The following is a 144,179-nucleotide window of genomic DNA, read 5'->3' on the forward strand; positions in this document are numbered from 1 at the left end:
ACTCTTCGAAAGCTTGAGCAACATCGGATGCACCCAGCTTGCCCCAGGGCCAACACAAACCTCAGGACACACACAGAACTTCATCTTCACCACATGCAACATAACTGAATACAACTTCACCACATCACTCACAAAGATAGACCACTCCACAATCCACTTCCAAATCAACACAACTCAAGGCAATACTCCTACCATGTTCAGCATTCCAGGCCACAGCTTTGTCAAAATGACAGAAGTAGACTGGCTCAGCACCCTCAGCATGGATCAACCTAACGCCACAGACAATCCCAATAAGGACATCAACAACTTAAACAATTGGATCAAGAACTGCGCTGACTCCCTTGCACCCATCAAACCCAACAAGCATAGTAGATCACATAATGAAACCACTGGTACACAGAAGACCTCCAAGACACCAAAAAACACTGTAAACACCTAGAAAGGAAATGGGAGCCAGCTACAACACCACCAATAGAACTACCTACAACGCTGCTTTCAGACGCTATCACCATCAATTAAGGGACATCAAGAAAAAAGCACTTGTGGACTGCATCAAAGGAAGCTCCAGGTACAGCATGGGGATCTTTCCAATCATTAAGGATTTCACCTTAACTTCAGACACTATCAGCAACTTCCATGCCTCCCAACAACTTTGTGAAAACATATCCAGCTTATTCCACAGCAAAATTGCAAACATTTACAGCAACTTTGCACACAATTCGAACCCCACAGAATTCTGATCTGACCAAATGGACAACCCTCACCAGAAACGACATAGCAGTAATCATGCTGACTAGCCACTCAGGGGTCCCAATGAACATATTCTCCTACCACATCTACAACCTGGGGCCACCACCAATCAGCACCACCCTGACCCACAACATCAACACCTCCATCATGTCCTCCACTTTTCCGGATGAATGGAAACTTGCAGAAATCAACGCCATCCCAAAGAAGCCCACAGCCAACATATATCAGCTGAGCAACTTCATACCTATCTCCCTGCTCCCTGCTTCCCTATCTAGCCAAAGTGATTGAGAAGGCCATCACCAAGCATCTCACAACCCACCTCGAACTTCACCATCTTCTAGACAACACCAATCAGGATTCAGAAGATCCACTGCACTGAAAAATCACCAATTGCAGCCACCAATGACATTTGAATCATCCTGGCCTGAGGAGAAACTGCAGCACTCATACTGCTTGACCTCTCTGCGGCCTTCAACACTCTCCCATAACACCCTCATCAGAAGACTCTGTGAGGTTGGCATACAAGGATGCTCTCTCAAATGGATCCGTTCCTTCCTCACCGGAAGAACCCAAAGAGTAAGGCTACCCCCCTTCCCATCAGAGAACATGAAAATGATATGCCAAGTCCAACAGGGATCATCCCTCATCCCCACCCTTTTTAACATATACATGATACAGCTTGCCAACATCATCCATTCACAAGACATCACTGCCATCTTCTATGTCGTGGATGTGAACCAACTGCCTGCAGCTCAATTTCGACAAGACTGAAATACTGGCCTTTGGAAATAAGACCTCCCAGTGGGACCTGGTAGCCGTTGTTGCTAGAACTCGTGCCTCCTCTATGCAGAGTTTTTTAATGAATATTTTTACAGCACATGTTACAGTGATATTATCAATGATGTTATAAATGATGTAATGAGTGCTGTAATATCTGAGGTAGCAAGCAGTGCATGCCCAGGGTGTGAGGTAGCTTAGGACAGGAGCCATAGTTACTTCAAATAACTAACTATAACAGGTGAATTTCTATGGTTTTGTACATTTAAAATGTGAACCTAACTATAACGTCCCTGGAACCTCTGGTTTTCTTCAGTGAATTTCTATTTTTTTTTTAGCGTAAAGTAATTTTAATTTCTATATGTTAATTCATCCACCACCACGCACGGCCTTTGACTGAGCATGGCAGGGGTTGGCCGCACGCCCTGGCCTGCAGCCAGGCCCTGCGGGCAACCCCCCTATAATCAACCCCACTCCCATGCATGAACTTCCACCATGCGCAGCAGGGGTTGCCCGCAGGTCCCAGCAGTGGTCAGACCCTGCCGCCTACCCTCCTATAACCATTGAATCCAGTGCCACTTAGAATGAGAAATGTTCTGACAAAGTACAAAGAGTGAGATCACCTTTCGGTATGTACCTTGAGTATTTAAAGTTGAAAAGATTTTAAAGCTGAGAAACGACAACTGACACACCTAGACTGAAACCCTCAACCTTCTGTTTGAGTGGCTGAGAACTTTACCACGAGGCCACAGATGACTCCTTACTACATAGTGTCCAGGCATTTCTATGACATTCAATCTGAGGAAGGTGATGGGAAAAACATGTAAATGTTCCATCACTAGAAATGTTCAAAACAAAACGTGAGTAAATAAACAGACACACTGCCATAAGGTACCAGGATTAGAACCTTCAACCTATTCAGTGACATTCCAGGAGCTTTACCTGTAGGTCAGAGGTGACTCTGTTCTTCTGCGCATCAAAAGTTAACTTTAACATTTCAACCAAACATATTGCTAGTGTGACGCTTTGAAGTCATTGTACGGAGAGACCATTGCAAGAACAATCTTTCTCTCTCTCTCTCTTCCATCCCATTATGGGTTCGGAGAGAGAGAGTGAGAGGGAAAGTGACAGGACTGCGGGGGGCCCAAAGTCCCCTCAGTCCCAGCTGTCTCCCTGGCTTTTGCAGGAGTCGGCATTGTTCCCACACGCAGGGAGTTGTGTGCAAGAGCAAACTTTTCATCACTTTCCCTGCCTGCTTGAGCAGTTTGACAGTTCCTGTGTGCTGAAAGCAGATTGTTTGCTTTTGTTTGGTGGGAGGAAGCAAAAGCAAACAGCTACCTACCGAGGGTTGGCACCTCGGGAGGTAGCAGAGCCTGCCCTGGCGGATGGCAGTACCCAGGACCATAAATACTGCCAGAAAGGGGGCCATGAGGGCCCCCTCCTTCTATTGTGTTGGCCCTGGGGAAGTGTAGCTCCCCAGGACATGGGGGAGCATGTGGGCTCCCCGGATACATTACCATGCATTTGTCACCGGGGAGTTGGCGGTCCCTGGGATGTGGGATGCCATGCAGGTCCTTGCATTCAATACAATACAGTACAAAGAGTAAGATCACTTTTAGGTATGTACCATGAATATTTGAAGTTGAAAATAATTTAAAGCTGAGAAACGACAACTGACACACCTAGACTGGAACCCTCAACCTTCAGCTTGAGTGTCTAAGAACCAAACCACGAGGCCACATATGACTCCTTAAGACACACTGTCCAGGCATCTACATGACAGTCAATCCAAAGATGGTGAAGGGAAAAACATGTAAATGTTCCATCACTAGGAATGTTCAAAACAAAACATGAGTAAATAAACAGACACACTGCCATAAGGTACCAGAATTAGTACCTTCAACCTATTCAGTGACATTCCAAGAGCTTTACCTATAGGCCAGGGGTGACTCTGTTCTGCTGTGCATCAAAAGTAAACTCTAACATTCCAACCAAACATCTTGCTAGTGTGACGCTTTGAAGTCATTTTACGGAGAGACCACTGCAATAACAATCTCTCTCTCTCTTCCATCCCATTGGGGGTTAGAAGAGAGAGAGTGAGAGGGAAAGTGACAGGACTGCAGGGGGCCCAAGGTCCCCGCAGTCCCAGCCGGTTCCCTGGCTCTTGCAGGAGCCGGTATTGCTCCCGCACGCAGGGAGTTGTGCACAGGAGCAAACTTTTCATCACATTCCCTGCCTTCGTGAGCAGTTTGACAGTTCCTGTGTGCTGAAAGCGGATTGTTTGCTTTTGCTTGGTGGGAGAAAGCAAAAGCAAACAGGTACCTCCCGAGGGTGGGCACCTCGTGAGGTAGCAGGAGCCTGACCTGGACGATGGCAGTCCCCAGGACCGTAAATACTGCCAGGAAGGCTCCTTCTATTGTGTTGGCCCCGGCGAAGTGTAGGTCACCAGGACATGGGGGAGCATGTGGGCCCCCCAGATACATTACCATGCATTTGTCCCAGGGAGTTGGCGGTCCCTGGGACGCGGGATGCAATTCAGGCCCTTGCATACCATACCATGCATTTGCCCCAGGGAATTAGCAGTCCCCAGGGCATGGGGAGACTGAGCAGCCCTCCTGCATACATTACCATGCATTTCCCCTAGGGAGGTAGCAGTCCCAAGGGCGTGGGAGGGGCACGTGGGCCCCTGGCATACATTTCCATGCATTTGCCTCAGGGGGTGGCAGTCCCTGGGGTGGGGGACTGCGCGGGCCTCCCCTGCATTCATTACCCTGCATTTGCCCCAAGGAAGTGGTAGTCCCAAGGATGCGGGGAGGCTGGGCAGGCCCCCACCACATACGTTACCATGCATTTGCCCTTGGGAGGTGGCGGTCCCCGGGGCACAGAGCTTCTCAAAGCCCTATATTTGCCCGAAAATGCCTACCTGGGGGCAAAATCAGTAGGAAACGCGGGAAACTGTTTTTAAAAAAAATAACGGTGAGATCCACAGATCCAGATGTGGATTTCCCCGTGATTTTAAAAAATACGTTTAAGCCTTGCAAGGGTAGGGACTTAGAGTATACATACCCTTTTTCCTTTTTTTTCCTTTTTTGGGGGGGGCTCAGCTGAAGCTGAGGCCCAAAATGGCTGCCAACACTTCTAGTTTGAAGTTTTGGCAGCCAATCTGATCTCAGCAGGAGATCTCCCTGGATCCCTGGCCCTAGAGATACAAGTTTCTGTTCTCTTTAATGTCTCAGAAATTACTGAACAGATTTCCAGCTAATTAAAAAAGGATGATCTGCGGACCAAAAGCTATCTTTTCTGCCACATTTGGTATAATTCCGTCCAGCGGTTCAGGTTGCAGGAGTGCCTAAAGAGTCTGAGGGAATTAACATGGGAAAAGCACTTTTTAAGACCCCCTCCTTTTTCTTGGCTCCTGCTTGACGATCATCCCAAAACATTCTATGCACAACAAGACTCTTGAGCACACTTTAAAAAAAAAAGGTTTGTGAAGATTCGTCAAATGATACAAAAGATACAGGCAAGTCAAAAAACGCTTTTTCAATGGAAACTAGGTCCTAACTATACCTACCTACTTGTGACCTCCAGTACAATATATATATATATATATATATATATATATATATATATATATATATATCTCTAGTGCAGATTGCCGCTAGGAGGTTTTCACTAGGTAATTATAGTTAGGTTGATAAATCTTCAAAATGTATACTTTGTTCAGTTCAGTTGCTGTCTTGAACGTTTGAGGGTAATCCGTGAAGTGGGGGCTGAAATAAAGTGGGGGGCCCCAAACCACTTTTTCTCCATTCTGTGTCTGTGGGGATTTTTCATTCTTTAAGACACGCCTACAGCCCGAACCATTGAATGGAATTACACCAAATGTGGCATGAAGCTAGATACTGTTCTGTAGATTATGCGTTTTGTGGTTTGGTGTAAATCCATTCACTAGTTTTTGAGTAATTTAAGGCCAATAAATATAGATATCTAGCGCTGTGGATTCTCCGCAGGTTCCTCACGGATCAATCTGCGGATCCATGCGCCACAGGGAGAATCTGATTGACTGGCCACAATCTGACAAGAACGTTGCAGCTGCCATATTACTTCATCAGAAAACACTCCCCAGGGCTGAAATCTCGGCTGAATGTAGATGAAGGGGTCAGGGTAGAGGTTCCCTGCCCCAACGGGTGTTGTATACTTGTGATAAATAAGTAAAAAATCAAAATGGTCTTCAAATGCCTTTAAATGTATTTTTTTAATGGTTTCTGAGATCCACGGATCCATCCGCAAAGCTCAGCACGATCCACGGTGTAAATCTGCGGGTGGATCCGTGGATTTCACAAAATGTCAAAAGAAAATAGATATAAATTCATACACCTATTCAAACACCCAGACAAATATCCTAACATTTACTCTCGCACCCAGTGACCAGTCACACCTTGTGGGGATTCCTAGGGTTAGGCAACGGAGGGGGGGGCTATTCATAATATATTTTTTTTAATAATTTAAAAACTGACGTCCGCTCCTGCACCTCTGCTCTCTGCTGCATGAAGGCACAGACTCCCAGCCTGCCCTACGGCCAATCCTGACGTTACTCAAAGCAGCATCAGGATTGTCTGGGAGCGACTAGCCAGGGTGCTCTCAGGCAGACTGGGAGCCTGTACAGGCTCTCTCTGTGCGCATGTGTGTTTGGCCAGCCGGAGACGGCAGGCCAAACATACATGAGCTCTGAGGGGAGTGCACTCCCCTCTGTTCGTTACCCCCAATGCCCTGGCCCTTTCACAAGGAAAGGATAATAAACACAGTTTATCATCCTTTCCTTGTGATGGGATTTGCATCGGTCACCCACTCACACCCATACAATCACTCACAAAACCCATTAATAGATCACTCACCTACTGACACATCCATTCAATCAGCTGTACAAGTACTCACACACACATACTCACCCATACAGTACTAACATCGCCACTCACTCACCAATACAGTTCCTTACACACCCAATCACTCAACTATACACCCATTCACACACCCAATCACTCACATTTACAGGCACTCATACACCCAGTCACCCATGTAGCTACTTACACACCCACTCACTCACCAACACAAGTACTCACACATCCACTCACTCTCCCATATAAAAAGGGACACACCCACTCACTTTAGGATACAGCCACTCACACAACCACTCCCTCTCCCATACAGTCACTGACACAGCCACTCAGTTATACTTACAGCCATTCCTACACCCACTGACTCACCCATACAGTAACTGACTCTCCAACTCACCCACAATACAGTGACACCCATTCACTTACCCATAGAACCACTCACACCCACTCACTCATCCATAGAGCCACTCACACACCCATTCACTCAACGAAATGCAGCCATTCACACAATCACCTGCTCACCCATACAGCTAGTCACACATCCACTCACTCTCTAATACAGCAAATAATTCAACCACTCATTCACCCTTAGACCCCCTCACACACCCACTCACACATCAATACAACCACTTACACCCACTGGATGATGCCATCAGTGATGTTATTTGAGATGTCATCAAGGATGTCATCTGTAATGTCACTGACCATATCATGAGTGATGTAATACGTGAGGTCATAAGCAGTTCTATACAGGAGCACAAGTTATACAGTAGTTAGCTCAGGTAACTATAACTGCTGAATTTTTTTGATTTTGTACAAGTAAATTCAGAACGTAACTATAACACCCATGTAAACTTTGTTTTTTTCAGTGAATTTGTAAGGTATTTTTAATTCCATTTCCTAACTATAACGCCCCTATAATCTTTGTTTTTTTTCAGTGAATTTCTAAGGTTATTTTTACAAGTTTTTCCTAACTATAACGTCCCTGTAACCTTTGATTTTTCAGTGAATATCTTTGTATGTATATATATAGGTAAAAATTTCATTTAAAAAAACACATACCATTTAAAACTAACAAAACCACTGAAATTCAACGGTTCACCAGTAATAGTTATGTAAAGTAACTGTAACTCATACCCTAAAGTAACTATAACTCACATCCCCACCATGCACAGTTATCAATGATGTAATGTTCGATGTTGCAGTGATGTTATCTATGATGCTACAGAGCATGTCATGAGTGATAAACTCTTTGAGGTAATTAGCAGTGTATGGAGATATTTTCACCTAACTATAACATTCCTCCAACCTTTGTGTATTTCAGTGAATTGCTAAGGTTTTTTTTAATGTAAAGTAAAATACTATTACAATTACTAATTATAACATTATTTTAACCTTTTTTTTAGTGATTTTCTATTTGTTTTAATGCAAAGTAAGATGTCCATCGTCGAGTGCAGCATGAGGTTGGGCGTAGGGCCAGTCCTTGACCCAAGCAACTGCAGATGTCCAGCTCCCCACAGCTCACAGACTTTAGCCAAACAGGGAGTGGCGTTGGGTGCTATAGGCAAGCCCTGTGCCCCACTACTGTGGGCACCCAAAGGCCAGCAGCACCCAGCCTTTCACCGTACGTGCCATGGAGTTCAGTGCAAGGTCTGGCCTGCAGCCAGGGCCTGTGGCCAAACTTCTCACTGGCGCTCCACTGCAGTCTGCAAGGCTGAAACTCGTTGTGCAGGCTGTGCATAAATAAACGTGCAAGAACACTGGGCCCTTAGTGAGCTTGTAAATTCCTTTGGACAGTGGATTAATTATGCTGGTTTACTTCCCATGCAACAACACAACACCCTCACAGGGCTACAGGTGATTTGGAGTCTCCATACGGGGGTCCCCTGGGCCATTAAGGGCTCCGAGGGGTTGGCCGCTCATCCTCACACTGATTTCTCTGCAAGCCCGAGCTGAGGTCGACCTGGGGAAGGCCACAATTACACTTTAAAGGATTCCTCCCTTGGACCTGGCCCTACCAGGGGCTAATAAACACAGGAAACTATGCTTGTATTTTTATTTTTCAAATTTCCTGGGCCTTTGTGGGATTTTTATAAAATATATATATATTTTACTCACCCAGGGGGAAGAATTTCCCTATTCATTAAAAATTTTATGAGAAAATTGGACAAAGTTCCAACCAAAACCACGATATGGAATTACACCAAATTTAGCAGAAGATAAGATCTTGGTCCAGAAAGTGTGCTTTTTTATGATTTGGTGTAAATATGTTCAGTAGTTTTTTAAGAAAGAAAGGCTCAAAAACACTGTGTATTTCATGCAGCAGACTATCCGCGGTGTTGGCAGATCTCAAGGTGAGCTCTAATTGGCTGTCACCATATCAAAAAATATGTAGCTGCCACCATCTTAGGACTCAGGTATTCAGTCCCCTGTCCTAGAATTAAGCAAAAACAAAATATGGGGTGCAGGGTAGAGATACCCTGCCCACTTGGTGTGGATTCCAGAGGTACCCCCCATAGGGTCAAAAACAGCAACTAAATTATCTGTGCCACAGAACCACAGGGGATTCACAGATCTGTGGCTCTAAAAAAAAATTGTGGTCTTCTGCATTTCATTACACAACCATCTGGGGTGGGCCAGGTCCCAGGGGGAGAGTACATTGGTATTTTCTGGGGAGGTGGAGCATAGTCTGCAAAAAATTCAAAGCAGCTCCAGGAAACCCATTCCCTGGTGCCAGTGTATTTTTCTTTGGGAAAACGGCATGTGTGGGGCTCCTCCTCCCCGAAAATTGGCTCTGGGAACCCCATTCCCTTGTGCGCCATTGCACTTCCTGGGGACTGCACCCATCGGGACGCTGTGGTTTCTTGCCTAGGAGAGTGCAGGCATACCCTGCCTCCAGTCTTTTGAGCAGGGAGCAACTTCAGTCTGGGTGTGAGCAAAGAAATGGTGCCAGCTCCCAGCACCACCCAATATGGTGCTGGCCTGAGTACCAGCTTGAACCACATGGGCCTTGGGCCTCCCTTTGTGGCCCCCAATGTGGGAGACTTTTTGGGTGTCCAGGGTGGGCACCAGGGCACTCACTAACAATTCAAGTGACCAACTCCCCCCAACAGAGCTGGCTGGGGTAGCTAGGACCTTGGGGCTTCCTCGTGGCCCCCAACAAAAATGGAACTGTAGGTTCCCCGTGTGGGCACCCACTTAATAAAACAAATGCTGTCTCCTGCCAGCATCCATGATGGGTGCCAGCTGGGAGTCAGATAGGCCTGCGGGGTCACTGGGGCTCCACTGTAGCTCCCAAGGAAAATTAAAGATTTCAGTGTCCTGGGTGGGCATCAGGACATCCAAAACAAAATAGACCAAAAATTGGATAATAATCGAGGTAAAGGAGGTGCAGAAGTGGCTCATTTATTATGGTGGTGTCTCTAAAAGGAACAGGGGTACTTAATGTTGAGTACCGAGTGCAACAGACTCCCAGATACATTAAAAAACAGTGGGTATCCATCATTAAATCCATGATTCCAGGAGTGCTTACCCTATTTAAAGCACTCCTAGCTGGAGCTCTATGTTCTTCAGCTTGAGTACAGAGCCCCTTGTGGTTGGTTCTCTGGCTGCACTTTGTAGTTTGGAAACTGGTAAAAAATGCTAATTTTTGATGACAATCACTTTTATAAAGCATTGCACTGTGTGAATTAATGAAATGTACATTTGTTTATAATTCATTGTGGACTTTTTGACAAAGACAACAGGTATGATTTATATGTGTTGATATGCTGACCCCTTAATAAAGCCAATAAGCCCACTTTTTATATTTTGGTGTTGTGGCCTAATGACAAAGTTGCTAAGTCTGCCTTAGCTAAAATGACACCCTTTACATTGTAACATCACAGAGTCAGCATTGTGCACCTTTGGGGTTTGACTGCCAGACCCTGTGCCCAACTTCCACCAACAGGGAGTTGGGCACAGGGCCTGCACCCAACCCCCAACCTGCACCCAACCCTCCTGCTGCATGTGATTCATACCCAGTGGGGATGGCTGGGCACTAGCAGCGGGTTGGGTGCAGAGTCTGCGGCCAATCCCACACTGTGCATGGCTAAAGGTAGTGCACTGAATGGGGTAGGTGTTACACATGGTAAGATAATATTACTTTACGTTTTTAAAATAAACTAGAAATTCACTAAAAAAACAAAGGTCACAGTGATGTCATAGTTGACTGAAAATGTAAGTTAAAAAATATTGCTTTAAAACTAACTAAACCACTGAATTTCACCAGCTATATCAAGTAACTATAACTCGTGATCTACAGTAACTATAACTCACACCCTCCCCATGCACTGCTGATTACCTAACTTATTACATCACTCTGCACATGTTCTAGGACATCATTTAAAATATTACTGTAGCATCTGAAAGGACATCATTGATGACAGTGTGCCTGGTGGGGGTGCGAGTTACACTAGGCCAAAAGTTATAGTTACTTGAGATAACTGGTGAATTACAGTAGTTTTGTACATGAATTAATATTTATTTTTTCTTTTTGAGGGGAAACCTCCCAATCCCCTCGCATTCTTAATTTATTCCTAAACCCCCTTTACCACTTTACCACTTCCCATCCCTAAACCTAAAATTACCATTACTTCTCTTTACCACTACCCACCCATAAACCATAAAATTACCCTTATCTCCCATTACTACTGCCAACTTATCTGTAGGGTAAAGGCGTATGTGGTAAAGGTACAAATACTTACCTTTGTGGTACTTACCTGCGTGGTAGAGGTTGTGTGTTAAAGACACTTAATGTAAAGACTGCATTGTATATGCTGTTTTCCATTCAAGAACTATCAGGAGGACCCCTTTTTTGACCACTCCTTGCTTCTTTTGAAGCTTCACTCAAACACGTACTCTATAGACTTCCTCATAAAAAGCACCCATCATTATTTCATTAACAAGGGCAACGGTCAACATTTTTAAGATAAATGAAGTCAAGTAAGTACAACATGTGTATATTGTCATTGGAAAACGATTTATGAAGAGCAGTTCATTCAATGCAAGAGTACATTCCTTTCATATCATAAAGTGCACGTGCAAAATGCAGTGAGAAGTACAAACACAACCTAATATCAGAATAAAACAACCAAATATATATATATATTTATTTCCTAGGCAGATCCTGAAATTTTGTTTGAAAAAAGTGTAGGTTCCACGCTGTGATGGTACTTACGTAGACTAGCATCAAGTGGAGCATAGCAACACACATCTTTTGATGGCAAATTCACGTTGTTATCAGAACGGAAAATTCCTAGCCACCATAGTTTGACTTGTAATGAAATCTTGGAGAATTATAGGCAAATAGAGGTCAATTCCAGTGAACGATATTTGTTTTTGCTTGTAAGCAGCTTGGAACATTAAAAAAAAATCTTCATTCATGTGATTCAGTCTTGGCTTAAGGGGCTCACACTCTATCCAAAGCATTTTCCAGAATACGTTCGAGCATTTCTGGGTATTATCCTTGCCATATGTTGCCACATCTTGACATTCTGTTGGACTAGGGAATATAATCATTCTGACATTTCTGTTTTCTTGATCATTGTTTTTGTTTCCTGGAATGATTTTGAATTCCTCAAGCGTGTTGGCTTGCTTGCACGTTGGCAATACCTGACATAGAGAAGGTAGTTTTTGAGGCGCTAGCGTGTCCTCTGTCGGCTTCAGTCTCTTTTAGAGTGTCACTAGAGAGGTTTAAAGAATGTTGATCTTTGATCCACACTTCCCATAACAGAACAAACGAGGCAATGAACATGTTTAGTGCATCTCTGTTGGTCATTTCAAACTTTGTGTCTCATTTTTCGTTTTTAGAAGTTATGAGATCCCTAGAGAAGAAATGTAATTAGTTCTTGTTCCCAAGACCTTGATCATGAATGTGAAGCTACTGTTAGTCACAGCATTGTCTATGAACTCATAGATAACTTTTGTAGCAATGTATTTTCTATCTTATGCTTCCACTATTAAGGCAGGCCTTTTGACAGCTGCAAATGATGAAGGAGTGAAGGTTGGACGAATAGTGATGTGAACAGAAGGCACAGTTATGGTGCTTCGCTAAGTACAGCTCCAACAAATACAACAAAAGTCTCACAAGTCTCCAATGTCATACCGTTTTCAACGCCAAGATATTTAGCTCTGGGTTTTGCATGAGTATATTCAAAGGATGCAGGTACACGCAGGTAGACAAATTACCCCATAATACTCGCCCCATCCACCCGCAAAAAACATGCAGCTTAAAATCCTTGCAGATTTAAGGCAATAATTGGGTTTTCATATGGTTAATAGTTAAGATTCCTTCATCACACAATCGGTCAAATGTAATAACAACCTGTTGCCATCCTAATTTTGTTGCTGTGTCATGCACAAATAACAGCACTCGGGCATTCCAGGTGTGCCTCAGTCATCCCTGGATTAACGCCTGAGTGAAAGCATTGTGTAAAATAAAAATGCTCTACACATCTGAAGTTCATACCTGTACAGAAAGTCTGAATGGGAAAAAATAAAAACATAAGTCTTTGCCATTTCATGAAACACTCCAAGCAGAACAATACCCAAATATATGCTGATTATATGATTTGTTTCTTTTTTGTCTTTGAAGACCAGCCAGAGGTACACAAACTGACAGAACAAATATCTAGACTGCTGATTGTGTGCCATCACATTCACATATGGCTCTAAATTAAGAGTACACTATAAAGCACAACTTTAACTTAATGCAATAGCCACTTCCTCAATACGTGAAGCTCAATGTTTGGCCTTAGTTTTAGAATTTGGAGTGTGATATTTCTGTATACCAAAATTTTGTGAAAATGCAGTTAAGTGGCTGTATTCGGACTTTATAGAGTATAATGTAAATAAATAAGCACCTGAAATACATTTTGTTTATTTGTTTATATAGTTCCATGATATAAAATCATCAGAACATATACGCCGCTATAAGCTGATAGATCACTTCTTGCCACTGTCCAGTAGTGCTTAAACTTACACTTTTAGATTCTACTTTTGTCTAAGTTTCCAGAAATGTTTATGCACTATAGGCAAAGGTTTGGCATATTTGATGGCGTCAGGCCTGTTAGTCAGGAAAAGCCCAGGAATCTTAAGGTTCGATGCCAATTAAAACTTTTAACTTAAATTGGAAACAGGGCAGAATGTCAGCGCACATCTAGACTTCAACCATTACATCCCGCAGTGTGCCTACATCACACACACCTCGGGCCATTTTCTATCCTGACCCAGCTATTTACATTTAGGCCGGCTGCCCTTTTAATTACGGTAAAACAACCCCATCCCTTGAAAGACGCAGGAGGATCACTGCAACCCCAGTAGACATAAGACCATTGCACTCTTGTTTAACCACTTCTGCAGTTCGCAGTATTAACAATGTAATGGAATGGAAATTTCATGTGCTGTCAGAAAAAAAACGAAATCAATCAGAACTCTTGACAGTATTGTTCCAAATTGGGTCTGTTAAGAGCACAAACCCAAAACACTTTCTACGGAACATAATATTTTGTTGGGTGCACTATAGTTCATTTGATAGTCACTATCACTGAGGTCTCCGAAGGAAAATGAAGTGAATAATTCAACCGCCTGTAATGTAAAGAAGCCAATATTCTAGAGATAATGACTGGCCACACCGGTAGACCCCTGAACATTCCTTGTTTGGGGAAGACGAGGACATGGAGGATCAACTGTGGAAAACCTATGCTTTGCTGTACTTGCGTGCCTTCCCCCCACTGATGCATGAAATGCTCTGTTTGTAGCAGCCCACTAACCTGTCTTGGCCCAGCTTGAAAGCCATAACCATTATGGCCATGCCGATGACCGTGTAAACTGAGAGACCCAGGAAGTAGTTAGGATGATTGGGAAAGATATCGCCAAAGCCAATGGTAGTCAGTGTGATGAAGCAGAAGTAAAAGGCATCCACATAGTTCCAGTCCTTCTCCCAGATGAGAAGGATGGAAGCACCGCACAAAGTGTATGCCACTACAATGAAAACAATCAGAAAAATGGGCACATTAAGCTTGTTAAGTTCTTTCCCAATCTTGTCAAAATCCTCCATAGCACTGTGGGCTAAGGGCATCTTGTCCAGCTCTGGGCAAGAGCGGCATCGACCTAGTTTGAGGTCATTTACAGACAACAGTTTCAAGTGCTCTTTAGCGATAATCATTTCAAATATGTCTCTGTTTCTGAGGACAGCAGATTTCTTTTTCACCAACTGGTGCCTCTTTACCACTTCAGTGATGCTTAAAGGTTCTTTGAAGGCCACACGTTGGTTCAAAGGGACTACGAGTTCAGGCTTGGATGCAGTGCCCTGCTTGGTGTTTCGGTGGGAAGAAAATCGGGTGGACAATAATGATGCTGACTGTCGAGATACTCTTCTAGACCATGCCTTTTGAATGGCACAGTAGGACTTAGAAAGTATTGCTGCCAAGAGGTCTCCTAAGTCAGCCAGAAGAAGGAGCATCAAAGGAATTCCCACGGAGGCATAGGCAATGCATGCAAACTTCCCACCGTCGGTGACTGGGGATAAATGACCATACCCTAAAGAAATGAAAGAGCCAATTTAATAAATTACGGAACCATTGGAAGCATCCAACATCAAACACATTTTACCAATTAGCCTTCGAACCAAACCAATAAAGCAAAGGTTTTCATATGGGATCAATGAGCACAATGAATTGCAGAACTGAGTATATAACACACTAGTAGGGCAGTGGATCCACACATTTGAGAAGTAAGCAAAGAATGTCAGCTTGTTTTTTGCAAGCCTCTGTTTTGGTATACTTCTGTGAATTATACACTCAAGGATGATTTGTGATGGCATTAAACAATACTGTTAATTTTTTTTATAAACTTAGGGCCTAATTATGAGTTTGGTAGTCCCACTGCAGGACCGCAAAACTTGCGGGGAGGATGCCACTGTCATGGTGGTGCCCCCATGACCTTATTACAATGTTCCCAATAGACTGATCAGTGGGACCACTGTAATACGCGTTCTGTCGCACTGACCAGAGGGAACAGTGCTAAGATATTGAGCTCAGCTCCTTTAAGGCCCCCTGCACACCCTTATTGCCAGCCTTTCCTTGGCGGGGTGACCGCCATGAAAAGGCTGGTGGTAAGGTGAGCTGTAATCAGCCAGGACGTGCTGAATTCAGCGCTGCCCTGGCTGAGTACAACTCCGACCACCGTCATCCCGTGGGAACAATGTTCCAGGTGGGATCAGTGGTCTCCTGGTGGGTCTGCCCACCAGGGTTGTAATGTGGCGGCGAACCGCCACAGCTGCGGCGGTCCGACCGTCACCGCAAGGCTAGTTTGTCCTTGGATTGCCAGCCTTGTAATGAGGCCCTAAATTCTGTAATTTACTGACATTTAATGATTAGGCTGGATCTAGGTCATGCATTAGCTAGTGGGTATAAAACCTATGCCAAACAATGCTACAAAGAAACGTGACCTTTATAGATCCAGTAATGACCCGTCAAGTGTCCACCATTGTGAAAGTAATCTTGAGTAGGGAGGCCATACCATTTTGTCACAAATTACTTTCAATTCAAAGAAAGTGCTGTGAAAAGGATGTTATTGAGATCGAACACGATTACATTTTTCAGTAAAGAAACAAAGAACTACAAGAAACAAAGCAACAAGTATGTATAGCATCCACTACAAATAAACATGAACTCAGAAAACTGGAAAATGTCTTGTCACACTAATATCAAAAACAACTGCACAAAACATACTCTTAGCCAAGGCAGTATGTACTAAATTCCAAATTGTATTGTGCTGTAGATAATTTGGTTATATCACATCACTAAAAGTCAATTGTATTTCAGTGTTTGACAATAAAAACACAAAATCACAGCAATACAGCACAAAACCCTGCAAGACATTCAAAAAGTGTTCAACAAACAGATATATTTTTAAATCTTTTGTTAGTGATAAATATCTCTTTTATTTTTCGTGACTGTAATGGAAAGTCATTCCATAGCCCTGAAGCAAGCATCATCTGCACAAGCAAATTTAGAATTTATGACAGCATCAGTATATGCTACGCTGACAAAGCCAGCTGTGTTGGTTTGTAGTGTGAAACTTTAGCCACCAAAGAGTATGGAGTCATGTAAGGTAAGCACTTATAGTAAGCAAGTTTTAAAAGAGATTCTCTGTTGTATAGAAACCCAAGAAAGAGAGAGAAGCAGGCGAGTCACTAATTAAGAGGTTCTCCGGGCCAACATTAATTTGCCCTGTCCTGTTCTGTGCTTTCTGAAAACATTAAGGCCCTCATTATGACCCTGGCGGTGAGTGATAAAGTGACGGTAATACCGCCAACAGGCTGGCCGTGACTACAGCCAAATTACGACCACAGCGGTGATAACTCCCATAGACAGCTAATGCACCACACCAACCGCCAGGGCGGACACAACATTCATCACAGCGGTATCCATCAACAGCCAGGCGGAAGACGAAGTACGCCCACCATACTAAGACACTACAATCCGACACGTTTTCCAAGGCGGTACCAACGCCATCAAAAGCCTGGCGGAAACACTTCACAGAAGAGAAAAGACTCACCATCGGAAACACAGGGAAGAACAACGCCGCCATGGAACCCGAACTGCAAGTTTTTCTGATGCTCTTCTACGTTATACTCTACCTGGAATGCCGACGAAGACAACAACGGTGAGTACAACTGCCTAGCACAAGAGGGAGGGAGGGAGGAAAACCAGAGTGACACACACACACAACACACATCCGACACACACACACCATACACACAACCAGCTGCAAACGAAAAACAATTTGCACCCGATACACGACAGAATAATGCAGGGACAACAGGAATGCACCAAGGTGAATGCATTGATATCAACAGCTAATAAATAATCCAATTGTCTGTGAAACAGATATATACAAATGTACACAAAGGGACACTGCCCAGTCCAATGTTCAAAGGGCCCACATGGCCATAGGGTATAGTCCAAGGCCCAACTCGAATCCTGACTTCACCTGGCTAGAACTCTGCAGGGGCATCAGTTTGCAAGTGGGCAGGCACCTCAGGGGGATGGGCAAGTGGGGGGTACCTCAGCTGAAGTCGGGAACAAGTCCACTGGTTCTGGAGGGGGCTCCATGCCCATTTCTCTCTGCTGGGGAGTGCAAGGCCACAGTCTCTAAGGTGGGTGACTTTGCTACTGCATCTGTAGGGGGCTCCATGCCCAGTTCTCTGTCCTGGGGAGTGCAAGGCCACAGTCTCTCAGGTGGGTGACTTTCCCACTGCTTCTGGAGGGTGCTCCATGCCCATTTCTCTGTCCTGGGGAGTGCAAGGTCACAGTCTCTGGAGTGGGTGACTTTCCCACTGCTTCTGGAGGGGGCTCTATACCCAGTTCTCTGTCCTGGGGAGTGCAAGACCACAGTCTTTGGAGTCGGTGACTTGCCCACTGCTTCTGGAGGGGGCCCCTCGTACAGCAGCCCCTGGAGGGTGGCCTACATGGCTTCCGCTGGTGGTGACGGCTGCACCGTGGTGGCAGATGGAGGTGCCTCCTGGGCAGCCTCTGCAGGAGGTGATGGCTGCACCTCCTCAGCTGGTGGTGGGGGCCCCGTGACCACTGGTGGTGGTGGAGGTGTCACCCTGACAGCCTCCGCTGGAGTAGAGGGCTTTGTCTTCTCTATGACATGGGGCGTGGAATCCTTACCCTTCCTGGCAGGCGGTGAGGGCTTCTTCCCCTTCATGGCAGGTTGTACGTGTTCCTTGGCCTTCCGGGCAAGAGTCGAGGGCTTCTTCCCCTTCAAAGCAGGAGGTGCAGGCTCCTTCCCCTTCTTGGCTGGAGGTGCAGGCTCCTTCCCCTTCTTGGCTGGAGGTGTGGGATCCTTTCCCTTCTTGGCTGGTGGAGTGGGATTCTTCATAGACTTCCCATCACGACTAGGTGGTGCCACCACTGTCCGCGTGGACTGTTTGGCTGAGGTGCTGGGCTGGGTCGATGGGACCTCTTAAGGGCAGGAAGGGGGGTAAGGAGGAGGGAAGAGGTCAAGTTGGGCAAAGGAAAAGCTTCTTAGGGACGGTGGGGCGGGAGGAGGGATGAGAATGGAGGTTGAGGGAGTGGTTGTAGGAGGTGTATGTCTGCTGGATTTGGATGCAGGTGCATGGGCAGTATGCTGATGTGAGGTGGTTGGCTGTTGTGTGTGTGAGTGCTTGCATCTGTGTCCTTTAGGGGGGATAGACAGGGTCGGAGAGGACATAGGGGATGCGTGCATAGATGTTGTGGAGGTGTCTGCTAGTGAGGTGTGTGATGCTGGTGGTGGATGTTGATGAAGTGCATGCAGGTGTGAGTGTGGACGTGACTGAGAGGAAGATGGAGGAGGGGGAGACAGTGGAGGCAGTGGATGTTGTTGTGTTTGCAACTGTCTGGTGTTTGCGTGAGTGCTTGTGTGATGAAGTGTGGTGCCTGTGTTTGCCTGTGCCGCTCTTGGGTGTTGTCTTGTGTGCATGCTCATCAGTATGTGTGCATGGGATGGGTTGGGGTTGAGGAGACTGGGAAGTGGTAGTTGGAGGGGGGATGGTAGAAACAGGTACAATGGCTGCCATCAGAGAGGAGGCCAGAGCCTGAATCGATCTCTGTTGGGCTGCCAATCCACCGTGGATGCCTTCCAGGAATGCACTGCATTGCTGCATCTTTTATGCCAGCCCCAGGATGGCATTCACAGTGGTTGATTGACCAACAGAGTTGGATCTCAGGAGGTCAATAGTCTCCTCAATCAGGGCAGCAGGGTTCACTGGGGCAGGACCTGAGGTGCCTGGGGTGAAGGAGATGCTCACCCTCCGGGGTGAGCGGGCACGGGCAACTCGCTGAGGGGCTACTGGGAGGGCGGTGCTGGTATGGGGGGTAGCGGCTGTACCTGCAGCTGGGGTGGTCAAAGAGGTGTCTGCCACCACCAGGGAGCTCCCAGTGGAAGAGGTATCTGAGTCTGTGTTGTCACCTCCTGTCTCCGCCGTGGTGCTCCTCTCGCCCTCCGTCCCACTGATTCCCTCGGCATCGGAGGACTTTGCCTCCTGGGTGTGGTGGGATGCAGCTCCCTCTGTCGCCGGTGCCCCTGCTCCTCTGCCAGATGATGCTAATGAACACAAGGACAGGATGACAGAACAAAAAATGGGGGGAGGGAGAAAAAAGAAACACTGGGTCAATTACTGCACGAACACCACAGTTGGCATACACAGCACTGTCACACACAGGGATCAATTTTAAGCACTATGCATTGCACTGCCAGTGATATGGCTAGGTGCTAAGGCAAGATGAGGGCCACACACCGCCAACTGCACCCTTCCTGGTGCCCACAAAGCCCTGCCTGAAATGGAATGCTAACAAGCTAGGTTACCTGCATTTGCCATACACCCATTACCCTAGAGTTGACCCACCCTGCAATGTCTGGACTGGCCTTAGGGGCACCCACTAGCTCACATCCACCACCCGGATCCCACCCCACCAGCCAAATTTTAGAATAATACCCACTGTACTCACCCCCTTGTGGCTGCTGTGATTCCCTCAAGTGCCCATCCAGCTCTGGGTAGGTCACCGCCAGTATGCGGACCATCAGGGGGGTCAGGTTCCGACGGGCACCCCTTCCTTGTTGGAAGGCCATCCCCAACTGGGCCTCTGCGGTGTTCCGTGCCCAGAGTCCCAGGTCCTCCCACCGTTTCCGACAGTGGGTGCTCCGCCTGCCATAGACCCCCAGGGTCCACATGTCCTTGGCGATGGTACGCCATAATCCCTTCTTTTGAGGGGCGTTGACCTTCAGAGGCAATACAGACAGGAGAACACCATTAAAGAAACAGACCAACATGTCACACAAATGGCCCACCATTCTCCTTTCTATCACCACTGGCACACACATTGGCCGGCGCACACCATGTACACCACCACAAGACATTCCCCACCAGATGACACGACATTAGCACAAACATCTCCATGCATCCTTCCGACATGCATTGTGCCCAATGTGTACCTCTTGGTCTGGAGGCCAATACAGCAGTCTGTATTCGGGTAGGACCCCATCCAACAGTCGCTCCAACTCCTCCAAAGTGAAGGCAGAGGCCTTTTCCCCGGTCACACGGGCAATGGTGGGTTCCAGACACAGGTCACAGCAGCACATGCAGTGTAGGTGTTCTCCTGTTGAAGGTCAAGAAACAAATGAGTAATCAAAGAGGAAATGGCGGTCACATCAGCGGTGGTGTACACCGTCACCGCCGGCGCAGATCCTCATTGGCCATAGAGCCCCATATTATCCAATGAGGAATTGCACAGCGGTGCAGACCGCCTTCCGTGGAGTCACCTCATTTCCACCTGTCCCTACATACAGGACAGGCGGTCGCCATTTCCCGGGGGGAGAGGGACAATGGTCATATCGACACTAACTACGTCACAGATTCGATTGGCACATACCTCGCCATTAACACTGTCCCATAACATAAATGCGCCATGCACACTAAAATTGTGGTTCCATTGTTCCAACTGTGACAGTCTACTCATTCTTGTGTCCCTTAGATACCTACTGATGTGGATGAATAGGAGGTGGAGACATATCCCTGTGTACAGACCCCCTTTGGACTTGTCTACACTGGAAGACAGGCACATTATCCTCACCTGTAGACTGAACAGGGCCACAATCACAGAGCTGTGTGCCCAATTGGAGCCTGACCTGATCTCATCTATCTGTCATCTGACTGGGATCCCCCTTCTTGTGCAAGTGCTATCAGTGCTCCATTTCTTGACAACTGCTTCTTTATAAGTGACAGTGGGATTGGAAGCAGGAATGTCACAACCAGTGTTCTCAATCGTGCTGGCAAGAGTCTTGTCTGCCCAGGTAAAACACATGTGCAGCTACATTTCTTTCCCCCAGGTGGAAGATTTGGCCACTGTGAAGGCCGGATTCTATGCAATGGGACATATCCCCAATATTATTGGTGCGATTGACGGGACACATATTGCGTTTGCCCCCCCCGCCAGGTGTTCAGGAATTGTAAGAGTTTCCACTCACTGAATGTGCAGATGGTGTGCCTGGCGGACCAGTACATCTCCCACGTCAGTGCTAAGTATCCTGGGTCAGTGCATGATGTCTTTGTTCTGAGGAATAGCAGGAGGAGGAGACTGGAGATGCCCCTGTGGCAGCAGTAGACCCTGAGGACAGTGAGGATGAAGAGGCTGAGGATGAGGACAACAAAACATCAACTATCCGTCAATACTTCCAATGACACACAGGTGAGACAGAGCAACTGACCATTCCTATGACTACTGGTGTATTCTGTGTGACTGTAGCATGATGGCATTAACTTCCTTTGCATCTCAACTTACTGTCACCTATGGCTTGTTATTTTACAGATGTTGGTGATATAACAATTGTGTACTGATGTGCTGACTACAGACAGCTACAGGTCATTATTTCTATGCTCTCGCAGTGTTCAGATCATTTGCACTAGATGTGACTGTTTCCATAAATGCACATTTTCAAGACATAAAACACTAGTAGTCAAGTTGTGTTCAAGGGTGTTTATTGTAGTGCTAAGAAATTGATGGGAAAGTGCAATGGAATGGGGTGATGATGGAGGAAGGTCCAGGGTACTGTTGCAGTCTGTTTGTAGCACAGGTACAGTGTCCAAGGGGGGCATAGGAAGGGGAGCAATGGCAGTTCAAGGTGGACAAGGTGACAGTGTGGGACACAAGGGGGACAATCAGGAGAGTCTAATTTCCTAGCCGTGGTCTTGGCAAGTGTCTCTGGCTTCTGTCTGGTTCACAGGGAACGTTTGTGCGGTGGTTCACTTTCTGCAGGGGGAGGGGTGCTGGTGGCCTGTGGGTCCTGTGGTGAAAGTGGGGGCTGGTCAATGGACTGGCTAGTCGTAGGGGCCCACTGCTGTGCTGTTGCCTCCCTCATGATGTTGGCCATGTCTGCCAGCACCGCTGCTATGGAGATCAGTGTGGTGTTAATGACCTGCAAGTCCTCCCTGATCCCCTGATACTTTCCCTCCTGCAGCTGCCTGCTCTCCTTCACATTGTCAAAGATCTGCCCCATAAGTCCTGGGAATGTTGGTAGGCTCCCAGGATCTCAGAGAGTGCCTCTTGGAGAGTCGGTTCCCTGGTACTGTCCTCCCCCTGGTTCACAGCAGTCCTCCCAGTGTCCCTTCTGGCCTGTGCCTCTGTCCCCTGAACGGTGTACCCACTGCCACTGACCTCAGGTCCCTGATTGTCTTGGGTACGAGGTGTGGCCTCGGGTCCATGTACAGGTGGGCACACTGCTGATTGAGGTGTCCTGGGGACAGAGGTGTGCGTACGCTGGGTGGGTGCTGTGGTGTTGGACACTGATGGGGGAGGTCTCTGTGGTGGACTGTGAATGAGCTTGGGTGACCAGCTGTCCAGTGGTCCCTGACGGGCCAGGTTGTTGGTCCAGATCCTGAAGTCCAGAGTTACTGTCATCACCACTGGGGGCATCTTTTGTTGGGGGACTGGATAGTCGTGGCACCTCCTCTCTGCTGAGATTGGCTGGGGCACCTGTGGGGATGTAAGTGATGTATTATGCTTCATGTCTGACATATTGTACATCCCTATCCTCCCCTCTATCGTTGGTGTTGCCCTGCCACTTTTTGCTTGTGTATGGTGATGTATTGTGTGTTTGTTAGTTTCGCTATGCTGTTCATACTTTTGTGATGGGTTGGGCTGGGAGGGCTGTCCATGCATTAGTATAGCATGCAGGGCTTGGCATTGGGGTTAGTCATATGTGTAGGTGCAGTATGTGGGATGTGGTGGAGGGATGGGAGTGAGGTTGAGGGTGTGAGATGGCATGCAGGTATGGGGTGATTAGTAGTACATATTGACTTACCAGTCCAGTCCTCCAGCTACTCCAGCGAGTCCCTCAGGATGCAGTATTGCCAAGACTTGCTCCTCCCATGCTGTGAGCTGTGGGGAAGGAGGTAGGGGTCCACCACCAGTGCTCTGCATGGCAAACTGGTGCCTTGCTGCCATGGAACGTACCTTCCCCCGTAGGTCGTTCCACCTCTTCCTGATGTCGTCCCTTGTTCTTGGATGTTGTCCCACGGCGTTCACCCTGTCCACAATTCTCCGCCATAGCTCCATCTTCCTTTCAATGGATATCTGCTGGACCTGTGCTCCAAAGAGCTGTGGCTCTACCCTGACAATGTCCTCCACCATGACCCTTAACTCCTCATCAGTGAAACTGGGGTGCTTTATGGGGACATGGGTGTTGTGTGATGTGTGTTGGTAAGAGTGTGTTGAGTAATTTGGTGGGGTGTGTGATGTGGGGTGCATAAGGGATGTATGGGTGTAAGTGGTGTGTGTGTCTATTTGTCACAGTGGTCTTGGTGTCAGTCTGGTGGCAATATTTTGTATTCGTAAAGGGTTGTGGGTAATGTGGGTGTGTGTTTTATAGTGCTGTGGGTGTGTGGGTGTGGTGTGTGTATGAGTGTCATGTTTGTGTTTTTAGTATTGGCCAATGTGGTGTTGTTTTGTATGTGGGTGTCCATTCTGAGCATGGCGGTATGTACCGCCAATGGTTTACCGCCGTTGAATATCCGCCATGGTGATTCGGGGGTCATAATGTGATGGGCGTTGTTCTGTTGGCGTAACGGTATGGGTGTTGGGATCGCCACTTTTCCACTGACCTTTAGGCTGGTGGACTTGTGTATGTGGCTGTATTCTGTCGGACTGGTGCGTGTGTGTTTCATAATATGGCAAACGGATATTCGCCAGCACAGCGGTATGTTGGCGGCCGTCACCACGGCGGTAAGCAGGATGTACCGCCAATGTCATAGGGCCTAAATCCTTGTAGTTTGGTAAATCAGAATCCATGGTATTGGAAGGAGAATTTACAATGGCCATACCACCAATGCATGTTTTTTCTATAGGGATTAAAATGGAACTCTAAATGATAGAGGAATGTTTGAACCTGCCTTCCAGTCCAATAATCCAGCCTGCATCCAAGGATGCTCCTAAATTTCTAAAAGTCTGCTTTACCAGCATCACTGCATCAAAAAGGTAGTTGGATGCTCCGATAAGATTCTATGGCTAGATCTCCAAAAACAGGGGTTGCTCCCATTGCGTTTAAGATTGTCAACACCCCCAACAGATTTCCTGGGCAGCCCCTGCCTCTGACAAAGTATCATTAGAATTGTACTAAAATCAGAAGCTGTGGCCACCCATCAGACCACAGTCAATGTATGGTGTCATACTGAGACTGAATACGAGAGACGTGAGTAGAGTGCCCTGGGGAAGGCCTCCTTCCTGCTACTGGCACACACGAAGAGAGCATACTTCATAATCTGATCCCCGCTCTCTATGAAAGAGAATTGAATTAATCTTCATTACAAATCCAGTACCGGACAAGGTCATTTGCACCTACACAAAGGAAAAATATCTAGATACTCTATTAGACAATCTGTAACTTCTGTTTTAAATGAGAAAGATGATGACTGGCCCTGGAGACCCAGAGTAGGCAGTTGAAGTCACTACTAATTTAAACATTTTCTGACCCTTTCTGTTTAATCTTTACATCTAGTCAGTAAGTGGCATAGAGCATGGGCTAAACATAGCTGTACATCAACATCTTGGCTACATAGGAGCCTATGTCTCAGACATAAGTTCATATATTTATTTATGCCCCGCTGGGGCTGGTGCTGTGTAGGCTCACTTTGCAGAGCTGAATTTAATACTGGAAAACAACCCGTGAATTTCACTCAGATCACAGATGAGATCCAGCAGGAAAGCTCTGCACATCTAAGGTTCTGGAGATACCACCGTGAAAACCATTCCACAACTGTGACATCACACCTTGAATACTATTCCACTATCAAGCAAGTGGATACAGATCTATGATGTTGAATGGGGATAAGTAATGCAGATCGTGTCCACAAATGTTCTCTGCACTTCTTACATGCTTCCTCTAGGGTAGTTAGGTTTTTGGGGGGAGTGTGGGGGAGTCAGGGTAGTTAGTGTTTTTGGGGGTGGGGTGGGAGGTTAGGGTAGTTTGGTTTTTGGGGGTGGGGGAATCGGGGTAGTTTTTTGTCTTTTGTGGGGTAGGGGTAGTTTGGTTTTTGGGGGTTGGGGTAGGTTGTTTTTTGGGGATGGGGGTGAGGGTAGTTTGTTTTTTGGGGTGGGGGATCAGGGTAGTTTTGTTTTTAGGGGCGGGTGGGGGTCGGTTGTTTTTAGATCTGGTGGGTGAGGTCGGGATGGGTTTGCAGCTCAGGGTGGGTGGGAGTTATCCAGGGTAGTTTTGTTTTAGGGGGGGGTTGGGGTAGTTTTGATTATTAGGGGTGGGGTACTTCTGGGTCTTAGGGCAGGTGGGGGGTTGCATGCTAGAACCATGCATGCCGTTCCCACACATGCCTTTACTAGGCGTGCTTTTACAATAGAAAATTGTTGTAAAGGCATGGGTGGTAAAGGCATTCGTGGTAACAACACGGTCGTTGTTCCAACCACGTTGTTCAGGCATGCGTGGTTCCAGCATTCATTGTTCCATCATACATTCATTGAGGGTCTGTATGAATCAAGGATTGCATGAGTCGAAATGAGACCCCGCTAAAGCCCGTGCTGTGATTGTCCCAGCTTGTTCTCCTGGGAATATGCGCAGCTCGGCGGGTTCCTTATAGAACCCACAATTTTTGGTCACTTGGTCATTTGGCTTTCCAGAGAATCAAACCAGAAATCTGAAGTTTTAACTTCTGTGGAAAGGCTGATTGCAACTGGTCCAAAACGGTAAAAATCATAGGTTTAACAGCAGTGGAATTTTGAGCTCCTCCAAATATTGCTCAGATTTTCTGGTGCTAGAGGCCAATGAATTTCAACCTTTCCTGGATGTTTCTCATTATGTAAGTAAGACCTCTGTTTATTGCTCTTTCACACTAATTAATAAAAGGAAGAGATGGCAGATGGGGAATATTGCACAATGGGCTCCTCATGAGCAGTTTTTTCATATATTTTCAGGACATGTGAAAAATTGCAAATTTTGTCTGTGTTCCAAAAGAACAATCAGATGAGAGCTTGCACAAGTGTTTTTCCATATGCACTGCTGTAATGCTGCCATTGAAGATTTATCAACTGAGATGGATTTTATTTTCTGTGTTCATGCAGGTGCGTGACTGCAGTGTGGATTATCTTTATCTGAATTTTTTTGCAGTTTGAGTGAGTCAATCTAAATCTGTTCTGATGTGTACAAAATCTTATCCCCTCCAAAAGGCCAGCAGTGCTGGTGTGACTATTTCTCAGTGAATCCGTTAGCGGTCATCAGTTTCGCAATGGGCGGTGGTGTTGAGGAATGTCTATGCATCACATGCAGCGCTAAGGTGCCCTCAACACTTTGCATGTTCACCAGGCTGTCTATTCTGTGAAGCACTTTCATTGAGACTGACAAAAATTTCTAACTTCACCTATTTTTTGTATCTACGTGTCTCAGAGTGTGCTGAGGCATTTGTAAGCAGATCTCTTTGGCACTATATGAGAACAGCAAACACATACTTGGTGTTCAGCGTTAACTGGCACATTGTTCTGCATGCAGTCGCGGCTGGCGACTTGGAAAAGTGGTGGGGCGGGGGTGAGGGGGCATAATACAAAAAAACAAAATAAAATATACATAAAAAATAAAACGGACCTGAACGTCACTGCTGCTCTCTGCCATACTGCAGGCTCCCAGCCTGCCCTGCAGCCAATCATGACGCTGCTCAAATCAGCGTTATGATGGGCTGGAGCACCATGGCTGGGTGCTCTAACGCAGACTGGGAGCCTGGGACGGCTCTCTCCAACCCAGCAACACAGTGCTGTGTTTGAGAGAGCCCTTGTGCGCATGTGTTTGGCTGGCCCAAGACGGTCGGCCAAACATACATGCACACTGAGGGGAGTGTTCTGTGCACTCCCCTCACTGCTCGTCATCCCCATAGCCCCGCCCCCTTTAAAAATAAAACTATAATAAACATTGTTTATTATTGTTTAACTTGTAAAGGTTTGCAGCACCTGCTGCTGGCGGGGAGGGGAGGGCAGCGCTACTCCACCCTAACGGAGGAGCTGCCCCTGTCTTCATATTTTAAAACTGCATTAAAGCATGCATTTATAAGCAGTCTTACACATCCAGCTGCCTGTTGTTGTGATTATTTATATTATGTATCTACTGATTGGTATAGATTCTTGCTTTTCGGTCTTCCTGGTGAATTAAACTGTTTTGGCTTGTTGTATCCTCTGCATGTGGCATATCTCCTCTCCTCTAAATCTTCTTTACACTTTGGAGCAGTTCATTTATGACCCTGAGGAAATATAAAGGGAATTACACTGGATTAAGGATGTTATTTTAAAAGACACAAATGTCATAGCATAGCTTTTTTCAGTTTACTCCTAAAGTAAAACTAGCTGTGAAGGAAACGTATCTGGTGTATATGGTGTTATCACGTTATACCAGGTCCAGGTATCCCCTATTAGTGAGGTGTAGACAGTGTCTAGGATGCCAGGGCTCTCTAGAGGTAGCTGTGGGTGAGCAGCCAACACTTCTCCAGAAGACATGCAAAGCTTATGCAATACCACTACAGTCGAATTGCACTTACACACATGAAAGAACCACACGTGTTACAAAAATAAAGGTACTTTAATATAGTAACACAATTACTAAAAATACTGTATAGGCAATTCTCCACTAGCAGGTGAGTAAACACACTATTATATACACATTAGAAGTCAGGGATTGGCATAGAAAACAATAGAAAACAGTGAAATAGCAGAAAATAATGGAGACCCAAGGAGGAGGCCAAACCATATACTAAGTAAGTGGAATGCAAGAGTCAGTCCCCCACCCAAGGAAGTGAAATCTGTAGAGGGGAGCTGGAGGAACTAGAAACCCCAAAAGGTACATACAAGGGTGCCCCCAGATACAAGGAGAGAATAGGTAAGTGCCTGTTTTTTCCACAAGCCACAGGTAAGCTTTAGAAAAGGAATGCGCAAGACCCAAGCAAAACTGGAAGAAACCAAAGGTGGATCCTGACAGAAGAGGACCTGCAAATGAAGGGGACCAAGTCCAGTTTGAAGTATCCGGTTGGAGCAAGAGCCACTACCCACCCTTCTGGAGTTGCATTACCAGGTCGATGTTGAGGACCAGGAGTCAGCTGTGCAGCACTGGAGCAGGAGAGGTGTCCTAGAAGTGATGCAGACGATGTCCCATATATGGAAGAAGAGTTGCAGTCAGTCAGTGGTGTGGAAAAATACCAATAAGCCTTGGCAAAGGCAAGAGTCGCAGATCAAGATTTGCTGAGCTGCCAGGGACCAGGAAGGTCCAGAGGGACTCAACCTAAGGAGGGAAATCCCAGGTGACCCTCAGCAGTGTGGAGAGTCAGAAGATGAGGAGGCAGCTCCCACAGGCAACTCACAGACAGAAGGCACAGGAGTCGCAGTGAGGCCCTCTCAGCATACCTGGAGAGGAGTTCCACGTCACTGGAGCAGCAGGCAGGAGACTGTGCTTTGCAGGGAAGAGTTCTGGAGACTGGGGCTACATGGAGCCTGAAGATCCCTTGGAGGAGCAACAAACAAGCCTTGAAAGCTGCAAGAGTCGCAGTGCACAGGTGTACTGTCCTGCAAAGAAAGGCAAGGGCTCACCGTCTTTCAAGTTAGAGAGCTGGTAGAGAGGAGCGAGGGGACCACTCCAGACCACCACCTGTGTTGCAGGATGCATGCAGTTTTGCAGGAGAGAAGATCCACCCACCCAGCCAGCAGTTGGTGCCTGCGGATGCAGGGGAGTGACTCCTTCACTCCATGGTAGATTCCTTCTTGCTTCTTATACAGGCTGAAGACGCGTCACCCTCAGAGGATGCACAGTAAGGGAGATGTTGCAGTTGTTGGAAGGAGCTGGAGAAACAATGTTGCAAAGCGGAGTCATTGCTGGAGTTGCAGAGTGTCGGTTCCTTAAGGGTCCAGTTGCAGTTCCGGTAGCCAGAAGATGAAGTAAACGATGCAGAGGAGTCCTGATAGAATCTTGCATGTCAAATCTGAAGACCCACCCTGGAGGGAGATCCTAAATAGCCAAGGAAAAGGGATAGGTCACCTAGCAGGGTGACCACCTATCAGGAGGGGTCTGTGATGTCACCTGCTGAACCTGGCTACTCAGATGCTCACAGAGGCCTCTGCCCACCTTGGATTCAAGATGGCAGAATCAAGTGGCCACCTGGGGGAGCTCTGGGCACCACCCCTAGGGTGGTGATGGACATAGGAGTGGTAACTCCCCTTTTCATTGTTCGGCTTCGCACCAGAGCAGGGACAGTGGGACCCTGGACTGGTGCAAACTGGTTTATGCAAGGAGGGCACCAAATGTGCCCTTCAAAGCATACCGGCGGCTTGGGGAGGCTACCCCTCCCAAGCCATGTAACACCTATTTCCAAAGGGATCGGATGTTGCCTCACTCTCCCAAAGGAAATCCTTTGCTCTCCTTTCCTCCGCCTAAGCTGCAACCTGTCTATTGGATGCCAGCAGCGCGGGCTGCCCGGAAAGCCCAGAAGACTGGTAGGAGCAATGCTGGGGGTCCTGTAAGGAGCCCCCAGAATACATGGAATCATACAACCAATTCTGGAAACAGTATTGGGGTATGATTCCGACATGTTTGATACCAAACATGCCCAGATTCGATGTTACCATTGTGTAGCTGGACATAGGTCCAGTACACGGGTAAAATGAATTCCCTTACGAAGTCCATGAAAATGGAGCTGAAGTTCGTAGGGGCACCTCTGCATGCAGGGGTGCCCTCACACTCAGGTACTTACACCCTGCCCTCTGGGCTAGGAGGGCCTGCCGTAGGGGTGATTCACAGTGACCTGGTGCAGTGACCTGAAGTGAAAGGGTGCATGCACCTTTTCACGCAGGCTGCAATGGCAGGAGTGCAGACACATTTTGCACGGGCTCCCATGCGTGGCACAGAATATGCTGCAGCCCATGGGGATCCCCTAGTGCCCCAATGCCCTGGGTACCTAGGTACCATATTTTAGGGACTTACATGGGGGTACCAGTATGACAATTGTGGGGTGTACTAAGTCAGGAACAACCAAATTTAGAGCGAGGGAGCACGGCCACTGGGGTCCTGGTTAGCAGGATCCCAGTGAACACAGTCAAAACACACTGACAGCAGGCAAAAAGTGGAGGCAACCATGCCAAAAAGAGGGTACTTTCCTACAAGCTGTAATAGAAAACAAAGGGGGTCATTCTGATCCTGGCGGCCGGTGACCGCCAGGGTCACCGACCACGGGAGCACCGCCAACAGGCTGGCGGTGCTCCCAAGGGCATTCTGACGCGGCGGTTCAGCCGCGGTCAGAAAGGGTAAACCGGCGGTCTCCCGCCGGTTTACCGCTGCCCCATTGAATCCTCCATGGCGGCGGAGTGCGCTCCGCCGCCATGGGGATTCGGACACCCCCTACCGCCATCCTGTTCATGGCGGGAAACCCGCCATGAACAGGATGGCGGTAGGGGGTGCCGCGGGGCCCCTGGGGGCCCCTGCAGTGCCCATGCCAATGGCATGGGCACTGCAGGGGCCCCCGTAAGAGGGCCCCACAAAGTATTTCAGTGTCTGCTTTGCAGACACTGAAATACGTAACTGGTGCAACTGCACCCGTCGCACCCCTGCAACTACGCCGGCTCAATTCTGAGCCGGCGTCCTCGTTGCAAGGGCATTTCCGCTGGGCCGGTGGGTGCTCTTTTGGAGAGCGCCCGCCGGCCCAGCGGAAATGTTTGAATGGCCGCCGCGGTCTTTTTACCGCGGTGCGGTCATTTGTCGGCGGTACCTTGGCGGACGGCCTCCGCCGTCCGCCAAGGTCTGAATGACCCCCAAACATTGGCAAAGCCAATATATTTTGTCTATGCGTAATCTATTGGCTTTGTCAATGTTTCTTTTTACATGTTGCATAGTATTTGTGCAGCTGTACAACATTGCTTAAAGTAAAAAAAAAAGGCAATATGATGCTGGCCGCGTTATAGCGGTTACATTTTGTTAAGCCATGTTGCAGTGCATCTCACCTGTGCAACATGTAAAAATTTTGGCATACAATTATTCTCAAAATTGTACGAAAAAATATTCAATGCATTCTTCTTCTGTATGATATGCATGGGTTTCATTAAGATAGGTAGATTGTATTGAAACAGCCCTTTGAAGTAATGCAGTTAACAGCCTGTTTGCTTTCTATTTGTGAGAGGGTACTGACTTGTAATTAAGGCCCCATATATCACTGAACAGATGTAAGACATCAGGCAGGGGAGGCTGGGGCTTCTACAAGCAGCAGAGTTGCTGTGTTGTCTGTCAACCAGCGCATGAAATGGCTTTAGAAGGTGCCCAGGAATGTCGATTTCCTGATTTAATCATTTAAGCAGGGAACTAGCTATTAATAATGCAGCTGGAGCAGGGGCACATGATCACCAGGGTGTGAGTGGCCTTCTGCACCTTATTATGGTTGATTTTCACTACGCTGCTAGGGGTTGCTACGTGCACAGGCAAATAAGGGACACTATGGTGCTCATTACCTTTTTGTGCGGGATGCCCCGCAGCCAACTGTGCCGGTGGTCACTGAAAGACCGCCAGTGTTGGCGGCCGACATCCCACCAAATAATAACGCATAGAGCCTCACCGTCATTGATGGCGGTGAGGGCCGTCATGTGCCATGCTGGCGGTCGGTGGCAGGGATGGATGGTGCTCCACCCTCACCGCCACGTCAGACCAATCATGCCACGCTTATAATGAAGCAGTTATAGGCGTAGCGGTCTATGGAGAGGTGGCGATGGCGGCGGAGCAGCATCCAGGGAGCACGTTCCCATCCCGGAGCCACGTGATGGAAGAAGTAAGTGCTATCTGAGAGGGAAGAGGGAGGGGTGTGTGTGTGTGAATGCATGGGGTGTGCAAGAGTGTATGTGGGGGGATGTGTGTCTGAGTGCATGTATGCGTGTGTGCATGTAAGTGAATGGGTGCATGTGGATGTAGGGGGTTGGGGTTTTGGGGGTAGAGGGTTGGGGAGTTGGTTTTCAGGGTTCGGGGGTGGGGGTAGTTCTAGGGGCTTGGGGGGGTGGGTAGGTGTTGTGGGAAGGGGCCTGGCGTGTCACATACATGTGACAGGAAAGATTATTCCTATCACCTGTATGCTTTCCGCCAGAGATTACCTGGCGGGGTAACAAGCCAGGGATTCCCTGGTGGAAATGGGATCATTATCCCGCCGTCTGTCCAGCCTCCACCGCCGGGTCGAATGTGTCCACAGTCGGCCCGGCGGTCGAATCTGGCCTGGCGGTGGGTGGTAGTGAACTAGCTGCTTTGCAGTCACTTCACCAATGTGTTCAGAATATGGCTGTCTGGACCAACATGCTGTTGGCGGTAATGACCGCCACCGCCGGTGTGGCGGTCCAGATCACCATGTTCATAATGACTATCTATGTCATAATTAGTTAAAAGTTGTTGCTGAAAATACTGCTGCAACATCTGTTGTAAAGATGCAAATTTCACAGTAAGAGAAAGCAAAGTTAACAAGACTACAGAGACATGAGCGCATGTTGAAAACTAAACATGGACCTGCGTGATTTGTAAGGCTTTGGTTTAATGTGTGAGACTGGACCTTTAGCAACAAACCACAAACCGCCCGTTCTTGGATGAATGTGAGGCAGTGCTTTCCTTACAAAGACTGTGCAAAAAGCTTTTTTTTTTGTGGGTGTAGGAAAAACCCCCACGCAAAAATGGACAGCGGGAGGAGGGGGCATCAGGTGTGGTGAGAAAAGGATGGCGGGAGAAGAGGTGTGCTAAAAAAGTGAATATGGACAGGTACACAGGGAAAAAGTGAGGTGCAGCGCAAAGCAATGTGTTTTGAAAACAGGGGCGTGAACCAGCAATGTCACCGAGGACTGCCTCTTCTTCCTCCACAGTGACTCCCCTGCATGGGCAGCAATGTGTACACGGATGCAGCTTGGGGCAAATAGAGCTCAGCTTGCATTTCTAAAATAAACACAGTACAAGATGCGGTGTATTTTCAACTGAAAGGTTCAAATTAATTGGACCGTGGTGGTCGATTTTAGCAATGGATGGCGGGATTAGGGTGGTGCTGGGTGTTGAGAAACACGGTGGGAGGAGTGGTACGGGGTGCTGAGAAACATGCTCTGGCTGTAAGAGGACACAAAGTACGATATAGCAGAAGGGAATGCAAACAACCCCCTATGAAGGAGGGTGGGAAGATAATGAGAGCGAGGAGGTGGGGGTGTAGAGGGAAAGGTAATAAAAAAAAAAAAGGACCTGCAGAAATTTGTGAAGTCTGTGGTCAGTGTAAGGACTCCGGCCACCGGAAGCAGTACTTGGTCAAGAATCCACAGCACAATGACAGAGGCGAGGAGGAGGTGTTGACCAGTAAGCCACCACATGGGAGCTAGCCAATATTCCGTAATGTGATGTAGGAGCCACATGGCAGCCAGACAATGGTGAGTCAAGGTAAGTAATGGGTGAGCTCTAAGCCCCTTTTAATATTTTAACACAAGCACTATGCAGGCAAAACCTTTAAAGGGCTCTCATAGTAAAAGACTCCAGATTAATTGGTGGTGCAGTGGACTAATCCAGACACTCCATGAATCCACCATCACCACAGGTTCCAATCCCCTGCTTCCACTATGTGTTAGCTCTTTCTGAAGTTGAAGAAATAAGCCTTATTGAGTTAGGTAGCAACTAATAACTGTTATTCAGTAACAACATGTGAACATGTGCTTTATAAAATAACTTTATGGTCTATATCTGAAGCACAACACACTACACCTGAAATGCTTATGCCCCAGTGGCGACTGTGCTTGAGCTGCTGCTGCCATTGTCAGCTGTGCTGTGTCCTAAAGCAGGCTTACCCCTGTTATCCCTGCTCTGACGTCTGGTTCTGGGGGAGCAGAGGTTGCACACAGAGATCTGTATCTTCCAAAAATTTGTGAAGTCTGGTGTTTTCACAAATGCATTTGCACCAGTCAAGTTCTGAGTAAGCATACTCTTGTTTTCAACTCGTCTAATGGAATTTTCCCAATACATAGCTATGAACAATGTCATATTTCTCACTGTATTATTTGTAAACAAAAACATAAACTTCTTTTTTGTACTGTTTTTGCATGCTCAGGAAAAAGAACAAGTCATGTATGAGAAAGTGCCTATTTTTGTGTAATCATCCTCATTTTTCGTGGAGTGATGCTGCTCTTTTTGTTTTACTCTGTGCACTGGGAACCTACTAATCAGGCCCAAGTATATGTGTTCTGACCCCTCAAAACATGTTGAATTCACTAACACCTGATTGGCGTATTTAACATTAATTTAAGTCCATAGTGTAAGCTGTCCAAAATACACCTATGGCATGGAAAGATAAATGCAACCTATGGATAACAGCACTTCTGTGCCATCTACGAGTGATGCCAGACCAACATGACTCAAGTACTGCCATAACAGCCAGATTACCGCAGTTTAAAACTGTAGCCTGACCTGTCAAAATAAACCTTTTGACAAGAAAGCCCCTTTCTTTTAAATATTGGAAAGACACCCCAATATCAGCAACGTAGCCTACAAAATAGGGTGGATGGTATTTGAAAGTAGGACATGTAGACACTTAAAGTTAACATCTCCTTATAGTGACTAGCATATAAAAGCTATTTACACAGTGGCAGGGCTCCATAGAGAAGCACTGGGATGCTCTATTACATTTAATAATGCTGCCTGCGGATAGGAAACACTTAGAAGTGTAATTCTTGGACTCTCTGAAATATTTATTAAAAGCCTAATTCATTAATGAAGTAGGGTTTTATAAATATTAAGGAAAATTTACTTTTAGAAGGTTACCTTTTTCCTGCCTAAAGTCTCTGGAGGTTACTTTGGATTAGCTTCCAACTGCAATCCTGTGAGTGTTCAAGCCTTGGATGAGGTGTGAAAACTGCTCCCTAAGCAGATACAAAGGTCTGTGTGTGGGGAGATGTTTCTGTTCCGCTGCCAGGATGACCATTTTGCTAGTGCCTTAAAACTTTATAAGCTTTCAAGGGCCTCCCCTGTTACAGTACACCAGATGACATCTGCACAGCCCCTTCTTAATTCCCTCCATAAGGCAGAAGTGCCTCTTTTGACATGGTTAGTCCCCACTCTTTGCCTGGTATTTGATGTGGTTTCAAAGCTGTAAGTGCCCAGGGCGCCTGCTAACAAGGTTCCCTGAGCCAAATCTCTTTCCCAAAACTGTTGTGATGCATTGGCACTATTGACAACATCCTTAGCTGCCACTATAGGTCCCTAGTAAATGGTACCTAGGTACCCAGGGACTGGGGTACTAAGAGTAGACCCTTGAAGGCAGCAGCACAGATTGTGCCACCCACAGGGACCATGCATCCAAATGCACCCAGCACTGCCACTGCAGACTGAGAGGGTCATTCTGACCCTGGCGGCCGGTGGCCGCCAGGGCCACCGACCACGGGAGCACCGCCGACAGGCTGGCGGTGCTCCAATGAGCATTCTGACCGCGGCGGTTCAGCCGCGGTCAGAAGCGGAAAGTCAGCGGTCTCCCGCTGACTTTCCGCTGCTCATTGGAATCCTCCATGGCTGCGGAGCGCGCTCCGCAGCCATGAGGATTCTGACCCCCCCTGCCGCCATCCAGTTCATGGCGGGAAAGCCGCCATGAACAGGATGGCGGTAGGGGGGGTCGCGGGGCCCCTGGGGGCCCCTGCCGTGCCCATGCCAATGGCATGGGCACGGCAGGGGCCCCCGTAAGAGGGCCCCAAAATGTATTTCACTGTCTGCCTTGCAGACAGTGAAATACGCGACGGGTGCAGTAGCACCCGTCGCACCTTCCCACTCCGCCGGCTCGATTACGAGCCGGCATCCTCGTGGGAAGGTCGTTTTCCCCTGGGCTGGCGGGCGGTTTAACTGGAACCGCCCGCCAGCCCAGGGGAAAACTCGTAATACCCGCCGCGGTCTTTTGACCGCGGCGCGGTAATTTGGAGGGCGGGATCCTGGCGGGCGGCCTCCGCCGCCCGCCAGGGTCATAATGAGGCCCTGAGTGTCCTGTTGCAATCCCAAAATGCAAATTTTACATGGCACTTAGCCTGTGTGACCCCTCCACTACACACTGATTCCAATATAGGTAAGCCCCCCTCTGGCAGGCCTTCCAGCCCCAAGGCAGGGTGCGCAATACTGCATTGTGCGGGCAAAGATACATGAGCCATATGCCCCAACTTTGTTCTTGCCAAACCTGGGACATAGTAATTGAACAGAGCAACCATTTAAATGCATGTGCTGGACACTGGTCACTAGGAGTTTCACAGCTACATGATGGCAACATGGAACCATGGGTTGTTTGGTATCAAACAAAACAGAAGAATAAATCCAAACTGGTACCAGTATTGGATTTATTGCAAAATGTACCCAGGGCGCACCTTGGAGGTGCCTACTGCAAAAGCCTACTAGCCTGGCTAGATCACAACCAGCCTGCCACCATCAGACAAGATTCTGGAACCCTGGGGTGAGAGCCTGTGCTCTCTGGGTTCAGAAAACAAAGCCCTTCCTGGGCAGAGGTGTTACACTTCCTTGCCAGAAATTTGCACTGCCCTGCCAGCGAGCTTCAAAGGGCTTACTGGCTTTGAAACTCGACCCCCAGCCCTGCTGCTAGCAGCAGATGGCCATCCCCATTGCAAACCCTCACTTTTGGTGGGAGTAATGGTGAGAGAATGCACATAGGATAGAAGGAGTGGCCACACCCAGCTTGCACCACCCACAAGATGTTGCTTACGAAGTGACCTCTCCATTTCATTTTCTTCCATTTTGCATGGTAGGAAAATAGCCTATCAGGGATAGGGAAGTGAGCTCTGCCCACAGGAAGTGCTCACATAGTGGTGTAGCCACCCTAAGGTAGAGGACCCATTGGTCACTACTGAGGGACTCTTCAAAATGCCCAATAAATGCAGTATTTAGTGGGCACCCCTATACCTGCAGATCAGATTCCAAGGACACAAGAAGGCCTGCAACAAAGAAGACCCAAGGCTCAAGAACTACATTCCTGCTGCACAAACAAAAAGATGCCAGACCATGCCTGCTGCATCCAGGACTCGACAATCACGACTGAGAGGTTGCATGGACATTGGATGGACTCTACAAAACCCCAGAGGACCTCCACCCTTCTGAAAATCACCAAAGATCTCCCTCCAGAGTAAAGGCATCACTCACTGCAGCAAAGAAGCAAAAGACCAATGAAGTCCAGTTCACTGACCAGCCGCTGACCAAGGAACCAGACAAAGCAGCCAGACCAAATTCTACCTAACGGACCCAGAAGACAAATCCTGTGAGTGTGCCAAGTTTGGTGGCACTGTGACCTCCAGTGGCTGTACTGTGCAATAGCCCAGGGTACTGGACACCCAACGTTGGACACCAAGAAGAAAAGTCCAGTCTGGACTCTCAAAGGACCAGGAGCAAGCTCCAGTCAAGGGACTTCAGGACATGTAAGATCACCCCCCAGAGTGGCCCTGCTTACCTGCAATCCACACTCAAAGTGACCTGCCTCCTGCTTCTAAGGGCACTTTTGCGAACAGCTCCTGGCTCACCTATCTGCTCCGCACCCTGCCTACCTGGGCCCTGCATGGGAGAACCAGCTATGATCTAAGGGTTCACCCACCCCTTGTGACATCTACATTCCTAGGGGACCCACCAGACTTACCTTGAAGTCAGCCTGTGCATTGCTTTTCCAAGTGGTCCCCAGCAGTGGTCCTCCTGCCCCAGCTCCAAGGACTTTTCAGCAGCTGCTCCCATCAAAACCGAGAGCCACCCAAACTTCCCCAGCTGGTCCACAGGGCATCTTGATGATCTTGACCCATGAACAAAAGGAGACATTGGTAAACGCATTTCCTGATTTTATATACATTTCTAAAGTTTTCTCCCATTGATTCCTATAGTGCGTAGTTATACACAAAAGGATATTTTTGATAAGATTTGAAAAATCATAACTTAAAAAGTACTTACCCGATTTTGATGATCTTGGTCTCAAACATTTTTTTAAAATCCAAAGTATGTTTGTAAAGTGGGCTCAAGTTATTCTTTTGAGTGTGTGCCCATATTTATTGATACTGTGAGTACAACAATGCTTAGCACTTCTCCAAGATTAGCCTAACTACTCAACCAAGCTACCATAAAAATAAGGGCATTTGGTGGTCTAGTTTTTACCTCTGTAAACCATGGTGGGGTTGCTTGGACTCTCTTCAGGGTGCATATCATTTTTTGTGCACCATATAGAGAGCCAGCCTCTTACAGGGAGCTGCTCCCAAAACTGTTTGAAGTGACCACATAGGATGGGTTTCTTATATCCCTGCCCACACCTCTGGGGTGGGAACACATGCTCTGCACAAGGAAGAAGGTTTCCATCATTTTGGATTTAGGTAGAGAGGGACACTCTGTGATTGTTCTCAGAAGGGCACACAGGAAGTGCTGAAAAGGTGAGCAGGGGTACCAGTGGGAACCTATTCCCTATGGGTTAGGGAGGGGCCAGGAGCCACTTCCACTCAGATACTAGTGCCAGGCACAAATGTGTCATCCGGTGGCACCCTCTTAAAAACACTCTGGACCTATAAAAGAACAGAAGAAGAACTACACCTTCTGTTTGAGATCGATGAGTAACCCTGATGGGCCAGAACTGCTTCCACTTCTACGCAGGACAAAAAAGTGGATTGCAAGGGTCAGTTGGTTGACTTCTTGTTAAGCTATAGTGCCATGACAATCTGCAAGAAGCATTTCACTGAAAAGCCCAGCTGACCAGTTCCAACTGAACCTACCCTGGACCCTACTAGTGGCTTCTGCTGGAGTGATTTTTGCCCCCCCCCCAAGTTCTGTTCCTAAGGTCCAGAGACCCTTGGCTGTGTAAAAGTGTATTCCTCCTAACATGGTGAAAAAGCGCTTTGGCTCCAAAGACCTGCAGAGGACTGGGAGAAACCTTCCATGTCAATCCGACCAAGGTCCGTTGCTGCTGGGCTGAAGAATCAGGTTCAGAAGGACCAGGAAGACAAGGTATATGGCCCAGTGGAACCCTCTTTGGCTACTACCTGCAGCCTTGCTCCACTGGAGGGCTCTGAGCTCTAAAAAAGAGACTACGTCCGAATGGGCAAAGGCACTAAACTATCTGTCCGGCAAGAGGACTTCCTTGGATGCAAAATTTTTATTGCTCCCACTCTGAGATTTTCATGCCAACACCATCAGTTCATTGGAACCTCATCCAATGCCTATCCGGTGTCGTGGAGCCCACTTTCGGTTACAGCTTACTGGCTTGCCCCACTGAAGGACATTGAGTTCCAGAAAAAATACTAAGTCACAAGGTAAAGCCTTAGACTGGGTTGAACCTGCATGTTGTATCTGACCAATGCTCCATTGCAGTCGTCCTGATATCCAACTGCAATGGATATCAGGCTGACTGCACGAATGCTAGTCAATGATTGTTTTCTAGACTGCACCTAGGTCGCAGTCTAGAAAACAACCATTGACTAGCATTCGTGCTTTGAACTTTGTGCTGCTATTGAAAAGTTTTTTCAATTAATATCTGTGGTTCATCGTAGTGGATGTTTATCATTATACTGTCATTTTTTTCCTTCAATTATACTTTATTTTTATAAATTGGAGTGCTGGTTCAACATTTTCAATGTTTTGGTACTTTCAAATGCTTGATATTTTTTTTTTTAAGTTAGGCCTTTCTTCTTTGGGCCATAGCTACCAGTGGATGAACTTAGATTTAAATTACTGAAACCTTTACTGGGCCTAACAAGATATAGATATTTTCTTGTGGTGGACTCCCAGCTACCCCAATTAATAAACCACTTTCTCACATCACTTGACTATACAATTATCACTTGACCATGCCGAGAAACGAAATGTATTTCTATTTCCACGAGAAACGGGAGGGTAGGAGAGAAGGATCAGTCACATGTACCTTCCTAGCATGGCTGAATATAAAACTGGTATTTTGGGCTTAGCCCTATGGTAGTACGCTCTCACGGTTCATCAGATGAGAAAGGAGGCAGTGGGTCAAAGTGACCATTTTTGGTATAAAGGACTGGGCTTGTTGTATGAAGAGCCTAAAATACACCTCTAAAGACCCTGAAGTTCATTCTTGCCATTTCCTTACTAGGAGTCCCAACTTGGTACTCACGTTGTTTGTCTGATGTACTTTTTAAAATCTTCATTACACATCCAATAATAACATTTAAAAACACAAACTATTGTTAGGAACTGTGATTAATACAGTAGTTTATTTTGCATGGTTTGCTGGTTGACAGTTCCACTTTGAGTGCTGAAATGAATGTCAGTGACACTAGCATCACTATATTTTGTGCAGGAATATACCACTGATTGCATGCTTTTGTTTGGATCTGCTAATCATGCCACAGAACTTTATAATGTAAGACGTATCTTCTGAGTTTTGTTCAGGGGGGAACAATTGATGAAATTAAAGCCAACACTTAAACTACCCTATTTGCAGCCATCTTTATTGACAGTGAGCACAGCCATATAATTTCTAGTGACAGGCAACACCAGGGGCATAATGAATCCCCCGCTTTAGCAGCTACAGCAGGGTGGAGCCCTTGATTGGTTTCTTCTGTCTGCAGCTCGGCAGACAAAGGCTCATAAATAACGTGAATGGGTGGATATTTGTTAGGTGAGTGAAAGGGCGGACAGATGGATAGGTGTGTGAGTGAAAGGAGTGGAAGGGTAGATAGATGGATAAATGAGTGAAAAGATGGATGAAATAATGGCTGGAATAGTGAAAAGGTGGACGGATTGATAAAAAGGATGATGGATAAATGAAAGAATCGATGGACGAATGAAAGGGAGTGTGGATGGATGGATGAAAGGGTGAATGGATGGATAAGTGAAAGGGTGAATGGATGATGAGAAAGGGTGGATGGGTCGAGTGAAAGGGTGTATTGATGCATGAAATGAAAGAGTGGCCAGATGGATGAGGGAATGGATGGGTGAGTGAAAGGATGGATGCTAGGGCGTTATGAACCCCAACTTTAGAAGCTACAGTGGGGTGGAGTTCTTGATGGGTCTTTTCTTTCTGCAACTGGACAGACAAAGGTGAGTGAGTGGATGGATGGATGTGTGAGTGAAAGTGTGGATGGATGGATGAGTGAAAGAATGGATGGATGAGTGAATGGAAGAATGAGTAGATGGATAGATAAATGGATACTTTAAAGGGAGGGTGAGTGGATGGATGAAAGGATGGATGAGTGAAAGGGTGGATGGCTAATGAGAGGAACGATGGAAGGATGAGTGAGTGAAAGGATCGATGGCTGAGCGACAGGGAAGGTGAATGGATGATGAGAGAAAGGACGGGTGGATGGATGTGTGAGTGAATGGATGGCTGAGTGAAAGGGAGGGTGGATGGATTGAGGGATGGCATGAGTGAGAGGGAGGAAGGTCAGATGGATGAGTGAAAGGGTGGATGGATGAATGGAGTGAAAGGGTTGATTGATGAGTAGAAGGATGGATGGATGAGTAAAAGGAAGAGTAAGAGAAAGGATGGATAAGTGAAAGTATAGATGGCTGAGTGAAAGGGAAGATGGATGGATGAAAGGGTGGATCAGTGAAAGAATTGATGTGTGAAAGGCAGAGTTGATACATGAAAGGGTAGATGGATGAAAGAGTGAAAGAATGGATTAACGAGTGAAAGGAAGGGTGAATGGATGGACAGATGAGTGAAAGCACGGATGGATGAGTGTGTGGATGGATGAGTGAATGGAAGAATGAGTAGATGGATGGATAAATGGATACTTTAAAGGGAGGGTGAGTGGATGGATGAAAGGATGGATGAGTGAAAGGGTGGATGGCTAATGAGATGAACGATGGAAGGATGAGTGAGTGAAAGGATCGATGGCTGAGCGACAGGGAAGGTGAATGGATGATGAGAGAAAGGACGGGTGGATGGATGTGTGAGTGAATGGATGGCTGAGTGAAAGGGAGGGTGGATGGATTGAGGGATGGCATGAGTGAGAGGGAGGAAGGTCAGATGGATGAGTGAAAGGGTGGATGGATGAATGGGTTGAAAGGGTTGATTGATGAGTAGAAGGATGGATGGATGAGTAAAAGGAAGAGTAAGAGAAAGGATGGATAAGTGAAAGTATAGATGGCTGAGTGAAAGGGAGGATGGATGGATGAAAGGGTGGATCAGTGAAAGAATTGATGTGTGAAAGGCAGTGTTGATACATGAAAGGGTAGATGGATGAAAGAGTGAAAGAATGGATGAACGAGTGAAAGGAAGGGTGAATTGATGGACAGATGAGTGAAAGCATGGATGGATGAGTGAAAGCATGGATGGATGAGTGAAAGAGTAAATGGATGGATGAGTAGATGGGTGAAGGCTGAGTGAAAGGATGGATGAATGGCTGAGTGAAAGCATGGATGGATGAGTGAAAGAGAATGAATGGAGTGAAAGGATGGATAGATGGATGGAGTGAAAGGGTGGATGGATGGATGACTAACAATGGATGGATAAGTGAAAAGGTGGATGGAGGGATGAATGAGTGAAAGGGTGTATGGATGGATAGATGGATAGCAAGCACATAAGTAAAAAAACGTATAAAATGTGCAAGTGCCTGGGGGTGTCTTGGCGCTGGCATTCCAAAAAATAAGCTAACTGACAGAAATGTATTTAAAGATTAATTAAAAGAGCTAGGTTTTCAACATTTTCATGAATTGGAGCAGTTTAGATTGGGATTTTATATAAATGGCCAGGGAGTTCCAGCGTAGTTCCAGAGTTTACACGTAGAATAGGAGAAACTCCTACCACCCCATCGGGCTTTGCTGATTCTGAGTATGGCCATGAGCTTAGCTGAACTTGACCGAAGAAGGCGTCTATTCAGATGCCAGCTAAGGTTATTTTGGAAATAATCCGGCCCTGTCTAATGAAGGGATTTTTGAACCAAGCAAAGCACTTGAAATGTAATCCTCTCACAGACTGTTAACAGTGAAGGCTCAGAATAGTTTGAGAAACCAAAATGAATTTAGGAACTTTTATGAGCAGCCTGGCTGCTGCATTTTGAAGGGACTGAAGTTTTTGCAGCAAACGCTTCTGAATACCCATTTACAGGTCATTACAGTAGCCAATCTTTGAGGTGTCAAGTGCCACAATGACCATTCTCTGAAAGTAAGAGGCAATAAAGGGAAATATATTTTTCAAGGTTCTGAGAGGATGAAGCAGGAGGAGGTGATTTGGTTAATTTGATCGGTAAAACGGTAGCGGACCTAGGTTGGGAGGCCGCCAGCCCCCACCAGGAGGTGTTCCAAAAGGTGGGATCATTTGCAAATAGTAGCACCTTGGTCTTGTCTGAGTTCAATTTCAGACAATTTTTCTTTATCCAGATAACTATTTGCGCCAAGCATTTGTTAACCTTTTTGGCCACCCCCTCAACACTGGACAATACAACACAACAATTTGTGTGTCGTCCGCGTAAGAGATAACAGAAAAGCCGTAGTTGTGAATTAGGTTGGCCAGGGGGTTGACATAGACGTAAAAAGTGTAGGGTTTATGTAGGATACTTGAGGTACCCCACATGAAAGGGAAAAGATATCGGAGATGAAGTCTCCAAGAGCAACCACTTGCCCTTTGTCATACAGAAAAGAACTAAGAGGGGCAAGTGTTGAGACTTTAAACCCAATACTCTTGAGCCGGTTGATAAGTAATGAATGGTTGACCGTGTCAAACGCAGCCGATAGGTTGAGAATAATCAGCGCAGCTTTCCCTCCCTTGTCAACTAACATTCTTACTTTTTTAGTGTCAGCTACTAAGGCAGACTCAGTACAGTGGTGTAATCGAAAAACATATTGTGAGCAGTCTAAGAGATTTTTCACATCCTGAAAGGACAGGATCTCCTCATTCATTGCCTTTTCCAGTATTTTGGGCCAGTAACTCTTCACATCCTGGGAGTAATGAAAGTTTTTTTTTAACTGGATAGTGTAGGTTTGGAGATGAATGAATAGGTATGAATATGGGTAGGCGGATGGACGGAAAGGTGAAAAACTGAATGATGGACCAAAGAATAATGATTGACAGAATATAAAGATGGAATTGTGGATATCAGCAGGTGCATGGAAGGATAAAAGGGTGAATGAACAGATGCTAGGAGGGAAGGGACAAGAGAAGCATATGGGCTATGGTCTGAAGTGGGGGGTATTTTAATTTTCTGGCTACTCCCTTGGACAACACTGCCAACTATGGTCCCTGTGAGTGCTGCTTCCTGTAGTGTCTGAGAATGCAGTTGTCTGTAGTTTTTTGAAGTGCCTGGTCTATAATACCTATGATTTCTGTTTTGCGTAGTTTCAGAGTTCACCGCCAACTAGAGCCTAAAATGCTAGTATCTGAGAGTGCTACCAGTTTTACTGCTCATGAGCCTTAAAACCACGTGCCAGTGAAAGCCTTTCATTTTTTCTTGGCTCTAGTGCTAAAATCCGTAGTGCCTGGGAGTGAAGTGGTCTCTAGTTCCAGGACGTTCCAAGAGCTCCATTATCCAGTAGACCAACCATTCGCAGCACCTCCAATACAGCCTCCAATCTTCTTTTGCCACTGACTATGCATTACACAAATATAATTGTTGCTGCATTTTATGTAATTACTTATGTACCTAATTGCAACTATTTGCATATCATTTGTCTCCTTTCTTTTGAGCTATCGTAAATGTTAACATTAAATTCAATATAGCTTGGCATGAATGAGCTGAAAATGAATGATAAATTGAAAGTTGTTCCAAACAACATTAGTTTGCCCAGAAACACAAACATACTTAAGTTGTCTCTACTTTGATAAAACCCTTTATAGAAAGTTTATAACAAGGGCCGGCAATGGATGCCATGATTGCCATGTTCCTTGAAACCTTCTAATGAATCTAGTAGGAGTAGCCAAGTTACATTTCTCGGTGTATAATCGATTGTGAGTCTTGGAGTGAGCGCTCTCATTGGCAAATAGAATGTAAGCAGTCCTGAAAGTGTAAAACAACATCTCAATATCAATGCCTCCCTTGCAAATTTTTGGGCTGTGGGGAAACCGAGAGTTGTCAGTTACTTCCCTTTGTCAATGAGCCACTTTGTTAAGTAACTGAGAGAACAGTTTCACCACCTGAAAACATGCGTAGTATTAATAAACAGAAGCTGAAACTCTCCTATCGGAGTATGTCTTATGTCACCTTTTCAGGTTTGGAATTTCATTTCGGATTTATTCCATATTTGTGGGCATTTATCTGTATTACATATCTGAACTAAAAATTTCATTTTATTGGATTTTGGTTTTGCCATCAAAAGGAAAGCACTTTAGAAAAGGAATAATGTAGCTGCATATTTATGGCTCCTAACATAGCCACTATCCACTGAAATCTACCAAACTCACACATTTCTCAAAACTAGACACCAGTGGCAGTTTAGAGTGGTTTAACTTGTATGGGTCATACAAGATTTCTTTTCCCAAAAGCCCCGGCAAACCTTATATTGTGGCACACATTTCTGGGAGGGAAAGCTTCACAATCTGTGAAGCTCCACAAAGTTCCTAACACCCACTGTTGTCAAATAAAAATAGTACTGTGTATGCGTGGGTTGGCTTAGCACCTGCAATAGGATATAAGAAAGGGCCCAAAATGCAAAATGGACACATAATTTTTTTCCACTCAGAACCAACCCTTTTTTCAATTTAGGGAGATGTGGATTTTGGCCCTAGCTCAGCTGGCATCCAGGGAAAACCACCAAACCTTGCAATTTATGAAAACTAGACACCCGGGGGGAGTCCAGGGTGAAGTGCCTTGCATGGATTTCCCACGGTTTTCTTTCCCTAGAGCACTGGCAAACTTCAACTTTGGGTAAAACACATCTCCTGATAAAAAATGGTACCCCACTTATGTGGGTGGGAAATATGGAGACAATAGCAACAGCTGTAGCTGCAGTAACTGGGCTCAGGCTCGGCTGCCACCTGAGGAAGCCTACGAAAGAAACCCATTTCTGAAATCTAGACACACATGGAAGTCCATGCTTCTCATGAACTCCACAATGTTTTATTACCAACGATGCCCTGCAAACCTCAACCCTTTGCCCAAACTAGCTGGAAGAAAAAGCAGCCTGTCAAGCTTCACAACTTATCCATGTTAGTATGCATCACAAGATAAAGAATGAAAAGAAATAAACAATTTATCCTTAAACAATACTACAAGAAATACATGCAGACACAATGATTCAATTCTTTTTGTATCATTTATAGTTTAATCTATGGCTAGTGGGGGTACTATTCCTTTTCTACTTTTGACACCTGATCCCTGATCCCTGCCCCATGAGCCTGAACAGGATCAAACCCTGAGTAGTGTAAATAAAAGGAAAGAGATGGCGCGTGAGAATGCCGATTGAGGATTCAGAAAGATGTGGGGAGAAAAAGGCTATTGATTGTCTTTTCTTTGCGTGGATTGTAGAGTGCACCTGTCATACAGCTTTTATGGTAGTGTAAATGTCCAATGTGAGGATAACAGATGTGCTTTTATTTATTTTTCGTCAGTATGTCGGCGCATGACATTGAAGCGAAAAGGACTGATAGATAGGACACTGAACATAAATGAGGCCATACAAGTGGTGATAAACTACTTGATAACAGCATTCTAGGAAAAGACGTACAGATCTGTTCGGCAGAGAATAGGGACAGTTTGATTACATTTCACTTGTGGTCTAGTAAGGCTTAATAGAATAAACATAGTAAGAGCATTGCAATACTTTACCATTTTCATGTAAATTCAGGGTCATGGATATGCAGCCAGTTTCCCACGGGCCTGGTTTATGCAAACACAGAAAGTATATACTTTTAGTAGTCCACCACGGAGTGGCTAAAAGGGAGTATTATGCAACCTGTGATATTAAGACCCAGTTTTGCTAACACGTTGCACATGGTTTGTGTTACAAGAGTATTGCAAACCTGGTGGAAAGTGCTGTGATGGTACTAACTTTCCAACGCAAATCAGGATTTGCATGGAAAAGGTGTCAAACGTAATGCAAAGTAGAGCTACTTAGGTCCAGGGGAATTCCAAAGGTGCTAGATAGGCATTCCCATGCAACCACCCATGGGTTTTGATGCAAATCTCTATCTGGCCTCCACCGTGTCACACATCGTCCACCAGGCACTGTGCCCTATGCAGAGACACAGTAGTAGACTTCAAAAAGCCGCACCGACCGTGTCCCAGGCATACAGTCAGTCCACTTATGGTTCATTTTGCAGCAGATAAGATTGCAAGGGACTCCAGAAGTCTTTGGATCTACTGATGGGAGGCATGGTAAAGTAGTACAGTTCTAATTGTCACTACAGTACACCATGCCAAACAACCACTGTTAAAGGTGGGTGTTTTATCCCTCCCCCAATTGCAAGTCACCCATCTAATAGTTAGCAGAAGGCGGATTAAGACCAATCTCAATGTGCCAGATGGAACCCTGACTGTATACCACAGCGGGACCATCTTTGGGCAAGGCTCCGGAGGGGGTCTTGTGGGAATGAGGGAATGAGGGTTTTACATAGCACTCGCAACCTCTGCTATGTAAGTCTGTCAAGTGTTGAACAGTTTCTGGTGCCATAATAGATGTGTGTTGACGGATAGGAGAATAGATATCTTCCACCTGATGCAGCTCCCAGTCCTGGAGCAATCATTGTGTGTGTCATGGACAGTGCAGGATGTAACCAGTAGTGGGCAAAATGCACTTGGGCACAGACATAGTGTAGCTCAAAACCAACTACTCTAATCACATGCTAATGTTAGAATTTCCCAGTGAAATCTTGTTTGATTGCCAAATCATGCGAGGGAAAGCATGTGTGAGTGTAGTGTTGTGCAAAACTGTTTGGTCAGGATGACGGGGACATTAAAAAACAGGTCTAGGATCCGGGGCAATATAAACATCTTCATCAGGGCAAAACAGCCCTTCAAGGAGAGGGGTTAGTATCTTCATTCATTGACCTGATCCTCGCCATAGCCATAGCTGTCCCATAATTTGTAGATATCACAAGGTCCCTGTCTAGGCTAACTCAGATGCCCAAATATTTTGTAGAATTAGTGCACAAATAAATAGGGAATTCAAGCGCGGCCTCTACAGTGTTGGGGGACAGTGGGAACACAGTAGATTTATTCCAATTTATGGTTATGTCTGACACTGCATTAAATAATGTGAATTACTTAATGACAGGGCTGAGGCTGCGGGCTGGATCCTATAAATATATTGTAATGTCATCCGCATACAACGACACAATGAGATTTCGGAAGATAAAATTCAAACTACGGCGGGCACATTATTGCAGAATTGCACAGGACAGTGGTTTAAAGGCCGGAGCATACAGCAGGGGGGACAGTGGACAGCCCTGTCGGGTGCCCTATCCAATGGAAATTAATCAGAAAGCAGGCCATTCAGCCGCAACCGAGTCACACGCTGCGCGTACAGGAGTTTGATCCAGTGTATGTAGCTCACTAGAAAGCCCATTCTAGCTAGGACAGCAAATTGGAAGCTCCACTCTAAAAATGCAAATGCCTTGGTGGCATCCAGGAAAACTGCCACATCGCTCAGCTGCTTGTTCAACTGATGCATCAGGGAAAGCAGGGATCAGAGATTATGGGTAGATAAATCCTGCCTGGTCGGGTAGGGCCGAGTCAGGCAACAGCAGTTGCAATGGATTCACCAGGACTTTAGCCAGGATCTTTGTGTCAACATTAATTAGAGGCGTGGGTGGTATGAATCGCATTGCATGGGTAGTTTAACGGGCTTTAAGAGTGACACAATTGTGGCTTCTCTAAAGCAGGATGAGCAAGTGCTTCATTATACACTCTGAAGGGCTGGGGAGCAAGTAGATGTGTATAGGCCTTATATAGCTCTGCTGGGAAGCCATCGTTTCCATTTGCTGTGTATGTGAGGAGACCTGAGATCATGTCTGTGATCTCTTCCAGAGTTATGGGTGGTTCCATGATAGTGCCCTTTGTGGCTCTTCAGCCAGACAGAACGATTGGATCAAAATATGCCAAATAGTCCCACGAGGAACCATACGTGGCCAAGATGTAGAGTGAGGAGCTGTGCCTTACTAATACTTCTAGTACGTCGTCGACATCGCACAGCAAACGTCCTGAGCAACGCGTTGGGAACAACGCAGACGTTTCCCAAGGTTGGGGTGGGTGGTCGGGCTAGTTTTTTTTTTTTTAAGGGCGGGGCGGGTGGTGTTTGGGATTTTTTTTTAAGGGTATGGCTCAGGGTGGGGGGTCGTGCAGGGTTGGGGTAGTTTTTAGGCATGGGGGTGGATAAAGGGATTGGGGTGAAGGTGGGTAAAGGGCTTGGGGTGCAGGTGGGGGGTTGGGCTATTTTTTTTTTAGGGGTGGGGATGTTTGGGTTTTATTTTTAGGGTGGATCAGGGAGGGCACAGTCAGGTAAGTGGGGCTGGGCAGGGTTGGGGGATATTTTTTAGGGGTGTGGGTGGATTAAGGGCTTGGGTGGGGATGTCGGGTTAGTTTTGTTTTTAGGGGCGGGGTGGTAGGGTCAGGGTAGTTTTGGTTTTAGGGCGGGTCGTTGTTTTTAGGGTGGGTGGGGTACTCGGGAAGGTATTAGGGCTCAGGGTCGGTGGGGGGGTGTTGGGGGAGTACAGTTTTCAGGGGTGGGGTAGTTTTGTTTTTAGGGACAGGTGGGGGGCCAGGGTAGTTTTGTTTTTAGGGGTGGGGTAAAGGGGTCGTGGTAGTTTGGTTTTCAGTGCAGGTGGGGGGTCAGTTGTTTTTAGGGCGGATGGGGGGTCGGGGAAGGTTTTAGGGCTCAGGGTGGGTGGGGGAGCAGGAGTAGTTTTGTTTTTAGGGGTGGGTGGTGGGGTCGGGGTAGTTTTGCTTTTAGGGGCAGGGTGGGAGGGTCGGGGTAGTTTTGTTTTTAGGGCTGGTGGGTGGGTTGGTTGTTTATAGGGTGGGTGGGGGGCCGAGGAAGGTTTTAGGGCTGAGGGTAGGTGGGTGTGTCAGGTTAGTTCCGTTTTTAGAGGCAGGGGTGTGGCGTTGGGGTACTTTTGTTTTTATGTGCGGGGTGGGAGTACTTTTGTTTTTAGGGCAGGTGTGGGGTCAGGCGTTTTGTTTTTCGGACGGGCAGGGTGTCGGGGTAGTTTTGTTTTTAGGGGCAGGAGTAGGGGGTTGGGGTACTTTTGTTTTTAGGGCGGGTGGGGGGTCAGGGTAGTTTATGTATTAGGGGTGGAAAACCTTTGGGCATTAGGCCACGTGGGGGGTAGTTTAAGCTCAAGTCTCAAATTAAACAGTGTTCACATAAACATGGGCTTTTGTGCAAAATGAATATACCTCAGAGAATGAACTGGTGTTCTGGGGCACTCGGCTGTGATGATGTGATGTGTTCTGATCATGCTATTTGGCTCATAGGGGGTTATTCTAACTTTGGAGGAGGTGTTAATCCGTCCCAAAAGTGACGGAAAAGTGACGGATTTACCACCAGCCGTATTACGAGTCCATTATATCCTATGGAACTCATAATACGGCTGGTGGTATATCCGTCACTTTACCGTCACTTTTGGGACGGATTAACACTCCTCCACAGTTAGAATAACCCCCATAGTCTCTTGTGGAACGTTGCAGCAGGTGTAGGTCTAAGCTAATGATTTGTTTCAGACTGAATGGTAAATGAAAGGAAAGATTTGAGCGGGAAGAAAGTATTTAGTGGTCTCTGACACCTTTATTTGATGCCTCTGTGCTACAGCACCTTGCCCTGCCCAGGGATCACTGCATATGAAGTATTATGGCCTCTTTCCTCGTTCACTTTGCCACTTCAAAGTTATACTATCCTTGTTTTCAACATCCTCAGTCATTTTATAATTAATTTTGTTTTAGAGAGCAACATATGATTTACCACAAGGGACACTGGCAGCTTCATCTCATTATGATTTAATGACAGATTGTTTGCTATCCAAGTGCTAATTAACAATGACAAATTGTGCCACGTTGGTTAGTCTGTACAAATCCATATAAATAATTTTGATCTGAGGCAGTAATGATCTAACGATCTGACAACGTTTTATAATGAATCTATCTTTGTTTTGTGGTTTTTACACAAATACAGTAGAGGCACCACTGCACTGAGGTAAAATTCAGCTGGGGCTCTCATTCTCACACCCACAGTAACTGATCTTGGCACATCTGAATTCTCTTGGGCAGAGGTATGAGAGGCTGCGTGGATCCAAAGCAGAGCTTTCTTTATCTGCTCCTCTATGGGTAGATGTGCGGACTGCAGCCTACAGGCTGAATGAAGGGCTGAGCCAGTGTCCATGTCAGTAGTAGCCCATGCACATTTTTTTACTGTGAGGCCTTTGCTTTTACCCATCCAATCACACAGTGTGTGGTTGAGCCCTCTACAGCGCTCCGCTTCCTATTGGTTAGGTTTGCGCTAAAGGAACATTACATACATAAATACAGGCTAAAAAGCCAGTGGACCTTGAGTGGCATACAATGACAGTTTCAGCTAATTTCTTTGCATGACTCTGTCCATGTTATCAGAAAATAGTGTTACCTTTATGTTGTCCCTCCACGAGCAGCGTAATTAGAACTGCTTGGCCACAAGTTCCTTTTATTGATACCTGGTGAGCCTCACAGAAGCACATTCATGGAACTGTTCACACTTCAGGTGAAACAAAAGACTAATACTGGCCTCTCCCTCAGGGGTGCGGTTACTGGGTTGGACTATTACAGTTATTGATGCTAAGGCACCCAGTGTCAGTAAGACAGGCACCTTCAGTATGTTCTTGATTTTTAGTCAAGTCATCAACATCTGCTTTTAGTATTGTAAGCTCTTCCACAGACACACCAAAGCTCTTTATTCAATTATATGGAAGTAAAGCAGGGTCTGGGTACTTAATGTGGTGCACATGACACTCTGGTGATGATGAAACTTGCGAGTGACTGTTGTTCTACACTGTACATGATGCATCATTTCTGCTGGTGTCTGTGAGGTGCACATTCACACTATGGGGGTGATTCTGACTCCCGCCGGCCGCGGTAACCGCAGGGCCGGCGGGAGCCGCCAGAATACCGCTGCGCGGTCAGAAGACCGCCGCGGTTATTCTGAGTTTCCCGCTGGGCTGGCGGGCGACCGCCAGAAGGCCGCCCGCCAGCCCAGCGGGAAACCCCCTTCCATGAGGATGCCGGCTCCGAATGGAGCCGGCGGAGTGGAAGGGGTGCGACGGGTGCAGTTGCACCTGTCGCGATTTTCAGTGTCTGCATGGCAGACACTGAAAATCTTGGTGGGGCCCTGTTACGGGGGCCCCTGCAGTGCCCATGCCGTTGGCATGGGCACTGCAGGGGCCCCCAGGGGCCCCACGACACCCCATACCGCCATCCTGTTCCTGGCGGCCAAAACCGCCAGGAACAGGATGGCGGTCGGAATCCCCATGGCGGCGCAGCAAGCTGCGCCGCCATGGAGGATTCCCCAGGGCAGCGGGAAACCGGCGGTACACCGCCGGTTTTCCGTTTCTGACCGCGGCTGTACCGCCGCGGTCAGAATGTCCATGGGAGCACCACCAGCCTGTTGGCGGTGCTCCCGCGGTCGTTGGCCCTGACGGTCCATGACCGCCAGGGTCAGAATGACCCCCTATGTGTGTGCAGACATCAGTGTGTGGACTTTTCATATTTGTAAATAGATGGTTTTGCAAACTAGGATAACAGTGTCATGTTAATGGCTTGTAAACAGTAATACGGTAGCTAAGGAGTGACCTACCTGAATTTGGGGAAGTCAGTGACCAGTATCGCAGTGATGTCTTTAATAAAAATAAATGTTATGCTTGCTCAGTACTGTGCATGTTGAATAGATTAACGTCACACGCCACATGCACCTAGTACTTTCTTTTGCTTTGCTTCCTTAGAATGTCTGACCAGAAGAAAATGTGGACCTACTTTACAAAATATAAGGCCAAAAAGATGAGGAACCTGCGGGCCTACTAGCAAATGAGAAAGAAAAGAGTCTCTTCGTTCAGTGAGTGAAGAGAGTAACGGGTATTGCCAAGTAGGAGAAAAAACTACATGATAGTGAGGCTGCTGCCGGCAGCAGTGCTGTCATCCCTACAGAAGGCAAGAGAGTTGAGTGCCCGCTTACGCCTGAACAGCATCATAACACAGCTAGTGGCAAGGTTATTATAACCAACAATCAAAAACTGACATGGGGGCCACCGGGCCATGGGGAATTGCTCTGAACTAACAAGCTCCAACCCAGAAACTTGGGATCTGACCCGGGTAACGCTAGTGGGCTTGCCTCAAGAAGGATGGATGTATTGTTTGCAGTGTGCTTTATTGTACTTTGTGTTAGCAGTTAAATATTCCTTTTTACAAAAAAGTAATTGACTGCACAATCATTTATTGAGGTCGCTGGATGTGTTTTGAGATGTGAATTTATGCTCGTCTTACACCTACTTCCTCCTCGAGAAGCCATGGCCCGGCCATTTCTAATTTATGTCAGGAACATGATAAGTCCAGTTTTACGCAGAAGGTCTGCACACTCAAACAATGGGAAACACAGGGTTGGGAATGGACTCCAGCACCATACCTCTAGATCAGATGAAGGATCTATATAGGGACAGAGGGTTGAGGATTCCCAGGAGCAGGAACAGAGAGGCCCTTGCAGAATTCATTAAGGGCTAGTTTGAGGCACCAGGTGAAAGGCAAGAGGTTGTGGTAGACTCAGGGGAGGGAACCATGCTAGGTACCCAGGAGAAGAGTGTTGTGGAGTCAGGCTCTGATGTCTCCTCAGAACAGATTTATTTCAGATATATGAGGAGAGTGTACCCTCGTGTACTTTCCAGACTTTACGCAATACACTCACTCCCTTTAGTTTCTAGAATGCCTCAAGTGTGTACACCATTCCAAATTTCTAGGGCACCACTGCCACCAATTCCAGGAGTAAATCCCCTGGGTGGGCTGTCTAGCATATGGCTCTCCAGAATGCTAAGGCTGAGCTGGAGGAGAAGGCCAGGGAGTTTGAGAGGGAGAAGCTAGGACTAGCTCACTAGAAACAAGAGAAGAGGAGGCAGGAGAGACAGGATGAATGTGGCCGGGAAGAGAAGTTGCATGAGAGGGAAGAGAAACAGAGAGAAAAGGAGAAGACACAGAGAGATTGCAAAAAAGAGAATGGTGTTCCATAAGAAACATGGATTCATGAAATATTGCATGACTGGAATGAGTGGAACTGATGGATGGAAACCAAAGATTTCTAGTCCCTTAAAAGGTTGATGGTGAAAGAGTGGCTCAAGGAGGAGTGATCTATCCCAATTAGGCACTACATGCCTGATCAGACAGAGGGGGTTCCAAGGAACCTCGCAGTGTCGGCAGACAAGTATTAGCCAAAAGTGTGAACAAAGGACTGGAATAACATGATTCTAAGTCAAAGGCGAAGAAGAGCACTCCCCAGGCTCCAAAACCTGAAGGCAAAGGCCAGAATAATTTCCATGTGACCCAAAGAGGGCCCATGGAAAAAATGGGAACGGTAATGGTGTGTCCAGTAAGGTACATCATGAGAGGGGAGGGCAGTGAATTTCTTCCATTTCCAAGGTGATGGCTTGCTACAAGTGCCACCAGGTGGGACATTTTAGACTGTCAGGTGAAAGACCCTGTACCAGCTGCACCAGTAGTTATAAGTAAGTTTCATGTGGGTCAGAGTACCCGGTGGGTCCGTTTGTGCTCAACCTAATGGGTATGGACATCTGGGACACCTGGGAGAAGGACCAAGATGCTCTGAAGAACATTCATCCTAACACAATAGGGTTACTAAAATAAGTTATTATTAACAACAGGAAAGTGTATGCCCTGAGAGATACCAGAGTCTTCGACACAACGGTTGAGAGGAAGTACCTTAAGCCTGAGGTGATTCTTCCTGGTACCAAGGATACAGGTTTATTAGCCGGTGGAGAGGGCATGGAGTGTCCAATTGCCCAGATTGAGGATGAGCTCAATAGCAAGGGGGCCATGATTAATGCTGTGCTAAGGGAAAAGCATGGTGCTGGTTGTCTCTAGGGCAATGATCCTGGTGCAAAGACCAGAAGCCTTTATGGCTTGGACCATGTCAACTGTGTTGACCAGAGCACATGCTGCACTGGGAATGGGAACCATTCCCAATTTGCAGGGACCAGGACAAGGCAGTTTATAGGAAAGGGCAGACTCCAGGAAGGCATGGGCCATGGAGGTCAGTGCTTCTGCTCAAGAAGGAGGAAGGATGAAGCTCCTGAAGCATACCTAGTGCTGGAGTCTGGGTCGCTTCCAGAGTTGCAGGGTTTGCCAACTCCTAGGGTGCTTATCTGGGATGATTTCTGCAAGGCATAGGAAGCATGCCCTATGTTTGTGGGGCTTTCAGAAGAAAGCCCAGGAACAGGTCAGCAATGGAGTGGTTGGAAAGCATTATGCTGGCTGGGAGGATGGTCTAATGTACAGTGAGCCAGTGAATCCAGTCGCAGGATCTAGCAAGAGGCTAGTCATTCCATTGTGTGCACAGGTACTTCCTATTGTCACTGATCCATGAAGTGCTCTTGGCAGGACACTTGTACATTATAAAACCCCAGGATACATTGGACTCCCTGTTCTACTGGGGAGTGATGAACACAGAGTGATTCTGTAGAACCTGTCTTGCTTGCCAAGTTTGTGGTAAATCAGGAGGGAGGACAAAGGCATCTTCAGTGCTTCTGCAAGTTGTAGGTGTTCCATTTGAGCGGGTAGGAATAGATATAGTTAGCCCATTTGACACCCTCCCTCCCTAACCTGAGGTGGTACCCCTAAGGAACATGACTGCACAGGTGGTAGCAAGAACTTTCCTGTGGATTTTTTCAAGGGTTAGGTTTCCAAGGACCGTAATCTCAGACTGGGGAACCAATTTCATCTTGTCTTGTATGAGAGAAATGTGGGAGCAAGCTGGTGTGACCTACTACTTCTCCACATTATACCACCCACAAACTAATGGTTTGGTAGAGCGGTTTAAGAAAACCCTGAAAAGCATGATGGGAACTCTGCCAAAAAACCTGAGGAAGAAGTGGGATCTTCTCATGCCTTGTCTCTTGTTTGCTGTACATTCAATCATGGGTAAAGTACCCACCAAGAGGGAGGAGATTCCGTTTTGGTTAGCTCAAAAATGAATGCACTGAAAGCAGTTTTTCCTCATACAGGTCCAAAGGATAAACATAGAATACGCACTATGAGCTTGCCATTTGGGATGGTTCCCACAGAAGATAACTGTAATACTTGGGGCAAGGTTTTAGCCACGCTCTATACCACCACACACAGTGCACCAACACTTGCCAATCTTCCTGAGGTGTTAAAACAAATTCAAAATGAATATGGGGCTGCCCTGGGCCTTGATTTGGTAATGCTATTGATGGGCAATTTTGCCACAGTGTCTTCAGTAATACTGAGTAATCTCAAAGGGGAGGCAGTTGCACTAGCAGTACATATGCAGCTCCAGGACATTCCTGTACAGGATTAAGAACGTGAGCTGCCAAAGATTATCGCGGAGACCTACTCTAGTATTGGTTGAGATGGTTTGGGGGCCAAGCCCATTAAACCACAATTACAGGGTAAATCTAATAAAGATTCTACCAAGCAAGCACCTGAAGGTCCTAGAAAATGCTGGGATTAAAAACAACAAACACCTAATAAAGAAAGGGGAGAATCTCCGCATTCGGAGACCCCTCCCCTCAAAACCTATACAATCTTAAAAATAGAGATAGTATAAAAACGCCTGACAGATATCAATATACTGATACATGCCACTCGTTCCTTTCAGGACTCACCAGAAAAACGCAGTGAGAGAGGTGGGCAGTCAGAGCAGCAAACAGAGTATGTGAAACCGAGAAAGGACTTACAACGCTCATCTGAAGTTTCCGTTAGGAAAGAAGAGAAAAGTTCCCAACAGAAACCCAATTCAAAAAGAAAAAAAATGGCAGCAGTTGCAATACGACATGCCACTCAGGAAGAGGGCTTTACTGAAGAACAGGACATAGGCACTAGCACTGCTAGACAGTGCAGCAGAGGTCACAATAGTTCGCCGGGATCTTCAAGAGCATCTGGAGGTGAAAGAAACTGATGACTTCTTACAAATTGAGACTGCGAACATGCATGTCTCCACTCCCGATAGGGTGTATAAAGTAACTATACAGTTAGAAAGGGACACTGATTGCACAATCAATGCCATCTTTTGGCATCACATCATTACCGTTTATGATATTTTGTTGGCCATGAAGGATTGGCCACCAGATTTGTCCATAATCTCCCTTATGGGGAAGAGATTATTGAACAGTCTTTCTCGTCCTTTGTTCCCAGAAAGCTCGTAGGAATTCATGCCATTGACTGGGCATCTGTGTTATATCACAACCAGGTAGGATGGAATGAAGATTCCCCTTTCATCTAATACCCATTAAATCCCAACCTCATATCCAATATCCAATAAAGCATGAAGCTAAAGCTCCTGTGAGGGAAAACCTCACACAGTTAGAGTACCAGGGCGTAATTGAACCCTGTGTCTCACCAATGAACAATCCATTGTTCCCCGTACCTAAACCAGACCATTCATAAGAATAGTCTTAGACTACAGACGTTTAATCAGTCATACACGCACATTTGCTATACAAAATGCACACAGCACTTATGAACAGTATAGTGTGCAAAAAATATAAAACAAGCTTAGATATTTCCAGTGGATTTTTCTGCCAAAATATAGCACCTGAAAGTAGAGACTTAACAAGTTTCAGTGTTTTCAACTCTCAGAAAAAAATGCTGCCGACTCCCACAAGGATACAAAAACAGTCCAGGACAGATTGTGTCATATCTGTTTTACATTGAGCCTGAGGCGTTGTCCTACGTCAATGACATCTATCTCACAGACGATTACCTCATGCAACATGTAAGCCTGTATTGTTGTGAGATTTGACATATTAGGCTACAAATTCAATTTGAAAAAAAAAAATAGCCTTCCCTAGTATCCTGTTTTTGGGATACAAATTATCAGATGAAGGCAAGAGCCTAGTGCCACATTGTTTAGAAAAATGCACACAACTACAACCTCCAAAAACCATCAAAAAGCTCCAGTAGTTGTTGAGCTTTTTACATTTGGCAGAACATACATTCCAGATTACGCACAGTGCATTACACCTTTATAGGCGTTGCTACATCCTGATTTTTCCAGTAAGTACTGGACAGTTGAACACACACGCATTCTCAGAGCATTACAATGAGACAAGCTTGCAGCTAAACACTTACACACAGGGGACAACAAAAAACACTTGGTCATTAGAGAGATTGCCTGTGCCTTTGGTTTCACCTATGTAATGTTCAATGAGGGTGAGACCGTCCCGATTGCATACAAATCACATTTGTACTCTACAACAGAACAACGCTATGCTCCCACTGAGAAAATTCTCACTGCTATTCAAATGGCTGTCATCAAAGAGAGACCTCTGGCCCAGGGGAAACGTATCATTGTCGTATCTCCATTGAGGCTGTTACTAAAGCTAGTGTTCCCAACACTAAAGCATTACATCCATGTTGGATTCAATGGGCAACTCCTCTGACTGCCACTGATGTTGACTATATTTTTGACTAAAAATTACAAACTCAAGAGTTTTTGCAATATGAACTTGAATACTATGTTCCAGCAAATACATTGCCTGTTGACCAATATCGAATGATTATGTACACTGATGGCTCAGCCCAACCAGCTATTGGCACGAAACATCAATACTCCACCGCTTGAGCAGTCGTGAGTAGCTACATGAAGGATGGTGAATTCTATCCACAGCATACTAATACGCGGACCTTTGGGGACTGCATTGGACAATTGGCAGAGTTTAAAGCTCTGGTGATGGCACTGTAACACACGGATCCAGAAAAGCTGACGGTGATTGTCTGTGATTCGTACTATTGTGTCCAGTCCTTCAATGAATATCTGCATTACTGAGACCAGAACGGGTTAAGAGATTCAAAAGTTAAAACCATCTTTATCGTCCTTGCGCGGAGGCGGCAGATACACCTTTTGACATAAATGAATGTGTCACTGTCTTGCAGGACTTGCAACCGTTCAATGACGACAAAGCATCTGCTAGTGCCGCCTCCTTGGGAATAAGGCATGTACCAATAACATCTACTGGCTGGATTCCAAAATTTGGGATCTAGTGCATGAAAAGATTGTTGTGAAAAAGAAGTTCAGTCCTTCCTCTCGTGCACCAGTTCCAGTCCTGGGATACATGGTACCAGATCTGTCATCTTACCACCTCTGCCTGGTTCTAAAGAAAATTGCTTTGTCTCCATTGTTAATGTCAAACTACACCACATGGCTGATCCTGCCCAGCAGACCTAGAGGACTCCTGGGTAGTACCCAAATCCGTCTCACTAGAGACCAGGATGTTCCTCTACAGGTTTTAAGCAGCAACGCTGACACCTCTCCGGGCTTCAGGTGGGTGGAAAATGACCTTTCATTAGTTCCTTTAACTTTTTCTGTGACAAGTAATGCCAACAACATTGAGCGATTCTACTCAAGTTCTACACAAACGGATGTTATAGTTTACTATGAACAACCGCAAGAGGCTTCTGCCAGCTCTCCTCTTCCAAACACAGCTTCAGTTTTTGCACAAACTGCTTTTGTATATTTTGCCGACATCAATGACACTTTCACCGACACATCTGCCTCTACTGCAACAGAACTGTCAAGAGCACGTAAGCTGATAATGTGGCTAAAGATTAACTATTTCATTCTTCCATGGAACTACCTGTGGTTCTTACTGACTATATTTGCTTTTCTCCTTTGGATTGGGTTTGTCATTGTTTTCTTTTTACTGATACATGGTCTTTACCTTCCTGAACGCTCCACAGCTGAACTAGTGGATGAGATCCTAAAACCACATTTTTCCTCTCTCGAAGTCCACAGGGACTTGTTACTAGTGAACATTTCCACTATACCGATTCCTAAAGGGACAGTTTGGGATAAAGTATAATTTGATATATGTGGCCTGAAGGAGGTCATCCAAATTCTGTATGTATTTAAACTTTCCATGAACAATGTAATAACACCCAGTACAGTTTCTGATGATTGGGATGTGAAAACAGTTGATTCTATGATGTCTGATTTGCAGTATTTCAAAGTGAAGATGTTTATCAATCCACAGGAAATTATGGAGATATGTTCTGTGATAATTATTATGGACATCATACTAATTCACAGAGCAAGTACCCTAAACACTATTTTTAATTATATGTAGCAGGAATACTGTCTGACTCCTCCAGCGGGGAGTTCGAAAACGTATACTGAAAAGTTTGCATATTTCTCTGGGCACAATGTTAAAAATGCTGAGTTGTTTAATTTTAAATTGCCAGTAATGGAAAGTCAACACAATTTATTGACTGATAAAAAGTGGATTTATTCTGATTCCTTTGTTTCCCCATTAGCTATAGAAAGCTATGTATATTGGTTGAAGTTGATAGACTTAAAAAGTGTGTGGGGAACTAAAAATTGGCAAGTAAGGGGAAAGGAAGCTTTATTTAGAGCTTGCCTGACGCCTGTCCAAATGACATTTTTAAATTATACTGCACAACAGACAAGTTGTCTAGGATTGGCAAACATTAAGGATTTGAATGTGTCCAGTATTCCTGCCCCTGCAAAATTTTACAAATGGCAAAAGTACATAAATGCAACTGAAGATCAGCTCAATGAATGAGTCCAGAATGGAACATTTAACACTTTTAACACATCACTTTCTTGTCCTGGTGGGTGGTTATTGTGGCCAGCAGACACCAATGGGTGCCATACACTTTCTGTTAACTCCATAGGGGGTTTTAGAACAAATAGGCCAGACCCTTGCTATGTGTCATCGGAACAGTTGGGTATAGTGACAACATATAGTGTAGGGAAATTATGCCAGCAATGGTTGAAAAGTTCCTCACTTGATGCTGTTAAAACACACCTCAATCTCCTGTCTAACAATACTGATTTGCAGGATTTCCTGTGAGGCTCCAGAAGACAACACAGAAAGCTCTTCAACTTTCACAACAAGGAGCTACTGCCCGGTTAAGGCAAATAGATCAGGAAAATTTACAGAAAGCATTAGATGTTGTAGAAAATGGGACTAACATCTTGCCCGACTGCATATACACTTTAAACAACATTGTCTTTTCTGCAATAGACATAGTACAGAGTGACATGCTAACTTTACACCTTGGACAGAGTCATTATGCAGTTAGGTTGGACACTACAAACATTGAAAGCAGGTTGCGTTCCCTGGCAACACATTAGCGTCAAGGACGTATTTTCAACATTTAATTTAACGCGGCAACAACAAATAATGGCTAAAAAGGAAGCAACTTATGTCATGCTAAACATTGAGAAATTAGAAAAGTTGCCCTTTTCTGTGGCTGAAATACCATCTGCTGAATGGTTAATACACAGGGTTATAAATCTGCCTGTTTCAACACAATTCACATCCTGCTTGACACACATTCCAGTAGGCATATATGAAAGGCTGGGAGATAGTTATATACACGAGGTGTGGGAACTTCCTTTATCGTACAAATGTTTCAATGGCATGAAAGAGGTCTAGCAGCAGTGAATGTGAGACTTCTGTGAGCCATCCGATGGTTTGTAAGCAGCTGTCTTTGCACAGGGCGTGTATTGCCTCGGCAGTGAACTTGGCTTGCTATCTGAAGGACGTTCCAGTTCCCTTGATTAGACCTGCGTTCCAGATGCTCTTGAATGGAAGCTATGTGCTCCTTAACAGTGAGAGTTGTTGTGGAATGCAAACCAGAATAGGTTACGTAGTTTTGATCTCCCAAATTGTCACTTGTTGTGGGAATGATCTTTTCCCCCCTACACAACAGAGGTAAATAGCAGAGATCTGGGCTCATATTGCTACTTCAGATGTGAATCTTGATAAGTTGAGCAGGCTCAAGGCTTTATTGTTTCAGAAACATGTGGTGCTTACATCTACGCACAAGACCTATGCTCTTCAAGTTGCGCAGTCATCTGCAGAGATACAGGGGGTCATTCTGACCCTGGCGGCCGGTGACCGCCAGGGTCACCGACCACAGGAGCACCGCCGACAGGCTGGCGGTGCTCCCTCGAGCATTCTGACCGCGGCGGTTCAGCCGCGGTCAGAAGCGGAAAGTCGGCGGTCTCCCGCCGACTTTCCGCAGCTCGGGGGAATCCGCCATGGGGATTCAGACACCCCCTACCGCCATCCTGTTCATGGCGGGAAACCCGCCATGAACAGGATGGCGGTAGGGGGTGCCGCGGGGCCCCCATAAGAGGGCCCCGCAAAGTATTTCAGTGTCTGCTATGCAGACACTGAAATACGCGACGGGTGCCACTGCACCCGTCGCACCTTCCCACTACACCGGCTCAATTCTGAGCCGGCGTCCTCGTGGGAAGGTTGATTTGCCCTGGGCTGGCGGGCGGCCTTTTGGCGGCCACCCGCCAGCCCAGGGCAAATCTCAGAATCACCGCAGCGGTCTTTCGACCGCGGTGCGGTGTTCTGACGGGGTTACTTTGGCGGGCGGCCTCCGCCGCCCGCCAAAGTAAGAATGAGCCCCACAGTCCCTTTTAATTAAGTACAAACTTTCAAAGACACTTTGGTGAACTCTCGGGACGTATATTTAATGCGTCCAGTACTACTAGGGTTGGACATTTCTTTAAGGTTGTTGGTTTTGGTTTTGTTCACATCTTTTCCTCTATATTTGGCTTAATACCTTCAGCCATACACTAGATATTTTTTAGTGTTTTCGGGGGATTTCCGATTACTTTGGCTATAATAAGTGGCATTCTACTGTTGCTATTTTTTCTGCGCAGTGGGTGTCTCTTCACAACATAGAGGGCTGAAAGCGCTTCCAACAGTGCACATGTGTCATGAACGCATGATGCAGTATTTCGGAGCACCACTCCTGGAAGAACTAGAGTGCGACTGGTCTCTGTCATTTTGTGCGGTTTTCGATTGTGTGCAGCATGTGTTTCGATGCCTTTGGTGCCTTTTTGAATGTGCACTGAAAGTTTGTCTTTCTACACAGTGCTTACTTTCATTGGCTGCTGATCTGTTGATGTTCTCACTGAGGGCTCATTACCAGGCATGCTCATTGAGGGTGTGTTTGCTACGGGAAGCTATCTATGAGTTGCCCTTTGTGGATTATGCATCTCTTAACTCAACACTGAGCACAACACAGAATGCTGCTGCCTCAGCTGGAGCTCAGGCTTTGGAACATGAGTGCTCGTTGGTTATCCTTGGAAATGATCTGGCTATTTTACCACCCGCCGTAGGGGGACATTTCCTAACTTCATTTGTCCCGGATATAATTGGCTATTTTAAAAATGACATTGACTTTTGAATTCGGTTTTATTGGCACCACTGGTGATGTTTTAAATTTCCCCTTTTACCCCATGCTCAAGTGTCTTTTAACTTGTCATTATTGACATTCATGTTTATATGATTTTATGGATAGGTTTTAGTAGCTTTCATATTTTATTTTAGGCTTTTAAACACCTTTGAACCGGCAAGGGGAGGGTGTTGTTTAGCTATTCTAGCCATGTTTTAGGAATGTTATTTTAGCAGACTAGGCCTGCTGTTCTGCACTTCAGCCCAGTTACGTTTTATTCAGCATAACTTTGTTTTTATAGCAGTAGCCACATTTGTGGTGTTGTTTTATTTTCTCTATCTGGTTGTTCTTTCACCTAGGCAAACATTACATTCTTAGCACAGCATTCATTTCACTTTGTGCTTTCCTCAAGGCTGCAGACAGATAGGGTACGCTGTGCCTCAGACATTCACAGAGACATACATATCCTTACATGGGGACCTTTTCTTAGAACACCAACTGTTTATTATAAAAACACTTCTCTGTTCCATACACATTAGAGGGAGATTCCAGCCAGATGACCATGACTGCATGCTGACAGCTGAGTATCTTTGCTACAGCTGCTCGCTTAGACTGCCAAATCTCTGGCCTATATTGGGGCAGTGTCTTTTTAGACAACAGGCTTTCTTGCTCAGGTATGGGGAATGATGTCTTCTCAGGGAGGGAACCTGAAGGGCATATTAGGGCTTACCATCCTGTGATCTAACATAGCTTAGGGAGGAAATATATACATTATTCCTAGTGGCAATATGGTGGGACCGTTTTTGTGTTTCACTCTTCTTGTCACCATTTTGCTTCTAGCGTGTTTTATCATCCTAGTTATTGCAATACATGCCATCCTATGTAAGATGCAGTTACTTTAAAAGACCTTATTGAACTATACTCTGAGAGACTGATGTAACTGAGAGAAAGGGATGAGATCTGATCGACCACGATTCCCCTGAGGAGTCCTCTCTGTCATGCATCCGGTTGCCACAATCATTCCCGCTCTTGGGTGAAGATGAGGCACTGCTAGTTGGTTGGAAAACCCAGATTGGGTCAACAGGTGTCACATGCTGTGGAACTGTACTCACTACCCCACAATTCAGGTGATTCTGCCACCCAAATCCAGTAGTCTCATTAGGATAATGAGAACCTACACGACAATAAGTTAGGTGCTATGCGACGTTGCTTGCAGTGCACAAATAAATGCACACTTCATCTGCGTAGATATTATTATATTTGAATGTTATCATCTTGCGACGTGTACCCCTACACAAAAGTTGCCCAGACACATCGGAGAACTGCAAGTAACGCCTAGCTAGAGAGTCCTCAAGGTCGTAGCCTTCCTGTCCTTGTCAAATGAAAGGCTATATACACTCAGTTGCACGCAGAAAAGACTTTGCATGGAGCATTCTGGGATGACTGGAAAGCTAGCAGAATTTTTTTAGATAGGGATGCCCCTTCACTCTTCCACTGCCCACATTACAAAGCTGAGCTCTGGCTTCCCCGTCATCCTCCGACAGTCCGGGTTAGAGCCCCCAGTTGGACTTGCGCAGCTAAAATAAACACCTTCCCGGTGATGGCTAATGATGTAGTAGCAGGCTGGATGGGCAGTTAGAATATTATATTATATTCACGGCCGACTGAGAGGCTGCCATCTTTAGCCAGGCTATTCTGTATATTGTTCATGACACTGGTGGCCCTTTTGAAATGGATTTAGTTCTTTGTCCCCTCCCAGGTGACACTAAGCAGACATTCAGCTGTGAGGGAAAAAAGGTTTGGGTGGGCTGTACACTCTGACAAGCGGCAGTAGCAACGTTTTGTGCCTGAACTTCACACTCCAGGCAGAGCATGGAATGGGCAGAGCTCCATCTGCTTACTGAAATTTATTGCCCACCCTTTTAAGAAACTTATCAGTGAAGTGAAAGATTTGCACAAACAGTACTAGCCTGATAAGACCAACTACTCATGAAGAAAGTGAGATTGGGTATCTATACAAAATAATTGAAACTGGCAGTCGATAAGTCATAGGGGCTTACAGAGAGTTTAATCTGGAAGGAATGCAATTGAAAGCCTTTGACCTTTTGATAACCATAAACAGTACTACCATCTCCAATGCATAACATGAGCAAGGCTTTTCTGAGATGAACCTTGCATGCACTTCTAGAAGGGCATCTTTGCGCACTGGCACAATATCTTCTTTGGCATTCTTAAATCTTTTTTACCCTACTACTGAAGAGTTTCAGCTACATCTCCTATGTTTAGTCATGTTGATAATGACAGTAGGAGTAAGGCAAGGAAAGAGTATGACTTGGAAACCACATGCAATATAGGAGTATGTGAGGTTTAATGGACAACAAAAGCTCCTTCTAGGTTACAAGACATGTGGCTTTGCAGTATTTTGAATAAGTTCAGAGAGAAAATCCATAGGCTTCTAAATTTGTCAGTTTATTTTGAATCTAAAATACTTTTTTCAGTGTGTTTTATATTTTATAATTTACGTTTATGTTTTTCCTGTATGTGCTTTTGCTTGTATTTGATGATTTTATTAAGTTTATCTTTTATTTATTTGTATCGGACTGCACCAGTTTGTACTGACCAGTATGACTTGAGATCAATTCAGACTGTCCAGACACTCACTCATTTTTGGCCTAAGCTGTAAAAAATAAATATGGGTGAGGACAATATTCTATGCTTGTTTACCAAAATAAATGTGTTTAATTAAAGTGTAACAGTTTGCACAATTGTCTGTGTTTAATATCTGGGTTGTGCATCTCTACTAATAACTTCAGAAATACATTTGGAAAAGGCAGCATTAGTAAGAACACGGCCCACTTGGTAACAACCTCAGATCTTAATTAATTACTGTTTCTATAGAATGTATTGCTTGATGAGCTGAAGACATAATTGACAAGGAAAGCCACCAAATGTATTATCTGAATTTTCTCAGGTTGGACCTTTCAAACATTTTATGTAAAGTTTTGTTTTTTTAGTTGAAATATTTATAAATGACTAAAGATTCTAGACCACAAATTAAAGCCCAGGACACCTCTTCTCATTCCTAAGCCCATGTCTTATCCCCAAACCTGGCTAGAAAGTACTGGAATATTTCATGAGTTTTCTTTCGGAGCTTATGGGTTTTTACCAAATGCAGTGAGAATTGTGCTTTTAAATGCACTTAATCAACCCTTTTTGTCAAAGATTTCTTAGGGGAGAACTTCCAGCCCCACCCATCCTTTTGCCAATACTTTTCAGGAAGGAGGGTTTGCTTCACAATCTAACTGAAACTGAATTTAGGTAATAAATGTCACTACTTTCATGGATCATCAGCAGGCTAACATCTACCAAAGAATGCCTCAACCACAAACCCTGGATTCTCCCTATCCACCCCATCTGAACAGCTTGCCAGATGGTAGTGAGTGCACCAAAGGCTTTGGTGGGAATCCATGCAGACAGAAGCCAGCGAAATAGTGGTAGTAGGCTGTACTACTAGTGGCAGTGGGCCACCCCAGGGCTGGAAGTGGGCATAGCCTCCAAATAATTTTTTTTGAAAGCCACACTTGTTTCTTTGTATTCTACATATCATGTACCTGAATTCCTTTGTGCAAATCACACTTTCATCCTTCTTGGGTTGATAACATGAAAAAGGAAAAGCTCAATAATAAAACGACCTATTACTCCTGTCCCAACTAAAAATTCAGTTTGTGCTGTGTACTACATAAATGGTCAGTGATGTTATTGTTTCCTTCAGACTGTCTATAAATGCGAAAATTGCATGCCTGTATAAATAATCCCACCTGCTTCCACATGTTGTATAATTGCTAGGGGTGGGCAGAGCTCGCATAGTTTAATGCTGCAGAATTACACAGAGTTACATAAAAACTCAGTGGGATTCCGCGGCATTCCAGGAGCGGGCAGTAGTTGGGCATGATTTTCTGCTTGAGCTAATTTTTAGCACCGGGAGTGTGTTCAGCACTGTTTAATCAGCGTGCACAGCACTACGAAGCACGCCAGAGGGCGCCAAATATTTCTGCTACTCAAGTAGATTTTTTACTCCAGCCGCAATCGCCAGGGTTGAGAAATCTTGAAGGCACTCTAGCGCTCGAAAATCGCACGAGGTGAAGCAAATTCTCGCTTGCACTTGCCAATTTAACATTGGTGAGCTGCGCACAAGAAAAAGCTCTGCCACGTGGCGGTATGTGCGGTTTGCCCAAACTCCACGTTCGAAGCAGAACCCGTAGTGGGTAAAATTTTGCAAACTCTGTTGACGGAACGGAATTTTTCGACCACCTCTAATATGGAGGGGCCCGCGGAGAGAGAGACTCGGCCTAGTCTCTCCGCGGGTGCGTTCGGGACGGAGGAAGTAACGCGGAGGCGCTCTATTGGTGGACAGGTAAGTTGGGGAGGGTTTAGTTAAGGGTTTATAAGGGGGGTGGAGGGTGGGGTCGGCCTCTTTCTCCGCGCCGACTTAGGTAGTTGAGGGAGTTTTATCGTGACCACCCACCCAGCGTAGGAAGGCAGGTGGGGTAGAGGATATTTAGGCAGGAAGGTAGGTAGGTAGGTTCGGTTAACAGTCATTTAGGGCAGGTGAGTTGAGAGAGGTAGCAGGAGATGGGGGAGGGTGGAGAGACAGATGCGGGCTTGTCCACCCTTCCAGGGGGAAAAACAAGGAGGTGAAGGATCAGAGCGGGGAGGGGTAGGCTACAAGCAAGGAAGGCATGGGAGGAATAGGGGAGCGTATACGGTAGGAAAATTGAAGGGAGATATTTGAGGAGAGAATGAAGGCAAAGGAATTGTAAAAGTTAAGGTCTTTTTTAAAAAGAAGATATACAGTTAAATGTTTAAGTAATGTTTGTGTTTAAACCCTGTCCTAAAATAAATGACCTTTTACACCAACAAAGAGTGTCACGTATGTATGTCCCGAATTGCTTCTAAACGCAGCATTTCGGAAATATACTACATGTCAACAATTTGCATTGGTGTACGTCTGCCTGCCTGTGGATTTCGAACAGCACTGCATTGTGTTGAAAACATGACTACATTGTTTATAAACCATGAATTTTAGTCCATTTAACAACTGTCGAATTATTAGATCAAGAAATACATGCAGTTACTTTTCACTGTATAATCATCCTGTTGTTTTATATTCTTGATTCCCATTGAAATAAATGCATGTGATTTTCTAAATGTGATGCTTTTCGTGGGGCAGGGAAATTAAGAGAGATAATTCAATGATGTGTTTCCTATAATCGCGTCAATTAAAACAATAAAAAACGCTCTGGAAATAGTGCTCATTGAAACGTTTTTGGATAAGCGGAAATGGGAACACAAAACACATTCAAAGGGGGAACACAGTGACAAGTAAAAGGCTGGCCTTCCTACTCTATCGTGCATCAGGGAGAATCACCAACAACAGGGGTTCCAAACTGGTCATTAGTTTGATGACGTCCGGTTGGGTTGTAAACCCTATTGTGACACTGTTCACTAGATGGCCTCTTTAAATGGCAGAAAGGTGAAGGAGTGTGGTTCAACGTGAGAGCTATCAGTTTTATTTTAACTGAAACATCCAGCCAACATCGTGTTAAATAAGGGAACCATAGCTACACCTTTTATTCTAGAATTTGAAATCTGAGGCATTTCTATTGGGATGTCGTATGATGACATCAACTTCATGCCACTGGAATCGACTACATAAATGCAAAATAGGACAACAAGAGTAGTGTTAGTCAGATTCGATGATACTTGAAACATTTAGGCCCATATTTATACTTTTTTAGCGCCGCATTTGCGTCGCGTTTTGACGCAAAAACGGCGCAAACTTACAAAATACAATTGTATATTGCAAGTTTGTGCCGCTTTTGGGTAAAAAAATGACGCAAATGCGACGCTAAAAAAGTATAAATATGGTCCTTAGCCTCTAGTGCTTAGAGTATGTGTGTATGGGTATATAGGGAAGTCATTAGTAAAGATGTCCATCGAGCATTCTACAGTAGTTGCTCACAATTAACCCAAAGTCTCAAGGGCTGATAGGTGCTAATGGGTGTCTCGTGCTTCCTGCCATTAGCTTAGGAGTATCTCCCAGAGTTAAGTGATAGGGGAGTTGATAAGGATAGAGAGATGTGGCAAAAAGTGATACAATCAGAAAACGCCAATAATGCAGCTAAACACAGACTATACAAGACCCTCTTGGCAGAAAGCTCAAAATTGCAAATGGCTATCAGTAAAATTTGATTATTGAGGCCTTGGTCTTCAAATAATTATCCCATAAAAACAGTTCACAATAAATATGCAATAAATATTAAAATAGCAAAATACCACATAAAACAGTTCCGAGCAAAAATCATGGTAAACTTCTTTACATAAATTAATTCCTTGGTAACACTTCGTATATATTTGTTATATACCTTCCCAGTGCACGTGCTATATATAAAAACCTCATGTCCAATAGGAGGGTTAATGCTTGGCTCCTTTCCCTAACAGCATATTTCCTTAAACTAGGCTTCAGCAAAGACTTCCTCTGGGGCAAAAACCATAAGCAATCTTAAACAATAATATGAGGAATATCACACTTCATTTTTAGACCACGCTAACATATCTATACCCTCTAAAAAATATCTTTTAGTGGGTGAGATTAAAACTGGATTCACACCACATCTAAATTTTAGCAACGCCATCCTTAGGTATTCGTTAGGTAAGTATTCTAGATATGGAATTGCTGCTTCTTTCCACCAGGATCTTCTCACATGGCATACAGATCCTTTTTACTTCTAGGTATTTCAAGTCATCTTTCCTTGCCAAGCATTTTATCAACATTTTCAGCTTGCGTTAACTAATTTCTGCAGTTAGTTGCAAATCTTTTACATATACTTTCGAACCTATATCTAACAGTCATTGTCCATCTTAATTCACTCTTTTTAATCTCCGGTAGGCATACCATTGACAATTTCATAGAGTTACCCTGATCAGTTCTATTCCGGAATCGAATCAGACTTGCATAAGCTAAGTGGTTCCAAGCAGTAAGGCCATTCTCCATTGGGACAGCCTGGATCATCAAGGAAGATAGCAAAGACAAACATTTTTTCAAACACTTACCTTCCTCTAGAGCCCAACTGGTTTTCCCACTCAGACATAGAGCTTCAGCTCTGTATTGAAACTGGGGCGGGAAAATTGCTTGATGAGCTGGTAATACAGGTCTTAAAAGGGGTTCTCCGTATGTTTACCAAATTTCTTGAGGCTGCTTAAGGTGGAAAGCGCTCTTGCTTGTGGTACCGCAAGGTGATCTTTCCCTGTTCATTTATTAACAAATCACATTCCCAAATGTTTGTACATATTAACTGCCTCTATGCTGTATCATCAAGAAACCATTTGAACTTAATGTTCTTTTCCCAAAATGACAGCATTCTTGTTTTGTCCAGATTTTCTTTTTTCATTTTACAATAAGTTGAAAACTTATCTAAATTCCTCTGCAAAACAATTTCCATTAATGGATAACTATGGCATCACTTGAGAAATTGGACCAGTTGATGTTAAATTGCAGCTGGTAGCCAACACTAACAGTCGTGTGGGTGTTAAATCCAATTAAGGCTCTGTGTGATGGCAAACCCAGGGCCAGACTAATCTTCTCTTTGGGAGACATGATTCATCCCTCGGGCATGAAGCTGCTGTGTACAAAACAAAGGAAAACATTTTGAAATTTCCTTTGAAACTTTCTAGTTGCATTATAATCACTTTTAGATCTCGCATGGATCCTTTTCACCAATCTCTGAAACACAGGAACCAGTGCCCAACTACTGCTGCAGAATCCCTTAACTATATGTAATGAACTACTGCATTACATCTGTGCCTGGACCTGCCCTGCAGTGGTGGGAGTAAAGAAGAAGAGAGTGATTATCACACAGTAGGTCAGCCTATCTCAAGACTGTGATTGGAGCATGGCTGGGCATCCTCAAAGCCTTTACCGCACTAGCATTTTAGTGTTTGTGAGCATCCTATGGGGTGGTCTCGAACTTGCACAGAGAACTGGCATGGAAGCAGAGAGATTGGGCTGAAGGGACCTAAATCACAGGAAAGAGGTTGAACTTGGACTTCATATGCCTTGAATGTCCTATGTTGGAAAAAAGGGGTGTAGTAAATTATGAAGTGTTCCGTTCCAATATGGTGGTCTCTCCAGGGATTGTTACCTGAGGTTTTATTTTCATGATGAAGGTGAATATGTTCCTATGCTAACACTTACTGTCTTCATCCTATAAAATGCGACATTAAGGAGCGACGGATGTATCACAAATCATTAATTCCCTATTTTTCATCACATTTATCACCTGCTTCCCTTCTTTTTGTCTCTGATTTTTGCTCCTTGCAGTCAGCAAAGATTATCCTTTAGATATTCTTCCAAAAAGATTTTGCCAGGATCGTTTCCCTTCCCTAATTTCAGGGAGAGTTTGGTTATCTCCTTCTGCATAAATCTTCATCTTCAATCAAAAGCTACAAGATTCCCAAGAAGGTTTTTTTGCCTTTTGAGACCATGTCCTCCTAATGGTACCCTCTCTAAGGAGACCCCAGGCAACTTTGCATGCATTATGAGGTTCAAGACAGCATGGCGACTACTGGGAGGAGGCGACCTTTCTTTGGGCAATCAAGAAGACAACTTAACAGCACTTCATAGCATCCAGTCCTTGCCATACTGAAATACAGGAGGTATTGCTGTAAAACTGTATTGGGACTGGTTGATGCTTGTGTCCAAACTTCTGTGTAGGTTAAGGAATCGTCACAGTACTTGGGAGATACAGTGATGCCCCATGAAGGTCCCCGGGATTAATATGGTTAAATCCCTGCTGTGGGGCAGAATATATTGCCATATTAATGTACTTCAAAACTTCTCTTCCTTGGGCTATTGTGTACTTCACCCATTGAGGGGCAGGATCCAGCACTCCATTAATATTCTTAGGGTTAGGCCCAGACGGAATTTGCGTTATGCCGGTGTAATTAACGTAGTTTTGGTAATTTCATGTTACACTTGTTGAGTGACATTCTATAAAATAACATCACGTAATTATGTGCTGTTTGTGGCAAAAAGTACTGCAAATGCACCATACACATGTGAACAACGCAAACGAAAGTAGCTTTTTTAGCACAAAATGCATCCTCATGTCCAAAAGTGGATGCAAGGATGCATTTTGCCCTATGATACAGTACCAAATACCAGATTTACATGTCACATAATTTTGCTGAAACTTTGCAGAATTCCATAAGAGAAACATACGCCAATTTCATACAACTATCAGGATGCATAGCACATTATCTTCCCCTCTGAGATTCAAGATCCATCACTAAGCTAATCTTGTGGGACTCTCTGGAACCACTGTTCACAATCTGTGTTCCCATGACCTCTATATAGCAGCAATGTACTTGTTGACATTTATGTTGATGATGGAAGCAGCATTTATATTGGGCTGCGGGGTTTGAAAGTGTCCAAATCAGAATCATGACATGCAGCATTCTTGGTTCTTTTTTTTAAAAGAAAATATTACAGGGACCCAAAAATATTCTTAGGAGTCAACCCCTTGTGCTACCAAATACCAGGGCTGTCGAATACCATGGTTGCCTTCTTCCGCCCACTATATACACTTTCCGTGTCTTTATCTCACAATTGCAGGTCTTTTTTCATACTATTTCTCATTTTGTCACTGTTTTCACATATTCCTACCAGCTTTCCTTTTGCCTTCACTACCTCTTTCTTTCTGTTGATGTTTACCAATAGGTTCTGGCTTCATAAAATCAGTGCCCATGCCCACCACCTGCAGCCACTAGCACAATTTGAGCAGTGGTCACCAGCAGCATTTCACAGGCCTTCCTCTTCTCATTGCTTCTTATTACCATAGCCGTACTGCAACAACCTCTCCATCTGCACTTCAGCAGAAAATGCTCAAATCTAGTGGGAGGTCCATAGTAAATAGTACATGTCGAAGAATGTTTCCTCATGACATGTGCACCCATACACTCACACACAGCATCTCCTTGGAAACACGCACACATCTTTCTTTACATACAGGCACACAAACACACACCAAATCCTTGCATCCCCTTGCAGGTGTTTGATGTCTGAGCATTCTCTTGAACCTGCCACCAACGTCTTATGTCATCCTCTGTGAGCCCCAGAATATATATGTGTGAATGATTACGATGTGAAGTCGGGCTGTTTTTAAAGACATTGGAAAGAGGACAGGAGACTGGGCTGCTCGTCTAGGCTGGGTTATTTTTGAGATTTTGTCTGAACAGCACACATGTGCTGTCAGCAAAATCTATTGTTAACAAAACAAAGCTTAATACGGGCCTAAAGCCCGCCTAATACTTACTTTTACTTATCATTGGTTGGCTTCAATGTCACTCTCGTTTCTTTGCTTCTTATTGGTCAGCACCCCCTTCTTGCCTCTGTCTTCCTCCTGGAGCTTCATGTTTGTTCCTGCCTTGGAGCATGTACCAAATAGAGCTTCCTGTGCATATCCAGTGTACTTCCACAGGCCGTGTGCTTCTTCAGGTTTTTTTTTTTAATGTTTTGCATGCACTCTTATAGATAGCATGGTTCTGCAGTCCCTCTTTCTCTCCCTGCTGTTGCTCTTCCCTCCTACCTCTACCATATCTCACTCAAGTTGGTTTCCCCTGCTTACCCCACACTCCTCCCATTGTTCGATGTTGCTTTCCCCTCCGCTCCCTACTGCTCTCTGTTATTTCTTTACCACACCCTCCTCTCACTTTTCTGTTGTTTCTTCCCCCATCCTCCTCCAGCGGTCTGTTGTTTCTTCCACCTGCCCTACTCCTGCTGTCTGGTATTTCTTCCCCCACATCATCCGCCTTCTGTTGACTGTTTCTTCCTCACCACCCTCCTCCTGCTGTCCACTCCTGTTCCCTCCTTTCCTGCACCTCTCTCATGTTGCTTGGCCCCCACCCCAGCATTTTTTTTTAACATATTGCATAGCAGTGCATTCTACTGTGCAACAAGGCTTAAAGGAAAAAAAAGTGATTTGACTTGATCAATGCTAGCCAAGTCATAGCACCTTTTTTTACTTTAAGCCATGTTGTACAGCAGCCCGTGTAAAGAAAAAAAATGAATGTCACAGGACAATGCCGGCCATCTCATGTTGCACAGCAGCTTATGCTGTTGGGCAACATGTCTAAGAAAAATATTGACAACGCCAATAGTTTTGCCAATGCTTGTTCTGCAGAGGGTTGTTTTATTGGTATGGTGAACATGGCAAGTCTCCTAACACAAACAACTCATTCTAGAGAAGCCCTTCCAGCTCCCATGCCGAAATTGAGTTGTTTATATTTAACTTTATTAACCCCTCGGGTGCCCTGGACAAGCTGGTCTCGCCCTCGGCCACGGTCACCATGTGCCAAGGACGAGACCAGCTTGTCCTGCACCCAGCCCACGGGTGGAGCGCTAGCGCTCCCCCCCCGGGCCTCCCACCCAAACCACCCGTCAGGGATGGCAGGGGAATCACTTCCCATTCCACCCCGACACCCCTGGCAAACTGATGTCAGCGCGCTCACAGCGCACCGAAGTCATCAAATGCTGCCGGGGACGCCCTGGAAGCCATTTGCTTCCATCTCCTTGAGAGAGAGGACTTGTAAAAGGTGAGTCCTTCTCTTTGGGGGAAACAGACACAGGGGAAAGGAAAAAGTTTTTCCTTTACCCTTGTGCATGTTTTCAATGGATTCCTGCTCCACGATCGCGGGCAGGAATCCACCACTAAACACAAGGGATGATTTTTTTAGTGTATTTTGGGAAGCGACCCCTTAGGCAAGGGTCACTCCCCTGGGGGCATAGATATATCCATGTTTCAGCCCCCCCCGGGGTAGAAACCCACTAGACACCCAGGACTATATTTATGATGATGTTTTAGGGCAGAGACCCCTTAGGCAAGGGTCTCCGCCCTGGGGGCAATACATTTTTATATGTTTTGGCCCCCCTGGGGCTAGATCCGCCATGTTTTCGACCAGTCTCACCGCCAGAGGGGGGGGGTAAAACCCAATAGGCCACAGGGATTCTGTTGTTTGTGAGATTTTTGTGTCTGGTGGGGCACCCCTTGGGCAAGTGTCACTCCCCAAAAGGCATACATTAGTGTTGGCCATTTCTGCCCCCTTTGGGGGCAGATCAGCCTATTTTTTTTTAGGCCCATCTGCCCCCAAGGGGGACAGAAGCCACTAAGATGCCAGGGATTTTTTTTCCCCCTTTGTGTTTTTTTTTTGGTGGGGGGTGGCCCTTTAGCAAGGGTTGCCCCCCCCTCCCCGCCCCAAGAGGGCCCATTTGTAGGCCCATCTGCCCCAAGGGGGGAAGAATCCACTTAGGCACCATGGAAAATTTCTAAATGCTTGGTGGAGGGGGGTTTGTCAACTGGTGAAGGGTTTGCATTTGTGATTATAACAGTTTATTTCTTCTTTTTGTTCTACTTCAAAGCTTTTGCTTCCTTTGCTGTGGCTCCTTGTAGTTTTGGCAGTGGTTGACCTGCGGTTTGCGTAGTTGCATGTTTTCGGTAAGTAAAATCAATTTACTCCAAAGGAGTAATGTTGCTATTCATGAATGACATGTTTTTAGGTGGTGTACTAAATGCAGGATTGTGTGTGAAATTGTCCTTAGATTTGTGCACAGTGATATTTATGTTGTCTTATGTCTAATTTGATTTTCTTTTTTCATTTTAGTGGGATATTATTGGTGATTGCTGTGTCTGTGCAAGTAGTTGCTGGTAAGTCTAGCTTTTTCATGCAAGTGAGTGGTATAGTTTTTGAGTACATAACTATTTTGATAAAGCCACACTTTATTTATTACTTATTTTAGACAGTGTTGGTCTGTCACATTTGTCAAGTTACACTTCTTCGAAAGAATCATGGCTAGCCGCAGAGTGACCGCTCAGCAGGTTGTTGGCATGTTTTTTGAGTCGTCTTCTGACCATGATTATGAGACTGACTCTGCATCTGAGGCAGAGGAGGAAGTGAGAGATTCTGGCAGTGAGTTTCCTCCCTGAGAGGAGTCTTCTGATGAGGAAGCCACTCTGAGTGCAGATAAAGTTCTTGTTTTAGAGGAGGACACTGATGTGCCAATAGTGCAGCAGCCTGGGGCTGAAAGGTTTCCCATTGGAAGACCTGACACATAGGTTGCCCCAAACATGAAGCAGCCACAGTTGCCTGCCTTTACTGGTCTCCCAGGGTGTAGAGTAAATGCAGAAAACTTTTGCCTGTCAATTTCTTTGAGTTGTTTATGAACTATGAATTTTTGGAAGACATTGTTAAGCAGACTAATTTGTATGCGGAGCAGTATTTAAGGGACAACACTGCCAGACTTAGGCCTCAGTCTAGAGCTACCCAGTGGATTCCCACAAATTTGGAAGAGATGAAAAAGTTCTTGGGTTTGACTTTTTTGATGGGGTTGATAACAAAGCCGTCACTGGCTTCTTATTGGTCTACTAGTCCCTTGATGGCAATGGCTATATTTCCTGCAACCATGACTCGTAATCAGTATTTGCTTCTTCTTTGGATGCGGCATTTTGTTGACACTGCTTTATCGTTGCCACAGGATCACCTTGATTGTGATCCCCTATTTAAGATTAGACCTGTCCTTGATCATTTTGTAGATCGGTTTTCAGAGGTGAATGTTCCACACAAAAATAAAAGTGTGGACTAGTCTTTGGTCCTGTTGAAGGGGCATTTGGTTTTTAAGCAGTACATTCCTAGCAAGAGGGCACGGTATGGAATTAAATTGTATATGCTGTCAGAAAATAGTACAGGATATGTGTATAATTTACAGGTCTACAATGGTAGGAAATCCAGTATTGACACCCATGGTTGTCCGCCCACTTTTGGAGTTAGTGAGAGAATTGTGTGTGACCTTGGTATACAACTGTTTAACAAAGGTCACCAGTTGTAGGTGGATAACTTCTACAATGGAGTGCAGTTGTTCAAGGAATTGTTCAACGTGGACACTGTTGCTTGTGGCACAATCTGTTCTAACCAGAAAGGCTATCCAAGGGAGCTTGTCTGTAAAGAATTTGAGAGGGGACAGTGCAGTGCTTGAATAATAATGTGTTGCTAGCTCTGAAATTTGCAGACAGGAGGGATATGTACATGCTAACTACCATCCACGATGAGAGTATTTCCCCTGTGACTCTTTGGGGTCAGGTTGCGGAAGTGCACAAACCTGCATGCATTTTGGACTACAATAAGCACATGGGTGGTGTTGATAGAGTAGATCAGAGGTTGGAACTTTACACAGCTCTTTGTAAGTCTAACGTGTGGTATAAAAAGTTGGCCATCCATTTGTTTAATTTGGCAACTTTTAATGCTTTTTGTGTTCAAGGATTGTTCCCCTCAGTCAAGGATGAAATTTGTTACATTTCAGGAGTCAGAGATAGCCTTACTGTGGTGGAACAGGCAAGAGTTCCTAGAGTAGTAGTGGTGGAGGATGTGGCTAGATTGAAAGATCAGCACTTTCCTGATCACATTCCTCCCACTCCCAAAAAAGACTTGCCCACTAAGAAATGTAGAGTCTGTGCCCAAACAGGTATTCAGAGGGAGAGCCAGATATACTGCCCGGACTGTCCTTCAAAGTCTGATCAGTGTGTGGCTGGCTGCTTCAGGAGTTTCCACACACAGAAAAATTACTGGGAACTACTGTGAGCGTTAACTGCTGTTTTATATTTTCATGAGTTCAGTATCACGGTTGTCATTACTGTCATGTATTCAGTTAGAGCTTTTGTGTTTGTAGTTTTGTACTCATTTATAATTAGTTCGTGGTTTCTTTGTTGTTTAAAAACAAAACAAAAGTGATGGTGGTATGCACGGAGTGGCGCTTGGCTGGTGGTGTGATGGAGTGGCGCTTGGCTGGCGGTGTGCATGGAGTGGCAATTGGCTGGTGGTGTGCGTGGGGTGGTGCTTGGCTGGCGGTGTGTATGGAGTGGCGCTTGGCTAGCAGTGTGTGGAGTGGCGCTTGGCTGGCAGTGTGCGTGGGGTGGCGCTTGGCTAGCGGTGTGCGAGGGGTGGCGCTTGGCTGGCGTTGTGTGTGGAGTGGCACTTGGCTGGCCGTGCCAGCCAAACAGCAGTCCACACAATCCCATCAGCTGGTGTGATTGCTGTATCAGGCATGTGGGCATATGAAAGTGATGGGCCCTAGAGTGCCGCTGTGTGTCGATGCAAGTGTTGTAATGAGCTGGGCCCGTGGCTGGCGGTATGAATGGTCTTCTGCCCATCATGAATGAAAGGTGTGTGAATGGACTGTAAAGCGGTGAGTCACTGATTCAGTTTTTTTGGCCTTTTAGTTATTAACAGTGCATTTCATTTTTGTGAAATCTCTTGTTTATAAAATTTGATCTACTGAACCATCACTCACCCTGATGCCAAATCCAACCAGTATGTGTGGTAAAAATGGCAAAACCTGCTCTGCTGTAATCAGGCGTCGCAGCACACCCGTGACACACTAAGGGGGTCATTCTGACCCTGGCGGTCATCGACCGCCAGGGCCAACGACCACGGAAGCACCGCCAACAGGCTGGCGGTGCTTCCTGGGCTATTCTGACCGCGGTGGTAAAGCCGCGGTCAGAAAAGGGGAACCGGCGGTTTCCTGCCGGTTTACCCCTGGCCCAGTTCCGACCCCCTTCCCGCCAGCCTGTTCCTGGCAGTTTACACCGCCAGGAAGAGGCTGGCGGGAACGGGTGTTGTGGGGCCCCTGGGGGCCCCAGCACTGCCCATGCCACTGGCATGGGCAGTGCAGGGGCCCCCTAAAAGGGCCCCATGAAGATTTTCAGTGCCTGCTTTGCAGACACTGAAAATCGCGACAGGTGCCACTGCACCCGTCGCACCCCTGCAAATCCGCCGGCTCCATTCGGAGCCGGCTTCCTCTTTGCAGGGGCTTTCCCGCTGGGCCGGCGGGCGATCTTTTGGAGATCGCCCGCCGGCCCAGCGGGAAAGTTGTAATGACCCCCGCGGTCATTTGACCGTGGTGCGGTGTTTTGGTGCCCGCCGCTCGCTGGTGTCGGAATGACCCCCTAAGTGTCTCGGTGGGACCCCAATGATGAAGCATGCCACCAACTTGGTTGGTGGGTGAGGGGTCTTTTTAACAAAACCTAAGTGCGTGTCTTTTCACAATTTTAGTGTTTGGAACATCACAGAAGTACATCAAAATGATCTATTTCAAAACTATCTGTGTTTGGGGGGGGGGGCACCTACATTTTTGGTCCCGGGTGCGGCCTTCATCTATGGAAACCTACCAAACCCAGATATTTTGTAAAACTAGACACCCAGAGGAGTCAAGGGAGATGTGGCTTGCGTGGAACTCTCAACATTTCCTTACCCAGACACCTCTGCAAACCTCAAAATTTGCATAAAAAAGCATATTTGTCTCACTTTTGTTTGTAGGATCACTGCTCTGACACAAATTTCCTACTACCCAGCATTCCCCTCCGCCTCCCAAGTAAAATTATATTCTCACTTGTGGGGGTCCCCAAAGCAGAGTCAGCCTTCAAGATGTATAAAAGAAATATATGTGCTTATCAACTCCCTGTGCTATCTCCACAGTCTCTACAGGTTTTTGACCTTTTTCTTTTGCAGGCACCTGGGCCACCCACACAAGTGAAGTATCATTTTTATCGAGAGACAGGGGGGAATGCTGGGTGGCAGGAAATATGTGGCTCCTCTTTGATTCCAGATCTTTCCATCACCAAAATGTGCAGAAAAAAAGTGTGTTTTTTTGCCACATTTTGAGGTTTGCAAAGGATTTGGGGTAACAGAACCTGGAAAGAGCCCCACAAGTCACCCCATCTTGGATTGCCCTAGGTGTCTAGTTTGGTAGGTTTCCTTATGTGCCGGCTGAGCTAGAGGCTAAAATCCACAGGTAGGCACTTTCCAAAAAACAGCTCTGTTTTCTTTGGGAAAATGTGATGTGTCCACATTGTGGTTTGAGGCATTTCCTGTCGCAGGCACTAGGCCTACCCACACAAGTGAGGTACCATTATTATCGTGAGACTTAGGGGAACATTGGGTGGAAGGAAATTTGTGGGTCCTCTCAGATTCCAGAACTTTCTGTCACCGAAATGTGAGGAAAAAGTGTTTTTTGGCAACATTTTGAGGTTTGCAAAGGATTCTGGGTAACAGAACCTGGTGGGAGCCCCACACGTCACCCCATCTTGGATTCCCCTAGGTGTCTAGGTTTAAACAATGCACAGGTTTGGTAGGTTTCCCTAGGTACCTGGGCTAGAGGCCAGAATCCACAGGTAGGCACTTTGCAAAAAACAGCTCTGTTTTCATTGGGAAAATGTGATGTGTCCATGTTGTGTTTTGGGGCATTTCCTGTTACGGGCACTACGCCTACCCAGACAAGTGAGGTACCATTTTTGTCAGGAGACTTGGGGGAAACGCTGCGTGGAAGGAAATTTGTGGCTCCTCTCAAATTCCAGAACTTTGTGTCACCGAATGTGAGGAAAAAGTGTTTTTTTGCCAAATTTTCAGGTTTGCAAAGGATTCTGTGGAACAGAACCTGGTGAAAGCCCCACAAGTCACCCCATCTTGGATTCCCCTAGGTCTCTAGTTTTAAAAAATGCACAGGTTTGGTAGGTTTCCTTAGGTGCCGGCTGAGCTAGCGGCCACAGTCCACAGTTTTGCACGTTTCAAAAATAGCTCTGTTTTCTTTGGGAAAATGTGATGTGTCTGCGTTGTGTTTTGGGGCATTTCCTGTTGCGGGCACTAAGCCTACCCACACAAGTGAGGTAACATTTTTATCGGGAGACTTGGGGGAGCGCTGGGTGGAGGAACATTTGTGGCTCCTCTCAGATTCCAAAACTTTCTGTCATCCAAATGTGAGGAAAAGGTGTTTTTGTGGCCACATTTTGAGGTTTGCAAAGGATTCTGGGCAACAGAACCTTGTGAGAGCCCCACAAGTCACCCCATCTTGGATTCCCCTGGGTGTCTAGTTTTCAAAAATGCACAGGTTTGGTAGGTTTCCCTAGGTGCCAGCTGAGCTAAAGGCCAAAATCCACAGCTAGGCAGTTTGCAAAAAACAGCTCTGTTTTCTTTGGGAAAATGTGATGTTTCCATGTTGTGTTTTGGGGCATTTCCTGTCATGGGCACTAGGGCTACCCACACAAGTGAGGTACCATTTTTATTAGGAGACTTGGGGGAATGCTGGGTGGGAGGAAATTTGTGGCTTGGGGCATTTTGTGTCGTGGGCACTAGGCCTACCCACACAAGTGACCCCATCTTGGATTCCGCTAGGTGTCTAGTTGTCAAAAATGCACAGGTTTGGTAGGTTTTGCTAGGTGCCAGCTGAGCTAGAGATCAAAATCCACAGCTAGCCACTTTCCAAAAAACACGTTAGTTTTCCATGTAGAAATGTGATGTGTCCATGTTGCATTTCCTGTAGCGGGCAATAGGCCTACCCACGCAAGTGAGGTACAATTTTTATCGGGAGACTTGGGGGAACAAAGAATAGCAGAACAAGTGTTATTGACCCTTGTTTTTCTCTTCATTTTTTCCTTCCAAATGTAAGACAGTGTGTAAAAAAGACATCTATTTGAGAATGCCCTGTAATTCACATGCCAGTATGGGCACACCAGAAATCAGAGATGTGCAATTATCCACTCTTCTCAACACCTTATCTTGTACCCATTTTGGAAATACAAAGGTTTCCTTGACACCTGTTTTTAACTCTTTGTATTTCACCAAATGAATTGCTGTGTACCATGTATACAAGAAAAACCCATTGCAAGGTGCAGCTCCTTTATTGGCTCTGGGAACCTATGGTTCTTGATGAACCTATAAGCCAAATGTATCCCTGCAGCCAGAGGAGTCCATTAGACGTAACAGTATATTACTTCTGAAATTCTGACATTGCATGAAAAAGTTACAGATTAAAACGTGGAGAAAAATTGCTTTTTTACCTCAATTTCAATATTTTTTATTTCACCTGTTATTTTCAGTAGGGAAACCTTGTAGGATCTACACAAATGACCCCTTGATTAATATAGAATTTTGTCTACTTTTCAGCAATGTTTAGCTTTCTAGGATCCAGCATTGGTTTCACACTCATTTCTGTCACTAACTGGAAGGAGGCTAAAAGCACAAAAATAGTCAAAATGGGGTATGTCCCAGTAAAATGCCACAATTGTGTTGAAAACGTGTTTTTCTGATTCAGGTCTACCTGTTGCTGAAAGCTGGGAAGATGGTGATTTTAGCACCACAAACATTTTGTTAATGCTATTTTCAGGGGGAAAAAACACAAGCCTTCTTCTGCAGCCCTTTTCTCCCATTTAAAAAAAACAAAACTATATTTTCACCGTATTTTGGCTCATTTCTTGATCTCCTCCAGGGGGACTCACAAACTCTGGATACCTCTAGAATCCCTAAGATGTTGGGGAAAAAGGCGCAATTTTGGCGTGGGTAGTTTATGTGGACAAAAAGTTATGAAGGCCTAAGCACGAACTGCCCCAAATAGCCAAAAAAAAGGCATGGCACCTGAGGGGAAAGGCCTGGCAGCGAAGGGGTTAAAAGTAGTGCTGTTTGTATTGGAAACCTCTCTACAGTATACAGTGGTGCTGTCTGTATTAGCTGGGCTGATGTAATATTGAATGCTTTTAACAGCACACATCAATGACAGAAGAGCAGTATCAAGAGCTATAAAAATACAATTTGCGCGTTTCATAATTTTACAGCCTTCAATAATTCTAAGACACAACAATTTTCTTTTGGCCATCAAACCTAAGACACATTCAAATCTAATTATAATACCGGGGTGTTTTAGCATGTGGGCCATATTAAGATACAATTAATGTCACATTAAGATGCCAAGGCAACCATAGGCACAATTCGGATTTATAATTAAGCCACTCCTTCTGTGAGTCTTTTTCATTTACAAGAGCAGTGAGGACGCAATATTTCCAGCTACAGTTTTGTGCAAATGTATTTCTCATTTCTAGTCACGTTGTGAGATCAATGATTCTTTATCCCAGAGGATCAATGTTTTCATAATGCTGAAGCTCATTTAATGCACCTTCCGATTTGCGGTTGTCATTCTTCATTGACATTCCCTCTCTGATTGAGGTAACCTGAATACATCTTAAGCACGACCACGCTTCTGGATTACTTACATTTCAAACTCTTGGTCAAATGGCAAGCCTGAGGGTTTTGTGGTGGTATCTGTTGCTTTTACTGGAGATTAGCTGCACTTATACCCCATGTGGTTGCATCCATAATCACTTACCCACAGTTGTGAACACCGTACAGCAGAAGAAAAGAGACCCCAAGAAGCTCCACTGAATTTGTGGGGTTTTGTTCCATTCAACCTTGAAGTCCTTCATCAGGTGTGAGGCCTGAACTGTGAAATTCTGCTTCGGATGCAAGGATGAGTTTCCTGCCACAATAAAAGACCAGAATGTTAGGTGGTTGTAACAGATCTTGTAATGGTGTTCTATCAAGTTTTAATCTCATTCTGCCAAAATATTGCAGCTAATAAATTGACTACTACAATATTGTGAAGGTAAATATAGATTTACTATTCTTAACTCCACATCTACATACCTTGAAGAAATATTTCTTGAATGTAAACCGATGTGGAGCTAGGAACAGTAAATCTATTCTTACCTACATTATTTACTAGCAGTTTCTGAAAGTCCTCCACAGACGATTATGGGGTCATTCAAGCTGTGGTCGAGTAATCTGCCCATCAAGGTGATGGTCTGCCCATTCTACTTGAAGTTGGGCTGATTAGCATGTTTCTTCTGACGGTATCCACGCTGATTCTGCCAACAGAAACCTTAGATTGATTACCTTATTTACATGGGGCTGTTGGTATAAGTATCTGAGAACCTTCTACGTACTTTGGGCGAACGTTCTGATGCACTTTTTTTTCTGTCCAGGACAAACCATAAAAAGTTGATGGGCTGAACAGAAAAAATAAAAATGAGTGCCACATCCTTGGAGAAAACTTTAAGGGTGCCAGGATTATTAATATATTGTCCAACTTTGGGTGTTTCTTTTTTACTAAGAAAAAAGTTTGCTGATCCCCTGCATAAAGTATGGCGGCCACTCAGTAAACTGACAACGCCTTCAAAGGAGCTGCAGAAAAATCTCTTCCAGGCAGACACATCTATGGTAATCCATTCACGTGGCAGAGTTAATAACCTCTGCCACCCCCCAGCAGACAGCGTGCCACATGCCAAATCTTCAACTAAGCCTGCATATCATTAGACAATAAAAAATTATTCAATAAAAGCACAATCCTTTCACTTCTTATTGCTACTCCTAATTAGAGACATTAAGACAAGCTGAATAATTATTTAACATCAGCCAACATATGTTTTACTGAGACTGTTTCATCAAATTTTATTACTCTTCTTTCAGTGCAAAACTTAATATCCATGATGGTGTACGGATAATCACCATGTCACCATAGACATCCCTTTTCCATTGTCCTAATAACCAGCGATGGCTGCCACATATGTCAAGGGGGGGAGTTACCGACGGGGGAAGATGAGGGAAACAACATTATTTAAAATTTTAAAAAAGAAAACACTTACTGTTTCCCTCACGCCGCCATCTCCCGCCGCCTCCAGCCACCTTGCTCCTCTTGTGGTGAACCAGCACTTGCTGGGACACCAGCACCGGCTCCCCAGCAATCCTAGTGCTGCTTACATGCTAAACATAGCATTCAAGCAGTGTTAGGATTGGTCTGAGTGGCTCAGACTGCCGCTCAGACACAAGCCTGGGGTCTGTGCTGTTTCTCCATCCTGGCTGTGTATACAGCCGGGTTGGAGAAACCTAAGTGCGCATGTGTGTTGGGCCGGCCTCAGATGGCCGGCCAAACACACATGTGCACTTAGTGCACTCTCCCCTCCTCCTGTTTCCCAGCCCCATCTCTCCCTGTACACGTTGCTGGCTGAGTCACCAGATGAAAAATTATGAAAAATAAAACGATAGCAAGCTATCATTTAATTTTTCATCTGCTGACTCAGCCAGGTGGGCGGCACTCCTCCACCACTGCGGAGGAGCCGCCCCTGCTAATCATGTAAAGCATAGACTCGATGAGATGTCTTTAAACTGTCATCTCGGTATTTATAGTTTATTGTGGCTGAATTTACAGAGAACTGACCATGATTCGCTCTCAATGAAAAGATAATAACTGTCAGCCTCTAATCCAAGCCTCAGCTCCGCCCTCACTCCCACATTCTCCTAGACTCAGCTGTGTGCAGTCTTTATAATCCATTACACCTAAAATCTAGTTATGTTGTGCTCAGTCAAGATTTGTGTGAAGATGACAATGACCTGCCACCCCCAGCAAACCTTTTCCTTACTGGAGCATACTCCTATGGAATGTTTTCTTCCCTGGCAGGAGAGGGTGAGTATTTCTTTAACTTCTGAGCACAATTCATTTATGTTGCAACGTAAGTTCTTGCAGTAAAGGCATTAAACAACTTACAAGAGTGGGACACACCAAAAGAGCAGTTTCGTTCTCTCCCAGGAAATTGCTAAGTAAATCAATTTCTTAAGTGTTTCCTGCTTGAGAACACATTCCTTAGCTCCCAATTCAAACATTAAATTAATGAGTACATGGAAGCACTAGCTGAGAATTTCATGTAACAATACAGTACACAAATGCTATACTGCAGAGGTCTTTAAACAGTGAGCTGTGCCCCCGGGGATCCGTAGCTACATTCTCGGGGAGCACAAACGGCTCTCTAAGTACTTGTAAATTGAAGGTGGCCTGGAAGCCAACTTTGGGCCTGATTTAGATATGAGCCAATGAGTTGCTCCGTCACAACGTTGACAGATAGCCCGTCTGCCGAAATATAAATCCCATAGGACACAATGCAATTTATATTTTGGCGGATGTGCTATCTGTCACCATTGTGACGGAGTAACCCATCCGCCCAAATCTAAACCAGGCCCTTAGTCTATTTGCCATATTTCTAGACTGCCTTCATTTACATGGAGGATTAAAATGCCTAAATAAAGAAGTGGGAACTGTAATCCCTGCCATTGTGGTTGGAGTCAAAGATTTAACTAAAAAGAACCAAAGATTTTGGCGGTGATTCTAACCGCGGCGGGCGGCGGTCGCCGCCCGCCATGCGGTTACCGGCAAATGACCGCGGCGGCCATTCTGGCTTTCCCGCTGTGCTGGCGGGCGACCGCCAAAAGGCCACCCGCCAGCACAGCGGGAAAGACCCAGCAACGATGAAGCCGGCTCCGAATGGAGCCGGCGGAGTTGCTGGAGTGCGACGGGTGCAGTAGCACCCGTCGCGAATTTCAGTGTCTGCTAGGCAGACACTGAAATTCTTTTTGGGGCCCTCTTACGGGGGCCCCTGCAGTGCCCATGCCACTGGCATGGGCACTGCAGGGGCCCCCAGGGGCCCCGCGGCACCCCCTACCGCCATCCTGTTCCTGGCAGGAGACCCGCCAGGAACAGGATGGCGGTAGGGGGTGTCAGAATCCCGCTCCGCCGCCATGGAGGATTCTCAAGGGCAGCGGGAAGTCGGCGGTACACCGCCGACTTTCCGTTTCTGGCCGCGGCTGAACCGCCGCGGTCAGAATGCCCAGCGGTGCACCGCCAGCCTGTTGGCGGTGCAACCGCGGTCATTCGCCCTGGCGGTTTTTACCGCCAGGGTTAGAATGACCACCTTTGTGTCATCTTGTTTTTTCACCTTCAGGTAAGAGTATATAAAATGTTCAAAACTTAAATGCAAGAAAAATAGAAGTTAAAATAATCAGTAGAGAATGTAATCTTAAATTATGAAACCTCAGTTGGTTAATGTGATCACTGCAGATGTGTGTGGTTTGAGGGCCAAAGAAGTGAACCCTGATTGGTGCAGTGAGGAATAGTGACTAGTGTATTGTAGTGTTTATAGTGCTGCGAGGTCCTACTATGTACTATGAATATGCAAGTAATTATTTTAAAATTGTATTGCATACAGTATAAGATAGGCTGCCGCAAAATAATTTTTCGTTTAAGATAAAAACAAGTGTGCTCAAAGTATATATTTTAGTAAAAGGTAAACAAAACATTGTGGAAATAGGATGTATGATGGAATAAACGCATGTGCCAACCACGCATGTCTCAACAACGCAGTCAGCACAACTGCCGCATTGTTTCTACGAATGCCTTCACCATGCATGCCTTTACAATGATTTTTCGTTGTAAAGGCATGCCCATTAAAGGTATGCGTGGAACAGCATGCATGCCACCCCACTCACCCACCCTATAAACACAACTACCCTGACCCCCTACCCTCCCTAAAAATACAATTTCCCCGACCCCCTCACCTGCCCCTAAAAACTACCCCAAAACCCCCATCCACCCTGAGCCCTTAAACTGATCCCTACCCCCATCCGCCCTAAAAACTGACCCCACCCCAAAAATAAAACTACCCCGTTCCTAAAAACAATATTACCCGACCCCGCCACCCTGCCCTAAAAATAAAACTACCCCGACCCCCCACCTGCTCTATAAATAAAACTACCCGACCCCCACTCACAAAATAAAACTACCCCAACACTCCCACCCGCCCCCAAAATAAAAACCATGAGCCCTAAAATCTACCCCAACCACCCCGCCTGCCCTAAAAACAACAGACCCTACCCCAAAAAAAAAACTACCCCGCACCTAAAAACATAATTACCCCGACCCCCGCCTGCCCCTAAATACCCGATCCCTCCACCCACCCTAAATACAAAAATGACCCCGACCCCCCCGCCCTGCCCCTAAAAACAAAATTACCCACCCCCCCACCGCCACCCTAAAAACCATAGTACCCTAACCCACCCCGCCCTGAAAACAAAACTACCCAGACCCCCACCCCGCCCCTTCAAAAAAAATAACCCAACCCTCCCCAGCCCCACTTACCTGACCGCGTCCTACCCCAACCCCCCCATCCCCACCACTAAAAACAAAATTACTCTGCTACTAAAAACCCGACCCCCCACCCGCCCTAAATAGAAACTACCCTGACCCCCCAACCCTGCCCCTTAAAACCCGACCCTCACACCCACCCTAAATTCAAAATTACCCCAACCTCAACCCCTGTCCCTAAAAACCCAAATCCCCACCCACCCTAAATACAAAATTACCCAACCCCAATACTAAAAACAAAATTACCCCGACCACCCACCCCTGCCCTAAATACAAAACTACCCTAAAAACTACCCCCAAGCCCAACTTACCTGACCCCATCCTCTCCCGATGCTGACTCCCTTTTTCTCTGCCTTATCCCCGCATGTGCGTTATTCAGCACATGCGTGGTTGAGGCAGAGAAAAAGGGAGTCGTGGTTCCGCTTGCGTTAACAATATTGTCATGGTTCCGTGTCGTTGTTCCGGACGTTTCCCCTGCCGCAAAATAATTTTTCGTTTAAGATAAAAAACAAGTGTGCTCAAAGTATATATTTTAGGAAAAGGTAAACTAAACATAGTGGAAATATTTTTATAGTGTCCATGAAAACTACACTTTCCAGAAGTCAGCTAATAACACACACAACGTTAACTCTGAAAAATATTAAATCTTTGTCATCATGAAAATTCAAGTGACTCCATTAATTATACCATAGACTGTCTCCCAAGCTGCCTTTCCATTTGGTGATTAAGCAAATGCATACATGTCTTGATTGAATGGGGGAGTTGGCTATAGGCTTCGTGCTCTGAGGACGTCCTCTGCCCTGTTTATTGCACGGATATATCCAGAAGGCACGGCCACATGCATGCAAACAAGAAAGATGTAGTTCAGGTTCAAGTTATATGTGTGCTCAATGGCACTAACACCTTTTTTCTGCCCTCTCGCCTGTTGGAAGAGAAAAGACAACAAGTACTTGTTACTTTTGCTGGCTGGTTTTGAAGACCCAGAGATATCAAGATGTAGGACCGACTGATAATATTTTGTCAAGGATTTACAACCAAAGGTGTTTGGAAAAAATGTATACATTATGAGTCACCGTGGGCTATAAGCTCATGATCCCAGACCCGTTGTTTTTGTTATTTCTGCACTAATTTCTGCAGCCACATCTGTATATAAATCAAAACTGGATCGGGTTTGAAAGGTACTTTTACCAAGGTCGAAAGGGGAAGTAGAGCTCAAAGGCATTTTTAGGAAGGGTTATGGGCACCTGGAGAATGGCTAATGTAAAAACTTCTTTGGACAGTAACATTGGCCAAAGCTGCGGATTTTCTTAAAATAAAACTGCACGCATGTAAGGGATAGCTTTGTTAGCACATTTTTAGGTACATTTAGTAACAAATGGGACATTTACAAGCACATTTTGTGAAAACATCAACAGTAATGAAAGTGGGAGTGAATTCAGTTCTAGAAAGTTCTTACTTTAGCTAAATAATGTTTGTTATAAACATAACATTAGGGGTTAGAGAGTCTGAGAAACCTTTCCAGATCCTGGCTCTGGTTGTATGCTTGTTACTCAATTCGAGGTCCCTCTTTATTGTAGAGCCAAAGCCAAATAAAACTTTAACTTTTTTCTTTTCACTTTCTGCATCATTTTTCAGTACCTTCTCCTCTATAGCCCCCTCTGGATTCAGAGGAGAATGGGCTGTAGATTGCCTCTTGATTTCTATGTCTTGTCTAGAGATGGCTTTTAGCTGTCTGTTGTCCAAGACTTATTTTGGCCAGTACCAATACCTAAAGTGGGCTTTGGCTCAGCCCATTACTTACTACTGGTTGAGTTCTCTGTCAATCTCATTTAATTGGATCTTATTTCATGCCTCCCCTTTCTCTTTTTGTGTTTATCCCTTCCCTAAAGCATATATTCAATACCATCCTTTTGACTGGATGACTTGTATTCTTCCACAGGTTCACATAAGGGAAACACTTCTTTTCTTTTCCTTCCAGTATTCCTTGGGCTTGTGTGCTGCGTCCACCAAACATCCCCGTCCTCCACACATTCCATGTTGATCTTCCCAAGTTTGTACACTACTTCCCCCACCCCACCCCCCTCAGGTCTTTTTGTTTTGTTTTCATTTTCTATTTAAGAAACACCCCCACTCATTGTGTCCTTTCCCTACACATTAGAGACTGTCAGTTTTTTGGTGTGTTCTGTTGACCTGGATTTAATGTCAGACCACTCCTTTATGCAAAAGATATGCTTTTGGCAAACCTTTTATATTTTTTAATTTACCACTCTAAAATGGGTGTTAGCCATGTTTGAACAGTAAATGTAAACAAAAAACAAAATGGTGGCTCCATCACAACCTATACCCATGCATGCTTGGTGATTCATATCATCATCATAGCATCATGATTCATGCATGTGCATGCATGGTGAGATGTGCACATGTATTAATCATTAAACTGTTTTTTCTGATGTAGATTGTCATTAAAGATTTTTTCACTGTAGAGGATTCAGCTGGCTTTGAGGATGGTGTGGGCTGGCAATGGGGGTCCATGGAGTTCCACCAGGATGGGAGTGACATGACCATATTTCTTCAGCTTCTGGCTGAGACATTTTGTGACTTACAGGATGCCTTTAAAGCGTGCCAGTGTGGAGTCGGGGGGGCATTGAGCAAGGTGTTACCACCATCCACAAATGCCAGTATGAGGGGTGAACAGAAGTCACTTTCTAGAAATAGTTTTGCTTTTTTAGAAGAGGAAGCACTTTGAGTTTTGGCAATGTGTTGCCTGATGGTGAGGCTGGTGTCCAGGGTGAATCCAAGTGACTTGGCATTCACTGAAAGTTGAGGCTTGAAGCCATCAAGGTTCATGCCAATGAGCCAGGCTTCGACTACTTCTTGCTTGTTGTTTTTTGGCAAATAACATGAATTTGTTTGTATTTGGGTTGAGATTCAGGTAGGTGCTGGGTACTCGGGTCTGGATGAGGGGCAAGCAGTGTTTGAGTTTTGCATGTCTAGAGCAGAGAAGACTTTTAAGTAGGTGGATCTTGATGCTGTTTTCTGGGGTAAGAGTCCTAAGCGGCACTATGTAGAGGTTAATGATGGCAGGAGATAGGATGGGCCTGGGGGACTCCAAATATTACAGTGATCTTTTGGGACCTCGGCATGCCCATGTGAATGAAATGACATTGGTTGGAAATGTAGGAGGAAAAGTAGTGTAGGGCGCTGCCAAGTGAATCCAACCCTTATGTGATTCTGTGAGAAACAATGGGCATAAAAGAAATGTAGGCTTAGTTTTGTTGATGTGATCTTGGGTCTCCTGTATTTTTTTACTTGAAGAAGAGGTTGGTTTAATCGCACGTCTATGGAGTGTGGGATGGGTCAGTTAGGCAGGCAGTTGATGTAGTGCTTTATTGTCTTGAAGAAAGTTCTACTTCTATTGCTAGCTTCAATGATTTATTGGTACAGTACTTTGCTTTAGCTAATGTCATGAGCTGTCTGCATGTTGCACGGAGGACCTTAGCCCCATATTTATACTTGTTTAGTGCCGCATTTGTGTCATTTTTCTATGCAAAAACGGCGCAAACTTACAAAATACAATTGTATTTTGTAAGTTTGAGCCACTTTTGCGTCAAAAAGCGGCACAAATGTGGAGCTAAAAAAGTATAAATACGGGCCTTATTATTATACAGTCATGTAGAGTTCTGTTTTTCTTCCATTTTCTTTCCTGTATGCAGATTAAATGTTTATTGTTAACAAGGCCTTTGGATCGCCCAGAGGATCCAGGTCTTGATATGAGCTTATGCCTTTTAGTGGATGCATGGATGTTGAAATAGTTTTCCATAAAAGTGTTGAAATTGAAGGGTGTTGTTTTCAGACGTGGAGTTGGCAGGGTAAAGGATGTGTTCAAACACTAGTTTGTCAATGAAGAAGTCTTTGAAGGATGTGTAGGTTTGGTCTTTTCTTTTGGGTTGACCTTGGTTTGTTGGCAGGACGCTGAGTAGATAGATGGGAATGGGAAGGTGGTCAGTGTGGGTGTGTCAGAAGGATGAGAAGGTGAAGAGAGCCAGGAATTTTTCTGTGAAATTTTTGTTCTGTCCTGGAGGCCTGTAGATAAGATGGAAGACAGAGGTCTGATTTGAAGAGAATATGAGATTTTAGTGAGTGTGTTGCCTATGATGCAGAACCAGGAGGATTCATGGATGACAGCAAGGCCTCCTCCCTTCTTGCGTGTAGTCCCCAATGGATACCCTAACCTGTTTGACCTAAGATTTGTGATGATGAGGGAACGAGTCATATTTCTGTGATGAGAAGGACATCAAGCTTGTAATGGGTGATGAAGTCTGCGATGTATGATACGTTGTGTACTGCTCGTTTTGTTTGTTTCTCTGGGAGGGGGAGAAGATGGAGGTATAATGGCTGGTGCTAGTTGGAAAGAGCTGCCGGTTTGATCCTAGAACACAGATGGGACAGATATTATTATTTTGGTTTGTCTGGCTCCTAGCTGGCTAACGAAATCTATGTGCTGTGTTCAATAAGTCTGAGTAATTTTCTTTTTAATGGTCATACTTCTGTGAGCAACGTCATTAGGGCAAAGGTACCAAAACAGTTTAATTACTACTGTGTTTTTGAAAGTACAGTTTCTCTCAGCTTTTACTGCTTTTACTTGGTCAAATATCATGTGACATCATTTCTAGCAATGTCACAGATCAAAGATCATTTGATGTCATCATCACCATCACAAGGCTTGGCTCGTACCCATTAAGCTGCTCTGTAAGGTTGAGAAGCATTCACTAGCAGATTACTCAGTGTGACTGAGACACTTGTTTCCACATCTGGCATAAATTAGCGAATCAGTGGATTCAGAAAGCTATGATCTTGGTTCTGTTCAAATGGGTTAACGCACCTGAAAACAATTATTTGCAAAAGAAAATCTTTGCAATGGAAGCAAAGTGACGGCGTGACAAAGAGTCGTCGGACATAGAGTCATCTGATAACCCTAACCCAAACCAGTGTGCATGAACCTTGCATTTCTCTGAAGGTATGACCTATTGAGACAACGTATATGTGTTATAAATGGTATATGCAGGGGCGGCCAACAACTACTGAAAGTGGTGGGGAAGGCAAATGAGTGGGGATGGGTGCAAGGAGGGGGTAAATAAAATAAATAATATAAAAAATAACTTACCTTGATGCAAGGTGATGTCCTTCTTGCTCCAGTTTCCACCTTCTCTCCAGGCTTCAACTTTCCCTTCAATCCTGGAGAGAAGCACCAGAATTGGAGGGAGCAGTCTCTCTCAGTGTTCCCGAGGGCACTGGGGGCCTGTGTTTGTTCTCAGCCTAGCTGTCTAAGACAGCTGATTTGAGAGGTTTAAGGTGTGCATATCTGGCTAGCCATCGCAAGACAGCCGGCCAAATAGGCATGCACACTTTAAACAAGTGCACAAGCAGCATACCATTCCTCCCTGCTACTGGCACGTGGCTAGCCCTGCCCCATCATTGACAGTCGTTTCGGGAGCGGAGATCAAAACTAAAATGGTAATACATTAACTTTATTATTATTTTATTTTCCATCCCTGGCCAGTGTCTGGGGTCGTTTTTAACAGTGGGGCGATGCTCCTCTGCTATAATGGAGGAGTCTCCCCCGAGTATATTAGCACAGAGTAATTATGAGCCATCGTGAACACAATTGGTGTGAATGTACCTGTTGGACTTTTTGCCTTATGCAGGTTCATCCCCAGTCTTTTTGCCTCCTTCCTCCTGGTTTTTCTGACCTCTCGCTGTTGGCTCTAGGACTCTGAGCACTTTATCACTGCTGACCAGTGCTAAAGTGCAGGTGCTCTCCCATCTAAAGTTGGTATGATTGGCTTATATCTAATTGGCATATTTAATTTACCTATAAGTCCCTTGTACAGTGGTATCTCTATACCCAGGGCCTGTAAATTAAATACTACTTGTGGGCCTGCAGCGCTGCTTGCGCCACCCACTGAAGTAGACTTTCAAACCTGTCTCAGGCCTGCTAGCGCAGGGCCTGTGTGCACAGTTTTCTGCCACAGGGACCTGGCATCTAAACTTACTTGCCAGGCCCATAACTCCCCTTTTACTACATGTAAGTCAGCCCTAAGGTACGCCCTAGCTAGCCCTATGGGCAGGGTGCCATGTATGTAGAAAGGCAGGACATGTGCCATATTGCATGGCCTGTCCTGGTAGTGACAAACAGCCTAACTTGGTGTCTCACTGCTGTGGGTGCTGCCTTCTCATAGGATTGCATTAGAAATGCCCTGCCTAATGTGTAAAGGGTATTGTCTGATTTATGAGGGGTAGCGTAGGCGTGTTTGGTATGGTTGTGATGGTAATAATAAATACTGCTTACTGGTGTGGGTGTATTTTTTATTACTATCACAGAAATGCTACTTCTAGAAAGTGCGCATTTATCTGTGCTTATGACTCTGGTGTTTTGCAGCTTGACTCCAATCCACGTTTGGGCAGAGTGACAGTTGGGGCTTTGTGCATACTTTTCAGACAGCCTGTACACAGGGAGGGTGGAAGTGTCGCAGAGGTGCATCTGCATACTGAATAGTCTTCCTAGGATGAGAGAAGGGAGAGGCGGGGCACACCTACATTTGTAAAGGCTGTGCCCTGGCCTCACACAATAGGGTCGTTAACCCCCCACTGATGTTTGGAGCCTGTGCTGAAAGGAGAGAGGGGGCACTCCCAGAACCAGTTGTAACTGGCTGGGACCTCCTCTATCTACCATTGTAAAACACTGTAAGAACTGACTATAAGTACAGGGGAATTTTCCCCACAATTTGGAGACTCTTGGAATCATCTTGGAACTGGACACCAAGGGCTGAAAGGACTCACCAGGAACCGCCATGGACTGCTTTTGCTGTGCTGACCTGTGACCTGCCTGGTCACTGTGAAGGACTTGCCACTTGCTGCCTTTCCCTTGTGCTGGCCTGTAGCTGGGCCCTCCACCTGAGGACCTTGACTTAAGATTCTGCTCCCCAGGGGCAGGGTGCTGTGGCCCCTGACCCCTGCATCCATTTCTTCACGAGGGGTGCTTCTCCGTGGTTGCGGCTGCCATAGCGCTCATTGCAGTGCGCTTATGGAGCCTTGGGAGCTCGTAGGCTCCTTGCTGCATTGTGCCCCTTTAAGTAACATCACCGCAGCGGCCCGGGAAACTGGAAGAACACTCGCGCACCGCATCGGGTGCAGGCGAGTGTCTGCTTGGGCCCCAGGAGGGGTCCGATCTTCTTGTGGCTTCACAGCAGGACCAGGGGAAGGCGAGGGGAGTGCCCCCTGGCCTCTGCATTAGGAGCAGGGTGCTCCTTTTCTGCTGTTAGGTAAAACGGGCATTATTGTGGAAGGGCCAGTGGAGGCCCAGGGGGGCCCCCAGAGATCGCGGGTCCCAGGAGGGGCCTGTCATTAAACCGGAAGGGGTGTGTGGTGCCCCTCTCCTGCCCTAAATTGTTTTTGCTGGCTTTGGCCCCCCTCGTGAGGGCCAGATGAGGCCCTGGGGGGCCCCCAGTAATCACGGTCCCCGGAGGGGTCTGTCTATAAAAGAGAGGAGGTGCATGTCGCCCTCCTCTGACACCAAAGTATAAGGGAGGCCCCCGTTTTGCGCATAGGAGCGCCGGGGGCCCCATTGTTCGCCTTCTAGGCACTGGAGGTGCCTTCATCCAACCAGGTACTGTTTAAAGGACCAATATAGTTGCAATCCAAAGTTCTTTCTACAGACTTTTGTTTAATTCATATATTACCTACCTGCGTTTGATGTTTTTACATATGTGTATGCAAATGTTCCTTTTATGGACATGCTTGCTAATATGTTTTTCTAACTTGCCATATGTTTTCTAATGTTCCTACTATGGGCATTTTATGATATTCTTATGACAAGTGCTGTGATGTAATAACGTGTTTTCCTGACTACTGCTTATGTTGCAGAATACTGAGTAACCTGTGTGTTATGTGTGACTACTGCTAGTTTGCAGAGTAACTAATGTGTAACGTTCTGACAACTGCTAAGGTAGCAGGATAGTACTGATATGTGATGTTTGGTCTGATAATTGCCTTGTGTACAATACAGTATATTTTCATATAACCTGGTGTTGTGTTTCCTTTGTGGTGGGGATATTGCGTCATGTGTGTTGTGTGTGTTGTGCAAACGCTTTACACATTGCCTCTGGGTTAAGCCTGACTGCTCGTGCCAAGCTACCAAGGGGGTGAGCAGGGGTTATCTTGGACGTGTAACTCCCTTGCCCTGACTAGAGTGGGTAAGTTCTGCCTGGCTGAGGTGCATACCTTAGCCAACCAGAAACCCCATTTCTAACAGTACCCTAAATGAATCAAAAGTTACTAAAAACATTACCAGGTATTGCTGCACAGTGGCAGGCCTTTTGCCACATAGAGACAGATTACTTATCAGTTGCCGATTGCTATATATAGGTGTTAACCTGATATTAATAAGGGGGAACTTTTGCCCACAATGTTAACGTGTGTAAAACTGGCAAAACTGCAAAGTAATACTGATTCTTAATGTGCATCATTATACCACTTACTTTGCCTTTTCTAGCTGCATAATTTAGTTAACCCTGTTCCATAATGTGGTGCAGCCAGCCACATAATTCCAGTGGCCCTGATTATAATGCAAGATCATGTTAACAGCAAATACGAAGTCTTTGAGGCAGCCTGCAGTAAGATATTGTGGTAAGTTAAGTCTAACTATATGTTGCTAGTCCTTTTGCAGCTTGTATAGAACATAGAGTAAAGGAGGGCACAGGGCGGTACTAGGTGTAGTTTGTGGTCTGTCCGTCGCAAGGGCATGCAGGACAGGCGCAGGGTCATGTACCCGCAGGTGTCGTTCTTCAATCCACGTGCAGCTTCGTCATCACGCCATCCTTCGGTTGTAGGGGGTTACAGTGCTCTTTAAGGTGCGCGCCTAAACGGTCTCCTGGAGAAGAGTGTCCGAAAGGACGTTCAATGTAGTTCATTTACAAGTGTCTAAACCACAAAGGGCTATACATTGCACATATAACTTAACTTACATAGTATTTCTTCACGTAACAGGGAGGAGAGTGAGAGGTGAGGAGGATCTAGTTGTGTGTCCAGCTGTATTCCTCGACGACCCCCACCCCTGTCACAGGGGGCTAATGTAAGCATATTCCTTCTGGATATTAGCACCACGTCACAGTTGCCATTTACTGATCTGCCCTCTACTTCACATTGCGGTGGGGCACGGGGTGGCAACCGATGCATGCTCGAGGTGGGGGCAATTGGAGCTTCCTTGGATGGGGCAATTGAATCTTGTTCTGGGGTGAGAGACTAATCAGTGAGCCTGGGTATGTTTGATCGAAATAGCATGTTTTAGAAGGAGGGGTTGATGGGGTCAGTTATCAGAAATTGTTGCAGTGTTTTGGGGGTGCAGGCCTGAAGGTTGAAGATGCATGGGAGTTCCCTAAAACTCTCTGGTGGCTGTGCACTCGTCGGAAATAGATGACGGGAAAATTCAGCTGGAGCTGGTGGCACGTCAGGAGGGATGTGTTTCAGTTATGTGCAGGGTTATGCTTGCTTGATGATCCTTTTCGTTCGGTTCTGTTGTTGCTGCTGGCGAATGTCAGTAGGCAGTGCAGCTATTGATGGATATATGCCATGTGTGATGACCACAGCTGGCCCCGGCTTAGAACCAACAGTGACTATCAGTCTGGGACATGTAGCTTTCATTTTAGCATTGTAAGTATCAGGTTAAATCGCCTAGCACGAATATAATGTTGGCTACATAAGGCATGAGTTTCTATTTTATTGGGCTGCAGGTGAAATGTTATGATGTTCATATTTTTTTTATTTGCTTTGGGAAGTCTTGATGTATTTTTACATGACATATTTGACACGACTTGTGAGGTTTCCATGATTTTCAAGATGTTTTGTTTCTGGATTCACATGACTTCTTGCAATGGCTCAATTAGTGCTCTGTCTCTGGGAGCCAATCTAAACCCATAGCTCGGGTCTAGCTCAGCCCTTACCATGAATGCTCCACAAGGGTCATAGCTTAGTGAGATTCTGGGTGTTTGACTCAAATTTCCCAACTAATAAAGCACTTGGCCACAGGGTGAATGTGTGAGGTGGCTAAGGTTCGGTGTGAGTGTTTCCATGAGGAGTAGGGCCAGTACTGATTTGTGTTAGGTGGAAACTGGGGCTGAGTTAGAGTTTAGGGGATGGGTGCTACATTGGACAGTAACAGAGAAACCTGTCTGCCAAACTCAAGGTCTGCCTGTCTGATTTTGAGATGGGAGGACAGCAAGTTTTACACCAACAGGATGAAATATAATCCAATGGTGCGTAACCTCCTCCTACGGCCCGTCAGAGGATGTGCTGTCGAAAGTAAGCCACCCATTTATTCAGATGGGTGTTTATATCCTAGCAAAGAAGGGCAGTAAAAAAGAAAAATCATTCCCACACCATGGGAGAAAACTCCCATATCAACTCCCAAGATACAGGGGTCATTATTTTTTTTATTTTTAAAAAACAAACTTCTGTTCTGGGAGTTTATTTTTGATTTTAAAAAAAACTTTGACAAAGATTGACAGCCAACCATTATGTTTGATGGAACTGTCCATTAACCTTTTGCTACACTGACAGGAACAGCCATGACAGTGGTTCCTACTAACGTATAGAAATGAAGGACATCTCCAAATTTGGTGGGTGGAGTAAAGGCAATAAAGTTCTCCATCACTATGTCTGCCTTTAGTTCATCTTCTAAATCCAAAATCAATCCCTCTGTATAGCGTGGCAGAGGGGTGGAAAAACAATAGTTTGGAATGCTACTCCATGGGATTGCCAGTAATTAGACTACTTGCAAGCGTTTGTCCTGCCACCTGTTGGGTGTTTGATTGGCAGGAATATGCCTAGGAACCTGAGAGTGACATAGCTGTCCAAGTCTACTACTGCCAGTTTTGGTAATTTCTAAAAAAATAGTAAATTTGCATCCATTCCAGGAGTATTTCTAAGGGGTAGGTTTGCCACTTTTCTGGTAAACGGGTCCTAAGGATATCTAAGTACCTGATCCAAAAAATGAACAAGTTAAAACCTGTTAAAGAATTCTGGATGGTAAAGAAAACAACAATGTCATAGCAAACCAGACTCAGGGTCCACAGACCCAACTACCAAGCCAAGAATGTACTTATTTGGGGGTGGTGTCACACTCCAAACACCTCCCCGAATCTAAGCCCCTGATTCTCTAGTTTGCCCACCTCTACATAAGAGCTTTTGATTACTCTCTAGGGACACTTGTATTCTTTGGAATTAAATAGCCCCTGTGCTTCCCTGAAAAGTCCATTGGTGACAGCTTTCCTGTCAGCTCTCCCCACAAAACCAGTGTCCACAATGTTTAGTATCTGACAGGGCCCCCCACAATGCACAGAATTGCCCTACCTGCCTCTGCTTTGATTTTATCATATAAAGGAGCCAATGTCAGTATGTAATTGCTGAACTTCATCAGCATTTCTTAGCAGACATAAACCTGAGCATACCATTTCCTAGATGCTATTAATGCTTTTAGAAGCTTCGTCCAGCTCTTGCTGAACTAAAAACCTGACTCTTTACTTCCGAGGATGTCTTCTCAAGTTTGACTTGTCTTAGCGCCAAGAGACCAATCACTGGTCATAATGCACTTTATAAAAATCAATACCATAACATGAAGTGATAAGACATGACATGATGACATAAATCCCCAGGAAGTGGAGGCAAATAATTACTTGGCTGTGCTTGAAATATGATTGAGAGTAAGCACTGTTAATGGGAAGGACTTACTCTAATGTGCATAGCGGTAGCAGGTTTGAATGGTAGATACTGTGGGTCTGATCCACAAAAATGCCTCCTAAACCTAGACCCATACTCCTATTCACAGGTGTAGATTCACCAGTTTAGAGAATTCATATACATGCAAAGTAATAGTCCAGGAAAGCTGTGCAGTTGCAGCCCTCTGGGCGCACTGCTTGGAATGTCGTGGGACTTTATCTATTTCCCCACTGCAGTGCGTACGTGCACCTGCTATGCAAATGCAGATTAATTTATTTTTTCTCCGTGGGAAATGCATTTCCCCTTGAAGAGACCACTTTCGACACATCAACGAAGACAGGCGGAGCTCTATTCCCCTTCGCATTTAAGAAGGGAACTTAAAACCAGCCCTTTGCTGGAGGAAATCTCTTGACCATTTCCAGGGTTGGAAAGAGTAAGAGAGGAGTTTGTGAAACTACAAACAAACAAGTTGGTGGGCATTCGCAGACTCATTCCTCATTGCTTACCTTGGGTTTCTTAGTGCGTAAATGTAGGAACTGATGGCGTGCTATTATGCTGCAGTAAAATCAATTACACATATGCCAGGTATGTTTATGACTGTAAATTGGTTTGCGATTCGGGCCTAAAAGTTGCATAAGTCAATTGTGAAGGTTGAAACTCCCAGATATCCAGTGAGAAGACAGCAGATGAAGTTGCTGTGGCCAGCTGCGTTTACCAGACCCTCACCAGTTCAATCATCCACTCCCCATCAATACTCCACATTTTACGCTCCATTTCCCACCACAAGACAGCAACCCCAGGTACCACACAGCAACGTGCATTGCTCAGTAGCATGGGTACGGGTCTCTAACCACAGTTAAACAGCTAATGATATTTAACGTGTAAAACGTTGCACCTTCGATTAAAAATGTAATTAGAAAACGCATCTTTTCACTTAGAACAGAAGGAGTGAGTGTTTCACTGAGGAAGGTAATTATTGGCAAATACGTACTGGAACTAAAATAGAACGGGAGCAATGATTTAAATGTTTCCACCTTTTAGCCTCTAACTGGAGACCAGTTTAAGCTTTAATGTCATTGTGAAATGGCTCTGCTGCAAACTGCTAAGTGAAATGGCATTTCAGGTAGTTCGTGGGTGGGCAGCTAATGCATAACCACCCTAAAGAAGTGCAGAGCATATCTGTTACCGAAGGTTTCACGGGAGACCGAAAATCTCCCCTGAAAATTGTTATGCAATCTCTGGCCAAAACTCCTAAGAAACGTGTGTTTTTTAAAAATAAATACTAGGGAGGGAGATATTGGAGGGTCGCATTGTAAGCAAGAAGTAAGACCCGGGGGTGGGGGAGAGGGAGAAGTAGTTCATGAAGCAGATACAACAGCACAGCACATTACACTTTGCAGTAAGACACCTCAGGGGGCCGAGGCGCCTACCGCATGGATATTAATGCAAAGATTTGTATACAATCTACCAGTCAACGGTTAAAGACAGACCGGAATGCCAATGCCATTCAACCTCTGCGGTCTCGTTTTGAGATAAATAATACAAGTGCCATTGGCTTGGTTACAAATGCAACGAGGCTCATTATGCATCCGTGACTTTAAATGTGGGCGGACTTCGAGGAGTATGAGCCCCAGATGAGGCATACCTGATTTAGGAAATTATTATGGATGTTCTGGCGTGGAATGTAATGTTTATCCCACCCCTTGAACTGCGGGTTCGATATTGGTTGGGTGTGATAAATATCCTTACTGAAAGTTAATCCCTCCAAAATGAGGAATAGCATAGATTTTGGATCTTTCTGCACATTCCGTTTTTTTCTGGGCATTTTCCAACAATAAGTATTTGAAATCTGGCACGCTGATATGTGCCGTTGGAAAACTGAAGGAATGCAGGCGTTCTCACACCTGGGAATTAATTTGAGGGCTGCGCCCAATTCCAATGTATTATTCCAATCCCTGACAAATCAGGGATTTGCACAAAGGCCGGACATTTCAAGCCCAGCTGGATGACCATAGACAGAGTCCGAATCAGGTAGACAGCATTATGAATGGAGGCGCCACTACAAGTGTACCTCAGAGGCAGGGAAGGCTGGAGAAAGGTCAGGTGCCTTTCACCCCGCTGAGGTTGATAATATGACCCCAGAGGTGTCACCAAGTCTGCCCTAAACGCAAATAAAGGCACAAGTCTGTCAAGAAATCTCACAGGTTTCACGTTTTAAGGCAAGTAAAATAGCTTATTGTATTTAAGCACCTCCTGCAGAGACGGAAGTGTGTGAGTCTGCAGCAGGGGGCATGGGAGAACACATTGTGGGAACCTGACTGTTCAACTTAGTAGGGTAAAATCTCCCTGAGACAGACACATTCTATGTGCGTGAGAAGCAGTGGGCTGTGGGAACATATTCCTGAGTTTTGTATGGGAATTTTACAGCAAGTGTTTGCTAAAGTGTGTTAGCACAGAAATATTTACTTTAGCCTCAGAAAACTTTTCCCGCTTTCCGAGTGGATATGGAGTTTGAGCAGTACTACACCTTTCATTGAATACTTTGGCAGATCTCGTAAAGATAGACGTGCCAACTATATGTAAAATAGCTCAGTGGATTAAAATGTATGCCGCATGAACTGGTGCTTACCTTTCATTCCTGGACAATCCAACAATGGTTGAGGAAACACTTGCAGAGATCTTTAAATGAAGAATGGGCTCAGCTCCGTTGGTTGAGTACTGGTTGTAGGGATACAAGTGTTTCCATATTATAGGTTCGAACGTAACTGAAGCACCGTGAGACAATTCAGTTTGTGGTTTGTGCTACAGAAATGGTCAAGCAGCCGGATGAAACTGTATTTTCTTGCCTTTACCTTGTGTTCTTGTCACACAGGTGGTTGTGCTTGCACATCCTTTAGCATCTCAAACTGATTTATTGCTCGTGGGAGTAGATTCAGGCAGGAACTACTGCAACATTTGGAGTTGCTGCTAGCCATCTGTCTTGGGACCACAATATAAAAACACAAGGTAAATATAGAGCCTGTTTTATGGTAGTCTACTGCCGTTATTCGTGGTCTAGATTTGTATGATTTAATTAAAGATGTGCTAAAACAACAAGGTGATGGATGGAATGCTTGAATTAATCTCAGCCACTGGCAATAGCCCAGGGTAGCAAATCGATCCATCGATTTTTCACCCACCATGCCACCTCAGTCTGGACTCAGCCATTTGCAAATCAGTCTTGCAGCCGCTCCTCATAGGAACAGTCCAGCCTGAACTGCCTAATTGCAATTGCCGGCCTAAATGCACCGGGTATGCCCAGACCTAGGTACTGGGCTCACTGTGCTACTGGAATCAAGCTATACCTGGCTGAAGAGTCCTAAATAGGGTGAAACCAGCCCTAGGTTGCTTGAGTTCTGGTTCACAAGGACCTGGCTTGGAAGTTGAGGTTGGACTGTTCCCATGAGGAGTAGGGTCAAGACTGATTTGCATACGTCTGGGTCCTAACTCAGGTGGAATGGTGGGCAAAAAAACAATGGAATGGGATGTAGCTCTGACCGATTAGCAGTGGCTGAGATTAATTCCAGCATCCCATCCATCACGTTGTTGTTTTTTGATTCAAGACAGGTCATGATAAAATGCAAGCAAGCAGTTTTTCATTGGTGCTTAAAAGAAGCATTTAGCCAATTTTTAAGCACTCACTCATTTGCCAATAAGGCAACTGAGGCACAAAGAGATAAAACAATTTGCCCATGATCACACAAGTTGGTTAAGTAGGGCAACCTCGGATTGGATTCAACTTTTCTGGTTCTAAAATTTACAATTTAGTCACTGGGCACATCTCTACACACTGCATAACGCTTTTAAGCAGAAGGGTGGTCAAAGATGATTCTAAGTTAAGTTTTTATTTTATTGCTATATATAAGCAGACTCGAACATATCCCCTTTACAGAGGAGCTGGGAACATGGTGCATATTACATGATGGGAATCCGTAGACTGGTGGGGTCTTGGGTGACATGACAATCTTACAACTTTTCTGTAATGTGTCCCAGAGACTATCTTGTGCTCAAACTCTATTCCACCATTTTCCTCCTGCCCTCCTGCAAACCATCTACCTCGAAATGACCCATACGCCACAAAAAGGGCTTCCTATGTATTTCTTTAAGTAAATAAATATGTAGGTTTAACCCATACAAGTTTGTGAGCAAAGCCGTCAATGCAACCTACACTGTAAAGTGTTTGAAAGGAGACCTGGGTTTGGGCTGTCTGTGGCAATGGAAGGACTAAAAATAATCATGCTTTCTCACTTGCCAACACTGAGTGGCCATGGACTTCTAATTTACCTACACGAGCAACATTATTAGTAGCATAACAAGAATGCCATGGGCCCTGCTGCAAGCAAGGAACGCGGCCCCTTTAACTGCTGTTAGACTAGTAATATACAGAAATAATAAAGGTTCGATAGGTCCCACAGGGTTCTGGGCCCCGGTGCTATTGCACCACTGCACCCATGATAGCTACTGCAATAAAATGGGAACTTTTAGAAACACTCTCAGCCAGTCTTAACTGGGTTAAATGCATTTTATGTGTTTTAATACATTGTATTCCTCAAGCAGCTGTTAATGAACCCAAACAATAAAGTTAGAATCTAAACAATAAAGTTTGTAGAAGCATGCAAATACACCAACAATGTAGCCTCAGTAGAACGAGGCAATCAAGCATTTAATTCTGGCTATTCCCAGCAAAGAGTATGTCATATACATTTTAACCATCACTAATGCTAGATCTTCCTCAGTACTGTCCAGACAGCACCTACCATCTGAGTCACAGGTGCTCTGGGAGATGTTCCAGAGTTGGTCTAGGAACTCGTCGTACTCCTCAGTGCGCGGGTCCACGCTGCCCTCGATCTGGGTGAACATGAGCGCCCCCAGGAGACTGTAGACCACCACGGACAGGATCAAGCAGACGTGCGGGAAGGCGGCCCAGAAGAGCCGGCGCCACCGACTCTCCTTCGGCCGAGCGCGCCCCACCCTGCTCATAGCTGCAGGCCGGCCGGGCTCGGCAGCGGCTGGAGTCAGTAGGGCTGGCGGGAGAGTCTGCGCGGTTCTTCTCCACAGTGCAGCCAGAAACAAGTCAGTGGGGAGGGCAGTGGAACAGCACCTATCCCATCCTGGGCGGTGGTGAAGTGATAGTGGAGGTTGTAAGTGGCTCCAGGTCCGTCGATGCGGAGCTCCCCTTCGAAGCTCCTCAGAAATGCAGAGCTTTGACTGCAGCCTGCATCTCAGAAGACGAACAACTAACTCTCAACTAATCATGCTGATTCAAATGCCCATGTCAGACTGTAACACACTGCAGCCAGGAGAGCGATTGCTATTGATCGCGCGTCATAATGTACGCAGCTGGCCATGCTGGGTCTAAGTGAACCTTCTGCTTTTATTGTGCTCCCCACCGTGAGTTCCTCCGTGTTTGCTGCTCCTTAATGCGGCAGAAATACACTCCCTGATAATGGGTCTCGGAGCGGAGTAAGGGAGGGGACCTGGATTGAGATGTGTAACACCTAACCCCCCCTCTCTGCTCTATCACACATCAGTTGACAGTAGTGCTAGGTGGCACAGGTACTCTGAAGCGGCCATAGAGATGCAAGCAGCACGCAGTCGAGCACTACATACCATGACGTAACATAACACAGCGGGAGAGTGGAAGGGGAGCAGCTGAGGAAAAGTACGACTTAAGAGCTGGAAAGAAGAAAATGGGCCCGGTGGCCGCTGTTTAAACTATGAAACACAGCACTAGTTCGAGCTTAGTGGGCCTGTAAGGCCTCTGGGCTCCGGTGCCACTGCACCTGCTGCACTAATGAAAGTTACGCCTCTGGGTTTACTGCAGAGGTCTGTTCTAAGCCGCACACACCAATCTAAGATCCATTGAATAATTAAATTAATAATTAAAACCTCTGTTTGTTCCTCAGTGGCAGAGGTGGCTCCTTTGGTATGGCGAAGGAGCATCGCCCCTCTGGCTGAGCCAGCAGCAGAAAAATAAAACAATAGTTGACTGAGCCACGGGAGGTGGGAGGAGGAATGGAGTGCACCTAAGTGCGCATGTGTGTTTGGCCGGCCGCCTCAGGCGGCCAACAACACATGCGCACTTAGGTTTCCCCAGCCTGGCTGTGGTTAACAGCTGGGCTGGAGAAACTTGACAGACCCCAGGGTTGTGTCTGAGCAGAAGTCCAAGCCGCTCAGACCAATCCTGACACTACTTTCATGCTAGCTTTAGCATGAAAGCAGTACTAGGATTGCTGGGGAGCCTGTACTGGTGTCCCAGTGAATGCTGGGACACCACATTGACGGGACAAGAGCGAGGCAGCAGGAGACTGCGGTCCGAGGTAAGTTTATTTTATTATTATTTTTTATTATTTTCACCCTCTACCCCCCCCCCCTTGAAATTTACAGCAGCCACTGCTGCTCAGCAGACTAGTCCCTCTGTGGTGTGAGTTGGTCAATACATTTCAAATTCAATAGATGATAAAGGAAAGTGATAGAGGGGGTGAAGGGAAGGTCAACCTGCAGAGTAAGGGAGACAAAGCAAAACTATCTCTCCCTTAGAGTTAATAGCGGGAAATCTAAAGCCGATGGGACAATATTTTTATTAAGGATATTTAGTGCTTAATAATATGCCAGACTATGTTTCTGATTCAAATATTCTGTTGTACAGCTTCACGGCATGGAAAAGTGAGATAGAAAATGAAGGAGAGAAAGGTGGGAGGTAAGCACTGCAATGAATGAGAGAACAATATGTGTGACTGAGTCTCAGAAACAGAGTAAGGGGGTGAGTGAGAAAAGGAGCTTTGTGGATTAACCCACCACTTTGAGATCACTCACTCCATGTAGAGACAAGATAGGGAAAGGAAAGAGCTGTAAACAGTACAACTTTTGTTTACAAATGTCAGAGAGGGACAAAAGGTTCATGTCTAGTCTGTCCTTCGTAGAATGTCCAGTGTGACCTCTGGCACAGTTTCTCAAGCATTACCAGGTGATCCACCAAAGGTTGGTTGGAAACAGGGCCCTCGAGATAGGCTAACATCATCACTTGCCCTTAGAATATGACAACATGACATGACATGAACATGACAAGAAAACCTCAATAACATGAACAGAACTGGTGCTATGAAGATGTCTAGGAAGCCTCGTTCCATTTATAAGAATGTGAGGAACCTGGAAATTCCTTTCAACACGGAAGTCTCATTCAATCGCCTAATCAATGTAGTCGTCAACTGTATCAACCCACAGCTCTTTCTCCTCCAAACTGATGAGCGACTGTATCTGTTGTGAACCTTGGTTATAACATCTTCAGACTATTACAATATCGCTTACCCTGGAATCAAGAAGAAACTCATTGACATGCTGTAAAGGTTGCCTTGGCCAGCCCAGAGGGCAGGGTGCAATGTATTTAAAAAGTTGGATATGTATTTTTCAGTTTTAAATATCCTGGCAGTGAGTATGTTTCAGTTTTACAAGCTCTGGTAGTGAAAAAGTCATAAATTAGTTTTTCACTACTGCAAGGCCTACCTCTCCCATAGGATAGCATTGGAATTACCTTATTACACTTTATTAGTGTGATTTCTAAATGGGAATAGGTAGTCAGTTAATGTTTGGTGTCTTTAGAATCATTATTTAAAATCCTGGGGGGCCTTCTTGGGAGTTTGCTCCAGGCCCTCCTTCACCAGACTGAGAGGTCCTCTCACAAGGTGCCCGTACAGAAGCTCAAAGGAGCTGAAGGTAACCCCCTTCTGCAGTGAAATAAAAGGCATGGCAGGAGAACGTCTCACTCCTCCCCAAGGGCTCCAACAGGCCCATGATTATGGCTTTGAGGGTCTTGTTGAACCTCTCAACAAGCCCATTGGTTTCAGGGCGGTAAGGAGTGGAGAACTTGTTAGTTACCCCACACTCCTTCCACATGGCCTTCATGTATGCCGAAACGAAGTTGGTACTACTGTCTGACACCACCTCCTTAGGGAACCCTACACAGTAAATGTCCCCTTCTGTGCCTTGACCACTGCGGGCACAGTTGCCATCCTCAGAGACAAGGATGAACCTGTGGTCCATGACTATCTTTGGGTCCACAGGCCCAACACTGTTGATGCCCCTCCCTTTCAAAGGGGGGTGCCAATGACAAGAAAAGGTTTCAGGGGAGCCTTGTGCTTCCTTCCTGACTTGTCACTGGCCTGGCAAGTAGGACAAGATCTGCAGAAAACATCAAAGGCCCTCCACATTTGAGGCCAATAAAAATTGATGATGAGCCTGTCAAAGGTCATGTACTGACCCAAATGACCTGCCAGAGGAATATTATGAGCCAGCTCTAGTAGAAAGGCACTTGTGCACTGGAAATCCACCAAGACACGTTTTGCCCCAAGCTCAGGAAACTTGGGCTTGCTATACAGGAGACTATCCTTCCAGTAAGTCAGGAGATCACCATAGGTGTCACAGGCTGCCTGGGCCTTGGGCTCCTGCTGTAGGCCCACAACAGTAGGGTACTCCATCTGCCCCTTGCAGAAATCTTCCCTGGTGGGATCCCCTTCCTGTTGCCAGTTGGCCACCTCAGGTAGGTTCCTGGTGGCAACATCCTCCCATGAGGGCTCTGGGGTGTCCCCCTCAGGTTTAACCTCGTGCCAGACCACAGGAGTTTCCGGAACAGGTTTCCAGCACCCCTTGCTCTTCGTCTTTTTGGCAGCCACCTGGGCCATTCATCCAGGCTCCAGGTCCTCCTGACTACCCTCTCGGGCAGCCAGGGGCTGCGTGGTCAGGCACACCCATTCAGGCAACATTAACATATTCAGGTAGGACCTGAGCTCCACCTCCTTACAGATGGTGTATTTCAGTAATTTCCAAGCAGACAATTCAGAGGCATGGACAGACTCACAGCTACTCTCAAGGAACCTGAGACCCCACCTCACTTAAGGGGAACCAGAGCCACTGGGTAGTGAGTCTCATGGTTGTCAGCTGCAACAACTTGGTTGGAATACATTAGGGACTACCTGCTATGAGGTCACTAGATCAGTGGTTCCCAACCTTTTGATTTCTGTGGACCCCCATTTTATCATTACTGGAACCTGGGGACCCCCACTGAGTCATTATTGGAATCCATGGACACCCCCACTAAGTCGTTACTGAAAGCTGGGGACCTCATCTGTTCATATTATTTCATTTTCTTAGCAGTCGCGGACCCCCTGAGGAGGCTTCGTGGATCCCCTGGGGTCCCCGGACCACAGGTCGGGAACCACTGCACTAGATGATTTCTGACATTTGTCATGATGGCTTCAGTGTCCATCACACTCTCTGCTTTCTGCCCATTGCTGGTGACCCACTGCCTGTATTTCCTAGTGTTATTAGGCATGTGAGTTCTCTGCACCATCTCTCCATCACCCAGGGACACTATGGTAACCTATACACTGTCTCCCACACTATCTGGGACAATCTCCTCCCCAAGTGCGACAATAACCAACCCCAGAGTCTGCCCACCAATGGGGAGCTGTGCCCACTTGGGACACTTAGCATCCCCTTTGTAGTGCCCAACCTGTTGACAATCATCACACTTAGGAGGTGCGTTCCCTGAAGACTTACTATCAGGGAACCGCTTCTCTTTCTGCTCAGGTGGGGATTGAGTGTCCTGAACCTTGGAACTATTTTGGGGATTTTTGAAAACTCCTTGTTTTTCATTTAACTCTCCCTCCTTATTCTGATGGGGACCCTGCCCACCCCTTTGGTGCTCCCCCCAGATACACTCTTGTAGACCCTAGAGCTGAGTCAGCAGTCCACCCCCTTAGCAAGCTCCCTGTGGCCAGTGAGCTTACTATCAAGGAATTGTTGATGCAGGCCTTGGAAACAGTTACTGAACATGTGCTTTCTAGGAAGTAGATCAGACGTTCCTTTGTAATCATTCACCTTACTGCCCTTCACCCAACCATCCAGTGCTTGCAAAAGGAATCCACAAAACCCACCCATGACTGCTGGGGCTGTCCTTGAACTTCTGCCTGTAATTGTTGGTGGTAAGGCCATATTGTCTGACAAGGGCTTCCTTCACGGAGGATACTTCGCCTGTTCCCTTCTCTTGGGCATGTAGGGTGTCCCTCTCCTCATTAGAAATGTGCATCCACAGACTAGCCCCCACTCCTCTTCAAGGATCCTGTGCATCTGTAAAGCAACCTCATAAACTTCAAAATATTTGCCAATGTCATCCCCCACAACAAAGTCAGGCACCAGACCTTAAGGGATGTGGACCCTCTTGTCGCAGTAGGACACTGTATGTATGCTGCCCCCATTGATGCTGGACTCCATCTACTTAGCTCCGATGTCCAGCTCTCCGGAACCTAGCTCATTAGACATTCTCCTTTCCTCCATGGCTAGTCTCCTTTCCTCCAAGGCTATCTTAGCCTCAGTTGTTTCTTTTATCATGTGGGCGGAGCTCCCAGTGTTCTGCTACACGGAATTCCGTGGAGTGACCAAAAAATTTCATGAACTGTGTGAACGGGTGGAGTTGTGCTCGGCCGCCCGCTCGCTCTGTGTTGAAAAGCAACTGGGAACGGCACCACGGGGTCGCATGCAAACAGCCATTTTGTTTTTCCTATTCTGTGCATGGTGCTAAGCCTACTTTTTAATCCAATTTTTAACTTTGCAATCCTTACTTTGTCCTACGTATCTTCCCCTGTTTTTAATTTGTTTCATTAGTATGTGTGTTTGTGTATTTTATGCTTTTGCAGCTTTTTTTTTATTTTCCGTGACTTTTAATCCCTTTTTTTGTTTTCCCCTAACATTCTAATTTCTTCCCCTCTATTCCTTCTCTTTCGTTTCTTTTTATTATTCATACCTAGTGTCATGGCAGAGTGTAGGTGAGTCGGCACCAGTGCAGGGAGTGTAGCTAACTGCACACATTGTGGGTGCCGGCACCACAAGGGAGTGCAGACACACTTCATTTTCAGCAAGGCGGAGGTGGGTGCACTGTTTTGTTTTTTAGCAGCACATCGCTCCACATGCTAGCAGCAGGTGGCAAGCCTGTGCGTGGTTACAGTCTGCGGGAGCGTCGGTTACTGTTGGGGAGGGTGCATCATTGAGCGCACAGGAGCAACTGACGCACTGCTTGTCCAACATCCTCGACCAGGAGCAGGACCTCCTCGACCTGCTGGGTATCCAGGTTGCGGGTCCTGGTGAGTACTAGTAATTACTGATTTTTGTTGTGTCCTACAATGACCCTACATTTCTGTTTTTTTTAAATAGCATGCTGCTCACACTCAGAGGTAAGTTAAGTTCAGGTAACGTTATGAATATTATGTGATTCAATTTGAGCGAGCCAGGTGGTTGTGCTCCCTAATTCTGCTCATTTCCGTAGGTGCTTGGTTGGGCTGATTATTTAAGAACTCATGCTGACTTCTCTTTCCTCCTGTCACTACGATAGTGGTGCTGTGGCAGTAATAGTAATATCAGTGAGTTAGCATTCTTTGTGTCTTTCTTTTTATGTAGCTGGTATGGTCCCAAGCAATCTCCCAGTGGTGTTTAGTATGCATCTATGCATTTAAAAGAGAAACTGACTGAGTTGGACCATCAAAGTGTGTTGCATTTGCGAAGCAAATCTCATTAATTGCAAAGCATTAGTATTTCCAAATATAGTTTAGGAAATTTGGAATAGGGCATAGGTAAGGTTTCTGAAATTAGGAATAGGTTAACTCGATAATATAGGCAATATGATTTAGAAAAGTAGATTGTCAATATGTTACTGCCTTTGCCTTTCCCTGTCAAAATATGTTCTAGGAGATTAACTGTACCACTAATCTATTTTTGTTATCTTCTGAATTTCTTACATGAGCACCCAACTGCAAGAAGAATGCATCAGAGGGTCAGGCCAAGGAGGGTGCCACTGCCAGTGCCACGGCAGGTGGAAGTACCACCGCCACCAGCAGCCCCGCAGTTGATGGCTTTGCTGGTCCCAGTAAGTTCTTGTAAATATTATTTATTTCTCTAGCTTTTACCTCTTCCCATTAGACTAATCTTTCCTCCTTTCTCTTATACTGTTACTTTTTTTTCGAATCCTCTTAGTTCTATATAATGTTTATTCTTGTTATCCCTCCCAGCATTATCCTTTTTTATATATTTCTTGTTTCTGTAGCCGATTTCCTCCTGTCTCTACTAATCTGTAGCTTAAGCTTTCTTCTACTTGGTTATTAAGCTTTCCCTCTCCCATGTGGACTGGTACTGTAAAACTAAAATCATAGATTAGGTACTTTACTGTGAAGATTGCAGAGTTTGCAGACCAAGCAAGATATTCTGTGGTTGTTTGTTGAGAAGGCTTTCTATTTCTTGCTCATGCTCAAATGACGAGAGAGTGACCATGGTTATAGTGACCCCCCACCATGCTGCATTGTATTGTATGTATTATATTATTCAGTATCCCAGTAATTTCGATGACAGTGCAGCATGGCAGAAAAGTAGTATGAGGATGGCCCCATTGCATTTGCCAACCAAAACCATATGTCTCTCATTGACCAAATTATCGTACCACTTCATTACAGTTGTATTACCTTCTGGTTTTTCTAACATTGTCAACCATCAAAATGCCCAGAGTGACATTTTAGATGGAAGAGAAGATTCTGTGAACTGAACTGCAGTCATGTATTGCGGCTGTATTTTGTTAAAAAATAAAAAGTGGGAGGTGTATCTGGCATCTAAAATATGTAATGTTTTTTCTAGCCGCAGCCAGGATATCCGTCACAATTTTGATTGCGTAACTAATCCACCAATATCTAAATCGGGCTTTCTGTCAAGCTTCCTTCCCTTACTACCAAGCAAATGTGTTTGAGGGTAAGGTCAGTAAGTAAGGTGGGATTAAGTATCAGTGATTTTGTGTTTTACAGGTGAGATGCTCTGTGATGAATGTCTCCAATAAATCTGTATATCCTGTTCCTTTCCCTGTACTGCAATGCATCATTTTTCCCACTGTCTACTTACAGCAGACAAGATATCAATTATCCACATGTTATACGTGACATGTGTGATGTATTATTCATCTGCCTCTTTGGAGATAGTGTAGAATTGAAAGGCATTTAGAGAAGAGCGGGGCTATTGAAATCAAAGATAGTAATTTCTTGTCCATTGCAGTTGCCCAAGCTACAGACTGCAGAGAGTAGCAAATGTGTACCCTATGCACTAGCTAGCACGCCTCTAGTCATTTAGCACAACAAGAATAGAATCCCTATACTCCATAGTGAATGATGCCTTACTAATTAATCAGAGTTAATTTTCTTTTTTCCACACAAAGGCCCTCATTCCAACCGCGGCGGTCAATGACCGCCGGGTTGGTGGACCGCGGGAGCACCGCCGACAAGCCGGCGGTGCTCCAATGGGCATTCCGACCGCGGCGGTAAAGCCGCGGTCGGACCGGCAACACTGGCGGTCTCCCGCCAGTGTACCGCCGCCCATTGGAATCCTCCAAGGCGGCGCAGCTAGCTGCGCCGCCGAGGGGATTCCGACCCCCCCTACCGCCATCCAGTTCCCGGCGGTTCTCCCGCCGGGAACCGGATGGCGGTAGGGGGGGTCGCCGGGCCCCTGGGGGCCCCTGCAGTGCCCATGCCAATGGCATGGGCACTGCAGGGGCCCCCGTAAGAGGGCCCCTAAATGTATTTCACTGTCTGCTGCGCAGACAGTGAAATACGTGACGGGTGCAACTGCACCCGTCGCACAGCTTCCACTCCGCCGGCTCGATTCCGAGCCGGCTTCATCGTGGAAGCCTCTTTCCCGCTGGGCTGGCGGGCGGCCTGAAGGCGGCCGCCCGCCAGCCCAGCGGGAAAGTCAGAATTACCGCTGCGGTCTTTCGACCGCGGAACGGTATTCTGGCGGCTCCCGCCGGCCGCGCGGTGACCGCGGCGGGCGGGAGTCGGAATGACCCCCAAAGTGTCTGTGGGGTTTAGTTTTTTTAGGAAATCTTTTACAAGACAAAAATGCCTCCTTTCAGCCAGTCAGTGCTTTTATGTGAGGCATTTTAGGAGGCTGGCCTGGCTTGTAGTGGGTACCAAGGGGTACTTACACTCTGTACCAGGTCCAGTTATCCCTTATGAGTGTAGAAGAGGTGTTTCTAGCAGCTTAGGCTGATGGAAGGTAGCTATAGCAGAGCAGCTTAGGCTGAACTAGGAGACATGCAAAGCTCCTACTATACCACTGGTGTCATATGCACAATATCATAAGAAAACACAATACACAGATATACTAAAAATAAAGGTACTTTATTTTTATGACAATATGCCAAAAGTATCTCAGTGAGTACCCTCAGTATGAGGATGCCAAATATACACAAGATATATGTACACAATACCAAAAATATGCAGTAATAGCAAAAGGAAGTAATGCAAGCAATGTAAAGTTACAGTAGATTGCAATAGGAGCACATAGGTATAGGGGCAACACAAACCATATAATCCAAAAGTGGAATGCGAACCACGAATGGACCCCAAACCTATGTGAGCTTGTAGAGGGTCGCTGGGACTGTAAGAAAACAGTGAGGGTTAGAAACATAGCCCACCCCAAGACCCTGAAAAGTAGGTGTAAAGTGCACCTATATTCCCCAGAGAGCACAGAAGTCGTGATAGGGGAATTCTGCAAGGAAGACCAACACCAGCAATGCAATCAAAGTGGATTTCCGGATGAGAGTACCTGTGGAACAAGGTGACCAAGTCCAAGAGTCGTGACAAAGTCGAGATTGGGCAGCTGCCCAGGAAATGCCAGCTGAGGGTGCAAAGAAGCTGCCACCGGATGGTAGAAGCTGTGGATTCTGCAAGAACGAAGAGGGCTAGAAACTTCCCCTTTGGAGGATGGATGTCCCACGTCGTGAAGAAGCTTGCAGAGGTGTGCCCAGGCAGAAAGACCACAAACAAGCCTTGCTAGCTGCAAGGGTTGCGGATAGGGTTTTTGGATGCTGCTGTGGCCAGGAGGGACCAGGATGTCGCCACTTGGATGAGGAGACAGAGGGGGCGCCCAGCAAGTCAGGGAGCCCTCACAGAAGCAGGCAGCACCCGCAGAAGTACTGGAACAGGCACTTAGAAGAGGAGTGAACCGAAGCTCACCCGAAGACACAAAAGGGAGTCCCACGATGCCGGAGGACAACTCAGGAGGTTGTGCACTGCAGGTTAGAGTGTCGGGGACCCAGGCTTGGCTGTGCACGAAGGAAATCCTGGAAGAGTGCACAGGAGCCGGAGCAGCTGCAAATCATGTGGTACCCAGCAATGCAGTCTAGCGTGGGGAGGCAAGGACTTACCTCCACCAAACTTGGACTGAAGAGTCACTGGATGTGGGAGTCACTTGGACAGAGTTGATGAGTTCCAGGGTCCACGCTCGTCGTGCTGAGAGGGGACCCAGATGGCAGAGGTCTGGAGCACACTGGAGGAGCTCTGGGCACCTCCCCTGGGAGGTGCAGGTCAGGGGAGTGATCACTCCCCTTTCCTTTGTCCAGTTTCGCGCCAGAGCAGGGCTGGGGGATCCCTGAACCGGTGTAGACTGGCTTATGCAGAGATGGGCACCATCTGTGCCCATCAAAGCATTTTCAGAGGCTGGGGGAGGCTACTCCTCCCCAGCCCTGACACCTTTTTCCAAAGGGAGAGGGTGTAACACCCTCTCTCTGAGGAAGTCCTTTGTTCTGCCTTCCTGGGCCAAGCCTGGCTGGACCCCAGGAGGGCAGAAACCTGTCTGAGGGGTTGGCAGCAGCTGCAGTGAAAGGCAGTTTGGCAGTACCCGGGTCTGTGCTAGAGAATCGAGGATCATGGAATTGTCCCCCCAATGCCAAGATGGCATTGGGGTGACAATTCCATGATCTTAGACATGTTACATGGCCATGTTCGGAGTTACCGTTGTGACGCTGTACATAGGTAGTGACCTATGTCCAGTGCACCCGTGTAATGGTGTCCCCGCACTCACAAAGTCCGGGGAATTTGCCCTGAACGATGTGGGGGCACCTTGGCTAGTGCCAGGGTGCCCACACACTAAGTAACTTAGCACCCAACCTTTACCAGGTAAAGGTTAGACACATAGGTGACTTATAAGTTACTTAAGTGCAGTGGTAAATGTCTGTGAAATAACGTGGACGTTATTTCACTCAGGCTGCAGTGGCAGGCCTGTGTAAGAATTGTCAGAGCTCCCTATAGGTGGCAAAAGAAATGCTGCCGCCCATAGGGATCTCCTGGAATCCCAATACCCTGGGTACCTCAGTACCATATACTATGGAATTATAAGGGTGTTCCAGTATGCCAATGTGAATTGGTGAAATTGGTCACTAGCCTGTTAGTGACAATTTGGAAAGCAGAGAGAGCATAACCACTGAGGTTCTGGTTAGCAGAGCCTCAGTGAGACAGTTAGTCATCACACAGGGAACACATACAGGGCACACTTATGAGCACTGGGGCCCTGGCTGGCAGGGTCCCAGTGACACATACACAAAAACAACATTTATACAGTGAAATATGGGGGTAACATGCCAGGCAAGATGGTACTTTCCTACAGGCATGTGTTGTTGAAATCATGTCCACGTGATCTTCCTAATCACATAAAAAATTGCAATGGCCATAGGCGACCAGCAATGTACTTATACTGTGCCACTATATAATTTAAAACAAATGTTTGTACAGGGCATTCTTTACAATCTGTCTTTTTTCTTTTTATCTTTCTTGATATAGCTACTCCTGCTGCTCCACCACCACCAACCCAGCAGGAGCAAGCTCCCAGCTCTGACAGCAGAGGTTAGAGGCCACCAGGACCCAGTACCAATGGCGGGTAGGTGAGTAGGGCCCAGTTCCACCATTCAACCGGATGTACCTCCAGCCTTCAGGCCACCCCAGCTCTAGCGCTGTCAGCAGCTTGGAGCTCACCATCCCTGACCCCCATACAACCATTGCCACCCCCTTTCAAACTGGCTATTCCCTCGCCGATTGCTGAGGTAACTGGCACACTTGGACCATAGGATGGCACTCCTCGAGGCCCAGATGCAACACCTGAGGACCCTCATTGAGAATGCGCTATTTTGGCCCTTATTTAAAAATTTTGTTTTGGTGGGAGGGAGGTTTGTCATGGGTGGAGAGGGTGGGAATTTATGCAGGTTATTTGTCTTTTTCGGACATTTGGACATTTAGATTTATTTTGGACATTGTGTGGGGAGGGAGGTGGTACAGGGGTAGGCCTGTTGTGTGTAGAGAAGGTGTGTTTAGTTTTTGATGTTTTAGTAGAGGGAAAGACTTTCTAATCTACTTTAAGCCTTAAGATTTTTTTATGTTTTACTTTAAGTTTGCACTTATGTCTTTTCATGCCTCTTGTTTTTTTAATCTACTTCTCAAAATGTATGACAGGAGGGTATGCTGCCATTCCCTATATAATCTACAGAAAACCTGAATAAACAATTGCTTATCTTGTCTGCAGTAGAAGTTAGTTATGTACTAACTAAACTAGTTCTCTTCACCCCATAGTTCTCTTACCTGAATGGATGAAGTGATGGAAGGGGGCTGCTCCCTCTGTCAATCTTTCAACACTTTACTGGAGGGTTTCCCAAGGTGCCTTCTTTATGGTAGTGTGCTAACAGGGAAGGCATCACAACAAGCTACGTCTCACTCCCACCTAGGAGATCTCCAACTATAGGATTAATCAAAGGGATTATCCGTCACAGGCAACTAAATTAAAAGAAAAAGACAAAGTTAGTGGATTATGCGTATACATTTTAGCTTTAGAAAGACTGAGGGCAGATGACCACTGCATGACACATCAATGAATACCACATATTGTAACAAAAACTAGTAACAGTAAATTATTCTGAGCAATGGTAAGCATGGACTTTAATGAAATCCAAAGCTACAAATTCCTTAAGTCAGAAAAAGTTTACTCAAACTCTGTTCTCTGTGGTCAACAAGGTTAAGCCTTTATTTTTGCATAACAAAGGCCTAAATGATGATGTTGACATTGAGGAATGATTTTCTTCTGCGTGCTTGGGTAAGTGGGGCAGGTGTGGGCTATTGCTGAGGTAATAGAAGACCCCGCTGTAAATTGGAGTTGCATTTAACCACATCCGCCCACCAAGTCTAGTTGGTTGTAAATTAAGACACACTCAGCCCGGGGGAAGAAGGTTAAGGGTTTGATGAATGGATAGGAAAGGGGGTTTGGGGAAAGGTGTGACAAAGACAAACATAACACAAGAACAATATTCATCAGGGCAATGAGCAGTACATCATCATTAATCTGTCATGGAAGAAAATGAAAGAATGGGTATCACACAGATCAGTTAAATTCATTGCAAACAGTCCTTCTGCCCCAGAGAACCAAGTTATTAGATTATATTAGAAGTCTTCTGTCATCCAGGTTTGAAAAAATCAAATTATGAAGGAGTGAATTGAACACGCAAAGTTCATAAAAAATATGATTGTTAAAAGAAAAATTATACTGTATTGTCAAATTGGGCAATGCATTTGCATTCTCCTTTGGAATGTCTTTCACTCTTGGGAGCCTGATTCAACTGGCCTGGTAGCTAAGCAAGAGTATTGAGTTCAGCTGTCACCTTTCGTTCATACAGGAGAAGAGAAGGCCTGCTGATTGAAAAGAGAAGCTGTATTGTAGAGTCAAGGAGAAGGACGGAAGGAAGGTAAGCTTCATGAGGAGTATACCAAGTAGTCTCAGAGGCAGAGCAAAAACAAGAGGAGTTTCACATTTTCCACAAGTGCAACACACACACTCAGCAGCATTTCCCAAATCAATGCACCTCTCCATTCCACATAGCTGAGCACTGTCTCAGAGTCCTCATCATCATGGTTTCCCTTTGAAACTGGTAACTTACTTCTTCTAGCTGTCGAGGTAGTCCTGTCATTAGTCCTTCTGTCCTCCTTCTGACTTCGAGTAACTACGTCTCAATCCTGACCCGAGCGAGCTAGACCTCTAGTGCACTGCTGTTGAACAACAAGTGGAGGAACAGAATTACAGTACTTTGGATAGATTTGTGTTTGTCAACTGAAGTGACCGGTCTGGTCTCTGAAGAACTAGAAAAAAAGAGTGGACTCTGCAGTAAAATTTTGGCTAAGTTTGAAAGGGCCATTCACCTTCAGGAAAAATGATCACCCATCAGGCACAAAACATTGCAATTCATCAAAATCAATGTATTAGTTGAACACCCTCTCGTACATCCTCAATCATCACTCACAATCACTCAATAATATATCATCACTCATTGATGCAATAGTTGTAGTTAGTTACCTCTTCCAAACCAAGCAAAGTGGTAGGTGCCCAATTATGTCTTTGATGCAAGCAACACATTGGAGTTTGGTATTGGCAGCTCTGCTAAGTGATGGAAAAAAGGATAGATATGTAAGGGAGGCAGGCGTTATCTGCAATGTCCTGAAGGAATTGTGGAGGCTTTTTCACTGCTCACTGGTCCAACTCCAATCGAGCCATACATGTGACTAAAAATGGTGGGGCAGCATGAATCAGATATAACATAATGTTCCACCAGCTAACTTTTTTGTGCAGAGAAAGAAGTTCAATAGCACTGGAATACTCAGTCAGGGAAGTAGAGTTTGTCCTCAAACTCAGGTGGTTTGCCTAGAAGTTGGTCAGCTACCACACTTGATTCTGACCAATCATCCTCCACCTGTGCTGTTTCATGAACAGTATAATTGTGTGTTATGAAATGTTGGTTCATGTTGGTCTTGGTCAATCTCTCCATGCTTTGAGGTGAGAGGCTGGTCTTTATCACTGTGACAACTGAGCCAGCTGCACTAAACACACACTCAGCAGACACACTGGCTACAGGACAAGTCAGATACTTTATTGCCAGTCTACTGAGCAATGACCATTATTACATCTTTTTATACCAATACACCAATAGATTTTGATCCACATTGACCATTTTTGGGTCATTCAGGTACTCCTGGAATATCCGCTGAATTGTCATTGGTGCTGTCACTTGCTCAATTTCTTTGCCTTCACTTCTGCAATGGACTTAAAACCTGCCATATGAAACCAAGCCAATGCAGAGTTTGAGTCCAGTTATTCTGTTGCTGTTGTTGCCAGCCTTCTGTTGGCTGCTGCAGGACAAGACTGTCCTCTCTGGAAGTTGAAGGTGGCATCCTAGAACTTTGGAGTGAGACTCCGATTTCCAGTCATTTTTCTTCCAGGCCTCCTGCTTGCTCAACAACTCATCTCTTGTATTTTGAATCTTCCTCTTCAGAAAAAGGAATGAAAGTGGGCAGAGTTTTTTGTACCATGGATCAAGTAGTGTGGCACAGATGCACTCTTTGGACAACATGATGTCATTTTGCATCCACGCATTACAAGCCAATTAAAGGCTTAAACTCTCACACAATGCTTGCACTGCTGGGTATTTGTTCACACTTGTGACTGTGAACCTTTCAGACACCTTCTTTAGCTGGTCCTAAGCAGATGCAACCACAGAATACCTTAGCCCATCCTAATGTCCTCCTTGCTAACTTCCCATGTGAAAACCTCAAATTGGAGCAGCATCTGTGTCAGGCTTTTGACTAGGCCCATTTGTCCACTTCTATGATCATAGCTTTCCCAATTGCATCCTTTCCTCTTTGATTTACATAGTTATTGATCTGTCTGTACTGCTCAAACAGACGTTGCAAAATGTAATAGGTTAAAATCCAACGTGTTGGCACCTCCTGTATCTGGGCTTTAACTAGTACCCTATTAGCACGCTGATTATTCTGCAAATGCTTTCGGGCTTTAAAAGAATGGCTGGAATGAGTGCAGATTCTTCTGAAAGTAGTTTGTATGTTGCTGACTATGTCTTCCTTTTTGAAAAACTCTTGCACAACCAGGTTGGTACAATGCACCAAACACAGCACCCTGAAAGAGCCACTGTTTGACACGGCCTTGACTATATTACCGCCATTGTCTATGGCAACAAATCCAATTTGAATAGCTCATGGTACCAGCCATTCAAACACTTTGCTTTTAAATTTGTCCAAAATGTTTGCAGCTGTGTGTGATTTCTCTATGGCAAACAGGGCTACTGTTGCATGCCACCAAACACTCTTAAAACATTCTTCAGGACTAAGAGATATAGATAGCTGTTGCCTTACCCACACAAAAGAGATCCAGTGTGTGCAGTCATGCACATGTAATCATTCGCCTGATAACTGGTCCACAAGTCTGTGGGCAGGTGGATAGTATGAACAGCACTTTGCTGCAAAGCTTGTCCAACCAATTGCAGCACTTAGTGATGCAGCGTGGGACCAGCAACTCTGCCAAAATAGGTTGGAACCTTTTATTTTGGGCAGATGGCCACCACAAATTCTAAAAACCACACTTCTTCCACAAAAGAAAAAGGTTAAGCGCTAAAAAGTTTGCCAGCTTCCCATTGTACAAACGTGCCATTGGGTGGTTGTGGTCGTAGGGCCATCCAGCCTAAACATGCCTATAATAGTAACCTGCATTTTCTTCTTTTCTGTTGTCATTGATGCAGGCGACTTTTGAGAAGTAGGTGGTGGTAAACTCAATGTGCGTCTTGGGACAGTCACTACGTGGCGTGGTGTCTGCACCTGACTCTGAGTCTTGTGTTATTTTGAGGTCACTGAGGTGGGTGATTCTTCCGTATCACCTCCCAATGTGATTGGTAGCTGATGTCTCCTGAATCTCCTCACCTTCACCACAACCAGTTTCAGCAATTTCTTAAAGGTGCTCCTCTAACTGGATTGCATGATGTTTTTTCATATGCGTCCTTTGGCCTTCAGTACCATAATATAAAGCAGGCTTACCTCGATGAACACTTGTATGGCTGTTACTAGTGGGGTATCTAGATGCCAGTGGTTTGTACCTTGTCCAAATAGGGACCCTCACTCTAGTCAGGGTAAAGGAGTCACACTACTATGATAATCCCTGCTCAACCCCTTTGTAGCTTGGCACAAGCAGTCAGGCTTATCTCAGAGGCAATGTGCAAAGTATTGGTAGACACACAGTAACGCAGTGAAAACACCACAATATTACTTAACACCAGTTTAGAAAAATAGCCAATATTTATCTGAGTAAAAAAAGACCAAAACTGCAAAAAATCCAATGTACACAAGTAAAGATACAATTTTACAAAGATTAAATCTTAGTATAGCATCTAGAAACAAAATAGCTCCAACGGGGGCCATCACAGCATATTGCCAGAGTCGGTCCCAACAGTCTGACGCCACTCGTGAAGGAGTGAGGGCTGGTCACAGAGTTGCATGGACCCCGGTAAAGTACCTTGGAAAATGATGAAAAAACAAAGACGTTGCACGGAGTCATGGAGGTGATGCGTCACTGGAGTCAGTGCGGCATCAGTTTCTTACTGCTACTGGGAAATGAGGTGTCGGTTCCTTTCTGCTAGGCAGGCGTGGTTAGGCGTAGGTTCCTTACGGTTGCTGGGGATGTGATGCAGCATCAGTGGTGAGGCGTTGGTACTTTCCACAAGGTGGGATCATTGAATCCAGCAGGTCAAGATGTGAGGCGTCAACTTGGTGGAGTCATGAATAGACCATGAAGCCACAGGTGCTGTGGCAGAGTCGGTGTCACAAATGTCGGTGATATGGCACTCAAGACTCAAGTTGTTGCAGGACTTTGGAGGCACTGCAGCAGCGTTGGCCCTATGTTTTGCCTGCTGCGGTCATTGCACTCAGCGGGGGCCACAGTGCGGGTGCGGGCAGCGGTGCAGAGTTGGACAGAGACGCTGGTTCCAAAGTCGCTCTGGAGTCATTATGCTTGGTTTCTTCTTTGTTGTACTATTGCTCACTTCCAAGGGCTCAGGAATTGGATTTGGTACCACTGGGCAAGTCAGGTCTCTCCGCAGGAGAGCCTAGGCACTGGCAGGGGAAATCTTTGATGTCCTTGAGACTTCTTAACAGGTGGCAAGCTCAGTTCAAGCCCTTAAAGAACCTTTGAAAGCATGATGCAGAAAGCAAAGTCCAGTCCTTTTACTGTCAGGACAGAATCAGCAAGCAGAAGGCCAGCACGACAAAGCAATAGGCAGAGCGGCAGTCCCTCCTACAGCATCCATCTCTTCTTCCTGGCAAAATGTCCTCAGTCCAGAAGTGTCCCAACTATGTGGTGTCAGAGGACAATCTTCAAAGAGAAGTCTTTGTAGTGCACAGGGCCCTGCCTTCCCCTGCCTTGGCCCCAGACACATACCAGGGGGTTGGAGACTGCTTTGAGTAAAGACAGGCACAACACTATCCAGATGGAAGTGTCAAATACTCCCACCACTCTAGCTCAGGAAGCCCCATCCACCTGATGATGGGTCATCAGGATATGCAGGGCACCGCAATTCCTTTTGTGTGACTGTCTAGAGTGAATGCACAAATAGCCTAACTGTCATTGTGATCCAGGAGTGTATTCAGCAGACAGGCAGAGGAATAGAATGGTCAAGCAAGAAAATGCCCACATTGTAAAAGTGGCATTTTCAAACTCACATTTCAAAAAACAACTTCACCAAAAGATGTATTTTTGAATTGTGAGTTCAGAGACCCCCAAACTCCATATTTCTATATGCTCCCAATGGGTAATTACACTTAAAAAATATATTTAAAGGCAATCCCCATGTTACCCTATGGGAGAGACTACACCTGCTCCTTGGGTGCCTTGGGAATACTTTAGGAGTGACTTACCTGTAGTAAAAGTGAAGGTCTGGGCCCAGTAAGTAGGTGCACTTGCCAGGTCAAACAAGCAGTTTAAATCTGCACACACAGGTACTGCAGTAGCAGGCCTGAGACATGTTTTCAGGGTTACTCGTGTGGGTAGCACAATCAGTGCTACAAGATCACTGGTAGCATTTGACTTACAGACTCTGAGCCCACCTAGTGCACTATGCTAGGGACTTACTAGTAAATCAAATAAGCCAATCATGGAGAAACTAATCACCAATATATTTTAGACAGAGAGAAAATGCACTTTAGCACTGGTTGGAGGTAGTAAAGTGCCCAGAGTCCTAAAGCCAACTAAAAAAGGTCAGAAAAAAATAAGAGGGAGAAGGCAAAAAGTTTGGGGATAACCCTGCAAAAAGGGCCAGGACCAAGAGTGGCAAATGGAGCATATTACATTGTTCTCTTAAACGTAACAAAATCCCAAACAGGGGCGGGGTACTTTCTAAGTGGGCCAGTGCCAAAGCCTGAAGAAGAACTGCAGGTAGGTGGGTGCGTCATTGATTGCCTCTGTGCATACCTCTATTGAGGTAGGGGTTGGTGCAGGTCTGACCTGGGGCTATTCAAATATGGGAGCTGGTGGTGCTGCCTGTGCCATGTCCCTCGGGGAAGGTTGAATAGGAGGAGTAATATCGGACTCCTCTGTGCCAGCTTCCTACTCATCATCTCCTTCCATAATTCTAAGGCCTTCAGGAGCATTTCCTTTCCCTTGTCTCTCGTGGCATCTCCCGGACTCTGCCGGTGTCCACTCCATATCCACATCATCATCATCAGAAGTGGTCCTTAAAGAAGATGGTGGAGTACCCTTCCTTTTTCTTGCTGGAGATCTGGTAGCCAGTGATTGTCAAAGGGGAGGTTCTTGTTCCACAGGAAGCTAAATTTCCTGTTCTGCTTCAACTTCAGGAACATCTACTATTGTTGGATGCAGCTGCTGTCCACTTTGCATTGTTTTCTGAAATGATTCGGTACTACTTTGCAAAAGGGACAGATCCAATTCAACATCACTGCTCGTTGGTGTCACCATGATTGCAGTGACTGCCTTGCTGACAAACACAGGCTTGGGCTTAGGTTGTGGTGGTGCTGTTGATGTGGATGTGGGAGGACTACTCTGAGGTTTCTCCCCAGTGGCAGGTGCGACAGGCACACCTCTCCTGAAAAAAGGCCGTGGTCGGCACACCAGTGGCGGAAAGCTGCTTCTTTTCACTGGCCACTTTCTTGGCAAGGACTATCGTCACACGTTTTTTTGTAAGGCCTTCTGTTTGGCAGTACTATGCGTTATGTCTCTTCTTCTCTTGTGCACCCAAAAAGCAAACACGCAATAAAAACATTTAGTGAAATGTGGGATTGTTGCAGTTTGATTAGTACAGGCAAAGGCAATATAATTCAGTGTGGTTGGTTACTTAGGTAATAATTAACAACAATTTATCCAAACATTTTAAAGTCAAACCACACCACCATATCATATAATTTTATTTCTAATCAAGATAACACAACATGCAGATATAGCTCTTTGCTTTATGTGCATTAATTCTAAAGGAGACATCTGTGGCAGTCAGGGAGGTGCATGGGTAAATAGAATAATCCTTAAAAAAATAAATGAACTTTAGTGTGTGCCTATGATAGGCAGTGTGGGCCAGGGGAAATGGAATAATCATGAGAAGACTCAATGATGCTGATGAGTCTGTAGTGCACCTACTCTATGGTAGGCAGTGTGTCCAGGAGGAAATGGAATTTAACCTAAAAAAATGAATATTGTTGTGCGGCGGTGCGCTACTGGTGGATGGATCGAGGCAAAATCCCCCAAAAAAGAACAAACATTTAAGTAAAACTAAAATCTTGAAATAAAAAATGAAAATAAGAAAAATAAAAACATTCAAATTAAAAGATTAAAATAAAAATGTAACCAAAAAATAAAATAAAAAACAATAATAAATTGCTCATGTTTGTATGAGAGTATGAGAAACCTATTGTGAGGAAAGAAAGTGCAGAAGAAAAATGCAAAAAAGTGCATGTACTATAAAGCACTGTTCATCATCATTTTCATAATATACATTTACTAATATGATGCTCAAGCATATTATTAAACGGATAATATCATATCCACGCAAGCCTATGGCAAAAGTACACTGGCTGGGTGCACAAAATGGCCTCCGACCACATGTTCAAATAACAACAAAGAGCAGGGAGGCATAGCAAACACAGAACACATGCAAGCATATGGCAAAAAAACACACTGTATGACAACACAAAATGCCCATGAGCCACATGGTCAAACATCAACAAGCAAAGAGGCATGGAGAACAAATAACACATTCAGGCCTTTGGAAATAGACTATACAAAATGGCCCCCGATCACATGGCATGGAGAACAAAGACCAATGGTGGTTGATGGCAGACATACTCACTCACACACCGGCCAGACAAATGAGGCATGGTAACACTGAAGAAAACACTACCATTAATTTAGCAATACAAACACGAAAATTAACTGAGCTATTAAAAAACAACACACATCCTCCAAATGCATCAAATATTACCTCACATATACACTTTTTGCAGGACAAAAATGAAATACAAACAATAGCCATCATCTTTAATGTAATCAAATGCCAACTCTGCCCTTAATCATGTCTTAAAAACATATACCACAGAAACATTGCTCTTATGCACTGATGACTGCAGTAGGAAGAGACGGGATGGCGGCGCCTTGCTCTAATTTTTGTTGTAAGCAGCTGGTCTCAGTGCAAAATGGTCCGTTCACAGTTACTAAGAACCCAAAAGCTTGCTTTCAGCACCCGTGAGCAACACCAATGGTCCAGCACCTGAGAGGCACCACTTGGGGGTCAGGAACTCACTGCAGATGGGTTCAGGGGCTGATTAAGGATGTTGAAGAGCCTTTATGTTCCTGAGGCTGAGATCAGGAGGCCAGCAGACTAAGTCTAGGAGTTACTCTAGCCCCCAGGGCTCAGGATGAATTTGCAGGTCCAGTTCTTCTTTCCCATGCAAGAGGACAGCAGGCAGCAGGTCAGCACTTCAGGGCAGCAGTTTCTTTAGAGCGGCAGTCCAACAGAGTGGCAGTCATTTAGCAGCACATCAGAACCTCCTCCTGGCAGAATATCCACAGGTCTAGAAGTGTACTGAAGACTTGGTGTCTGCGGTCCAGTATTTATACACAGCTGTGCCTTTGAAGTGTGGAGAAGCTTCTATAGGCATGCCTTTGAAGTTCACAGGTGCATTTCCTTCCTGGCTCTGGCTCCAGACTAATTACAGGGGTATGGACCCCTGTGTGTAGAGACAGGACACAGTCTATTCAAGTGTGAGTGGGGCTGGGCCCAGCTCCTCCCACCCATCCTGCCAGAGAGGGCCCATCCAGTCATTTAAGCTCCTCATTGTGTGTGGCTGTCTAGGAGGAATACACATAGCCAAAAGTTCAGCTACACCCAGTCATGTGCATAGATCAAATAGCTAAGGCAAGAAAATGGCAACTTCCTAAAAGTGGCATTTTCAGAACTACAATTTAAAATCTTACTTCACCATATGTTAGAATTTTTAATTTTGATTCCAGGGACACCAGGCATGAACTGGTTACCATTTCCAAATTGGACATTACACTTATAAAATCTAATATGGTAATTTCAACATTATCCTATGGTAATGGTGGGCCTTGCAGTAGTGAAAAACTAATTTACACATGTTTCACTACTAGGACGTGTACAACTGAAAAATGTATTTCCACTTTTACATTGTATCCTGCCCTCTGGGCTGTCCAGGTCCTAGCCTAGGGGTGACATATGTATTAAAAAGGAAAGTTTGGGACTAGATAAAGATTTAATTTACCAGGTCACCGTGGCCGTTTAAACTACACAGAGGCTCTGCATTCACAGGCCTAAGTCATATTTAAAGTGCTATTTAAGTGGCAGTGGTAAAGCGCACAGAGTCCTAAGGCCAGCAAAAACAAAGTCAGCAAAAACAGGATGTCTGAAGGCAAGAAGTTAGGGGAAAACCATGCCAATGATGCCAGGTCTACAAGCACCTTTATGTGCAAGGTCAATATTTAATTGAATCAGTAACAGAAATTGTTGACTTACATATTTGTTGAAACAATACATGTTAAAAAAGTCAAAATAAAGAAGAGTAAAAAAAAGTGTGACTTAAATGTACTCTGCAAATTTAATGTAAGTAATGGAAACATGAAAGACGCTGGAAACAAGACAAGTGTAGTACCCTTTAAATGAATTATACATTTAAATTGTGGATTTTAACCAAGATAATTTCAGAAATAGTAGTAGTACAGTTTTGCTGATTTTATTGGCTATTTGTTTGATCTGACCCTTTCTGCAGGGTCACTCCAGAATTTTGCCTTGCTTTGCTGAACCCACGTTAGTTGGCTTTTAGGACTCTGTGCATTTTTTCTCTTCTAATCAGTGGCAATGTACTTGTGCTCTCTCTTGAAAACATTGGCCTACACCTGAATGGTAAACTTAATTTACTTGTAATTCCCTAGTAGACAGTACTAAATGTGCCAAGGTCCTGTCATTAAACGGCTACTAGTGGGCAGCAGCATCATTTGTACCACCTAGTAAAGTAGCGGTGTAAAATGTCTCTCAGGCCTGCCACTGCCACCTGTAGTACAGTTTTAAACTGTCCTTTTGACCTGGCAAAATAAAACTTTTTTGCCAGGCCTATACTTTTATTTTTAATACTTATAAATCACCCCCTAAGGTAAATTTGAAAGGCTCAAGGGCAGGGTGCATGGTGTTTAAAATGTAGGAAATGTGTTTTTAACTTTTATGTGTCCTGGCAGGAAAAAACTCCTAAAGTAGTTTTTCACTGCTGTAAGGCTAACTCTCCCATAAACTAATACTCAGTAACCTTATTACATTTAATACGTGATAACTTCAGTTTGGGACCAGATAAAGAAATGTTGTTGACAGTCAAATGAATTGTAATTTTAAATCCTCTTGAATGTTAAAGTCAGATTTTAAGTTACTATTCTGAAAATGACACTTTTAGAAAGTTAGCTTTTTTCTGCTTAAATTGAATGGACCTTTCTGTTTGAGTCCAGGGTCACATGACTAGGAATAGCTCTCCTTTTGTAGGTTGTGTGTTGCTTCAAGATATTGAGACAAAAGAAGCCTCAGTGCGAGAGAAGAGGACTTTCCTGAGAGGATGGTGGGGGAAGAGTTGTGCCTTGTCCTGATTACACTTCAAATAGTCCTGCATACAGCACATACAAAGGAACCTGACCCAAATCTGCCTTTGCCTTTGTCACACTAGACTGTCTGGAGCCAGTGGGAGGGGAAGAAATGACCAAAGCCAGTTTTAGGTTTAGAACAGGGAATTCCCTACACAAAGGCTGGTACTGATTATAAAGGTGCCACCTTCGGAACCTCTCATCAGAATACCTGTGGACCTGTGGCAGATTCAGAAGAAGGTCTGCCCTTCTGTCTAAAGAAGGAACATTGGAACTGCTTGCCTTGAATCCAGGCTCCCCAGACGTGACTCCAAGGGTCAGTTGGCTGATCTGGTATTTGAGGTATAGGGACACAAACAGCTTCCAGAGGCCTCCTGGCAGCTGCCCAGCTGACTAGCACCAACTGAACCTGCCTGGGCCTGCCTGAGTCCTTCCACTGGCCTCAGCTGAAGCGAGTCCCGATCATCAAAAGCTGCCCTTGGTCCTAGACCTTTTGCTGGCATTAGTAAAACTCCTCCTCGGAAGAAAAGGTAAAGATACAGAGATTTTGGACTCATGAGTATGGGGTGGCCTCTTCATGCTGAGAATTGACCACCTATTACAACCACCAAAGCTCTTTGCACCAGCAGCGACCGTACATGATGACCATCAATGCGAGGCTCCAGCAAGACCTTCACTTTGTACCAACAGAGACAGTCTGCATCAACCTCTAACAAGAAACTCCATTCATGACCGTCTCTTCACTAGGCCTGGGCGGAGTTCGTTTATTCGCGCTATGTGGACAAAAAAACTCTGCCACACTAAATGGAATTCTGCGGGCAGGCAGAGTTTCCCCATCGCTCCTGTTCACGTTGCATTTTACATCAAAAGCGAAATACATTTTCCTGTTAAAAATCACGTGCAGACGGCACCACGCAGGTCACATGGGCACGGCCATCTCGGTTTTCTCACTCTGTTCATGGTGCTAGGCCTGTATTTTGAATCCTTATATATCTTCCCAATCCTTTCCCCTTCTCATTAATCTAGACCTTATTTCTACTTATAGTATTGGTGTGGGTCGTTGTGTCTGTATTGCATGTATTTTTCATTTTTTTAGTGTTTTCGTGACTTTTTGTATTTTTGTTTATTTTTCTCTTTCCTTCCATCCTTCTTTCCTTGTTCCTTCCTTCTATCTTCTGTTTCTTTTCATTTTCTTTGCCCCACCCTGTGCCATGGCAGAGCAGGGTGACCAGCAGGGGAACTGCGGTGCCAGGCCCCCGAGCAGCCAGAAGTAGCAGATGCCTACCTTGTGGACATCAGCTCCACCAAAGGGTGATACCCTGGCTAATCTTTTGTAAGGTGGAGTTGGCAGCACTGGTTTTTATGTGCAGCACCATTTCCCCTCCATGCTGGAGGTAGGTGGCAGGCCTGGCAGTGGGTACCCCTTGCAGATGCATCACCTGCATTGGGGAGGGTGTGCAGGTGTGTGCAGCACACAAGCCAAGTCCAGTGCACCACCCAGCAGCTGACACACCACTGGGAAGAAATCCTCAAATGGGAGCAGGACCTGCTCAACCTGCTAGGCGTCAAGGTTCCGGGGCTCAGTGAGTATTAATTATATTATTTATTGTGTTTGGGTTCTACAATGCTAACTTTTTTTTCCGAATAGCATGCTGCTCACAGTCAGAGGTAAGTTACGTTTAGCTTACGTTAGGAATATTGTTATGTGATCCAGTTTGAGCTAGGCAGGTGCTCGGTGCTACGTAATCATGCTCATCAACGCTCGCTTTGGCTGGTTATTTAAGAAGCCATTGTAATGCATATTACTATGTCCTACTGTCACCATAGTGATTTGGTGATATCAGTGAGTTACCATTCTCTGTGACTTTTATTTATGTAGCTCGTACAGTCCCATGTAGTTTCACAGTGATGTGCAGTACTACTAATATGCATCTGTTCATTGCAAAAAAGGGAGATTGAGTTAGTCCATCAAGGGGGTTGAGAAATGAGAATTGAATCAAAGATCATTCATTGCAGTGCATTTGTTTCAAATGTAGTTTTTGTTAAGGAATTTTGGAATAGGGATTTTAGGATTAGCATAGCCAACTCAACGATAGTCAATACTAGTACCATAGTCTATCTGATTTAGATAAGTACAATGTTACTGCATTTGCCTGTTATGATAATTTTGAGGAGATTAACTGTACCACTAATCTATTTTTTATAATTTCTTTATTTCTTACTTCAGCACCCAAGGGCAAGAAGAGGGGCAGCACCGAGGCATTGCTGGGGAGAATGAGGCGTCAACCACCGACACCACTGCTGAGGGCTCTGCTCATCTCAGTAAGTCCTATTGTTTATTATTATTTCCCTAACTTTTATCCCAGCCCACTATTATACTACTTTAAATTTTGCCTTGTTTATTTTTTTATACTGTCTCCTTTTTTTCCAACTCCCCTATCTAATTTTTTATTCCTGTAATCCCTGCATTATCTTTTTTTCTATCTTTCATTGACCATTATTATTCCACCCCTTAATTGTGCTTCAATAATTTCGAGTCATTCTCATCATAGGCTATAGCTCTGCCCCTTTATTACAAAAAGTTTTTGGTTGACTTGACTACCTAGCTTTTCTAACATTGTGAACCAACAAAATGCCCAGAGTGATATTTTTGATAGAAGATACTGCAGTGCTAACCAAGTATTGTGGCTGCATTTTTTAAAATTAAAAATATAGACAGGAGATGTATCTGGTATCTAAAAACTGTATAATGTTTTTTCTTGCCACACTGACTACCAGTGGCGCCGGCTCAAATGCCGCTGCAGGAGGAGAGTCAGTTGAAGGGGGAGAAGAGGCGACAGTGGTAAGTCACATTGCTTGCTTATTGACAATGACTGTTATACTCACTAGCTACAAGGGCGTTACCATGATTATGAACCCGCAACTTTACCAGCTACAGTGGTGGTGATTGAGTCATGGCCTCTTCTATCTGCAACTCAGCAAAAGACCACATAATGTAGATTAAAAATGATGGCTTGATGGACATGGAAAAGAACGGAAAGTTAAAGAAAGAATGAATGAAATGAGTGAAAGGAAAGGATGCATGGGTGAGTATTGGGTAAATGGATAGATGGGTGAAAGGATAATTGAAAGAAATGGTGGATAATGAATGGATGGATGATGGGTTGGAAATGTTGGTGAAAGCCTGGATGAGAGAAAGTAAAGTTTCAATCATGGTGGCTATGGGTGAATATAGGAGGAAGAATGAAAGGATGAGTGAATAATTGCTTGGATGAATAAACATGGGAGCTGTTATATAGAGGAGCATGATGCTCACCTACTTCGCTTACATTGCTTTATGGTTATGAAAGCTGTGATTCAAAGTGGGGGGTATTTTAATGTGTTGTAATCCATTGACTCACTCTGTTTGTTATGCGAGTCCGATATGTATCCCACCCATCATCATTCATCAACCCTCCCTGACCATGGCATTTCACCACCCATGACCGAAGAATTGCAGTATGGTTCAATTCGTGATTGCAGTGTTGGCTGTGCAATGAGCGTCTGCTTCAGTTAATTCAGCATTTACAAAGTTTTCAATGCATTTTAAACCGAACACCATATGTGTGTTCCTTTTGCCCACTCAATCACCTCTTAGTACTTCACTCCTTTAATCTTTCTTAAGTTCTCCCATCCCAGCCTACCAAAAATGTTTAAAAATCCATTCTTGGCAAATGGCACATTTTTATGGCCATGTGAAGTGTTTCCAAAGTATATTTCATGGTTTCTCATACCAGTTATATTTTACACCTGCTCACATTTTTCCCTTTAGACTTTCATCTATGCAGTGACTGAAGAAGCCAAACCTTAGGCACATGATGAATCAATGATCAGTGACACACCCCTCTATTCTACAGCCAGAGCTCTACCTACCCGCCTATTCCCCCTGCAGTACCCGGCAGTAGAGTAAGTCTGTTTCCTTTCCTTACTGCTTAGCTAATTAATTTGTTGGAAATAATTTGTGCTGATGGGTGAGGCCAGTGAGTGAAGTGGGACTACTAGGTGCCTGATTTGATTTCAGGTTTGGTGTAAGAGATACTCTGTGACCACTGTGTCAAATACAATCTATATAGCCTGTTCCTTTCCCTGTAGTGCAGTGCATCATTTTCCCCACGGTCTACTTACGGGAGACAGGATAATATATTCACATGTTACATGTGATGTGTGTGACGTAGTAGCTTATTTATTATTCATCTGCCTCTTTTGAGTCAGAGTAGAAATTAAGGGGCATATTTATACTCTGTTTGCGCCGTCTGTGCGTCATTTTTTTAATGCAAAAACAGTGCAAATTTATTCCATATTTATATTTTTACGCTAGACCCATCTAACGTCAAAATATAGCAGTTCACGTCATTTTTTGGGCATCATGAGCCCACCTTGCGTCAATGAGATGTAAAGTAGGCATTCCCGTCCCAAAAATTACTCTAAGGCTGTAGTGCCATATATATCCCCTGTGCTAAAAGGACACACTGGTGGGAGGCGGACCCAAAAAATGACGTTCACCCCGTTTTGCTTCAAAGTTTAATGCCTGGGTCTGACCAGGTGTTAAAATGAGGTCCATACACCACTACTTAAGATATACCCAAAGAAGGAACATTTGCTACCTCCAGGACAACATGGAAGTCATCCTGCTTCAGCTAGGTACACATCGCAGACGTCTGCAACGACAGCAGCAGCTCCCTCCACCGCCACGACAGCAACCGTAACCACAACCACTGCACCAACAAACGCAACGCAAAAGGCAGGAGAGGATATTTTGGGAGCAAGACATCATCAAGACTTACTGTCTCAACTGGTAATCCATTCTACACCTGCTGAACCAGATTGCGCCAGACATCACAGCCAGGCTGCAAACTCCCAATAACATACCACCTATCACAAAGCTCCTAACCTATCACAAAGTTCTGCACATGCTGGCTTCTGGATCTGTTCAGATCACAGGGGCACTGGTGGGTGGTGTCTCCCAGCCATCAATATAACTCTTCCTGCCTAAGGTCGTAGATGCCATCATCCGCTTCACACCCCACCATATCTAATTCCCAAACACCCAGCATCTGCAGCAGAAGACCAAGCAAGCTGTCTATCTAATTGCTGGATTTCTGCATGTGCTGGGTGCATCGGACTGCACCCATGCACAACTGGTGGCACCTGCTGACACAGAACATTTCTACAGGAACCGCAAGCACACCCATTCAATTAATGTGAGGGCCGTTGTGCACTCTTCACGAACATCTCAGCCAAGTATCCCGGCAGCGTCCATGATGCATTTATATTCCGGCACTCCACCATCAACGAGTGGTTCCAGGATGGACAATATGGCAATGGCCTACTTGTCGGTAAGTCAACAAACCAATCAAAATACACACAACATACCAACCCTGTAGGACAAACAACATATACACCACAACAAATACACATGGGCATGGGACCACAGATTAACTGGCAACAACACATGTGCAACATGCCACGGTACACGCAATGATTGGACATCAAAAATGCAGACACCCACATGTACCTAGCACAGCCACAAACTGACAGCCAGACCACGTGAAGGACAGATGGAGCTATGTCCTCTTTGCATACAGGAGAAGACCACTGCAGGTGTCCACTGGTTGACTACTAAATATACTTCACACACATTAGACCAAACTAACAATAGCTTTGCCCTGTCAGTGTCATGTCAATGGCATATGGCATGGCCATGTAAAGAAAGGCACACCTAGGCACATTCCCACCTAATTCATGGTGTCAAGACTCAGTCACAATCTACATCACATGCCACCCAAGTGGTGCCAACAACTACATCTCATCTACACACACCTGACATACATGTAGTCTGCACATACATCTGTCGTATGCATTGTATTGCACACATAGGAAGACTGATGTACCTGCCATTAAAGACTATGGGGCAGAATCATGAGAAATGGTGCCACAACTACTCAAATAACACCTCACATGCCCCACTTAGCACCCCCTAACAATATCATGCCTGTTCTATAGATTATAAATCTTTTACCATGGTGCTGAGTCACTGCTAAACTGTTATGTACATGATGCCATCGTAGGCCACTGTAGGAGTGTGGAGGACATGAAATGGCCATACATGCACTGAAATAAGGGAACAATAGCTGGGCCCCCTCCCAAAGTCTGCACTGTGCATGTGTAGTAAGTCTGGCTGAAAATTCAATTTTAGAAGCTAGGACAAACACCTGTACCAAATGTGATCATCATACTGTGTATCATAATATGTGATACACACCTTTGGACACCTGGGCACTCATCATGAGTTTGGTGAGGGGTGGAGGCCGCTCAGCAAACATCTACTGCTGTTAGACTGCCATTGCGGTCTAGACACTGCCGGTTCTATTAGGAGTTCACTGCTGGGCCTGCAGGCGGAAACAGCATTTCTGCCCACTGGCCCATCTAGGAAAAGGGCCTAAACATCGCAGCCGGTTCGTAATTGAGCCGGCTGCAATGTTGCGTTGCCATAGGTGCAGCAGCACCGGTTGCACTTTTCACTGCCTGTAATCCGGGCAGTGGAAAGCACAACAGGGCTGTCCATAGGGGCCCGACACTGCCCGTGCCAAGTGAATGGCCAGTGCAGGGGCCCCAACACCCCTATTCCTCCAGCCTTTGCATGGCAGTGGAACCAACATGCAAAGGCTGGCAGATTGGGGAGTTGCAATCTGGAGGGCAGCGCTGCTTGCAGCGCCTGCCTGGTGGATTAAGACAGCCGGGACTGCCAGGCTGCTGGCAACCTGCCAATGCTGGTGGTCCAACCGTGGCAGGTCCACCATGGTCATAATGTGGCAGTCGTACTGCCGCGACCTGCGGCGGTCCAACCGCCACTCTGAGTCTGGCGTTCTTAACACTGCCAGATTTGTAATGAGGGCCAAGATGGCTGACACAACCATACCTTGCCACTAAGGCCCACTAAGTGTTGCACTGCATGCGTAATGCCACATGCCAACACTGACGGAATAGTCTGGCTTTTTAGGGCTACTATGCTGGCTCCACATCTGACACCATTGTGCTGCAAGGAGGTGGTAGCCTCCATCTATCATTAGGACACTGCTACTAATATGGACTACACAAAACATGTTACATACACGATGAGCATATGTATTGGAATCCAGATGGTCATATACAGGTCCTTGAGTCAGTACCCAAGATTGTCATGTACATTAACACAAACAAATTAATTGAACCAGATTACAAGACCAGGAACATACACAATACCACAATCACCTTTGATTCACCACTCAAAATGCAACCAACTACTGCCATTGTATATTCCAGATTCCTCTCAAGTATTTACTAAATTGTATCCTCTTATCTTTGCAGCTGACCAAGGTTATGGCATTCAGCTGTGGGTCATGACACCATTTGCAAATCCAACAACCAATGAACAGCGTGCCTACAATGAAGGACACAGAAAAACACGCAACGCGGTGGAGAGGACATTTGGCCTTCTCAAATCCAGGTTCGGGTGCATGGGCTTGACAGGAGGAAGCCTCCTGTATGTTACCCTGCTGGTATGAAAGATAATACTGCCATGTGCTATACTGCACAACATTTGTGTTGAGAACAATGTCCCCTGGGATAGACAAGTTGATGTCCACAATGAGGAAGAGGAGGATGATGGGGCTGAGTACCTTGAGGGGGAACAGCCAGACACAGCGGCAGGAGTTTGTAGGAGACTGACCGTTGTTGAGAACTTTTATACCTAGCCAACAAAAAAAGTACCTTGTAAATACATCCAATAAATATTTGTTTCACCACATTCTCCTTGGTCTCCTCATTGTCCAATATATATACCATTGGAATGTGACTCTAACCTCAGGTAGTGTGTCAGAAACACAGAAACTGCAAGTATGGTACAAACATCCTTGATGATGTAGGGGGTTCTACAGACTCCATCTCACATATCAGTGACACACAAATCACTGGCATGTGACTTCTGAAGGCCTAGATCCATGCACCACTACATATATTGTGTGATCATGTGGGCAAGGTGCAATTTCATATGCCAGTCACCCCCACAACACCATGCCTAACAGGTTGTATGCAAGGGGGCCACATCTAAGGTAGGTGCTGTCAAGAAATGAAGGTTAAGTAATGTTAGAACTGAACACTGTCACTACTCTGAGTGATTGTAGCGTTGCCTGCATGGTACATGTGTGTCAAGGGGGGGACATCATAGGTAAGGATGTTCCTTCAGTAATTGCCCATGGAATTTAATTAATGTTGGAAGCTGAGCCTGCCCAGTGTGTCCATGGTAATATGTTCTGGCACTGCAATTGGGCACATCCCTGACACATGAAGGACTGAAAATCATGTATGGCACATACACATTGGCTGGGGAATGGCCAGTGGCTTGGCAGAGAAATTAAGCAGCTAGAGATGTTGAATCAATATACAAGCACATAACAGATTGTCTGGATCTATGAATTTCAATTGGAGAATGGATCAGCCAAATGATAGTCTGGCTGGAATGTGGGCAGAGTGTGTAATACTCCCTATCTACATAGGATGCACACCTGTCACACAAATTGGCTTTCTTCACACATGCCTACTGCTAATAATGATAAATATATGAAGACACATGTATGGGTGTCCATCCTAGGTAGCAACGGGTATGCCATTATACACAATGATTGACCTGTGTCTGGATGTCTACACAGTATGCTCTGTGTAACAACATTATACAGCACATGGCAATACAAAACACTCATTGTCACTTACATGACAGACCCATTGCATGGTAACAAATGTTACTAAATAGCTCTTACATGTTCTGGCCTCCAATATCACAATCAGGTGTTGCATGTGCTGACATGTGCAGCATTTTTCTATACTGTCAGTGACCCAACATCACACTGAGTGGGAGTAGACATAACCATATCAGAAGTATCTGGCAAAGAATAAATACAGCACTAAGATGAGGACACACCTCAACATCATTCAGTCATGTTAAATGTCAGCTAGATTGTGGCATGCAGGGAGAATTCCTTTGCCATGTTCAACGGAGGATGTGGATAGACAGCTCTGAGATACCCAGAGATACTTGCAAATACAACACACCATGTCACTTGGAAACTACTCAAGTGCTGTGGCATGTGTAATGTCATGTGTGCCCAGCACTCATTACATCTCACTAATATCGCCAATGGGACATTAACTACTAAGTTGGCAGTTGTAGGAGAAGGGAATATCTCCACATTACACAAGTCACATGTTTTATCCTGTCCCTATATTACAAGATAATGTTGCCATAGAAGATGTGTACAAAGTGCTAGCAGACAAAAGACTGGGGGCAATGGAGGATACAATACATACCTTGCTAGTTATGGCTGGAATCATGACCAGACATACACCAAAACAGACACTGCAAGACACTAATGTATACATGTCAAACTTTCACAGATGTACAGAGAGGGTGGACACGTTCGTACATGACCCAGACATGTTTGCCACTTGCATATCATGGTATTTGGCCTTCACATGGTACCAGAAGAGGAGACAGTCACATACCAACACCATCTTTACCATGTCATTTGTCCAATTTTGATGTCACAACAGTTATACAACCCCTAAGCAAGCTGAACATGGGCACAACCTTGGACTCTAAAAATGTATACATGTCCTAGAAATGTAAGCACATGACCTCTGTACCTGAGAGGGGAAGGCTGACATCAAGTACTGCATCGGAAATCATAACAACCAAGTCTGAATGACCACATTTGTGCATGTCTCTACCTGCTAGGCAGTGTACACAGGCTGGAAAGTAGCTATCATAAATGGTAGAGATCCCAGCTCAATGAACCCACGCACCACTGCTCTGACTACCTCAACGTATGATAATGTCAGATGCTTGATGCATGTGCACAGGGGGCAGAGTAAAGGGAGCCCCATTAACCTGCACCTTCACATGCAACCATGGATTTGTGTTTCCACACAAACTCACACATTGATGAAGATAAGTAGGCCTGAGATCTATGCCACACTGCAACACTGCAACACAGTGGTACAGCACTGTATGTGACAGTCATGACTTACATGATGTTGACAAATCAGAGTATCCATTTGGAAGCAGGCACACTTATCCCAAAGATCGCTGCACACATGTGCCACCATAGTAGGCCAGCCATGGTAATGTATATGGATTAAGTACAAAAGCTAACCTAGCACTAAAAATATGGCCTAGGTATCACACAACCTGTAAGAGTAAAACATTCCTCATCAATTGTGTAGTGACATTCAGAAAATAGGTGCCAGTGATGTGACTACACAGGCAATAGTGAAAAGACAACTTCTGTCTATGCACAAAGATATCAATGTGAGCTTGCACACCCCCTTGACACAGCAATGCCATGATGTGTTATACAAATCACACAACACATGCCTATACAGACACATGGGATATAGCATAGTTCACCAACACACGTGACCATAACATCTGCAGTAACTAAGATGCATGGGAAACCACATGGTACATGTGTAGCTAACCTATAACAAGTTAAATACAATAATTAACCAGTAGACACACATGCACACTCAACTTGACAAGGGATACATGATGTCAATGCAGTCCGAGTCCACTGCATACTCTGAGTACAAAATGTAAAGGCTGACACATGCCTTAGCATGTGTTTGGGTCAGGGCCTAAATACAAAGTTGTTTGTAGGTATGAATATATACATTGCCCACAGGCATAACTATGTAGTCCACCTGCTACTCACTATTCATTCACATATGTACACACATAGCACACATGTGCCAACATTTATGTGGATACAGTGTAGGTACACATGCACATATGCACAAAGTATGAGTGAGTGCCCGAAGCTGACTCATGAATACATGTATTGGTTGAAAATACCAATGACACAGTAATGACATTAATATATACACTTGCACATACAGCCCAAAAAAATATACCACATACTAGGACAGCCCATGTAATATGTGAATTAAATCAGGGTGCATTCAAAGGCTACAATGCAAAATATGACGCAATTCCAATACGCGTCCAAAAATGATGCAAACACATCAACACCACACTTCAACGTGGAGAAAATGACAACTGGGCCCTGAGCAGCAATTCAACATTACCACTACTCTGAGTGCCCCATGGAGAAATATTGACGCATGACTCTCATGCGTCAAAAAAACACGCATGACACAAAAAAACTTGATGCACACACCCAGGAAGTGAGGGGCCAGGACATCCTGGCTGCAAGCATGGTACAGTGAGTGTAGTTTCACTTTCACTTCATAGTCTGTTCCCCTGTGGCTGTGTGTGATTGTGTTTTGGAGGTGCTGGTGGATTTGTGGTGGATTTGGAAGTTTTGGTGGGTCCCTTGTGCTGTGTCCTATGTTTTTGGTGTCTAAATTGTCTAATTACTTGTAATTTGTATTGAAAGTGTGCCGTTTTTGTCATTGTATTGTGGAGTGTTTGTCTGGGGTAGTTTAGTTGTTGGGGTAGTTTGAGGGATTTGATAGGCTTAAGTTTCCTTTTCCTATTTTTTGGGGTGATGTCCTTTCCCTGTTGGGAATGTCTGGGAAGGGTAGGATGGGGAGGATGTCCACTGATGAACTGGGGGGTTCATATGGTTGGTGACCCACTACCTGCCTCTGATTCTGCAACTGGGTGGCCGGGTGATCCTCGGCTACCCCACCGAGGAAAGGCAGCTGCAGTGGGGCAAGGTAGTCCACCACCTCACATGCATTTTCAAGACAGGACGCAATGAGCTCCAGCTGAAGCATCGTGAGCAGATCTGGTGGCAAGGGAGCAGGATCTGCTGGACCATTTGGGCATTGAAATCGACGGAATTGTTGGTAAGTCTCCCATTGCCATACAATCACCTGCATTTCACATTTGACTGGCAGTTGTAGATAAGTCTGAGTGCTGCATGTAATTGTTGTGAACATGTTGTATACAACCTGTATGAAGAGTCTCTGCGCCACTTGGGGCCTGCAGATGAAATGTACAACAATTCAGCCAATACCGCACACATGTATGATGAACCCTGCATAACCATCATGAAGGGGCATATTTGAGAGTACCTAGTGCAACCTTTGCACTGCCATAGTGTTATATTATTTGAGGTAAGGCGGCACAAACCTGTCATTTACCCTGCATTGTCTTTACAAAGTGGCACAATGCATGCATTGCACCACTTTGGTAAGGCTTGCCACACATTATGGCTGTGCCAGGCACAATGTATGAAAGGAGGCTGTTCTGGCGCAAAGGAGGCCTCCAAGTTAGCACAAGGAATTCAATGAGATTGATGCACCCCATTTGTGGTGGATTTCTTAACCCCTGCTCTTTGCAGGCATTGAAAATATGCTCCCATTATGATCAATGGGCCTCTGGGTGCTTAGCAGGACTAGCAACAAAACTTTTGACACTAGTCTTGCAAAGCGCCAGACTTCTGGCAGACAATTTTGATGCTACTCCCCCTAACTATCACCATGGTGAGCAGACTATTGGATACAGCGCACACATGGTGGTGTCAGGAGTGCGCTAGGGCCTGTACTTCAACAGGCACTGCACTAGCTGCTGCACCACTTCCATATATATGGGCCAAAGTGTAGTGATGCATGCACACTTTAAGCTTTCAATAAACAGCTAGGAATGGCACCTGCGCCATGAAACAAGCATAAAAGGGTGTGTAAAAATAAAATAGGGAGGGCAAACTCCAAACCGCAGAGTCCCTACATATTTTCCTATGTTTGAATTCCAAACACTCTGTAGGGCTGCTGAGAGAAGGTGTGAAATTTGGGCATATATATGTATGAGAGGGGCCCCTATGTACTGAGCAGAAGTTTCTGTGATCAGTAGCATCTCCTGCTGAGTGCATCATTGGCCTTCACATGAGTACATGATGTTGGACCACACCGCCATCAAGCTGTGACTTATTAATGTCTACACACAGACATGGCAGCCAGGACAGTATAGATGCAATAGGTGCTGCAATGCTGTAGTCCTATGGGCCTCTTGGTGTCATTATGCAAGGCCATGTAAGGGAGCTTGACCATGCACTGTGTCCAGACTACTGGCAGTTCCATTTGACCTGTGCATTGTGTATCAGAGTCAGCCTATATGATCTCCATGCCCACACACATGTGCTGAGTCTGTTCCACTGGCCTGCTGCTCCTCACTGACAGTATGAGGCTGCATTGCTTCAGCTTCATCACTGGCACATCATTCATTAACCTGCAACACCAGATGCATCCTCTGAGCAAGTGTGTCTGTGTTGAGCCATATTCCTATGCCCATGTATTTATCCCTCACTGCTTCAACAATGGTATACCATGGCAACAATGGCAGGGCACACACAATTGGCAAAACATCCATGTTTTAAATCAGTCAATGTGCAGGTAGGTACAACTATCTTCACATGAGTCCACTGCCATTGCAATTTTTAAAGTGTGCTTGCTTTGTAATGGCACACACATTTCACTTACTTCACTGAAGGATGTATTATGCCAATCCTCAACACCTTGGAATACCCACACAACCCCAGAGTAGCAGTTTGTCAGTTTGCTATTATAATAATATAGATGTATACTACATCCGATGCAGGCTGCAATGCTATGGTTATGATCATGCAACAACCATAGCATGGCCCTCAGGTGGGATATAAATGTTCAAGCTGACCCAAATGGCCATGGAGTTGTTGTAATAACAGACAGCTCCCTGACAATGCCATGTATAAATGGTGCAGTGAAATGCACCACAGGAGTGACATGGACAGTGATGGTCTGTACATGTGCGGGTCTACCTCATCAGAGAGTAGGTGTGATTGAGTGATCATAGTATCAGTTTTACTGATCTTCCACTAGTATGAATTCCTTACATAGCCTAACAAGTTTACACTGAACTATGTTGTCCATTTACATTAACTTTCCATTTACACTAAGCAATGTTTACCATTCACGTCCTACAGGTGGACCAGCCCATACACCATAGGAGAGGTGGCGCGATTCAAAGACCCCAAATGCATCCAGATAGTGTCATTTTATAGGTCCTGTTAGCAAATCCAGGGTTTGGTGTGAGTCAGTCAGAAGTGTGGAATGCAATGAGTGATATTTTTTCTGGACCAGTGAACAGAAATCATAGGAGGATGGATGGGGTCGTCATGACGCATATGTAAGAGTCCCAAGCGCCACTGGAGCTTCACTATATGTGAGGCTCCGGGGATGCTATGCCCTGCACTGTTTATACAAGGTGGGGTTAAGACACATTTTGTGGCTTTACATTACACTGTGAATACAGCGCCTTCACACGCAGAAGAACTTTGCGTGGAAGGAGTGTGCAATGGGTGGTGCTGTGGCTGTGCACACCCATAGCAATTAGACGGTGTCCCAGATTAACACACTTTCTTACACCAGAGGCTGTGCCAAATTCTGAAAACACACCAAGGGGGGTGGCATTAGCAGGGCACAAAATATATGTTGTTGTACCCTCCATGTTTGCACTTTCGATAGGTGCTGCATTTGGCAGCACACATCAAAAGTGTAATGACCCTTTGAAGATTATGTTTGTGTAGGAAGGTGTCCCTCCATGCACAATAACAATCTCCTCCTCAACACAGCCAGCTATGCACAATGGGGCAAGGGTGGCTGGGTTAAATACTGGAAGTAACATTAGCGCAGGTGTAGGTGATAACACAGTGATCCTCCATCTTCTATTCAATACGGTACATCCCTGTATTGTGAAAATGGCAGAGTGCTGTACTGTCAATTGCCCGCCAGCATGGTACTCTGTCAAATTCCCTTCATGTATGTTGTGGGGTTGTATAATTAGATTGACTT

General features: G+C 45.3%; 1 protein-coding gene across 1 annotated transcript; it reads right to left on the minus strand.

Annotated features, from left to right (window-relative positions):
* Positions 1–11,425: 11,425 nt before the first annotated feature.
* On the minus strand, positions 11,426–105,722 carry KCNK18 (potassium two pore domain channel subfamily K member 18). Its single transcript, XM_069242447.1, has 3 exons — positions 105,257–105,722; positions 84,048–84,197; positions 11,426–15,002 (listed from the first exon to the last, which is right to left on the minus strand). Exons 1-3 carry the CDS (start codon positions 105,477–105,479, stop codon positions 14,161–14,163), a joined length of 1,215 nt encoding a protein of 404 aa, XP_069098548.1. The 5' UTR covers positions 105,480–105,722; the 3' UTR covers positions 11,426–14,160.
* Between the last annotated feature and the right edge of the window lie 38,457 nt (positions 105,723–144,179).

The sequence above is a fragment of the Pleurodeles waltl genome, chromosome 6, assembly GCF_031143425.1.
Source record: "Pleurodeles waltl isolate 20211129_DDA chromosome 6, aPleWal1.hap1.20221129, whole genome shotgun sequence".
NCBI classification, from domain to species: domain Eukaryota; kingdom Metazoa; phylum Chordata; class Amphibia; order Caudata; family Salamandridae; genus Pleurodeles; species Pleurodeles waltl.

What these genes read in the sequence shown, in the direction of transcription:
- KCNK18 (XM_069242447.1), bottom strand. Translation starts at nt 105,479, where the DNA reads ATGAGCAGGGTGGGGCGCGCTCGGCCGAAGGAGAGTCGGTGGCGCCGG. An exon ending in GAGCACCTGTGACTCAGATG is followed by an intron (nt 84,198 to 105,256) that starts GTAGGTGCTGTC and finishes TTATTGTGGCAG; the next exon opens with GAAACTCATCCTTGCATCCG. An exon ending in TACGGTGTTCACAACTGTGG is followed by an intron (nt 15,003 to 84,047) that starts GTAAGTGATTAT and finishes TCATTTCTTTAG; the next exon opens with GGTATGGTCATTTATCCCCA.